Genomic DNA, 144,179 nt, shown 5'->3' with positions numbered 1-144,179 from the left:
AAACATTGATTCCAAATACTTGTCTAAAAGAAATGATTAAACGTCAATTATTCTGAACCCCTAAAACTTAATAACTTAACATACACACATTTAAAACAAGTTATGGTTATACAGCCCAATATATATAAAAAGGTAAATGTTATTCTATTCATTTTAAAATAATATATAAGTTATTTTTTTGATGTATTATATTTTTAATTAGGTGTTTATTTTAACTTAAATTACTTAATCTGATTAGAGTTAATATTTTTAGAAGACAATGTCTCAATAAAAAAATAAGACACCTAATGAGACAGTGATATTTGAGAGACGAAACAATAACGAAAGATAGAGAAGAGTAAACGTAATTAAAAATTATTAGAGATAATTATATTGTATTTTAAAATATTAAAAATTGAATTTTATCTTTTTTTTTCTCTCAAATCATTTTTTTAGAAAAAAGTATCACAACAAACTTTTTTTTAATGCGTTTACTCCTCCCCACTCTTTTATCATTTTTATTGTGCCTCCCAATGCAAGTATGATTCTTATTAGGTGCCTTATTTTTTCTCTTTGTTGAACCGTTACCATTTTTTAAAGATATTAATTCTCATAAATTAAATTAAAATAATTTAAGTTAAAATAAATATTCAATTAAAATATGACACATCAAAAAATATAACTTACATTACTTTAAATAGAATAAATTTTAAACAGGAGAGAATAGAATTTACCTTAAGGCGAATCACAATCCGAATGACAGTTAATTATAATTAGTATAGTTTATCTGTTGTCCCTTGCCTCTCATGTGTTGCATGCAAATACATATAAATACACAGAAACAAATTAAGGTACACGTGAGGGATCACAGGCAATATAATGATGTATGATCCCTCAAATCTCTGAATATGGACGAACATCATAAAGTCAAGAAAATGAAAGCCTATCCGAAAGAGGGAAATGGCCGTTGGCGTTTTCAGCTTTGCTTAGCTTTACGCCATTATCTTATGTCCCGTATATTATTTTTCTTACTATATGATGCATATCACTCCGTTCTATATACTTCATTATTCCCCTCACACCCTTTCATTTTTCCCCCCTTTCTTTAATCCCTATTCCCTAATGCCTTAGCCTTTCACAGCCACCTTCCTTCCAACAACACATGCTGGTGGGCCCACATCCTTCAAACATTATATTAAGACGATGATCGCAACATTTGGAGGTATTATATGGGTCGGAATCGGAAAAACAACAGCTACATATATGAGATAAATCTTAATACTTGCACAAAACTTAATTATACATAAACGATAATGCTAAAAAAACAATAACCTAAAGTTATTTTATTTTCGTTAATATTTATAAATTGAAAATTTTATTATATCTAATTTTAACTAACTATTTTAATGATAATAAAAAAAATACAAATAAGATATAATTGATAAATACAAAAAAAATAAGTATTTTAAATTGATTTTTTATTATTTGTCAAATTTTTTATACATGAATTGGTTGCTCATCATGTAACATTATTTATCCAAGTTTTGAAGTGCTGTATAAAATCTTATCACATGCATGGTAAAATTTAGACCAAAATTTAAGGCATAATAATTAGAATATAATAAAATAGTTAACAAGAAGAAAAGTATTTAAAGTTTTAAGCAAATCAAACAAATAATTACAAAAGTTGATTTATTAGCAAAATGTTAAGTCTTTTAAATATTTAAGCTGTTAAAAAAGTTACGTACATGATTCAATTATTTATTGCGTCCTCTTTATAATGCACATACTAAAGGCCAATTATATAGTTAATAGTTGAAGCCACTTTACTGCATATATACTCCAATATTAATATTACATTTTTAGTGGTGATTAATTCTCTTCATCGCCACTTGGAAGTTTCAAGTTTCTACTTCTTTTGGTAATATATTACATCTATAATATTTCTGTCAATTCCCATTGGCAACATTCAATTCAAATTATATAAATAAAATCAATTTTCCAAATCAATCAACCTTAGTTACTCATTTTGCTTATTGTTATATTTTTTTTATAAAAAATATTATTTGTACACTAAAATCAATAATTATATATTTATTTATAAATATATATATTGTTTTAACTTATTTTTTATGTATATTTAATTTTATATTTATATATATATTATATTAATAGTTGATTTTAATATATATTTATTAATATGTTGATTTTTTTAAAAAATTTTTTTCAGATTTCCTACGCTTAGTTTGGTAATTATTTTAGGACATAAAAACAAAAACATTGAAAAACACTGGTTGAGACAAACATATTTAAAGAGGTTTATTTCACTTTGTCACTGTCATATCCAAAAATCTCTATAATAGAAGATTATATGAAGTTTCTTTTTGTCTGGAAACTTGATTACTATACATAGAAATTTAATATCATGTTAGAATCATTTTTTTTTTAAAAAAAGATTAAATTATATATTAAGTAAACATATATATAAATATTTTTGTATCTAATAAAAATTTTTTTTTGGTCTATCTAATAATTTAAACAAGCATTTGCTCTGCGGTAAAAAGATTTCTTATAATCATCTTCATCTTCATGTTCTTTTTTATTTTTTTGGTATAATTTTCATGTTCTTTTCTTGGATTTTTTTTTTTTTTGCGATGTTCTTTTCTTGGATGCTTCTTTATTTTTTTACACCAATAATCTATTTTTCTTTTCTGGAGATAAGAACTATATGAGCCCTGAATGGGGATTTTTGGAAAGAATCAGGTTTCTACTTTTTTTTTTTGGTATTGGAGGTTTCTACTGGTCAATGTTATCAAATAGTTATCAGGCCCTGTTACATATATGTACATCACGGAATGGATTATTCTTTTTATTCTTTTTGGTGATATGAATTTTGGTATAAACTTCCTTTTTTGGGGTCTAATAAATTTATTTTGGTCATGAGGTCTAATCATTTTAAACGGTGACTCAAAACTTAGAATTGATGCATGGACTTCACTAATAAAGAAGATTTGCATTTAAAACTTCAGCCCATCTGTTCCAAATTATGGGCTATGCTTTCTGTAGTTCTATTTAATACTATCCTAGGACCGGCAATATGTACTTTATGTGTGGGTACTTAATTCGATCTAATTCGACTGGATAGAGTTGTTTATCCGATTCGCTACGGGTAGAGTAGGGCGAATATAGTTTACTTGTGAATAAGGTCGGGTGCAGATTTAGGATATACTCTATTCTATCATATTCATACCCCTAATATATTATATATGTTATGAAAATAAAAATTAAGTTTTCAGACAAAAGAGAAGAAAAAAGAGAATAGAAAAAATAGTAGACGACTTTATTAATGATTGTGTTGTACACAGAACATCACAATTCACAAGAGGACTATTTATATCCAAGGGTCCAATTTCTAGCTGACTCAACTAGGTTATATTTATAACCGACTCTATCTACTTGAATTTTAAATTATGGTTAAAGTCTAGGACATCCATAATAAATATATCCCTTGGATATTCTTAGTATAATACATTAGGTAACTATCTCGTTAAAAACTTTACCAAGAAAAATTCGGAGTGGGATAAAAACTATGGTTAAAGAAAAGAGTACGGCCTATATTATTCTCCCTAATAATTACATCACTTGATATCTCTTAGCCAGTGCATCCCAATCTTATATACTAGCTTCTCAAATGTTGAAGTAAGTACTGCTTTAATGAACAAATCTACTAAATTATTATTGAAATCGATTTGTTGATCGTCTATATCACCTTTGTTGAAGATCATGAGAGTAGAACAGTTTTGGTGAAATATGCCTTGTTCTATCTCCTTTGATGTATCTCTCTTTTAGTTGGTGTATACAAGCAGAGTTGTCTTCGTATATAATTGTTGGTATTTTTTTTAAAGGTAAACCACACATATCTTAAGCATGTTGGATGATTGATCTAAGGCAAACACATTCTCAAGTTGCTTTATGAATTGTTAATATTTCTGCATGATTTGAGGAGGCTGCAGCCATAATTTGCTTTGTTGAACGCTAGATATAGCTGTGTTCTCCACTTGTGAATAGATAATTGGTTTGTGACCTGCCTTTATGTGTATCAAAAAGAAAACCTACATATGCATATCCAAATAATTAAAATGTTGTTTTATTATTATAGTAAAATAAACCATTATCAATAAATCCTTAAAGATATCTTAATATATATTTAACACCATTCTAATGTCTTATATTTAGATAAGAACTAAATCTCGGCAACAAGTATACTGAAAATGCTATATTTGGTCTTGTATTGTTAGCGAGATATATTAGTGCACCAATAGCACTAAGGTAACGTACTTCAGAACCAATAAATTATTCATTACTTTCACAAGGTCTAAATGGATTTTTATCCACATCTAGTGATTTCACTACCATTGGAGCACTCAATGGGTGTGCCTTATCCATGTAAATTTTTTTTAAGTTTCTTAATATATATAAGTTGATTGATAGATGAATATATCATCCTTCAAATATTCAATTTGTAAACGAAGACAAAATTTTGACTTGCCAAGATCTTTCATTTCAAATTCTCTTTTTAAATAATTTACCGTTTTTGAAATTTCTTCGGGTGATCCAATCATATTTAAATCATCAACATATATTGCAATAATATCAAATTTAGATTCATACCTTTTTATGAACACATGGACATACACAATCATTTTTGTATCTATCTTTTAATAAATATTCATTGAGACATTTATATCACATAAGTCTAGATTGTTTTAATCCATACAAGAATTTTTGAAGTCTTACCGAATAAATTTTTAGAGAATTATTATATGCTTCAGACACTTTGAACCTTTCAGGAATTTTCATATAAATTTCTTTATTAATTGATCCGAATAAATAGGTTGTAACAATATCTATTAGACACATGTCAAATTTTTCATACACTGACAAACTAATAAGATATCTTAACATAATTGAATCCACCACAGGAGAATATGTTTTCATATAGTCAATACTAGATTTTTATGAGAATCCTTGTGCTACTAGCTATGCTTTATATATTTCTATTTCATTTTTCTCATTGCATTTGCCCCCGAAAACCCACTTGTATCCCATTAATTAGTTCTATATCTTCAGGTGTTTTGACTATAGGACCAAAAACTTCACGTTTTCTAAGAGAAGTTAATTTAGCTTGAATTGCGTCTTTTCATTTTAGCCAATCGTCTTTCTGTTTACATTCTTTGACAGATTTTGGTGCATGATCCTCATTTTACTTTACTAGTTCAACAACAATATTATAAGCAAAAATTTTGGTAGTGACATAATTTATTGAGATCTCTTCATTTTGTGGTACCTGAATCTCTTCAGAGGTTTTATCAATATTTATGTCTTCGGATCCTCTTTAAATACTTGCCTCCATATTATGACCATCATTAATTATTTATCTCTTTTTTCGAAAATTCTTATCCTTAGAACCTATTGGTCTTTCTCGCTTTTGGCGTGGATTGCTTTCATTTGCACTAACAACTTGTCCTTTTGAAACACTTATTTTTATTGGTGCATTTGCAGTTAGAATGTGAGATTTGATTACTGTCTTTAGGTCAGTAAATGCGTCTGACAATTGATTTGTAATATTTTGCATATGAATTAACTTTTATACTTTTGGTTCCCATTATCTAGTGCAAGGATCTAAATGGAATAATGAAAATGTATTCTAAATAATCTCTTTTTTCAACTGCTTATTTTTTCCTCTAATTTTGAGAAAATTGTTTCATCAAAGTGATAATAAAAAAATCTTGCCTTAAATAAATCATCTATCGTGGGTTCAATGTATTTTATAATTGACGGAAATTCATAACCAATATATATACCCAATCTTCTTTTGGATCATATCTTTATGCCTTGTGTTAGAGCAATTGGGACATAAACCACACATCTAAATATCCTAAGATAAGAAATATTTGATTTCTAACTGCAAGCCAGTTGTAATGGGAAGAATTTGAGATAATTTGTTGATCTGATACGTATAAATACTGCAGCATGCAAAATAGCATGTCCCATGCTAAAATAGGTAGTTTAGTTCTCATAAGTAATGATCTAGATATTAAGTGAAAGTGTTTAATTAATAATTCAGCTAGACCATTTTGAGTTTGTACATGAGTAACATGTTCTTCTATTGTAATTCCAGTTGACACACAATAATTATTAAATCCTTGGGACCAAAATTTCACCAGCATTATCAAAACGTATTATCTTTATAACATAGTCTAGAAAATAAGTTTTTAATTTTATTATCTGAGCTAGCAATCTTACAAACGCCATGCTATACATTGATAGTAAACAAACATGAGACCATCATGAAGATGCATCTATTAAAGCCATAAAGTACTTAAATGGTTCATATGGTGGATGAATGAGCCCACATATATCACCCTAAATACGTTCTAAAAAGATGGTGATTCATTTTTCTTGTGATGATCTTGTAATTAATTTTCCTTGAGAACAAGCAGCACATGAGAATTCATTAAATTGAAGAATTTTATGTCCCTTTAGAGGATGAATAGATAAATTCTCAATAATTCTTCTCATCATGATTGAACCCGGATGTTCCAACTGGTCATGCCAAATTGTAAATACATTTGTATTTGTAAACTTCTGATTTACTATGGCATGTGATTCTACATTGTTAATAGTGGTGTAGTACAAAACAAAAGAGCGAGCGGATAGTTTCTCTAATACACATTTTTCTCCTGATATCAGAGTTGTAATATAGAGATATTCGTTGTTTTCTTCTCTTGCAATTTTTACATGGTATCCATTTTGGCGGATATCCTTAAAACATAGCAAGTTTTTATGAGACTTACTTGATAATAATGCATTATTTATAAAGAACTTGATTACTTTAGGTAATATTATAATAGCTCTTTCGGAGCTTTCAATTATTTTTGCATTATCAATAATCGTACTTACATTTATTTTCTTCATAACAAGAGAGATAAAATATCATTTATCTCTAAGTATCGTATGTGTTGAAGCATTGTCAGCGAGACATACTTATTCATTGTTGAATTTGAGCGAAACATGAGAAGTATTCATATCTTTGTTATGAAAATAAAAATAAATTATCATTAATGAAAAGAAAAAAATACAAAGAGTTGCAAAAACAAATAAAAACTACAACCAAAAGAAAAAAAACTAACTATGAAAAAAGAAAACATCTAAAAAAATAATAAATTTTTAATTAATATTCTTCTAAAAGCAATTTGATTCATCCAAATGAGTAACATCACTTGGGTCACCAAAATGACTTGGTTTAGACTTGCATGGGTTGCTAATGTCAAAAATGTCATCAAAGTCTACAAAGATATCATCAGTGAATTTTAATTCCGTTTCAACACCGTTTGCTTTAACTTTATCTCTTTGTATAGTCAAATTGACCTCCTATTTTTGTCCTTTTCTTTTTATAGATTCTTGATATAGCTGGACAAAATATTCAGGAGTACGGCATATACACGACTAATGACCTTTTAATTCACATCGATAGCACAAATATTTCACATGATGTCTCGGAGCACACTTCTCATGTTTATTCTACTTTTGATTATGAGTAGGAACCCAATTGTTCCATTTGCCACGTCCACGACCACGGTTTCAATTGTTATTCTGACCATGATTTCTTTTATGTTCACGAGATGCCGTATTCACTTCAGGAAAAGCGGTGGAGCCAGTTTGGCAGATTTCATGATTTTTTATTAATAATTCATTATTTTGTTCTGGGAGACAACCTATTAGGTCAGAATACATTTTGAAACCCTTTTCACGATACTGTTGTTGTAACAGCACGTTGGAAGCGTGGAATGTGAAAATTTTTTTCCATTTCTTCTTGACAACACAATTTCAGTTGAGAACTTATTTTAAAAAGTGCAAAATTATATTCACAGACTATTTTAAAATCTTGCAGCCTTAAATGTATCAACTCATAATGAGCTTTAGGCAAAAATACAGTTTTTGGGTGTTCATACTTTTCTTTCAAATTTACCTATAATTCTTGTGGATATTTAATAGTCAAGTATTCTACTTTCAACCCTTCATGAAGGTGATGGCGTAGAAAAATAAGTGTCTTAGCCTTATCTTCGCTTGAGGATTCTAGTTCTTTCTTTATGGTATTTTTAACCTTTTTGGATACCAAATGGGTTTCAATATCAAATGCCCATTCTAAATAATTTTTGCCCGTTAAATCAAGAGCGGCAAATTTACTCTGTTTTTATCTCATAATTGCGAATTCACTAAAAAAAACAATTACTAATGTATACAAGAGCTCTCTAACAAAGCTTAATGAACCATTATTATAGAAAATTCAGTTCATTTCATTATAATCAAACGTCTAACATTACATAAAAGTAACATCAATTAATTCAAAAAGCATCTTATATGAATATCTAAACCTGGTATATGAACCTTAAACAGATCAGTAACATCCTCTAATTACTAAAGCCATAAATTTCTACTAACCTGTTAGAGCAGCGGTGCTGACGGTCGAGGAAGAGACTGCACGACGCATCTTGGAGGCAATGCTGGACTCGGCGCAAACCGGTGGAAAGATGGGGAGGGCGGCGCAATGCAATAAGTTCCTGTAGATGATGACCTCGCGGTGGCGAGGTTTTACCGCGTTCTGAACTGGTGACGGAAGCGTCTAAGCTTGATGTGGAGGACTCGCAGGTTACATGCAGCGTGATCCAATCCCATGACACAAGTGGGCGGCACTGACTAGGGCTGGTTCGAAAGAAGAGACGGCGTAGGATGGTGGTGCTTCGGTGTGTCACGCTGCCATTTGAGGGAGGGTCAGTAATGTGGGTGAGGGTGAGACTAAATGGACGGTGGTAGTGAGAGGATTACGTCAATAGGTTAATGATAATTCTTGATTAGGGTAAAATGGAGTAAATTGGAGCATGGGTTTTTGTTATGTTGGGCTTTAGGGTCCAGTCCAATAAGAATTGGTAGGAGTTGGTTAGACCCCTTTTAATTATCTAATGGAATTGTGTAAGGAATTGTATTAATTAGTTCAAGTTAATGTGATTTTATTTTTTCAGGTTTAGAGAGAAAGCTTGAAGCTTTCTGGTCACAATTCAAAATTCTCAAAGAAAAGCTCTTCTTAATTTTCTCTTCTTGAACCCTTCACCATTTTAACATGGTGCAGTAAGGGTGAAAGGAAGAAATTAATGAGGAATTGAGCTTTAAAAAGTTGAATCAGCAGAGATCACATTAACTTGAACTAACTAACACAATCACAAGTAATTACTATAAATAGTGCATCTTTTAACTACTGCATAATAGTCTTATAACAAATTGTGCCATGTCAACACCACTAATCTAACTAATTCAACTACTTATTGTCCTAACTAATTTGACATTTTCACATTTTCTCAAGTAACGGTATGTATGTAATTATGATTATATAAATTTAAAATTTAATTTTATTTATTAGATTTTATTAATTATAGGAGCAGGATGGATATCTACGGATAAGAGTAGAAACAAATTCTATGAAAATTATTATAAAATAGAATAAAATCGAATAAGATAAAAATTCACTTCTATCCACTCCATTATCATCATTAATTTTATTTTACTCATTATTCTTTCTAGTACTCACCCATTCACTCTAATCAGCAATCACTAAAATTCTATTCTACAATCAACATTCTATAAATTTTACAGCAGTAAAAGGTTTAGATAGAATTTGTGGCATATTTTAATGTGATTTTTGCCATTTAATGTAAAATTCACTCTAATCAGAAGTCACTGTGAATTGTAGCAACAAGGTTGTCCTGCACATGAAATTTTACACAAAGATGAATTGTAGATATAATTACGCCGAACTTATTCAAGAAAGGTCGGCCAAGTATTAAATTATATGGACTAAAACAATCAACCACAAGATATTGAACATCTAAAATTTTGGATAGAGGATTCTTACCGAGTGTGGTTTATAACCATACTGAACCTAATACAGGTACTCGTTCACCTGAAAATCCAACGAGGTCTCCGGTTGACAGTTGGAGTATGTTGTCACTCAATTTCATCTTCTGAAATCTGGAGTAGAATAGAACATCCGCGCTGCTTCTGGGATCCAGCAAGACCTTCCGAACTATTAGGTCTCCTAGTTGGATAGAGATAACAACTGGGTCGTCTAAATGAAGCTCGGTTGAATTGAAATCTGACGGCTGAAAAGTAATTTTAGAAAAAGTCAACACAGTTTGATGACTGTTGATGGTGCTCTCTACAACGAGCATAGCTCAATAAGTGCATTTGCAAGCAGAGCTTGATGCTCCCCTACTAGAAAAGCCCCAAAAAATGCAATTGATTACACCTCTTAGTTGATTCGGCTGAGTTGTAAGTACTTTTTCTATGTCCTGAGAAGATTGACCTGCGAAAGAAAAATCAGATTGATGTGTGTTGAGCTTTTGGATGTGTCTGCTGATGTATTTGTCTAGATGTCCTTGTCGAGCTAAGCGCTCGAGTAAGTCTTTGGCTATGACACACTTATCAGTAGTGTGTCCGTTTTTTCTGGTGAAATGCAGAGTACTTTATTTTATCCACATTCTTTGTGTCTTGGTAAGTTCCGGTCTTCCGACGAGGTTTGATTAGTTTTGAATTCAGTATTTCCTTGATGATGTCTTCCCTTTTGGTATTGAATTGGGTATAAGAATCGTAGCGTGGTACCAGTCAGGAAGGCTTCTTGTTGTCCCAACCTTTGTCATCTTCTTTATTGTTTTGGTTCTTCTCAGATTTCCGAGCTTGTCGCAACTCCTCTATTTCCATTTGACCTTTAGCCTTCTCTCGAAACTCGGTAAGGTTTTTGGTTTGGCCACTGTGATGGTTTCTTGGAAAATTTCTCGGTGGAGTCCACTTTTTATAGCATGTAGGTGCACCTCGGGATGGAGGTATAGGATAGTCATTGCAACTTTGGTGAAGTAAGTGATGTAGTCCTTTAAAATTTCATGATGTACTTGTTTGATGGTGTTTAAGTAGTCAGAGTCATGTAAGTAGATAGATGATGCAGCGAACTGATCTTCGAACTTTTTGGCGAGCTCCTGAAAGCATGAAATGGAATCTGCAAGCAAAGAAGAAAACCAGTCAAGTGCAGGACCGTCTAAAAAGGTAAGAAAGCAAGGACAAAAAATAGGATCAGAGGCATCGTTGATGATCATTATAGATCAGAACTTCTTAATGTGCTTTTTCAGGTCTCCCATGCCGTCGTAGGGAGTCAATGTCAATGGTAAGGTGAAGTTTCTAAGTAGGTTGAAATTCATAACGTCGGCCATGAACGGGCCAACAACGTTGTCTAACTCGTCTTCGTCGTCATTTTGTTGATTTTCCTCAGGTCATTGAGTTTTAGAGACATGCATTGGATCAGAATTGTCTTCCTCATCCTCTGGTCGGTCATTGTGACCATCTTTATGCTCAATCTGAACATTGATTAGTTCGGCTATTTAATTCGCCATTCGTTGATTCTCTTCCGCCATGCGTTGATTGGCTTGTTGTAACTCTGTTACCATCCGAAGGAGTTCGGACGGCATGGGAGGAGGCAAGTTAGCCATAATGAGGAAAAGGAGTTTCGGGACCTATAGAAAGAAAGCATTTTTATTTCGGGATCCTACGGTGGGTGCCAATTGTTCTTGCTGAAGTTCGGCCGGTGTATATCTCGTCTATTAATGAATATCTTCGAGTTTTTCTGTCAGGATGAGCCATACGTCAGCAACGAGAACAAGGGAATGAGTACCTGTAAAAGACATTCCAACCTCAAGTAAATAAGTGATAATGAATTTTGCAGAATACAATAAATCAGATAATCTTCTTACCATTCCTTTATATTTGAAAAATAAAAGTAACTGTTATGTCTCTAAATAATGATATTTTAAGTGAAGAATAATTATATATCTGACGTTTTAATATTTATTTAAATGTCAGTTATAATTGACTAATTTTTAACACTTTATAATCGAATTATAATTTGTAACCGATTTATGGAGTCATTTTATCATCAATGGCAACACATCCTTTAAAACGTGTAATATTTATATAGATATAGAAAGATTTTTTTGGTGACTAAATAGAAAAGAAAGAAAAAAAGAGACAAAATCAAATTAATTGGCTAGGGTCATATCTAAATCTATTAGATGTTGAAGCTCACTCCATGGTTGGCTCCAATTCGAGTGAATGTCCGCGCCAGAAGCAGCTGCTTTAGCCATACAATCTGCAACACTATTTGCAGTCCTCTGAATTAAAAGAATAGAGACTCTCCAATTCCAATTCATAACCTCCTGTATATGCTTTGCCAAATCCCATTCCGGAATATACTTACCAAGCATTCTTTGGTTTACCAAAAAAAGAGCTTCTAAACGGTCTATTTCACAAATAACCTCACGAAATCCACTCTCCCAAGCAAGAAGTAAACCTCTCCAAATTGTATACAATTCAGCAAAAAGAACACTGCACACTTCGACTTTCCCAGTGCAACCTTTCAACCAACATTCATCAGGATTGCGAATGATACAACCAAAACCAGCATAGCCAAAAGGAGCAAACCAACTAGCATCACAATTCAATTTAACAGAATGAACTGGAGGTGGAACCCAATGCAAACAAAGTGAAGGAGGAGACAAAAATTGATGCATAGCAAAAATAGTGTGAAACTCCCTTACTGAACTACTAATCAAACTCACCACTTTACTAGCACTCCATGAATCATCTATACTAAATAAGTCCTGATTCCTACTTCTCCAAATCCACCAGATGGTCGAAAAGAAAAGAAAAACATCTCCACTCTTTGCACTTCTGTAGTGCCAATCATGTAAATTCAAGTTATAATATAGGCCTAAAAAGTTCCAGACCTCCTTGGCACTAGGGCACTCCCGAAAACAATGAAGATCATTTTTTCTTTCCTTTTAAATGACCTTTTTAAAATTTCAACTTAATTTTGTTTTCTCTTTTTTGAAAATAAAATATCTAAAATAAAATGATACTTATGAATTATCAGATTTTGAGAGAGAGAGAAATTGCAAATCAGAAACTGAGGCAGTAAGCAGCACCCGGCGACTTCTTTCAGTAACTCACTCATTCCTTCTCTCTTTCTCTCTCTTCAATGGCCGGAATCCGCTTGCAGCCAGAGGACTCCGACGCCTCACAGCAACAAGCTCGAGCGGTGGCCGCTGATCTGGTCTCCGACGACGACCGCTCCGTCGCCGCCGACTCCTGGTCTATAAAGAGCGAGTACGGCAGCACACTCGACGACGACCAGCGCCACGCCGACGCCGCCGAAGCTCTCAACAACGCCAACCTTCCCCCTCCCTCCGACTACAGGTTCCTCTCTCTCTCTCTCTCTCTCTCTCTCTGAATATTTGAAGGTTGAAGTGAATCGAAACGACAACGTATCGAATGAAATTGAAATTTTTGGGTTTCTTGAAATCGCTCTGTGAAGCTGAATGCCTTTCATTCATTCGTTGTTTTCTTCAGTTCCTTGATTTAGTTTATAAGACGAGATCGCAGGTTCGTGGGTGTTTGGATATGTATATAGAAAGGGTGAAAGTGTGAAGTTTTGTTATTTAGAACTATGTGAAATTCGCTTAGGTTTTTGGATTTTAGTAGTAGGAGAAAGAATCTGGAAATGAGGTGAAGTAGGAATGTTAAGATCTGGTTCGTTTGGTTGGTGGCATTTGCGTTTTGCAAATTTTAGGGCATTGATGGGGGTTGCTGTTTGAAGTTTAGGCATTTTTTGCAACCGATTAATTTTGTTAGATAGTTTTTTAATCTGTCTTAGGAAGCTTAACTGCTAAGAAGTTAGCTATTTCTGAACCACAGAATGTTGAATCTAAAGACGGAGACACCCACACGCATGAATTCCAATGTAGCTATCTGGAGTTTTGGAATTTGGGGTTTTCTGTTAGGGTTTACAGTTCGGAACCGCTGGTGCTTCTGTTTTGTTGAGAGCTTTGTAAATGAGTTGAATGAATTGAAAAGTTCTAGATTTGCAAATTGTTGATTGAAGGTTTTTTATTTTTTAAATTTTTTGGTGCAGTTCTGACAAGGATGAGCCTGATGCTGATGCAGTTTCTTCCATGCTGGGTTTTCAGAGCTATTGGGATGCTGCCTATGCAGGCGAGCTTACAAATTTTCGTGAACATGGTCATGCTGGTGAAGTTTGGTAAGTAAATTTCTATATCTTAATGTGCCTTCACTGAAGAATATATGAATTTGATGCAGAGATTAAAGTTCAACTGTTGTGGTAAATATTGAACTGATTTTAATATAGACGGGTCACTTTTTACTTTTTTAAAATATTTTCTCAAATAAAACATGTATTCAAAGTATAATAGAGACATAGCAGTAGATAATCAAAGAGAAAGTGTTTATTCAATTTCTGGATGTTCGTTCCCCTCTATACCTATTTTAACCAACTAGTAGCAAATTGTGTCCTGCCAATTTTTCTTTAGTTTATGAACTTCTAGGCAGTGATGAACATTGTTGTTATAGGCAATTTTTGGTAGTGATACATTGTTGCGCTATCTATAATGATGAACATTATGACTTGTTTAACTTTCATTTGTGTTTTCTGCCTTTATTTTGCATGTGCAGGTTTGGGGCTGATGTGATGGAAGTAGTTGCATCTTGGACAAAAGACTTGTGCGTTGACATCTCTCAAGGCCGCATACCAAATCATGTTGATGATGTCAAAGCTGAAGCTAGTGAATTAGGAAATAAAGTTTTGTCTAGTTGGAGTGTACTTGACATTGGGACAGGCAATGGTTTGCTTCTCCAAGAATTAGCTAAACAAGGGTATGGTATTTCTTGCGATGTTCTGCACTTTTGGTAATATATGCTGTATAATTCTTTTATATAGAAAAAGAGAAAAGAAAGACTTTGTAAAAGTTAGCAAATTTCTGAATTACTATTTATTATAACAAAATGTGTATTGTTGGAAATCGGAAGGCATGTGAATCTTGTGCCATATAAATTTGTTCATACACAAATATATTTAATTGCTAATTAAATGAGAATTCCATAGCATCAAAAGCAAGGTGTGAATATGTGAAAATCATGAAAAACAAAGATATATTCAAGTAAACAAAGAAAGTTGCTACATAAAGGTGGCATGGAAATGTATATACTATTATATGCTTTTTTTGGAGGGAAGGTACACTTATAAGTACTTGGAAGTTCTGCCTATTGGTTTCTGAGAGATATCTGGGTTTATTTATGTTGCATTGCATGTGTTATTAATCTTACTCTTGCTACCTTTCCAGGTTCTCGGATTTGACTGGTACGGATTATAGTGAAGGGGCCATCAGCCTTGCTCAAAGCGTTGCTAATCGTGATGGATTTTCTGACATCAAATTTTTGGTATGTTCATGGCTGTGTAGTGTGTATGCACAAATCAGAATTGTGCTTGTACAATGGATTAGTTTCTTTGTTTAGCATGTTTAACACAATTTTGCACAATTTTTATCCTTGCAAGAGGTGAATTACAGCATCCCTGAGACCCTGACCCCATAATGATTCCATGCAACACAAGCAGAAAGCCAGAAATCAAACATCATGATGGGAGTTTTCATTTCTGTGAAACTCCCAGCTATAAAAGGAAAATAAAATTGTCTGGTTTATACATTGTTTCTTGGCATTTCCAATTATATTGTGTGCTAGAAGACATTACTATCTGTGCATTTATTACATGTCCATTAGATAATATGTGGCCTTTAATTATTTTAAGGTCGATGATGTCCTGGCGACAAAGTTGGAACAAGAGTTTCAACTTGTCATGGATAAGGGGACGCTAGATGCTATTGGATTGCATCCTGATGGTCCTGTCAAGAGGTAAAAGTAAAATAATTGTTCTTTAGAGAATTGGGATGATGTTAAAATTCTGCTATCTGTATGTTTCACATTTCCAATTTCGATAAAAGTAAAATAATAACTGGTTTAGGAGGTCTTGGGAGTGGTGGATTTTTTATTGATTTGTTCTCCTTTTAATTGCCGCTTTGTGGAACTGATCAACTCTACCTTTACAGAATGATGTATTGGGATTCTGTTGCGAAGTTAGTTGCACCTGGTGGAGTACTTGTAAGCACTTCAAATTTTGTTTTAATGTTTCTACCCAACTGTTGCTCTATTACAGAGCGAAACTCCTTTTATTCATCCCAGTAAAAAGAAAATCATGTGCGCTTTATTTTCCATTTCATGATGTATGTATTCGTTGACTTCCTCATTGTCTGTCTAAGGTGATTACATCGTGCAACAGCACAAAGGATGAGCTGATACAAGAAGTGGAAAGTTTCAACAGACGAAAAATCGCTGCTGCTCAGGAAGTAGAGGGAGCCAAGGACGACGAATCATGCAGAGATCCTATATTCCAATACTTAAGTCATGTCCGCACATATCCGACATTCATGTTTGGTGGATCTGTAGGCTCGCGCGTGGCGACTGTGGCATTTCTTCGGAAATGAAGTGCGCGATATGTATCAATTACCATCATGATTTTGGAATTTGTTTTATTGGTTTGAAGTTGCTTGCGTGTAGCTAGAATGGATGTTTCTGACTTCTCATGTTAATATTTATGATTTTGTGGAGGTGAAGTTTTCTGAGTTCCATCCTTCTTTTTGGATAACTAGTTTTCTATCATTCGGAGTTTATAAACTAAATGGAGTGAGGATCTCAATCAGAATTTCTCCTTTCTTGACTGCCTTTAAAATGGAACTACATCCAGATCTATTATTTCTAACTTCATTTTTATGTCTCCAAATGAAATTGAACATAACTCATTCTTCAAAATTTCCTTCTGTTTCTTCCAATCTGGTTCTTGCTTTACTTGTTAAAACCTTTTTTTTTCTTGTTAATGTGTAAAAACTTAATGTTACAAATATTGACGGATGAATTTTGATGAAATCTCCAATATTCAAAGTACTATTGTATTTAAAAAAAAATGTAAAGTGTAAACTCCAGTGTCTCTAATTATTAATTAAGAGGTTAAAACAGGATTTCAATGAAAAAAAATAAAGGTTTTATTCTTGGGTCAATGAAATAAAAATGAATCTCACTTCTAAATTTATGATTCCAGTGTGAAACTTCCTTAGTTTCCTTTGGAGTGTGTTAAAACGCTACAATCATTTTTTGGTGACTGAACATAATATAAAAGAAAAAGGACATAAGAGAAAGAGTAATACTCTTTTCTAATAATAATGTCTAAATTATTAGAGGACAGTAACTACTCTAGATACATCTACTTGTTTAAAACAGCAGTTTTAACCATTAAATTAACTGCTGTCACACTGTTTGCTGTGTGTTGGATGAGCATATATTCGTTTTCCTTTTTCATGTAAAAAATACTTTAAAAAGTGCTTTCAATAAATTTTAAAGCTTTTTAATACAATTTAAAATCCTATTAAAAAAAAAAGTACGTTCTTTGCCTTTCATAAAATCAAACAAACTTTTAGGGAAAAAATCTTTTAATTTAAAAAATAAATTTCTTAAAAGAAGATAAATCAGATAAAAGTACTGAAACAAAATTTTATCCAAATGTAACCTAAATTAAGATAAAAATAAAAAATAAATGATTTTTTTTTTAAATAAAATAGTTTATCAAATTTAGTTTTCTTTTTTTCTTCGGGTCACCCAATAAATTTTTTTTTTATCATTTTATTGTTTTTATATATATATATATAAAAAGGGTAGTGCTAGGGAGCCAATGGCTTAAGTGTACAATGTGTACAATGGGCTAAATTTTTGGTCCATGAATAAAATGAACATCACCATACTAGCTAGAATAACCATCCGATACCAAGGATAATAAACATCTGAATAAAAAATTAAACTGATTTTGGGGTTCACCAAGAATTGAACTCTTGACCTTTCAAATCTAGAACTCTAATACCATATCTGAAACCACTCATCCCAAAAGCGTAACCTGACAGGACAATGTAACACTAATGGTCATATCTCTAATACTTCTTAAACCTCCATTGGCCCCCTAGACTTTTTCATAAAAAAAAGTAATTTGAGTCCAAATCTAAAACCCGAGTTAAAGTTGAAGTGTTGAACATATCCGAGGGACTCTAACTCATTAGCACCATCCAGAAAAGAGAGAAGAGAGGAAGACGATGGAAGCATGTGCAGCAGCAACTTATGGTGCGGCCTCAACGTGCACCCCACTTAACTTCACCTTCAGCCATGGAAGAACCAAAACTCTCTTACACTCCCAAATTCCCATTCCCTCCAAGAAAGGACCGGGAAAATCCTTCTCCATTGTTAGCGCCTCAAGACGAACCTTGTCTTCCAACTGGCTTGTCTCCGATGATGACTTCTCTGCTTCTACGACTTCTCCATGGCTTCCCAGACTCGAAGAACTTGACACTACCAATATGCTTCTCCGCCAAAGGATTATCTTTTTGGGTTCTCAGGTACGATCAATTTGGGGTTTCGTTGCTCTCACTCTGAATGTTTGATATTTTAAGGGTACCCTTTTTTTATTTTGTTTTGTTTTATTAATTGGTTGAGAAATTTGCCATCTTTTTCATATTTGCGTTGTTTGGCGAACATAGCAAAACAAAAGAGACAGGAGGAGGGGTTTAAATTGATGTGATGGTGTTCAATTTCTGAGGACATGTTGTTTGGTACTCTTGAAAATTAGAAATTTGTGTGCTTTTTAATGTGGGTTTGTTTTTCTGAACCATGGGATGTAAAAATATGGAATGAAACTAAACTGAAGAAGTATGCCATTACTTGTTGCTATGTTTTGTGAAATGGTTTTCTGTTTTGTTATGAGCAGGTGGATGATATGACTGCTGATTTCATCATTAGTCAGCTCCTCTTTTTGGATGCTGATGACCCAAAAAAAGACATAAAGTTGTTTATAAATTCACCTGGTGGTTCTGTCACTGCTGGTATGTCTCAACAAAGCTCCACTTACCCAATGTTTCAGCTCAATTTTGTAGTCGTTTGTTACCATATCATTACTTTATTAGTCTAGGATGAATTTTTAGGGATAAGTACGTCATATGTATGATATTGATTAGTTGGGGTAAATCTTAAAAGACACTAAGCTAATGGTATTGAGCACAATGCTCTTATATATCTTACAGAAAGTACAATTAAGAAGTAAGTTGTTGATCTGCGTCATATCTTAATCTGTTTACCAATAAAAGAAGTTGTTGATCTTTGTGATTGGCAAGCTAAGATATACTTATGAAAATTTGAAGCTACATAGGAAAGGTTCAAGGTTGTCTGAATAAGATATTGAACGTGTTGAATCTATGGTTATAGGACGGGGACGTCAACCGAGTATTAGTAAAATCTGGAGCATTGTTCAGATTAATGAATCTGTAATACGTGTAGGCTCTTTGTGGTTGCTCTTAACTGATTTTATCTGTGTTTGTAGGAATGGGTATTTACGATGCCATGAAGTTATGCAAAGCAGATGTGTCAACAGTTTGTGTAGGGCTTGCGGCATCAATGGGTGCATTTATCCTTGCGTCTGGTACTAAAGGGAAGCGCTATTGTATGCCAAATTCAAGAGTTATGATCCATCAGCCACTTGGAACTGCTGGTGGAAAAGTAAGACCTTTCCTTCCCCCCAACATCAATTATTGAATTCAGTTTGATTTCATGGACGTTGGATCATTTTTCCTAAGAAAGAAAAAAATAGGTGAAAGTCAGTTTTCTTGTTATTGAATTGTCGAATGAGTTGGCATGGATTCACATGCCTTTTGTGTTTTTGTCTTGATACATTAGAGTGGTGTAAATTATAGTTTAGGAAAGTAACTTACAATGACGCTGTTGGAAACACAGTACATTTGTACATGGAATTAGTTTTACCATTTATTGTGAATTGTTATGTTGGTGTAATTACTCTGCGATTACACTATGTAGGATGAGTTATCTTTTGAAAATTGGCATGCGTAATGGACCAGTTATCTGCAAATTTACGGTGTATATTTGCTAATAATAAGCATAATTGCAGGCTACTGACATGAGCATTCGGATAAGAGAAATGGCATATCACAAGATTAAGATAAACAAGATACTATCAAAGATTACTGGGAAGTCTGTAGATCAGGTTAGTTTCCAGATGCACCTCAATCATCTGTTCTAATTATATATATTAAATATGTTTCTCCCCATCATTTATTTTATTTTTTTCATTTGCAGATAGACTTGGACACTGATCGCGATAATTTTATGAATCCTTGGGAAGCTAAGGAATATGGTTTAGTTGACGAAGTTATAGATGACGGAAAGCCCGGGCTAGTTGCACCGATTGCAGACTCGTCACCACCACCAAGAACTCGGGTGTGGGAGCTATGGAAGATTGAAGGAAGCCGAAAAGCGAAGAAGAATTTGCCATCAGAGCATAAGTTTTTAGAGGAAGCATACAAAAAAGTTCAGGGAGGTGATGATGACAAAGGCACTGAACAGGAAAACGAAGCACCTGCTGCTGTATGAGTTTTAGAGAATAAATTATTGCATTGCTTATATTATTTATTCCTAATGAGACCTTTTTTTAAATCCTAATTTTAACTTGATTTATTAATCAGCACCACTTTTAGATAAAAGAGATTTTTCACTTTGTTATAGCTGTGACATTCCATTGTAAGTTCCAGAACTGTATATCAGTTATCAGATAATTATTTTATGCTTCAGGTATTAGATGCCATATTGAATACAGTGTTTTGCTGCTCCACGTAGAAATGGGTTAATGTTAAAATTGGTCTCTGATCATCTAGGAGTTGATTTGGTTTTGGAAAAATTAATGCATTTAATTCGATTCTTCAAAAGATACCAATGTGATATTGGTACTTTTTGGTAATTTTCTGTTGACATGTTATTGTTAAGAATTTGATATGTGACAAATTTTACTTTAGGAAAGAATTTCTTTTAAGGATGAAATTGAGTCATTATATTTTTAAGAGATCAAAATGATTTATACATAATTTTTTAGAGATTATTTCAAATATAATTCATTTGAAAATCTTATGAATCAAATTATCTTTTATCGCTCTCTATATTTCGATTTTATTTTGTAGTCTTTCTACGTGCTTTGAACATAATATAGAAAAGGAATAGTAGAAAAGGAAGTTAATCCACAAATGGTAGTGTGCTGATATCCTATGATAAGAGAGAATAGTTTGGTATCCTATGATGAGAGAGAATAGTTTTAGCGGGGTGTAAATGACTATTTTTGATCATACATATTCAAAAAAAAAAAAAACTGAAATATTTATTTTAAAAAAATATTTTTATACTCATAAAAGATGAATTTTTATTGAAAAAATTAATTAAATTTAAAAATTATCTAAAATTTTTAAATTAATCCTCTTAACATAATATGTTCCACTCTTAGTCTTCAAATTTTTACCACTATTACTTTGATATCCAACCCTTTGGCATCACCACCTAAATTCTTTCTCATCCAACTCTTATGTCTAGCTACCACCATCGTTATGGTCACTGCCACCATCACCACCTCTTCTTTATCACCATTAGTTACGGTCCTTTTTCGAATGACTATTTCTTTCTTAATGTTTATTTTTTATTTCTACATTTGAATGACTCTTTCAGGATAATTAATTTTAGAATTATCCTTTGGTAGCTTTAGGTATGATTCGTTTCTCTAACTCCCATTTTTAATTCTTTAAGCCTGTGTTTGTTTTTTGGAATGGGATTGAGACAGAGACTGACAACTAAAATTTCAGTTTTGGAATACAAAATTTTAGTCCATTCAATACTTCTAGAAAAAGAGAACACATGGATTGAAATTTTTAGGGATGAGGATAGAAACTTTAATAATATTTTTTTTTAGAGTGAATATCTTTTACTGTCCCTAATCCTTTGCTCATAGGACATGTCGTAGTCCAATCATCTCGAAACTCTCTAAATGGCCCTCATCCTCGAAAGGAATTGGACAATTCAACTCCTGTAACTAGTTAGCAGAAGGTTGCCCATATGAGGTGTCAGTTTGTGGGTGATGTAGCAAACGTTAGTACCACGTCGCATTGAAGAATTGCTATAGAGACATATTGGCCCTTTCTCCAAATACGAAATGTCGTTGCATATTGAATATATTTGTTGATCGAAAAATATTTTTGATTGATGTGAACTAGATCGAAATATTATTTAATGCACGTGCATGTATAAGTTGAGAGTTGCTCGACACAAGCTTGATTTCGGACACATTGTTAAATCGAGTGAGCCTAGTCGAAGAGATATTCGAATGAGGAATCGAATGGTTATTCGAAATAGTGAATCAAACGGTTACATAAGTGGAGAAGTTTAATGTTTTCATCGCGTGAGGAATTGATGGGTAACGTTTCATTAGCAAAAGTGCGGGGACGGTTACCAGGGAGTGTGCATACAAGACAGCACCATGTAATTAACAATCGGTTACAGAAGTAGATTATAAATATCAGAAAGTTTTAGGGAATAAAGGTTGGAACTTTACTTCAGAAATTACTCACGCACACTCACATTCCAACGACTTTCTGAGTCTGCCTCGAGTCAAATTTCTGTAGGGTTCCTTCCACTTGTCTTTACTTTTCATTTACATTTTCTGCTAACTTTACCTTTTCTGTAAACTTTACTTTTCAAACAAATTTATATTTCAAGCATTGATTTAATTCTCGAATGCAATTTAAATATCAGCATCTTTAATTTTCATGCCCAAAGCCATTTGACCCAGTTGAAGGCACTTTTACTGCTTTCTTTAAATTTTAATGCAACCCTCTCTAATTTCAGCTAATTTACTTTTCGAAAAAGTTATTTTTCATCTCTTTTATTCTTTTACAAATTTTAGTTTATTTTTCATTTCGATATCCGTCTAATTCGAGACGCTTTGATGTACTTATAGAAAACTGGTACCTGCAAAAGAGGAGTAGGTTTTGCTCCCAGACTAATAGAATCGAACCACCATCGATTTGCTAAAAATCGACAAAACAGTATTGATGTTGAAATTTGACTAAAAAATGTGCTATTTTTTGGTTGCTTTTGAGGTGTTTGGTTAATCGCCATTCACTATTCTTTCTCTATCTTTTGTTCATATACAAAGAGCAACACAAAATTAAATTGATTAATTTATAAAAATTGCATTTAGCTTTAAATATTATTGAGTCTAGGGGAATTTTTTATTTAAATAAATAAAATAAAAGCATTAGTTACTGAAATAAATAATTTTAAAAATATTTACCGATTTGCGTTTCCCAGTCATATCTCGTTTACAGTGTAAATGAGATAGGACACGTCAGCTGCGACATGACTATCTCGTTTACACTGTAAACGAGATAAGGTTGAACGGCGCCTATAAGTATAAGTCGTTTACAGCCTATTCCTGGACTCCACTTTGACCTAGTCAAACTCTTTCTCTCCTCTTTTAACCATTTCTTACGATATTTGAGTTTGATACGATGATGGCATGTTAGCCGGGCAACGACGGAGACATCAACAGACTAAACGAGACTTCGCATTACGCTGGGGCGGCCGACTTTGAGATTAGTTGTGTTATGTTCGATTAATCTAAGTATGTGTACATTGTTAGGGAAATCTCGTAGTGACAAGCACTGAGTAAGATGCTTTAGGGGTTGAACTATATGATGAATTTAGAACAATATTTGCTTGTGTAAGATTTGTATGACTTAATTACGATTTGCTTACCGACATAAGTAACTTAGAGACAGCTGTAGAGTAGACACATGGTAGTATGTTCCTAAGCAATAGTAGTAGTTTGTTCTTAAGTAGAGTAGAAAAATATATTATTATCTATTTGAACCATGTCATGAAGTTCGCAGCCATGTGTCTTATACTATAAGCATGGTAGGCTCTTGGGGGATGCAAACCACTGTCATCGGAGCTAAGCGCGGCCTTGATAGCCTGAGATCTGTTGGAGATAACCAGCATGCCGTCTTGTGGGGGTGACGTGGCGTCTCAGATTAGTTAGGAAGAACGACCATGACTCGGTGCTCTCAGACTCCACAATGGCAAAGGCAATAGGCATGATGTTGCTATTCCCATCTTGCGCCACCACAATAAGCAACACACCATCATACCTTCCATACAGATGCGTACCATCTACAGAGACAAAGGGCTTGCAATGCTTGAAGGCTTCTATACATGACGGGAAAGACTAGAATACCTTGTCGAACATACTGCAGTCACGTACCAGGAAGTGTCCATCATAGAATGGTTTGATGTAGAGGTTACAAATGGTACCAGGAAAACAGCTCTGCAGTGCCTGAAGCAACTTGGGAACTTTATTGTACGACTCTTCCCAATCCCCATAGATTTGTGAAATTGCCTTCTGTTTGGCCATCCACACTGTTCTGTATGACGGTTTGAAGTGATAGCTTGCTTGGATCGCACCTTGCAAAATTGGAATGCTTACAAAGGGGTTGGACTGAATCAACAGTAAGATGACCCGACATATCAGACTGCTGTCTAGCTGACGATAGTCTTGAGACATGGTCGGTGCTAGACAACTATGCACTCCACCCACCCTCCGAACCTCCCTCAACAACAACACAGGATTGCTTTAGCCATGTCGTACACCTACTTAGTATATCGTATAGAAGTAATGAAAGGCACAGATAAACTTAAGCTTACCAGTATCCGAAGTTCTGTCGAAGGGCCACACGGAGGCTCCATTGACACCCATTATCAGCTTGATGACACTGCACATGGTACTTTAACCGGTCCGATTTGATCACTCGGTACTCCGCACTCCTCTGAATACTGTAGTTTTTCACACCCTAAAGCACTACCTCTCGGCTTTTAAACTTGGGGACGAGCCGAAACTCTACACTACTGTCTAGGTTGTAATCCTCTTCACCCGTATCAAGAAACGGAGTTCTCTCATGTATGGTGTCCAAATCCAGACTGTGATAGTGAGACGGAATTGCCGAAAGCGCCGGTATTGGAAGAGGTGGAGGCAGGACGTGGCGGGCCGCAGTCGGAACGGGTGTCTCCGGAACATACTCATTCTCATCCCCACTATCGGACAAGTCACTATCACGCTGTCCGCCACGTAATCCTCGTCTGACTCCTCTTCGTTCTCCTCTGCCTCATTCACTGGAATGGCGACATGAATGGGTAGTGGTGCGAGGGGTCGGTCGTCTTGCACATACGTCGAGTGTACAGAAGGACCACCGCCACTATGTCCCACCTCTGCAGACAGCTCCATTACTTGCTCCACCCTGATCCTTCCATGGATGTCGAACATCACTCGCACATGCTCGTCCCCTTGAAGTCGGAATAGTCGAAATCGGAAGACTCCGTTACCCATGGGGGCCAACAACCTATACGCCACCCTTCCGATTTTCCTTGCTTCTGTACCACCGAGCTTGTTCAGTATCATACTCTTCAAATCCGACAACGTATTCACACGTTGAGTGTGAAACAATATCGGATTCTCGCACTCAAATGTCATTCCGTTGTCGCCGTTTTTCATACGGCAATTGGGATACACAAGCACAACTATGTATGGACTATTACTGGCCATTAATGCCTTGTATTTGTGAGAAATATGATACAAAAAGTTTGTGAAGAATACCAAGGGTTATACATCCTTTTATAGTCGGTGGGACACAACTCCATGTATCTCGTTTACAGTGTAAACAAGATATGACTGAAAACGCAAATCAATAAATATTTTTACAATTATTTATTTCGGTAATTAATACTTTTATTTTATTTATTTAAATAAAAAATCCCTTAGAACTTGACTTATTCCACAAAGGCTAAACTAGGAATGAAGTTCACATGTTTTTCATTAGAATGCAAATAACATTCGAGGTTGATTTATTTTTTGGTACTTCTGTTTGTAGAACTTTGCAGCAAATTTGGTTTTACATGTAGAATAGTTTTATTAGTTGGATTATGTATGTGAGTTTATATATCTTATTGAATACAATCAGTTCTTTACTTTTCTTTTTGGGATGTGTATATGAACATATTATTAGAAAACATGGGTTGCTGTATTGGTTACAAAGTATCACATGTGAAATTTTCAAAATTTTCCCATATGGATGTACGATTTTAAACTTTTTTTAGTAGCTAACTTATGATAGCGAAATTTTAATATCGAATGTTTTAATTAAGAGTAGTACATAACTTGCGCGATTAGCACAAACATCTAAAGAATTGTATTTTACGTACATTTTTATTATTATTGTACAACTACCAACAAATTTTTTTTACGCTTTGTATATGTTAATCAATTTTATTACAAAGATATGTAAACCGGATGATCATATTAATTCAGCACTCAGTCGCGCGATGTGTGGATCGTTTACTAGTAAATTGTGATATAAATTTATACCCACTATTTTCTTTTTAATATACATTCTCCACCAATTTAAATAACCATAAAAATAAGTACCAACCAAAATTAGATTTTCTATACAAGTTTCCTTTACCATGCTTAGCGAATAAAAGGCTAAATTAAGTCGTATTACGGAGAATTAACACTCTCATTATTTCAGTGTTTAATTAATACTTTTTTTTATTTTGTATGATCTTAAGGATCTTAACTCATTATAGATGTTATAAAAGTCTCATCAATCCAAAATTGGTTTAAATCAATAATAACTCGCACAGTAGTTGTTACATCAATCAAACCGATGGTTAGACTTTCAATCATCAATGCACTGTACACAATATTCCTCTATCATTATCTAATGAAAATTGTCTTATGGGAAGAATTTCACTTGTACCAATGTACTTTACAGGTGCACTCGTATACTTTAAATCTGAATTCTAAAAATATTGATATGTTAATGGTTGAGATGGGGCTAATTTTTTTTATATTGATAAATATATATGTAATACATTATTATTAGAAGATTAGGTATTTTTTTATATGGTATTTTTTTAATTAATAATATTTAAATCGGACGGTCTAATTTATTTAAAAAAAAATAAATTATAAATCGAAAGATCTAATTTATATTTTTAAATTTTTTTATTTTTTAAAATAAAAATTGGACAGTCCGATTTTAATATTACATTATTTTAATTTTTAAAAACATAAATCGGACCGTCCGATTTGTGATTGTTTGTTTAAAAAATAAAACAATAAAAACAAATCGATACTTTTAATTTGTGTAACTTATAATAATGTAAAACACTTCTCTTCTCATAGTATCTTATAATACACCTCTCTTTCTCTCATACGGAAAATAATAAGCGTTGAGATGGTGGATGTAACTTTTTTAGTATACTTGCTTAAAATGGGGAGCATCACAAGATGTACGGATTTTTTTTGTTAACCGAGGGGCGATTGCCTGATTGCATGAAGAGTATTCCCCACCGCCCCCCCGCCTCTGGCGCAGGCTTCCTTTGTTGGCTGTTTGGCAGCTGATTTTTTGGGTAGTTTAGTTTTTCATAGTTAGGCTCACTGATAATGGAGCCTTTAAGACTTCTATGTTGTGACTAGGTTTTGCAGGACCAATGGTCTTTAGGGAAATGTGGATTAGCAGTTTTGATGTAATTATGTATATATATCTGGGCGAAATTGCATAATAAACTTTTGTTAGAAGGTAGAATGCAGTGTTTTTGGGCTACATTTTTTTTATTGGCCAAAATATGTAGAACAATTATAATTTGTAATTAGTAATTACTCTTGTTTTTTTTTTAAATTTACAGTATTTTTTATTTTAATTTTTGTGTATAGTTTAATTATTCTGTTTGTAGTTATACTTTTATTAAATATTTAATTAAATTTTTATAATTTAAAAATTTATAATTGAATTTTTATATTAGATAAAATTATAAATTAAGTTTCTTCAAGCTATTTTTATTAGAAAATACGAATATTTTTAAAATTTTATTTTTGTATTTGATGTAAAATGCATTAAAAAATATTTTAAAAGTAAATTTTCTAGTATTTTGTTTTTTGCTAAAAAAATAACTAGTAAAAATCTAATTACATATTTTTAATTTACCATAAAAATCCAATAAAAAATTTTAAATTATATAAATTTTATTAAAAATTTAGTAAAATTACAAGAATTAATAAAATAATTAAATTTTATTATAACCAATTTATTAGTATCTATAAATTATTATTTAAAAAAAATTAGATATATTTATACTAAAATTATGTTTAATAAAACCAAAATCTAAAAGTAAATAATAATTTAATAGTCATATATATATATATATATATATATATATCCAATTATAAATTTTTAAACTATATACATTTTATTAAAAATTTAATAAAATTACAAGAACTAATAAAATAATTAAATTTTATTATAATTAATTTATTAGTATCTATAAAAATTATTATTTAAAAAAATAAATATAACCATTTTTTCTATGTTATTCGAACTTTATTTCATGTTTTTAATTTTTATTTTTTTCTCTTTCTTTTTGGGAGTAACTCTAACAATAAATATGACCGTTTTTATTTTCTCACACATCGGTCTTTCAACAAATCAAGAATGTAAATTTTTTTCAACTGGATTAGAGAATCTAACAATAAACCAGACTGCATGCTGAAAGGATCGTCAAGTCAATTTTTTCATTTTTTGAGTCCAATAAATAATCACACACTTATTTGGATGGCTCAGTTCATGGCAGCCAAAACAACTATATTGAGCCATCTTTTCTATATTCTTGCTTATACTTTTTTGACATTACACTTAATAGAAAAGACAAATTTTATTTTCATCAGTGATCCGTATATGATTCACCACAATATCAATAAAGTAGATGGTACCATTGAAAATTTTCCTGTCTTATGTTGATATTAGTATAGAAAATTTTTTACATGTGTCAATTATTTTATTGACATACTGGTAAGACATGTACGATTCGGTTGTTTGTCATTATTTTGTCGTGGTGTGTGTTTAGAAATACCAAAAACATCTCTGTTTTGCAAGTTAAAATTACGTAGAGAGTTAGACTGCAGCAACATATATGTGGTTCTTAAAGGATAACTCGGTCAATAGCTTGTTTTAGCCAAGTGTAGCCAATAATAGTAAAAGTGGCTTGAGCTAATGGATTAGGGTGAATGGGCCATTTGTTCTTTTAGATTCTGTATTTTTTAAAATAAGATAAGACAAGATAATAAGAATAAAATATAAAAAATAGAAATGGTTGAACAGTGTATTTTTATATTCTGTTTTTATAATAAACTAAAATAAATGATAAAAATATAATTTATTTTTATTTTTTATTTAAAAAATTTGAGACAAAAAATATAATAATAAAAAATATAATTATAAAAAATTAATAAGAATAATGAAAAAAATAAGTTGTGTCTTTTGTTATTGTCTCTGATTTGTGTCTTTTCTGTCAAGATGGACACAAAATATACTAATTCAATGTCTCTAAACACAATATCTCTATCCATGTCTCTTCTGTCAAATACAATTTTATATCTGTTTTATCGATTTTTAGAAAATTGAAGGTGGTTTGATGTCTATTATCTGGGAGCGAAACTTACTCCTCTTTGTGAGTACTCATTTTCTTAAAGTGCATCAAAGACCTTTCGATTGAACAGAAACTTAAAGAAATCTGAAAAAATAAATAAAAGACTTTGAAAATAAATTGAATGAATTTAAAATAAATTGCATTGAATTTAAATAACATAGTAAAATGCCTTCGATTAGATCAAAGACTTTTGAAATGAAAAATAAAAATATTGGAATGTAAAGTTTGAACAGTGAAAATAAATATTGCTTGAATGATAAACTTGTAAGAAAAGTAAAATTTGTAGAAGGTGTAAATGAAAAAGTTAAAACTGTGGAAAGAACCCTATAAAAAAGTAACTCGAACGCAAACTCAATAAGTAGGGACGAATACATGGGGACAAGTAGAGGCCTAGGACCCAACTTTTTTAAAAAAGTAGTAGTATAAACTAAAAGGCCCAACCCAAATAAAATATAATAGTTTTTAAATTTTTTTAAATTCCTAAATAATAAACACTACATGTCTACATTCTCTTTATTTTATGTTTGTGTTCCTTTTGACATTGAAACGTTCGGTCTTCTCTTCGAGGCTTCGAGCCATCAGCCAAAGCCCATAGCCAGTTCGGTCTTCTCTTGGTCTCTTGGAGGCCTGGAGCCATTAGCCATAGCCAGTTTGGTCTTTTCTTGGAGTACGCCTTCTGCCCTCACAGCATCACTTCGCTGTCAATTGTCAAAGTCTTCAATCATAGCAAAGGTATTCGCTACTCTACTCATTCTACTTTTTTTTTATATAATTATATAAAATTATTAATTAATAAATCATATTTTTTTTACTATAAAATAATATAATTTTATCTTTTTGTATTTACATAGATTATAGATAAATAACTTATTCCTTTTTAAGATTTATTCTCTCTTTTCTATTTTATTTTTAGTGAAATTGATAGTGACTTAGTAACAAAATATTATTATTGATGTTTAATTAATAAAAAATTTAGACTTTGTTTATTCATGTGAGTATATAATTATTTAAATTTTTTTCAGGTAAAAAAAAATTAAAACATTTTATTATGAGAAAGTAAAGTAAAATTGATGCAATTTTTATGAGAAAAGTTACTGATGATGTTGGAGTTCAAACAAGTCAACCCTCTAATTTTGTTTCACAAGAAGTTCAAGTAAGTAAACTCTCTAATCTTACTCAAAATACACATCAACATAAAGGCAAAGTTCCAAGATTAGAAAGAGATGTTGATATCTCTTTACTAGAAAGAGATCCAGGAAAGCGACGTCTAATTTGGCAGTATAATATCAATAAACGTGATAAGATTCGTAGAGCATACATAACTAAACCAATCAATCAATCATTGTTGCTTGATCCATCAATCCTCGTGGGATCAATCCTTACTCACGTAAGGTATTACTTGGTACAACCCGGTGCACTTGCCGGTTAGTTTATGAGTTGTAAAATACCGCACCAACTACCAAGACTTTAATCCAAAGAATGAGAGAATCAAGTTGGGACTTTCATAAAAAAAGTTATATTATTTTGTGAGAAGCATGAAGTTAAAGTTCCAGATATGAATGCATTGCATATTCCTAGAAGATGTCGAACTCGCAAAATTGTTGACCAAATTTCAGTGGAGCATCATTACCGTGTTAATTTATTGCTGGCTATAATTGATACACAATTGCAAGAGCTTAATGGAAGATTCAATGATAATATGGTTGAGTTGCTTACTTTAAGTTCAACTTTAGATCCCAGAGATAATTATAAGTTCTTCAGTGACAACAAAGTATGTGAATTAGTAGAACGGTTTTATCCAGGTGACTTCAGTGACCAAGAGAAATTTCACATTAGAATGTAAGCTCAACATTATGAACTTGATGTTCCTAATCATGTTGAGTTAACTAATTTGTGCATAATTTCGGAGTTATGTCAAGGATTAACAAAGACAGGAAAGTCTTTAACATATCCTTTGATTGATCGTTTGATTCGTTTGGTATTAACTCTCCCTGTTTCAACTGCTACAACTGAGAAATCTTTTTCAGCTATGAATACTGTGAAGAATAGACTCAGAAACAAAATGAAAGATGAATTTCTTACTAATTGTCTTTTGATTTACATTAAAAATAAGATTGCTGAAAGATTTGACACAGATTCTATTATCGATGAATTTTATAATATAAAGAATCGACGTGTACCACTTCGTTATTAAAAAGTACACATATTTTTTTGTACTTTAAATATATATTCTCTATCGGTATATTTTTGTAATGCATCTTATATTATAATTTATTTGCATATTTTTTTAATTTTAAATATGTTATTACCCCCATGATAACATTTTTAGATCCGTCCCTGTCAGTAAGTCGCTGGGATATGAGTGTGTTTGAGTATTTTCTAAAGCAAAGTTTTAACTCGCATTCCTTCAAGTCTTCTCCTATTTATAATTGGGTTGAAATGTAACCTCCATGTTCATTAATCCATCAATAACCGTTTCCATTTCTTTTACTTGATAAAAGTAACCACCAGGAATAGCCTTCGAAACTTGGACTCTTCGACTTAACATTTTGTAAGGCTTAAAACTTTTGAAAAGTTATTATGAACTAATTTTAAATTATATATTTATTTATAGTTTTAAGTTCATAAATTATTTTATTGAAGATAATTAATGGTAGTTTTGATTAATTGGATTTGAAATAAAATAAAGTTTTTATCCAAACTCTATATCTTTGGATTATTTTTTATTTACCATTTAAAGTCTTAGAAATTCAAAAATAATGATACTTGGATATTTAAATTAGAATTTTATCTAATTTTTTAATTCTTGAATTATTTTTTATATTTAAATTATAAAATTAGTAGTTGTAGAATAATAAGATTTTTATATGATAATATCTTTATAATTAAATACTTTAAGTTTTGTTAATAAAAAAATTAATTATGTTGTATTATTTTCAATTAGAGTATTTAAGTGAAAATCAAATAGCGAGTTGATACAACAAATAATATTTTTAAAGTAATTTAAAGATTCAATTAGTTTCAAATTAAACCCCAAAATTTCCAATTCCATACACAAACCCTAACCCTAATTAAATCAAAATTTTCCCTTCATCCAAATGAAACCCTAGCCACTACCCTTTCTTTCTCCTTCAGTAAACACACACATCAGAAAAAGTAAAAGAAAGAAGGAAATGGAAGAGCAGAGGGAAGGAGAGAGGATGAGGGAGGAAGAGCGTCGCCGCCGGGCCACCACGCTTTGCCATCAAGCCTGTCCCACCGTTGCCACCAACGCCGATGAAGAGAGAGAGAGAGATCGGGCAGAGGGAAAGAGAGAGCTTGTGAGGGAGCCACAGCTGGAGGGAGGCTGCCATCGCGTCATGTTGCTTGCGTCACCGTTGTTCGTCCTACCTGCTGCTAGACGTCGTCGCTGCGTCCTGTTTGCTTCAGGTCTGCCATTAGATCCGCCATTGGAGTGCGAACAGAGGACACATGAGAGAGAGAAGCATCGCGGAGCTGCCGTTGCTGCCGCGTTGCTGGGCTCGCCGGAGCTCCACGCCGCCACTGTTGCCGCTGAGATCCATTGCCGATAAGGGTTTTAAGTTGGTTTTCGTTCCTTTTGAGTTTTTGAAAGCTTTATCGTTAGTGCATGTTTGTTACAGTCGCCATCGCCAAAGTTCTGGTCGCCGCTTTGGCTTGGGATGGCTGCTGGGGCTGCTACCAAACCGGTTCAACGACCACCACTGTTTCTTTTTCTTATTATAGTAAGTGTTTATATTTCAAAAACCCATGCGTTAGTATTCTGTTATGTTTGGTTATAAACTCTGAGGTTCTGGTAATGTAGGGTCGTGTTCTGAGCGTTGCATGTCACTTTTAAGTTGCTGTGGTTGCTGCGAGAGTGGTTAGGGACTGAGTTTGCGGCTGTCGTTGGTTTCGGGCTGAGAGAAAAGAGTTCCGTTGACGCGTTTGGTTTATGATTTCGGCTTGTCAAGGCAGGGGCTTTTCTAAAAACTAATTTATTTTAAATTGGAATTGTTTTAAATAGATATGATGTGCGAAATGCATTTCTGATGATTATGTAAGTCTTATAAATTATCTGATTTTGTTAAATTGGAGATTTCTGATTGGTTTGATTTTAAAATGATTTTAATATTTGAAAGTCTGGATTTCGTTTTATTGGAAACTGATTTGGTCTTGAACCCGTTGGGAAAGGGTCGAGGATTGGTTTGGTTGGGACCCGAAGAGGGTGACAAAGTCCAAATTTTAAGAGAGGTGCTGTCGACTTTTCTATGAAATCTGAAATTTTGTTTGGAACGATATTTAGAAAAGTTTGGGTTTGAGAAATCATATTTATTGATTTATTCTGAAAAATGGTTATGTTTCAAGCTTAGTTTATTTGAGGAAAACATAAGTTTTGAGTTCGATTTATTCATAAAAGAATTATTTTACGATTTAAAATCACTTAAGAAAAGTATTATGTTCTAAAGTCGATTTTATATCTAAAAAAGGTTTATGGTTTGAGTTGGACTTAAGGATTTTATTCAGAGGAGCTTTTCTAATTTATAAGAAATGGGAATGTGATTGAATGATGTCATTTTGAGATATTTTGGGAAAAGTTGAAAGAATTGGTTTCAAGAATGAAATTGAAATTGGTTTGAATTCGAATTTGGTTCCGAACTTCTGATTTCTATGATTTGGTTTAGAAACTTCTTTTAAGTAATTCAAATTAGGAAAAACAATTATTCTTAAGAATCTTTGCTGAATTTAAGAAAACGAGGTCAGTTGTTTTTTCCTAAAGTCTTGAGACTTTGCTGTGGATATTACTGAGAATATGATGAGGATTTTTGGCCTTGCAAAGATGGTGGTATAATCCCGCTTGCTCAGTGCGTAAACCGTTGTGTAGGGATGGTGGTTTTATCCCACCTACAGTGAGGATTGAGGTTTTATCCTGCTCGTGTATTGATAAATTTTTGGCAAAGACGGTGGTGTGATCCCGCTTGCATATTGTTTTGTGTGCCCAATAAGGATGGTCGTTTAATCCCGCTTACTGTGGAGGCAAGGACGGTGGTTTAATCCCGCTTGCGTGTTCCGAGCAAGGATGGTGGTTTAATCTCGCTTGTTTATGGAAGCTACGGATAAGGATGGTGGTGAATCCTGCTTATCCGAGTCGGGTCTGGCAACATAACCGACGCGTGTGCTCATGGCCAGTAGGACAGACATGCATCATTTGTATCTATGTGACATTTTTTTGGTGTGTTTATTGTATATGTGGTTTGTCTATGTGAATAATCATGTTTAACTGCTAATTGCTATACTTGATGTATCTGCTTTAATTTGATTGTGTTTGAACCTCCTTACTTGTGTTTGTGACTGAAATTGGTTGGATTGTGGTGGATTAGATGTTGATTGAGTTGTTTAGTCCTGAGGCCGTGTTTGATTATGTGATGGGTCTGAGGCCATGGCTGGTATGTGTTTGAGGTCTAGTTCTGTATGGAAAATCAAATTGGTTCAGCATAGACTTAATAAAGCTATGTTTGGAACATGTTGGTCATTCATACGGTCTAGGAAAACTTTTAAAATTTTACAAGAAAGGAAAAATGTTTTGGATTTGGAGGAGTTAACCAAGTTCTCTTTAAAAAGGATTTTTAGATTTTTGAAAGTGAACCTTTTGACTTTTGAAAAGGCACATAAGATGAGCAATGATCAATGTATTTTAAAAATAGTTTTATTTTACATATCTTATTATAGCATTTCTGTAACCCCATAGTGAGAACAAGCGAGGGCGATGTTCTCACTCCCCTACAGGTCTTTTCTTTTCAGGTTATGGATGACAAAGTTTGGAAGAGCTTATTTCTTTTTTGTTTAGACGATATTTTTGTATTGTTTTAGTATTTATGTTTCCCTCGCCTTTAACTTTGCAAGTTTGATGAGCGGATAATTTATACGCTTTTTGGCATTGTTTTTAGGTAGTTTTTAGTAAGTTTGAGCTACTTTTAGGGATGTTTTCATTAGTTTTTATGTTAAATTCACATTTCTGGACTTTACTATGAATTTGTGTGTTTTTCTGTGATTTCAGGTAATTTCTGGCTGAAATTGAGGGACTTGAGCAAAACTCTGAGAAAGGCTGACAAAAGGACTGCTGATGCTGTTGGAATCTGACCTCCCTGCACTCGAAATGGATTTTCTGGAGCTACAGAACTCCAATTGGTGCGCTCTCAACGGCGTTGGAAAGTAGACATCTAGAGCTTTCCAGCAATATATAATATTTCATACTTTATTCGGAAATTGACGACGTAACTTGGCGTTGAACGCCAAGTACATGCTGCTGTCTGGAGTTAAACGCCAGAAAAACGTCATGATCCGGAGTTGAACGCCCAAAACACGTCATAACTTGGAGTTCAACTCCAAGAAAAGTCTCAGCTCGTGGATAGATCAAGCTCAGCCCAAGCATACACCAAGTGGGCCCCGGAAGTGGATTTATGCATCAATTACTTACTCATGTAAACCCTAATAGCTAGTCTAGTATAAATAGGATAAGTTACTATTGTATTAGACATCTTTTGACAGTTTAATCTCTTGACTATTCGGTCTCTTGATCATGGAGAGGGCTGGCCATTCGGCCATGCCTGAACCTTTCACTTATGTATTTTCAACAGTGGAGTTTCTGCACACCATAGATTAAGGGTGTGGAGCTCTGCTGTACCTCAAGTTTCTATACAATTACTATTACTTTTTATTCAATTCTCTTTTATTCTTATTCCAAGATATACGTTGCACTTCAACTTGATGAATGTGATGATCCGTGACACTCATCATCATTCTCACCTATGAACGCGCGTGACTGACAACCACTTCCGTTCTACCTTAGGCCGGACGCATATCTCTTAGATTCCCCAACAGAATCTTCATGGTATAAGCTAGATAGATGGCGGCATTCATGGGGATCCGGAAAGTCTAACCTTGTCTGTGGTATTTCGAGTAGGATCTTGGGAATCCGGAAAGTCTAACCTTGTCTGTGGTATTCCGAGTAGGATTCCGATATTGAATGACTGTGACGAGCTTCAAACTCCTGAAGGCTGGGCGTGATGACAAACGCAAAAGAATCAATGGATTCTATTCCAACCTGATTGAGAACCGACAGATGATTAGCCGTGCCGTGACAGAGCATTTGGACCATTTTCACTGAGAGGATGGGATGTAGCTATCAACCAAGGGCGATGCCTCCAGACGATTAGCCGTGCAGTGACAGCGCATAGGACCATTTTCCCGAGAGGATTAAAAATAGCCATTGATGATGGTGATGCCCTACATATAGCTTGCCATGGAAATGAGTAAGAAAGATTGAAGAAAGAGTGAGTAGTGAAGTAGAGTTTCAAGAGGAGCACAGCACCTCCATACGCCTATCTGAAATTTCCACTATTGATTTACATAAGTATTTCTATCCCTTTTTATTTTCTATTTATTATTAATTATTCGAAAATCCATAAACCAATTTTAATCTGCCTAACTGAGATTTACAAGGTGACCATAGCTTGCTTCATACCAACAATCTCTGTAGGATCGACCCTTACTCGCGTAAGGTTTATTACTTGGACGACCCAGTACACTTGCTGGTTAGTTGAACGGAGTTGTGAAAAGAAAGTGCTGAGTTAATGTTTTTGTGCACATACCAAAGAGCTAAAATTGTTGATCACAATTTCGTCCACCAAAGTTCTATAAGAGGGATGGGATTTTGAAATGAAATGCTTGTAAAGTAATAATATGTATATATATGTATTATTGTAAGTATTGTAATTTGTATTGTAAGTATGAATGTATGTTTTGAAAAATACGATGTAAGTTTTAAACAGGCTCATATTTTAGTATTAATTATTTTAAGAGTTGTCGTAATACCCGAGCTATCAGAGCGGCGCAGTCGGAAGCGTAACATTTTGATAGTTAGGGTGTTACGTTATGGTATCAAAGTGGTCGTTCCTGTAGAGCTTGAGGAATGGACCGACTATGCTTCAATTGCATACTCTGAGTCTCTTTCATGTAGTAGGTCTTGTATGGATAACAAGAATTAGAGCTTTATGCACATGACGGTCTATTGATTAATGCCATTAGTCTTGCATTGCATAATTCCTGGTATTACGTTTGGCCGGCTTAACACTAGTGAATTATGTATATGAAAGCACTAATGGGTTATCATAGACGATATACAAGTTGTAGGTAACATAAATCGTGGGTTTTAGGAATGTTAGGAATTAATTCTCGAGATCGGTGAGCGAACATTTTACCCATTGTTTAAATACCAGCCTGCTTTGTAGCCTTTTGCCACATTAACTATAGCTTTGCTTTGTCGACGCCTAACTTGTATTTTCTGCCTTACACCATACTTTACCCTTATATTTAAATCTTATATTTATTCAGTATTTGAATATATATATATATATATATATATATATATATATATATATATATATATATACTAAACTTTCTTACTTATCTAAAAAGCATTTAGAAAGTAGAGTACTGATTCTTTGTGTTACCTTATGTATTCCTTTAATTTTCGAGGACGAAAATTTTTATAAGGTGGGTGGAATGTAAGACCCAAAACTTTTGAAAAGTTATTATGAACTAATTTCAAATTATATATTTATTTATAGTTTTAAGTCTATAAATTATTTTATTGAAGATAATTAAAGGTAGTTTTGATTAATTGTATTTGAAATAAAATAAGGTTTTTATCTAAACTCTATAATTCTGGATTATTTTCCTATTTACAATTTTAAGTCTTAGAAATTCAAAAATAATGATGCTTGGATATTTAAATTACAATTTTATCTAATTTTCTAATTATTGAATTATTTCCTATATTTAAATTATAAAATTAGTAGTCGTAGAATAATAAGATTTTTATATGATAATATCTTTATAATTAAATACTTTAAGTTTTGTTAATAAAAAAATTAATTATATCGTATTATATTTTCAATTAGAGTATTTGAGTGAAAATCAAATTGCAATTTGATACAACAAATAATATTTTTAAAGTAATTTAAGGATTTAATTAGTTTCAAATTAAACCCCAAAATCTCCAATTCCATATACAAACTTTAACCCTAATTAAACCACAATTTTTCCCTTCATCCAAATGAAACCCTAGCCGCTACCCTTTCTTTCCCCTTCAGTAAACACACACATCAGAAAAAGTAAAAGCAAGAAGGAAATGGAGGAGCAGAGGGAAGGAGAGAGGGGGAGGGAGGAAGAGCATCGCCGCCGCACTACCACGCCTCGCCATCGAGCCTGTCCCGCCGCTGCCACCAACGCCGACGAAGAGAAAGAGATCGAGTAGAGGGAGAGAGAGAGAGCTTGTGAGGGAACCACAGCTGGAGGGAGGGCGCCACCCGTCTTGTTGCTTGCGCTGCAGCTGTTCATCCTCCCCGCTGCTAGACACCGTCGCCGTTCGCGAAGAAGATATGGAGCTCGCATTGCCTTCAGATCCGCTGTCAGATCCGCCGTTGGAGTTGCAAATAGAGGACGCACGAGAGAGTGAACCGTCGTTGAGCTGCCGTCGCCGCCGCGTTGCAGGGCTCGCCGTTGTTAGGCCGCGCTACTACTGTGTTGCCGAAGCTCCACGCCGCCGCTACTGCCGCCAAGAAACGCCACTGTCGCTGCTGAGATCCACTGTCGGTAAAGGTTTTAAGTTGGTTTTCGTTCCTTTTGAGTTTTCGGAAGCTTTATCATTAGTTCATGTTTATTACAGTCGCCATCGCCGAAGTTTTGATCGCCGTTGTCGCTTAGGATGGCTGCTGGGGCTGCCGCCAAATCGGTTCAGCGATTGCCACTGTTTTGTTTTCTTATTACTATAAGTGTTTATATTTCAAAAACCCCTGCGTTAGTATTTTGTTATGTTTGGTTATAAACTCTGAGGTTCTAGTAGCGTAGGGCCGTATTCTGAGCGTTGCATGTCACTTTTAAGTTGTTGTGGTTTCTGCGAGAGTGGTTAGGGACTAAGTTTGCGGTTGTCGTTGGTTTCGGGTTGAGAGAATAGAGTTTCATTGACATGTTTGGTTTATGATTTCGGCTTGTCAAGGTAGGGGCTTTTCTAAAAACTAATTTATTTTAAATTGGAATTGTTATAAATAGATATGATGTGCGAAATGCATTTCTGGTGATTATGTAAGTCTTAAGAATTGTGTGATTTTGTTAAATTGGATATTTCTGATTGGTTTGATTTTGAAATGATTTTAATATTTGAAAGTTTGTATTTTGTTTTTTTGAAAACTGATTTGGTCTTGAACCCGTTGGGAAAGGGTTGAGGATTGGTTCGGTTGGGACCTGAAGAGGATGGCAAAGTCCAAGTTGTAGGGGAGGTGTTGTCGAATTTTCTATAAAATTTGAAATTTTATTTGTATGTTATTTAGAAAAGTTTGGGTTTGAGAAATTGTATTAACTGATTTATTCTGAAAAATGGTTATGTTTCAAGCTTAGTTTATTTGAGGAAAACATAAGTCTTGAGTTTGATTTATTCATAAAAGAATTATTTTACGATTTAACATCATTTAAGAAAAGTTTTATGTTCTAAGGTCAATTTTATATATAAAAAGGGTTTATGTTTTGAGTTGGACATAAGAATTTTATTCAGAGGAGCTTTACTAATTTATAAGAAATGGGAATGTGATTGAATGATGTCATTTTGAGATATTTTGGAAAAAGTTGAAAGAATTGGTTTCAAGAATGAAATTGAAATTGGTTTTGAATTCGAATTTGGTTCGAAACTTCTAATTTCTATGATTTGGTTTAAATTTTCTTTAAATAATTCAAATTAAGAAAAACAATGATTTTTAAGAATCTTTACTGAATTTAAGAAAATGAGGTCGCTTGTTTTTCCCTAAAGTCTTGAGACCTAGCTGGTATTACTGAGAATATGATGAGAATTTCTGGCTTGGCAAGGATGGTGGTATAATTCCACTTGCTCAGTGCGTAAACCATTGTGCAGGGATGGTGGTTTTATCCCGCCTGCAGTGAGGATGATGGTTTTATCCCACTCACGTATTGATAAATTATTTAGCAAGGATGGTGGTGTGATCCCGCTTGTATATTATTTTGTGTGCCCAGTAAGGATGGTAGTTTAATCCCGCTTACTGTGGAGGCAAGGACGGTAGTTTAGTCCCGCTTGCGTGTTCTGAGCAAGGATGGTGGTTTAATCCTGCTTGTTTATGGAAGCTACGGATAAGGATGGTGATTTAATTCCGCTTATCCGAGTCGGGTCTGGCAACATAACCGACCCATGAGCTCATGGTCAGTAGGATAGGCATACATCATTTGCATCTATGTGACATTGATTGTGTGTGTTTATTGTATATGTGGTTTGTCTATGTGAATAATCATGTTTAACAGCTAATTGATATACTTGATGTATCTGTTTTGATTGTGTTTGAACCTCCTTACTTGTGTTTGTGACTGAAATTTGTTGGATTATAGTGGATTAGATGTTGATTGAGTTGTTTGGGTCTGAGGCCATGTTTGATTATGTGATGAGTTTGAGGTCGTGGCTGGTATGGGTTTGAGATCTAGTTCTATATGAAAAATCAAATTGGTTAAGTATAGACTTAATAAACATATGCTTTGAACATATTGGTCATTCATACTGTCTAGGAAAACTTTTAAAATTTTGCAAGAAAGGAAAAAGGTTTTGGATTTGGAGGAGTTAACCAAGCTCTCTTTAAAAAGAATTTTTAGATTTTTGAAAGTGAACCTTTGACTTTTGAAAAGACACATAAGACGAGCAATGATCACTGTATTTTAAAAATAGTTTTATTTTACGTATCTTATTATAGCATTTCTATAAACCCATAGTGAGAACCAGCGAGGACAATATTCTCACTCCCCTACAGGTCTTTTCTTTTTCAGATTATGGACGACAAAGTTTGGAAGAGCTTATTTATTTTCTGTTTAGACGATATTTTCTGTTTAGAGATTATCTTGGTCTTCAGGCAAAGAAAAGAATAAAATAATAATAATAATAATAATAATAATAATAATAATAATAATAATAATAATAATAATAATAATAAATAGGAAAAAAAGAGGGTTTCGCGGTTTATGGATCCATCGAATAAATGCAATAATTGGTAAGAATAAAAAAAATAATACAATAGGTATAGTAATTTATTGTATAATATGTACAAGGGGCAATTGCTTCTTAATCGTAAAATAGTAGCACAAATGGGTATCTTAAAGGGGAATTGCCTTCTTATGATTGCCAACGAAATCATAACATAAAATAAGAATTTCCCGGAGAATGAATTCCGGGAAGGTAGTAGAGTAGGGATTTGTATGATAAAATAGAATTCACTATTATTATTATTATTATTATTATTATTATTATTATTATTATTATTAATGCCATAATTACTTGAGTGCTAAGAACGATGCAATCTCTTGTGATCTTAGCAAGGCTTTGATGCATGTATTGCTTGATGATAGGTGAAGAAAGGCATGGAAGGAAGTTGAAGAATGGCCATGGAAAGAAGGAGGAGAAGCAATGTTGGAGGCAAAGGCAGAAGCAAAGTTCTACATAATTCTGGTGCCAACGTTGGAGGGAACGTTGGAAAGCCAATGTTACCCCCAACGTTTTTTATATAATGTACTTTCTGGAATTTGGAAAAATTTATGGCGACGCGTACGCGTAGGCTACGCGCACGCGTGGATCGTGAATTTTGACAATCCACGCGCATGCGTAGGTAACGCGCACGCGTGGATAGGCCAGCGTTGGAAGGAACGTTGCTAGTCCAACGCTGAGGCCAACGTCTTCGAAAAGCTTTCAAAAACTAGAATTGGGGAATTTGCATCCACGCGTATGCGTAGGTGACGCACACGCGTGGATGTGCATTCTCGTCCCAAACATGCAAATGCACAGGCAGCGCGGAGGCATGAAGTGGTAAGTTATACCATCCACGCGTACGCATAGGCCACGCGCACGCGTGGATAGGCGAACGTTGGGGCTATTCATGATCCACGCGCATGCGTAGGTAACGCGCACGCGTGGATAGGCCAGCGTTGGAAGGAACGTTGCTAGTCCAACGCTGAGGCCAACGTCTTCGAAAAGCTTTCTAAAACTAGAATTGGGGAATTTGCATCCACGCGTATGCGTAGGTGACGCGCACGCGTGGATGTGCATTCTGGTCCCAAACATGCACACGCACAGGCAGCGCGGAGGCATGAAGTGGTAAGTTGTACCATCCACGCGTACGCATAGGCCACGCGCACGCGTGGATAGGCGAACGTTGGAGCCCCAACATTGAGTCAAACATTGATTGCAACACCCAGAACCCATTTTCTCTAAAGGAACGTTTGACTCAACGTTTGCCCAAAAACGTTGACTCCAACGTTGATATCAGAACTGTATAATTTAGCACCTCTTTCTTCTCAGCAGCATTTGGGAACCAATCCAATCAACTTCAACAGAGACTAAGAGGCCCAATCCAAGGACCTGAATGCTGAATCAAAAAGTGTATAAATAGAGAAGGATTTAATTTAGGAAGCGTTAGCTAGTAGAGATTGGCTGTAGAGTTAGTTAATAGATCAGATATTGTATTTTTCCCTTTTGTATTTTCTCTGCACTTCTCTATAACTTTCTGTTTTCTGGTTATCCTTGAGCAATGATGAACTAAACCCCAAATTCATTAGGGGGAGGAGCTCTATTGTAATTCCAATGAATCAATCAAATTCTTCTTCTTCTCAATTCAATTGTGTAGCTATAGGATATCTTTTTCTTTGATTGTGAATTTATTCACTCCGGAAGGGAGTTTAATTCAGCTGAATGTGGGTGTGAGCCTCAGAAGGGTAATCACCTACATTAGAATTAGAGCTCTATCCTTCACAATTCTCTTAATCAACACTATTCGGGAGGAATTGGGGTTTTGAGAATTTGTGTGGCTTATGGATGAGATAATGTGCTCTAACTCTCCTCATGACAATTAGATCAAGGAATTGGCAAGATTGATTATGATTAGAGAGATTGGATTACCAAGGAATTGGAAACCAATCAATTTCTATCCGCCATAGATCTAATCATATGATTGAGAAAGGAGTTTAGACTCAATTGATTCATGAAGGATTATTATATCTCCAATCCCTGATGAATCATTCTCTTTGATTTTCTTCACTCTAGATCTTCTGATTTTATTTTAATTGCAATTGTTCAACACTGTTTTGATTCCCTGCACCCATTCACCTTTACAATTCCTGCATTTAAGTTTTCTTGAAATTTAGATTTTGCCACTTTACTTTCTTGCACTCTAAGATTCAGTTATTTACATTTCTTGCAATTTAAGTTTCTGTCATTTTGCTTTCTTGTTCTTTAAGTTTCAGTCATTTAAGTTTCTTTCCATTTAAGTTTCTATTACTTTTACAATTCAGCATTTAAATTCCTTGTAATTTACTTTCTGTAAATCAAATTTCACTCAAATCATCCAGTGTCAGCTTGACTAAATTCATCACCATACTAAAATTGCTTAATCCATCAATCCCTGTGGGATCGACCTCACTCTGGTGAGTTATTACTATTTGATGCGACCCGGTTCACTTGTCGGTTAGTTTGAGCAGAATTCATTCCCCCCCATCAGTGTGACATATTTCTCTGTAGAAATCCACTAGGGAGACCTTGAGAGGAGTATAATTTTTGTATTTTTGAGGTTTCTCTATGTTTGGCTCCTCTTTTTTCTTGGGCTCCCTTTCTTTGTCCCTAGGTGAATATGGTAGGTTTGATCTTGAAGGGGGCTCTCTTAGTCAGAAATTTTCTTCTATGTTGATATATTTCTCGACTATTTTCTGAACTTTGTTCAGGGAGGTCGGGTACCTTTTCGATATTAACTGGGAGAATGGTTCTTCTCTGAGGCCATTAACTAAACCCATAATTATGGCTTCAGTTGGCAAATTCTGGATTTTCAAACAAGCTTTTGTTAAACCTTTCCATGTAATTCTGAAGGGTTTCCCCGACCTCTTATTTTACTCTCAGCAAGCTTGGAGCATGCTTTGTTTTATCCTTTTGGATGGAGAACTTGGTCAGAAATTCTCTGGCTAGGTCGTCGAAACTGGCAACCAACCTTGGTGGCAGGCCGTCAAACCATTTCATCGTAGCTTTAGTCAGAGTGGTGGGGAAAGCTTTGCAGTGTGTGGCGTCAGAGACATCTACCAGGTACATTCAATTTTAAAGTTGCTTAGGTGATGTCTCAAATTAGACGTCCCATCGTAAAGATCCATGTCGGGTGATTTGAAATTTCTGGGGACTTTGGTCTTCATGATCTCTTTTGTAAACAGATCGTCTCCTCCAAGTGGGTTTCTTCCCTGTCCAACCTTGTGATCCAAATTCGAAGATCAACCTCTAAACTTTGGAGTTTTTCCTCTAACTCCTTGCGTCGCTTTACTTCTCTTTGTAACTCTCGTTCGGCCTTTCCTTGTCGCTTGGCCTCGTGCTCGAGTTGCCTCAAGCGATCTTGCTGTCCATGGACCATGTCTAGAATTTCTTTCGTATGGAGATCATCCTCGTCCTCAGAATGGTGCACTTCAGAATGGATTCTTCTTGAATGAGGTTCCCAGATGGCCCCTCCCCGTGGGGTCCTTCGAGAAATCGGGGTGGAGGAGGTAGTACAATAGCCGGTTCCTCCGCTTGAACTTCTTGCTCAGATTCAGAGGCTGTATGGTCATCCTCCCGTTGGGGTTCGCCATGGTTGTGGGATGAATTCCATGTCCCCGGCAATGGTGCCAATGTTCCGAGGGTTACATGAAACATTGATTTGGGCCTGAACGTGAGGTCTAGGTCCCTTTGAGTGACAGCATCCGACCTATGATGCCGAGGTGCCGCCTGTCCGAGTTCTTCGTGAGGAGGTGGGGGTGGTACCTGGGAGAGACTCCAATGCTTAAGTTGGCAAGGGCTTTAGGCAGATTTTTAATAGATTAGAACGTGAGTTATACTTGGGGGGTGCCAGTGTATTTATAGTAGAGTTGCTAACCACTTTTGGTTGGAGTGATCTTATCTTTTCTGACAGATAAGCGTTTCCTTTATCTTGGGAGTTTGTTGAGGTTCACCTTCTAGATGAGATAGGGGTTTTAGGGAGCAGTCCGCCCGCCTTGAGTAAGCGGTTCCTTTTCCCCTAGGAGTCGGTGTCCGACCTCTTTGAAGAGGTCGGACTTTATCATGAGATCCACCTTTATTGGTGGGCCTTTCAATGTTTGATGGGCCTTGGCTGTAGATTTGGGCTAGGGTATGAACACATCACAATAATAATTCAGATTTAGAACTCCTACACCGTAAGTTTGCTACAAATGCACAAAAATGTTTCGTTTAATGCATTTTTCTTCTTTTTTTCGTTATTTCTTTCTTTCTTTTAGTTGAATGAATGTAGGTTCATACTCTTCCGAATAATTTTGCAGCATTATGTGTTTCTTCTTCTTCTTTGTTTAATTTTTTTTTGTTTTATTTTTATTCTTGTTAAGAGAGTAAAACAAGAAGAAACTTAAGAAGGTAAAACAAAAAAGAAAAGATGAATAAGAAAAAAAAGAAGATGATGACGATGATGATGAAAAAGAAGAAGAAGCAACAGCAGCAAAAGATGAGGAGTAGAAAGAAGAATAGTAAAAAGAGAAAGAGTTTTGAATTATGTAAAATTTATCAGAATAAAAATACACCAAAATTTCTTAACAATAACACATAAATTTCTTAATTTTTACATTAAAATTTTATTACAAATACACAAAAGTATTTTTTTAAATATTTAAATTTATCTAAATAATAAAAACTAATTTTATAAACATAAAAATTTGATTTTTATTGACAAAATTAACTGAACTCTAAAAAATTATTTGAAATTATTAAACTAACCCTCCTAATAATATAATTTGCTCTATTTTACTTTAACCTCCAATCCTCTATTATTATCACCCAATTTCTTTTTCATCCAACCCTCTCTCTCAAATACAAATCATTTCCAGAGAATTATTACCACCATCTCCTTTTCTGAATGGTTATTTCTTTTTTTCATGTCTTTTTATATCCACATTTGAATGGCTCTTTTAGGATAATTAATTAATTTTAGAATAACAACTCAGTAGTTTTTAGTAGAAGTATTTATACATCAAATTCAATCTACATATTATATGTAGTGTTTATTCGAATTAAATTCAAAAATTTGGATATTGATCCAATTTACAAGACTATTAAATTGAATTCACACATTAATAAGATTAAATTGCAAATTTCATGTAAGTATATGCAGGCCCATAAAAATAAATAAATAAATAAATAATATTTTTTTATATTTTATTTTAACTAATAATGATTATATATTGTATTATTTTATTTTTATTATTTATAAAAAATATTTAATAATATTTTAAGAGTAAATATATTTTAAAAAATGAAAAAAATTTTATTGATATTTTTGTTAATAAAAATAAATATTTTAAAATGTTTTTATATTTTACGAATATATTCGATATTCAATCTGATCCGTAAATGTATATATTAGATCGAATCAGATCTAACTTTAAAAACCATAGATATAAAATTTAATTCGATAATTTTAATGTGAATTGAATTGAAATTTTGGCCATATCAAATCTGATTTGCGTTGACCCATAGTTTCATCCATAGTTTTTGGTGTGGTTCGTTTTCGTGCAATAGGACTCCTCTTTTAATGTGCTTTCTACTACTCTAACTAACATCAAGATTCATATGATTCTATTACTAGTCTCTTTTTTATATATATTAATTTATATTTTCGCCAATCACTACCAAAAGGTGTATGATTTATGAGTAATTTGTTTTTGTCAAAAAGCAAAAAACTATCAAATTGTTCCCACACATCTAAAACGCAGAAGAGAAGTTAATTATAATAATATTGGTAAAGGCAGTTTTAGAAACAGCCTATAGCTTTCTTGAAAACTTTTTCCTAACAACCATGAACAAGTAATTTGGAGTAAATAAACTCAAATTTTCCCAAAAATTAAGAGACAAGAAAAATATGGTACACTTGTTTACCCAATTGAACAAGCAATTATGCGGTGCTTGTGCTAAATACTTCTCGTAGTAAAAAGAAGGACTTGGGTGGTGGTGACGATAAAAAATTAAGGAGCGAAAATGGAATAAATTAAATTATATTAAGAAGATTAGTTCAGGAATTATGAATAATTTTTTTACGATTCAAGTAATTTTGTATCTTAGAAATCTATTTTTATTTTAATGGATACAAAGATAGTTTTATATTTTTATGGATAAAATTATTAATGTTTTAAATATTGATGGATAAAAATAGTAGTTTAACAATGATATTATATACATTAATTAGAGATCAATATTTTCTTGTAATTACAAATTTTAATCAATGAAAATAATTTGTCTTAATGATACTTATATTTATTTAAGGAGCTTATTTTTTTTTTAAATCATAAATCAGATGGTTAATAATAAAAAAATGAAATTAAAATCATAAATCAAATGGTTAATTAATTATTAATAATTTTAGATTTTGAAATTTAAAAAATAAGAATTTTAAATTAAACCAAATCACAAACAGTGCAGTTACACCTAATATCACGCTAACTTCCTTCTCTATTCGTGAACTTTGGTCTGTAGAGTAACTTAGCCGCTACTTCACTTTTCCGCTCTCCAGTCCAACGCTGTCCAAACTGCAGCCGCCATCAACGCCTAGCCTCTCCGCAAATGTCCAATCGTGCCACACCAGCCCCGAACAGCCTCCTTCACGCTGCCTATTCGCTACCGCCCAGCCTTCAACTGACGCCATTCAGCCTCTCCGCGAACGTCCAATCGCGCCACACTAACCCTGGACAGCCTCCTTCGTGCTGTCCACCCACCACCGGCCGTGCAGCCTCCCCCGCAGTCCATAGCGTTCACCATCCGCTATAGATCCGATCAATATACAGGGACGTATGAGGCTAAGGGAGCTTGATCATGGTTACTTTTTCTGTTTATTCATCTTCTTCTTCTACTATTTCAAAGGGCAGTTTAGGATGGTCATTTTAGTAGGTATGCATATGGTTATTTCTATTCTTATGTGGATGCTTATTTTGATTGGATTGGATTTAATTAGTTATATATAATTAAAATATGTTGGATGTTCAATTCATTAGGTATGAAGATGATTATTTTCATCCTTAAATGGATGGTTATTTTTACTAGGGGTAAGCGACGCCGGTGACGACGTGTGGCAAGTCAAGCAACGACGGTGAAGTGGGATGATTATTGATGAAGGTGGGAGTGGCAGTTAGTTGGGAAAGAAGAGGGTACTAGAGTGAAATGTTTTGTTAAATTAGAATTTAGAACGGTTATTTTTTAAAATAACTAAGTTAATTTTTTATTTAGATAATTTGTGAAGTAATTTTTATTTTTTACATGTATTCGACTAAATTTTCAGTCCTTTATTCACATTGTTTAGATTTTTCGTTGTCTCTCTAACCAAGTTATTTCAAAAATATCAACCACTAAACATAATAACTAATCTTTTTAATGAGCTTCATGTTTTTATAACTCATGAGTTTAGAGTTATGACTCATTGATTTTAGACAAAATTTTATTCTCACTTAAATGTGATTTTTAAAATTTTAATTTACTCAATTTTGACTTTAAATTTGACATTTGCGACTCACATGTTAAGGTGAACTGGATAACTGATATTAAATTTTGAAAAAGTATTAATGGTGTATAATGTGTACAATGGATTAAAAAAGATAAAATTACAATTAAAAATCTAATTTTTAATTAATTATTTAATTTTAAATTTTAAAATTTTAAAAATTAGAATTAACATTTAAACTCATTCACACTACGTACACTTATTTCTAATCTTACCGTAATCTCTAATATACATCCAAAACTCACCGACATCTTCTCCAGTCCTCACCTCGCGTCACTGAATTCCTCACCGGATATACTGATGCCGCCGCATCCTCCCACCGACACCATCCTCACCTCCGCTGGTAAGCCCGACGAGCCTCGCCCTCCGACGCTCAGCCTAACGTTGCTGCCGCTTTTTTTTGCGCCTCTCTTCCGAACCGACTTCGCTTTCTCCCATTCCTTCAAGTCTCTTCTCATCGATGATACCACAATGCTCTTTTTCTTCTTCTTCGGATCCAAGCATGGTTAGCTTTTTTCATATTTGAGCCATATACTTCATAATAGTGCCACTTTAGTCATGCCTAATCCTTTAAAATTATGTTTCACCACAATAGTTATTTTTTTTTTGTTTATCCATCTTCTTCTATTTTAATGGTCAATTTAGGATGGTCATTTTAGTAGGTATGCAGATGGTTATTTTAATTTTTATATAGATGATTATTTTGATTGGATTGAGTTTAGTTATATATAACTAAAATATGTTAGATGTTCAATTCATTACATATGCGGATGATTATTTTTATCCTTAAATGGATGGTTATTTTTACTAAGAGTGAGTGGCGTGTGGCAGGTCAAGTAGCACGGTGAAATGGGATGTATTGATGAAGGTGGGGTGGCCGCCGATTAAAAAAGAAGAGAGTATTAGAGTGAAATATTTTAGTAAATTAGGATTTCAGATAATTTTTTTTTAAAATAACTAACTGAATATTTTTAAAAATTTAAAATTTGAAATTGAAGAATTTAAAATTTAAAATTTGATGTGAAATAATTAAATGAAAACTTTTGAATTTATTATTTATTTTTATTAGACTAAATAATCAACCCATTATACATATTGTCAAGATTTCTCATTATTTTTCTAGTGAGATCCATTCTAATTTTAATTTCACTTGAAGAAATGTCCAACACCATTGGAAGTTCTTTTTCTCCATTTTTTTTTGCTTTTGTTAGATAGAAAATCGAAAACATGATGGATGGCGATAGTAATGATATTAGGAGCTCCAACAAGGCAACAACCAACGCTTCAATAGAAGCATTGTAAGGAAAACTATGCATAATCTCTTGAGTGGTATAGGTGTGAATATCAATCTATTCTGTATTGATAAAGAATAAATTGAAATTTAAAGAAGTTTTTGTTTACGTGTCTAAATTATAATGTAAATATAAAATTACTATATATATCTTTTTCTTGTTTATTTGGCTCTTGCAATGTCTGAAATTTTCTCCATTTCTATTGAGTATTGAGTATGGTTGTAGAGTGTTGGTAAAACATGAGTTGTTTTATTTGAGGAGTTTGTTTGCTTTATACGAGACGTTTGCTGAGTTTGAAATAAAATTTTGAAAAGATAAAAAATTTAACATAAAAATTTAATAATAATATTTATATTAAAATAAAATTTATAAATATAATTATTTTTTAAATTTTTTACTAATAAGATCATAAATAAATAATTTTACAAATAAAAATATAAAATAGTTTATAATGGTACTTTTTGAATTTTTAGTGACTTAAAATCTTCAATAATTAAATTAGAACTCAATTTTTCAGCAATTTATATTATTTATTAAATTTTTTTATTGAATTCAAAGATAGAAAGAGTGTTGCTTGTTGAATAAAGAGTTGCGCAATGTGAATAGAAAAGCTGCTATAGTAAAGCATCATATTTTTATAATGATGATGATTTTTTTTTATTTTGTTAGATGATCTTTTTTATTTTTATCTTTTATTTTGTTAGATAACTTTTTTATTTGATTTGATTGTTAGATGATTTTTTTTATTTTTTTTGTTAGATAATTTTTTTATTTTATTTGATTTTATCTTTTAATTTTAATGTGTTGTAAAAGCCAACAAAAATTTATTTAATTCAGTCTAAATCTAACATATTTTTAATGTTTAAAACTAAAAATTATTGTGTAATAAAAATAAGAAATGAGAATTAAATTTAGGTACTCTAAATTATATTTAAAATATTTTTTTCGTGATTATTATAGTAAAATATTTGAGTTAATTATTTTTTTAAAAAATATTACTAATTTCTTTATAAAAAATTTGGGGATTGTAGTTCCAATTATCTCAACTAACCTCCGTCGAATACGAGTGTAATGTTACTATGCTTGGTACAAGTGATAAAGTATCTCTTCAATCATAACTCGGACAACATGCATCTGTCTGATATAATATATTTTCTAAAATAAGATATATTAACTTAAAATGGAAGACGCAAACACTTATTAACATGTATAATAGAGTATTCCGTTTAATACAATAAAAATTATATTTTTTTATAAAAAATATATTTTCATGAATATTGTCGCTGGGAATAAAATACTTGGATATTCCAGAAATTTTATTTGTTTAACGTTAAAAATGTTTGGTAATTTTTTTTATATTCATACGAATAAATTACGAATCTGTTTCTTTACATATTTCTAGAGTATAATTTCTGAAATATTCCTAATATTAAATATTATAAAAATAAAAAATTTTAGAAAAGGAAATACAATAATTAAAAGAATTTATATGGATTTCTAAATAATACTACAATAGTGTTTATTTCCATAGTACAAGTGTTCCTTAAACATGGGAATTTGGTATATTTGAAGATAAGTTACACATAAGACCTAACATAACTTTGTAAGACCTGAAATATATAAAGGATCGGAGTATATTATTCCCATGTGATAATTAAAATTTTTTAATCAATATTAATCAATATTTTAAAATTTAGATTAATATCTTATTTTTATTTAATTAAAATTTATTTATAATTTATAATTTAAAATTTAATTTTTAATATTTAAAATTAGTTAAATATTAATAAAAAATAATAAATTTTATTAATCACTTAGCATTGTTTTTCTAAAAAATAACTTAAAATAATTTGATACAAACAACCTCTTATTTTGAGGTGAGTTTTTTTCTACAAGTACTTTTAATTTAGTGTATATGGATATGTATAATGATGCAAATTTTGGAAAGTTGTGAGGTCAAAATTATCTTGATATACTTATTTGCATAATTATTTTTTCATTTAATTGATTATGCAAAAATAATTTATGTTTGGCTACTAGAGTTCGAAGGTGATATTAAGATAATTTATGTTAAAAGGAAATTCTATGATAATTACATCGTATTTTTTCTACATTCTTATTACACACACAAAAATTATATATAATAATAGTGAGTATCTATTCCTATTCTAAGGAATAATAAAATTGTTAATCCAAAAATATTTTCTATATATAAACCCATATATTATAGTTTTTGAATACTACTTATACTTCTTTTTAACCGTGAATATTTCTTTCTCTTTTCAGTCTTGTTTGGCACCTTGAAAAGAAATAAAACGCTTCCTATTTATAAGCTAAAATTTTTACGTTGCATTTCTCAATACACATCGACTCTTCTTCAAATTTTTACATCACGTTATTACTCTTCAAATCTCCTACGAAAATTTCTTCTTCCTTTTTAATTTTTAAAAATGCTTTTTTTTTTTCTCAGCTTGTTGTAAAATAAACAAATAGAGAAAAGAAGTAATATAGAAATAAAATAGTGAGAATAAAATTTTTATTAATATTCTCTAATATCTATATATATCTCATTATAATTAAAATTTTATAACACATTCTCAATAATAATATGTTTACTGTAATCTAAGAGAAAGGTGGATCGATTGCTTAAACTTTGCAAACACCTTTACCTTTATAAATCCATTTATAAATTATAATCGTGATGACTACGAGAGACTTGAGGTCCATAACAAACACCTTTTGACTCATGTTACGCGCATGATGGAAATTGCATAATTAACCTAATAATAAGCAATCCTCCGTCAATTTACAACAAATTTTTAATTCAAGATTTTAATTTTAATAAATTTTAATTATTAAATTAGTCTTTAATTTTATGAAAAGTTTAATTTTTATATCAAATTTTACTATGAAATTAAACAAGTCAATTCTTATTTTTATTTAACAAAAATATAAAAAATTCTAAACAATTTTAAAAATTTTAGATCAATATCTTGATTTAGATGAATAATTTAATTTTCAAACTGATTTGTCTAATAAAATAAAAATTCAGAAACTGATTTGATCCTTAAAATTTGTGAAAGTCTAGTGGTAAACAAAAATTCTTTTAAAAGATTGATTTTAGACTAATTCATGTGTAAACTAGAAACCCTTCTAAAAGCATTTCTATTTCACAAGAATATTTGTGGAGATAATGAAGGCCACAAGTTTCATTTCACGATTGAACTTTTTACATAGTGATTAAAGAAATAAAATATCACGCTATACTACCTTAGCCCAAAGGTTTATGTGGAACTCATCAAAATGCTGAAAAAATTTCAAAACACATAAATAATGTCTCAACCTTTCATTTACTCTAAAACTATGTCATCTTATTAACATATGTTAATATACTTGGGAAAAAAAATAAAGAGCATAGCACTCTTTAAAAAGACCTGCTATTATAGAAATAAGAAACACATGTTTTAAGTTTTAATTTTAATTTTTCTTTTTAAAAAAATTAAATAATTAACCCACATAACTAGTAAGTTATTATTTTAAATTTCAGTGATTTATATAAAGTAATAAAACATAATACAATAGAGAATTAAGATTTGTTAAAAAGTATAACACTCCTTGTTATTTAATTAATAAAAAGCGTTTAGTTTTTTTTCTCATGTTTACTTCGGCTACCCCTTTTTACCAGTAGGGAGAGGTCGTTTCTCTATAAAAGCCATTTGGTGTGTTCTAAACTTGTCATCTCAATATTTGCATTGCACTAAACTTACTAATACATCATGGGATCGTTATGGTCTCTTGTTTTTCAAACACATTTTCTTTTTCTTTTTTCATTGCTCTTCTCATTGTCCACTATCATAAACGGTCACCAATGTCATGGAACTGAAAGCAATGCTTTGTTGCAGTTTAAGGAAAGCTTTGTGATTAGTAAGTTTGCTTCTTATAATCATTTTAGCTATCCCAAAACTGTTTCTTGGATGCCAAGCATAGATTGCTGCTCTTGGGATGGCATCGAATGCGACGAGTTCACCGGTCATGTGATTGGCATTGATCTGAGTAGCAGCCAGCTGTATGGATCAATAGATGCTAATAGCAGTCTGTTTTCTCTTGTACACCTTCAAAGCCTTGATCTTTCTGACAATGACTTCAACCACTCTCAAATTCCAACCATCATAGGTAACTTTTCACAGTTAAGATACCTCAATGCTAGCAAATCAGGATTTTCATCATCTGTGCCTGATGTACTCACAAACCTCACATATCTGCAAAGTCTTGATCTTTCCCATTGTGAACTGTATGGTGAATTTCCAGCTGGAATATTCCATCTTCCAAACTTGACAACTTTGGTTTTGGCTGAAAACCGAAACCTTAATGGTGTGATTCCTGATTTTCAATCAAGGGCACTTGTTAAAAAGTTGATTATCCCTGCAACAAATTTTGGAGGTAGAATACCAACATCCATTGGTAATCTTACTTCTTTAAATTGGTTGTCCATTGCAGAATGCAATTTCCAAGGATCTATTCCTTCTTCGTTCGGCAACCTCAAACAGCTGGTGCATCTAAACCTTTTTTCCAGCGGGTTAACCATTGGAAACTTCCCAGTATTTTTTGCGAATCTCACCCAGCTATCTTACTTAAACTTAGAAAGATGCAACTTAACTGGTGAGATACCATCTTGGATAATGAACCTAACATCTTTAAATCACTTGCGTCTTTACAACAATACATTTCATGGTGAAATCCCACACTCTCTTTTAAGAATGGACAATCTTACAACTCTTGATCTAGAATACAATTGGTTGCAAGGGAAACTAGAGCTTGGATTGTTTTTGAAGATGAGAAGGCTTTCTTACCTTTATTTGTCTTACAACAAACTATCTTTGCTCAACAAAAAAGGTTCTTTCAATGCTACCCTTTCCCCACTTGAGGTCTTATACTTGGAGCAATGCAATTTAACTGGTGGAATTCCAACTTGGATAATGAACCTAACTGGCTTGCGGGAGTTGGCTCTTGATGAGAATTACCTTCAAGGTGAAATTCCTCACTCTCTGTTTTCACTAGAGAATCTTGCAACACTTTCTCTTAGTGATAATTCGTTGGAAGGAAAGCTTGAGAGTGACATGTTTTTGCAGTTCAAAATGCTTAATATTCTTTTTTTATCCGACAACAAACTCTCTTTGCTCCCGGGGAAAGGTTCTTCCAATGGAACCCTTCTTCCATTAGAAATTGCAGGTTTGGATTCATGTAATTTGGTTGAGTTCCCATCTTTTTTGCAACAGTTGGATCATTTGGAATCTCTGAGCTTATCAAACAATAATTTCATGTCAGTAGTACCTGACTGGATTTGGGAGAAAAAGAGTCTTCAAAATTTGGCCATTGCCAAGAGTTCACTGACAGGGGAAATATCTCCATTGATCTGTAATATAAAATCACTTGTGCTTCTTGATCTGGCCAATAACAACTTAAGTGGCACCATTCCATCATGTTTGGGAAGCTCTAGCCAATCTCTTCAAATCATGAAGCTAAAAGGGAACAAATTGTTTGGTCATCTTCCTCAAACATATGTCATGGGAAGTGCCCTTAAGATGATTGATGTCAATGACAACAATTTGCAAGGCCAGCTGCCAAGAGAATTGGCCAATTGCAGAATGCTTGAGTTTCTTGACGTGAGCTATAACAAGATCAACGACTCATTTCCGTATTGGTTGGGATCACTTCCAGAGCTGAAAGTTATTGCCTTACGTTTTAATGAATTTCATGGAACTATAAATTGTCCAAGTATATGCACATTTCCAAAGCTTCACATTCTTGATCTTTCCCACAATAAGTTTTCTGGAAATTTGACTCCAGAGATGATCAAGAATTGGAAGTCCATGACAACTTCCAACATAAGCCAATTACAATATGAGGATTCGGCTATCCATATTCCAGGAAAATTTTGGTTTGTTTATATTTTCTATTCATTCACAATGTCTAACAAAGGGGTTGTCACAGATTATGAGCATATTCAGAAAATATTTTACTGCATGGTAGCCATTGATATTTCAAGTAACAGAATTTCTGGAGAGATTCCATCTGTTTTGGGGGATCTCAAGAGTCTTGTTTTGCTCAACATGTCCAATAACTTGTTTATTGGTGACATTCCATCTTCCTTTCGAAAACTCTCAAACCTTGAAGCACTTGATCTTTCCCTCAATAGTTTGTCAGAAAAAATTCCTCAAGAATTAGCAGAACTCACCTTTTTGGAGTTTTTCAATGTGTCCTTTAACAAACTCTCAGGTCCTATACCAGAAAACAAGCAATTTTCCACGTTTGAAGGAAACTCCTTCGTGGGAAACCAAGGCCTGTGTGGGATTCAGTTGAAGAAGAAATGTGATGGTAATTGGTTTTTCCCGACAGGACTTGATAGTGATCATGACTCAGGATCTATCATTGAATTCGATTGGAAAATAATTCTGATTGGATACGGAGGAGGAGTTGTTGCTGGACTGGCACTTGGAAATGCTTTCGGTTCAGATATTCTTGCATGGTTAAAAGGTAAGAAATTACTTTGCTAGTTTGCTTTTCTTACCTCTTTTAAGTTATGTAGCAGTGTGTTATGTTGTGAGCAATTGCTATATGCTCATGTAATATGTGTAAGCCATTAAAAGTGATAGTAGTAAAAGGTTTGAATAATACCTTTGTTAAAAGGAAAAAAAAAGTTTGAATAATAAGAGAGGTCTTATGTTAACCTCATTGTTTAAAAGGTAAGAGAAGAGTCTTTTATAGAGCAATGATATGAGAAGCAGATTCAAGTCTGCTCTTACAAATAGAATGCTGCAAGTTTGCAACAATGTCACAGTGTTCCTCAACCTCATTTAAGTAAGTGTGTTCAGACGTTTTTTACTTGTTTTTGAGGCTAAAAAAAGACAAATCACAATTACTCTCGTGTCTGGAAACATCATGCCAAGGAAAATGAGGATACAAATTCCTGTTTATAGCATAGCGTGTTTTTACAATGTGAAAATGGAATAATACGTACATTTGTCTATAGCATGAGTCTTATGCTCAGAGGAGGAAAAAGATCTATACGTGAACAAAATTGAGAATGAACAGCAACTCTTTATAATTTTAAGGACATCAGAGCTCCTCTTAACACAATATTTAATTTGCTTTGCATCTAATCTCTCACTTTCCACTGCGTTAAGAAAGATTTTTGTTTCTTTTGGGGGGAGGGGGGAGTAGTATTAGAGCAATAATAAGTAGTTGGTAGATAAATATTTATGAGATTAGTTTGAAATATTCCTATAAATAGTATGACTCTATTATGTAAACAACAACTTCAATACATCTTTTTTATTTTCGTATCTCTATGACTGCGTTTGTTTATAAGAATAGGACAGGATAAGACACTAAGAACAGGACAGAGACACAAAAAATTGTGTTCTTGTATTCTGTTTGGTGATAAACTAGAACAAATTATGAAAATTTAATTTATTCTCATTTTTTTTCATTCAAAAAATTTGAGATGAAAAATATAACAATAAAAAATATAATTATGAAAAATTAACAAAAATAATGAAAGAAAAAATAAAAAATAAGTTGTGTCCCTTGTTAGTGTCTCCATGTCCTTCCTGTTAAGATTGACACAAAATACACTAATTCAGTGTTTCTGGACACATTGTCTCTGTTCATGTCTCCTCTGCCAAACACGATTTTGTGTCTCAGTGTCCCTGTCTCAGTGTCCTGTCTCTGTAAACAAATGCAGCCTATTTTCTTATTATAGAATCAGAGCTCTATTAGTATCCATGATGAAAACTTCAAACCCAAATAATCAGTATCCATTGTCTTCTTCCTCTCTAATGGTAGAATCATCTTCTAATGTAGCACAACATCCTACTAGCCTTTTCTATATTCATCCTAGTGAAAATCCAACATCTGTCCTTTCACTCCTTTCCTTATTAGCAGTAACTATCATTCTTGGTGTCGATCATTTTTCATGGCCATCATTTTCAAAAACAAATATGACTTTCTCACTGATTCTATTACTTCTCCTCTAACTAATGATCCTCTGTTTTCAATATGAGAGTGTTGCAATAACTTGATGTTGTCTTGGCTATTTCATTCCCTCCTTCCCTCTATTATCGAAAGCGTTGTTTATTTTTCTACTGCCTCTTCCGTATGGACCGACTTTAAAGAGCATTTTTTCTAAAGTGATCTTCTTCGTATTCCAGAATTACAAGTAGAAATTTATGCTCTTAAACAAGAAAATCAGTCCGTAACAGAATTTTATACCTCTTTGAAGACATTGTAGGAGGAGCTTGATAACTCACGTCTTCTTCCTATTTGTAATTGCCTAGCCAAAACACATCCCTCACAAGATTTCATCATTCGATTTCTTAGAGGTATTGAAGAGCGTTTTTCTATAGTTCGGGCACAAGTTCTTCTTCTTGATCCTCTTCCGCCCATCACAGGGTCTTTGCTCTTGTCGTTCAACATAATCGTCAACTTCAAAACGCATCTGGAATTCTGGATGATCAACGAACCATTGCTACGATCGTAGAAGCTCGTCGTCCTCCTCTTGGGCGTGGTTGTGGGTATGCCTCTTCAAACCCAGAATGCGGCAACAGCGGTTCCTCGAAGGTTTGCTCTTATTGTGGTCAAGGAGGGCACACCGTGGATATTTGTTACAACAAACATGGCTACCCTTCCGGCCACCTGTATCACCCAAGGAGACCACGATTCCTTGATCGTGCCTCTGCCTCTGTTAATGCCATCATTGTGCCGACACTGCCTCCTAGCTCTCCCACACCGCCAGTTCCCTCTTCTGTCCTAGATCATGAAAAAAGGGCTCCTCATCAGAGAACACGCAAAGCAGGCTTTGAGCCTTACTCAAGCCCAACACAACATTTTTCTAGCATTTCTAAAAAAGGCTAAATCTCAATCATCAGACAACAAGGATAAAAGTCTCTCACCCTCCAACCAAATTGAGCTTCTTCCTAACCCAACTATGGGTATCCATATTTGTGCTAGAGTTCTTATCAAATGAATTCAAAATCTTTCTCAATATTAATGGCATCATTCATAAATTGTCATGCCCTTGTACTCACCAGCAATAAGGTGTTGTAGAGAGGAAGCATATATATATTTGTGAAATGGTACTTATTCTTCTTACTGCTGCACATTTGTCAATGAAATATTAGGAGGATGCCTTTTTGACTACTACTTTTCTTATTAATCGATTGCCCATTAGGATCCTTAATATAAAATCATCTTTTGAGGTTCTTCATTTTAAGCCCCCCGATCATTCTATTTTGAAGGTTTTTGGGTGTGCTTGTTATTCAAACTTAAGACCCTTTAATAAATATAAATTAGACTATAGGTCTGAGCAATGTAGTTTTTTTTGTTATGCTCTTTTTTCAAAAGGATTTAAATGTTTAAAACAAGATAGTACAGTTGTTATTGTACGTAATATTATTTTTTATGAAAACATTTTTTTCCTCATTTTTTCATAAGAATGTTGTCTTTGATTCATCACTAACCTCATTTTGTGAGCATGAGATGTTACCTCAGATTCCTATTTCAAATTCTGCTACATCGTAGTTACCTTATACCTGAAGTTTAGTTCCACCTGCATCAACTATATTTACTAACTCTAATACAGATTTTCCTCCTCCAACTAACAATGCTTCATCATCTATTAATCAATCACCTTCTGAAGTGGTTACTACAGATTCTGCACTAATATCAATTTATGGTTTTGAAATTCAGCCTCCTAAGTTACCTATTATAGAATTTTCATGTTTTCATAATACTCATGCTATGGTAACTCGTTCTAAATTTGGTATCTCTAGTCATATTGACTTGGTTACCAATGTTTCTAAGACAGTTTTTCAATCTATGCACTCCTTTTATTGGCTTCAAGCCATGAAAGAAGAATATACTACCTCATAAAAAATAAAACTTGGCATTTAGTCCCGCCATCAGCCAATTCCATAATTATTAGGTCTAAATGGGTGTTTGCCATTAAGCGTGGACTTGATAACTCTATTAAAAAATATAAGGCTCGCCTTGTGACCAAAGAATGTCATCAAATTGAGGGCATCGGTTATTCTCAAATCTTTAGCTCGGTCATTAGGCCAACAACTACTAGAGTAATCTTATCTTTGGCTTTATCTAAAAGTTAGTCTCTTAGGCAATTTGATTTTAGCAACGCATTTTTCAATGAAGATCTAATTGAGAATGTGTACATGGCACTACTTCCTGGCCTCTTCAATTCTGATTCTAATTTAGTATGTAAACTTGACAAGGCCAATAGTTTGAAGCAGGTTTTCAGGGCTTGATTTTTTAAATTGTGCAGTACTCTATCCATATTTGATTTTCAAAATACTTCATCTGATGTTTCTTTATTTTTTCATTTTTCAACCATTTTTACTCTTTTTCTTGTTGCATATGTTGATGACATAGTCATTACAGGTACTGATAAATCTAAAATAGAGTTCATTATCTCTAAATTGAATCAATTATTGTCTTTAAAGGATTTAGGACCCTGCATTATTTTTTAGAAATGCCATTTAATTTTTTACCTTCGGGAGACTTATATATCTCACAAACTAACTATATTTGTGATCTTCTTAATAAGGCATCCATGGATAAGTCACATTCAATGCTCACATCTATGCTTTCTTCTCAAAACTAACACTGCAGGGTTCAAATTCTTTTGATGATCCTAGTCTCTATCGATCAATAGTAGGAGGCCTTCAATATGCAACTCTCACTCATCCTGAAATTGTATATTCAGTCAACAAATTTAGCCACTTCATGCACCCATGATTCATCATTGGAAATCAGTCAAACGCATTTTGCGTTATCTCTGAGGTAAGATTAATTATGGTATTCAATTTTCTAAATCCTCTGATATTCGTCTTCTTACTTTTTCAGATGCCAATTGAGCCGCGGACCTTGATGATCGATGTTCAACAAGTGGTTACTGCATTTACCTTGGATGCAATCCAATCTTTTGGAGCAGTCGAAAGTAACAAGCTGTAAATCATTCATCTACTGAAGCAGAATACCGTTGCTTGGTTGACACGACAGCTAAGTTAGTTTGGGTTCAAAAACTTCTTCGAGATATTCGTGTTGCTTCTCCAGTTGCTCCAACTTTATTTTGTAACAAGTTAGGTGTTGTTCTTCTTGCCTCAAACCCAGTTATGCATAGCAGAAACAAGTACTTTGAGGTTGATCTCCATCTTATTCGTGATCATGTTCAAAGAGACTTGCTAAACATTGTTCACATACCTTCCCATGTTCAAGTAGTTGATATTTTGACAAAACCATTACCAAGCCCCTGTGTTCATGGATAAATTAAGGGTGCTACTAAACTCCACCCTTAGTTTGAGAGAGTGTAAAAAATATAAACACTAATGAAGTCGCATAGAATATGCTATCACTATAAATACAGTGTAACCAAAATATCTCAGCAATAATTTTTTAGATCAATATTATTCATCTCAAAAACTATTATCTGCTCTCTCTTTCTTCCAATTATTTTCAACACTTTTACTTTTTTTTTTTTATAATTTTCACATGGATAGACATAACATTCAAACACAAAAAATTGATAGTCTCATACTTACACCTTAGACTGAAATATCTTAAAGATGCAAAATAGATGAAATTTTGGGATGAATGTTATGGAGAAAATGATATTTTTGAAAAAAAAAGTATTTTTTATTAAAGAATTAAAATAAGATGAAATAAAACACTTGCCGTAAAATATACTATTAGAAAAAGATAAAATAAACAATTTAAAAAAACTGAAGAGGAAGACAAATTAAGAAAAAAAAACGTGTTTGGACCCAACCTTTTGAGAGAGATTGAATTGAATTAGGATCTTGATTAGTTGCAGAATCAAGAATATTGGAAGAACTTTGGTTTTTTATAGTGCTATTAAAATTTAACTGAGCGTTTGACATTTCAGCAAAACTATCAAAGCATGCATGAAGGTTTTTTCATGACCATAATTGTGGGCTTTGTCACTCTTTTTTTCGATTCTGGTTTTATTTTGCAATGTGAATTCACGTAAAGAAAAATAATTGAATAGACTCTATAAATTGTCTTACATTAACAAGAGTATCAAAATTGAATTCTTGGATTATTTCTTGAATATGTAGTTACTTATATATTTTAGTAGCTTTAAAATGTGGATATGTTGATCACTCTGTCTAGACTCCTAATCTCAATTTTAAGCACAAAAATACCGAATTCACGACTAAATTAAAACTATTTAACAATAAAATAAGGAAAACCAATTATGCAAAGAATGTGGGAGTTTGCAATTAGAGAAAGTGATTGTAATGTCTCACAAGCACAGCCATCATTGAAGAAGAATAAGGGAATGTGAAGATTGTGGCGCAACATACTTTAAACAACAGAAGAAGCGATCGCAATACTTAACTATTATCGTGGTAACTGTTATGCGTCAATATGCACACCGCCTCAGAAACTATAACACTCTTCTTTTAGGTGAATGAAACTATAACACTCTGCTACTACTGTTATGCGTGTTTTTTGGGTTTCTGGTGTTTTTTTTTCTTTCTCTTGTTGGGCCTGTAGCCCACTCATGTAGCCACCTAAAACCGAAATAAATCTCTCAATCAAGCAGCTGAGGCCTAACTCAACTTAGGGGGTACATCGGCCGAGCCACACCGGGTTTGGCATAATTCAGATCTGGTCCAAAATATAGATCGGGTCTAATTTTTGGACCCTAATCCGATCCTAAACCCGATGAAACCTACGCATCTTCGGGCCGGGTAAAAATCGGGTGAAAATCTGGTCTTTAGCATGTAAAAATTACCTAATCTCCAACCTTTATTTCACAATTCACATAGTAAAATTCACTTAAAAAAATATAACAAGAACCAACCCTTCTCTAAAATTATAGTGTAACCATAATCAATACTAATACTATCTAACACCAAATATTTAAATCAATACAAATAACACAATATTATGCATTTGTCTAAAGTCTTATTGTAAGACCCCAAATTTTTATAAATTAAATAATTGACTATTTACAAATTATTGTATTATATTAAGATGTAGCTTTTAAGAAAATTATTTTGATTAGACAAAATTTATCATTACTATTATTATTATTATTACTATTACTATTATTATTATATTATTATTATAATATTATCCTAGCTATCATTTAATTTCCCTGAAAACCATTAAGGGAAAAACGAAAAAAGCCAAGCCCGTTGTGGCTTATGTATATATATATATATATATGAATTGAAATTGAAACTCGGTTACAAGCATATATATATATATATATATATATATATATATATATATATATATATATATATATATATATATATATATATATATTAATTGGGGCCATCTAGTGTACAGATGTGCCTGTACAGATTTTTGTCCTTTTGTAGCTAAAAGAGCGTGTCATTAAAAGTGTTATTTAAAGAGAAAGTGTTACCCTTAATCGTTAACTTGGCTCTGATACCAAATTTTAAAGTCGTCCTTTCTTTTAATTTTATTTTCGAAATTTCTATTAATTCCTCGAATAATTTTCCAATTCATAATAAAAAGTATTGACCGTATTACTAGTATTTATATTTCTGATTTTTATAGTTTTTCAATCTTGTTTTAGTTTATAATATTCTTTTTTGCATGGATTATTGTATATAAAATATTTTATCTGTTTGTCTTTTTCTTTAATATAATTTCTTAAATCCTCAAAAACTTCTTTTATTTCTACATTTTCCGTTGTTTCTAAATATCTTTTTAATTTTTCAACTTCATTTTCCATTTTTTCTTTTAACAGTTTTAATTCTTTTAAGTCATAATATGGTTTTCCAGGCATTTATAAATTTTTTAAGTTTAACTCCAACTTGTTTATATTTATTCTTGTTTCTATCCTTTTTATTATAAGGTCATCAATTTCGATCTGAAGATTATTTAATTCCCTTTTATACTCCTTTATTTTACTTTTTAATTTTTTCGCCCTTTTCCTTTTTATTTTATTTTCTGGTCTTTCAATCTTTGTATGCTTCATTATTTATCTTAGAATTTCTGTAAATTCTATCATCGATTCATCGCTATTTTCTAGAGATTCTATTAATTTTTCTAGCTCTTCGACTTCTCTTTTTAACTTGTCATAGATTGTTTTTAGAGCCTCAAATGCTCTTTGATTTATTTCAGAAAACTGTAAATAATTCAACCGATTTTCTCTTTCAAAGAGCTCTTGTTTCTTGTCTTGATAAGTTACATATATTTTTTCTTTATTTATTGTCATAATTTAATGTTTAGGGTTTCATTTAATTTTTCGACCTTTTTTGTTAATTCTTTTATTTCAGAATTTTCTTCTTTAATCTTTATTTTGGATAAACTTAAAGGGCTATTAATTTTAGATTCTCTTATTTGAAAATTCGATGAAACTAATTTTTCTGATGGTTCTTTTAATAATAGAACTGGGTTTTCAATAGCTTTATATTTTGGTATTTTTGTTTTTACAATTTTCTGAAATAATTCATCAACATAAATTCTTTCTCTGTTTTTAAATATTATACTATGATGGCTATTTGTTAAAGCATAATTTATTGCATATGTAATTGAAAATGGTTCATCGTCTTGTTCCATTAGATTCTTTCTGTGAAATTTATAAGCCAAACTTATAGATCTTCCAAGATTTTCAGTTGATAAAGGTATAGCATATCCAAGATGGGCATTGAATTTTACATTTACATTTGCCAAGTTTCCATGAACAATTCCAATTATTTGATCTATTGGGTCATCAGTAATTCTTTTATCATAAATCGCTAAGCTTATTGGTGAATTAATTCCTTTCATATATGTAGATTTGATTAAGACTTGTATAGTACTAATATGAATCCATCCAATTTTCGATCTCTTTTGTTGATCTTTAATTTTCTCAATCTGTTTACTCAACTCTTCATCATTTATCAAAGCTATTTCAAGTTCTCTATTAGTAGATTTTATCTTTATAGGGCTTTCAAGTTGAATTTTTCCATAGTATATTATATTTTTTCTATTAAAAACTTCTTTTAAAAGATTTTGTTTATTAAAATTTTCATTTGATTTGAGATTTAATTCTGTTTTTAGAACAGCCTATTTTTCGTTATCTAATAAAGCAGTTAATCTATAATAATCAGATTCTTCTGTTAATTCTAAGCTTTCTAAATAATTCATAATTAAGAGATTAGGATAAAGGCGTACCTTTCTGGAGAAAAGCTTCCTTTATTTAGTATATTTTACATAAGATGTTTTTATCTCCAGAGGGGAGATTGTAGATACTAACTCCAGAGGGGAGTTTAGAATTGGTTTTCCCTAAGGGAATTCTTCTTCAAACTATAGAATCGCCTCGGCAGCTTCCTCCTTGCTCTCCTAGCATATGAGTACTCTTAGCCTCCTGCTTTCTATGGTTTGATGATCTTTACAATTGCCTAAGCAACCTATTTATAATGGTTGGGTCTGATGGACAATTCACATCCTTACCCTTCTTATGACGTCATTGCTTACGTCATTGTTTATTATCTTGCATCAGCTACATTGTTGGTGCTCTATGACCTAAGCGCTTACGTCACTATGCAATAATGTTAAGAGATGCTTCAGATGTGCTGTCCTCTTCTTTCATTATGTGGCCTTCAGATGCGTTGTCTCCTTCCTTTATCATGTGGGTTGATTCCGTTTCATTATTGCTTTCTTCAAATAACTCTGAGACACATAACTGGCACTTGTGGTCTTCTCTGTCTTTTATCAAATAGCAGAGATTCCTCTTTATCCAATCGGGGAGCTTTTCTAAGAGTCCAGATAAGTTGTAGAATGCTGATTCAAATTTCACTAAGAGTCTCATCTCTCTTTCTTCAATTTCATTCCTTTTACTGGACACAAGCAAAGTATTTCTGCTTTTATAATTGATTCTTGTGTAAGATTCCCTTGTTATCTTTTGAGTTCTTTCGAAGACCCTTGCTAGTGTGCTGGCTAGTCTTCCTTCATGACTGTAGATTGTTAAATCTTGAACTTTATCAATTGGTTGAAAATTTCCTGGGAAGACGGACATGAAGATTACTTGATGTGCTGGAACCAAGCATTCTTCTTCTTCATTAAAAATAGGTTGACTATTCGTAAATTTTAGGGATATATCCCTTGGATTTACGTTGTCAATCATATTTTTAAATCTCTTTACTGCATCAATAAATCCTGCAGAAAACTCACTAATAATTTTCAAATCGTTAAAAATTAAAATTGTATCAATTAATCCATACTGGAAAAACTGATAGGTGTCAGATGGGGAAGCCTCTGGAAATATAACCAGCTTTGTTAGCTGTTCTTTGGCAATAGGATAATATCCCAAGATTGCCCTTTTGTCTTCAGTCTAATTTAGGACTATGTTAAGGGTTTCTCTGAGATTTGATCTACAGACCCTTTTCTTTTCCTTGATTTCGGCCCTCGTAGGAATGTTTCTTATTATTCCTGTTCTCTGGGTTTGAATTGGAGCTTTATCTGCTCTTTTTAGGGTTTGCTCTGGATGAAGAGCTTCATATTCCCTGAAAGATTCCTTTACTTCTTCCAGTGTTAAAAACCCTCCTTTATGAATTATCCTTGATTGATGTGTAAATGGTGCTGCTTTTTCCCAAGCATCATATACTTCTTTCATGGGGCCATTATAAATTACATAATATTTTTAATCTTGGGTGGATTTTTTGATAATTTCAGCAATTGTTTTATTTTCTGGAATTTTTTCTTCACCTGATTTGTCCACCACGCTTAGCTGGCTGAACTCTAATGGTTTTGGTTGTTGTGTTGATTTTATTACTTCGATGGCCTTTTTGAGGGATTGGATCTGCGTCCTTATTTGCTGACAATGCTTGCATTTTTCAAGTTCTTGTTCGTATTTCTGAATTTCTTGATCTAATGCGTTATAGACGAACTCTATTCTCTTGTTAATGTATCTGCAATAACATTTTTGTCACCCTTAATATATTCAATTTTTATTGGATATTGTAACAAAAATAATTGCCATCTTACCAATCGTCCATGATTATAATCAACTTTTAAATTATATCGTATGAAACCTGTTAGATAACTTGAATCTGTCCTTAATGTAAATTCTCTGGGTAGTAAATCAATTTTCCATTTCTTAAGAGATTTAATTGCTGCTAGAGTTTCCTTTTCATGAGTGGTATATCTCCGTTCTGTTGGAGTAAAAGTCCCTGAAATATACCTGCAAAGTAATTCCTTTGGGAAATATTTAGAATCTAGTGATTCTTTTTCTTGTTCCAAACTTTTTATAGCTTTCTTAGCTTTTAGACATCCTGACCAGGTTATGTCTGAAGTATCTGTTTCTACTATAAGTAGTCATTTTCTTCTGGAATATAAAGTTCTGGAAGTTTTTCACATAATTCTTTAATCCTTTGAATTTGCATACTGTCTTTTTCATCCCATTTCCATTCTTTTTTAGTACTTATTTTTGGAAATAAGCTTTTAGTGTATTCTCTTATATTCTTTAAAAATCCTTGATCAGAAATATAATTTATACATCCTAAAAATCTTTGTAATTGTTTTCTATCTTCTATTTTATTAGGAAATAAATTTACCTTTTCTAGGACATTTGGCTGAAGTTTTAGCTTTCCTTGAGTGGATAGAATTAGCCCAAGAAACTCTATTTCTTGTTTTGCTATTCTTGCTTTCTTTTTGCTAAGAACTAGTCCTTTTTCTTTACATCTTTCTAAAACTACTAATAATTTTTGAAGATGATCTTCTTTATCCTGTTTTGTAAAAATTAGTATATCATCAATATACACTAAAACAAATTCATTTAACTCTTTTAGATTTTCTTCCATAAATCTTTGATAAATACCTGGAGCTTGTTTTAATCCGAATGGTAATACATTCCATTCATAGAGTAACACACTTGTTGATTCTTTTGTTGGGCAAGTAAAAGCAGTCAATTTCTTTGTTTCTTCATCTAAACGAAGTTGCCAATATTCTGATTTTGCATCAAGAGATGAAAACCAAGTTGCTCCTTTTATTTTTTCTAAAATAGAATCTTTTCTTGGAAGTTTATGAGCATCACCAATAGTTGCTTCATTCATCTTCTTATAGTTAATAATCATTCTTCGTTTTCCCCTTTTAATTTCATTATTGTTTTCGACATAAAAGGCTGGAGCCGCATGAGGACTTTTACTTAATCTTATAATTCCTTTTTCCAAAAGATCTCTACATTCTAAAGAGAACTCTTCTCTATCTCTTGCGGAATAAGGAATTTTATTTGGAACATTTATCTCTTTTGTAGGATCTTTTAATTTAATGCTTACTAATTCGTTATTTGTATTTTTAATATCTAAAGGATTTTCAGCACAAATTTTATCCAAAAGTTCCTCTATCTTTATTTCAAGATTATTTTTTGGAATGTTTATCTGAAAGTATAAATTTAAATAACATGTTTCTAATATAGAAAATATTTTAAATTTTAAGATTTTATCTATAGTAGTAGTTGGTATTTTTATACGTTTTGATTTTTGATTTATTGAAGAATCATGTGGAGCTTTTAAAACTATATATGTTAATTCTTGAATGAATGGATGATATAGTTTTAAAAAGTTATTTCCTATGATAAAATCCATTCCAGAATCATATATATAGATGGAACAATGAACCTATAATTTTGAATAAAAATTTCAGTCATCTCTGTTTTTTTGTCAATTTTATGTATTGATTTGTCAGCTATTCTAACTCTTAATGGTTTCTTTAATTTTTTCCAATCAAGTTTTATATTTGAACTAGCAAAGCATTGTGTTGCTCCAGAATCTATAAAAGCATTTATAAATTTTTCTGTTATTTTTATAGTAATAAATGTGGCATTATTACTCAGTCTCTGAGTCTGTTTCTGAGACATATTCAAAAATATAGTCTAGGTTATCATCAGATTCCTCTAAAGGTTCCATAAAACAAGACTTAGCAATTTCTATTTGTTTAGTAAGATCTTTTTTATCCTTCTTTTTCGGACATTCATTTGCATAATGTCCTTCTTCTTGGCAATACCAACACTTACAGTTTTCTTTTTTATTTGGGCAATAGTTACTTTTTTGCCTTTTGTTTTTATTGTTATTTCTTGTTCTAAAATACCTCTTTTTTCTCCAGTTTGGATAGTATTTTCTTTTTCTAAATTGATATTTTCTCTTTCTCTGAAAATTTTTATTAAGCCCATATTTTTGGGGTATCTCTTCATTATCCTGACAGCAGATTCTAATTATATTTGCAAATCTTTTTTGAGTTGCTTCTTGCATACAACGTTCTTTTATTTCCTCTCTTATTGCAGCGGTTGCTCCACCAAAATTATTTTCAATTGTCCCTCTATTTATTTCTCTTATAAATCTTCCCATTATAAATTCATTAGCAGGATATGGAAGTTTTGTTATATATATACTAAGATAATGATTTTTATCTTCTTTTTTTAATTTGTAATAATGTATTCTATATTCACATATATAAGATTCCACATTACATAAATCATATATCTGGATATTAGCTAAATGGTTTTTTGCTTCTTGATATTCTTTATTATAGACTTCTTGTCTATGATCTATAATATTTTTTCCAAAAAATTCTTTATATAGAATCATCATTATATATAATATCTTATGATAAGCTGTTGTTTTTGTTGCTAAATCTTCTACTATTTGGTTTTCTATTGATGTCATATAATCTCTTATAGTTCCTTTAGTATGAAATCCTATGTAATTCCAAATATCTCTTCCAGACAATTCACTAAGCTTTGGATTAGTAAAAGCTTCTAATAAAAAGGAATTCAACCAATTTTCGAAAATTTCTTTTTCATTCTTTTTACAGTCTAAATCAAGCATTCTTTCTCCTTCCATTTCCTGAATTTTAGGAACGTACTTTGATGGTATTTTTGTATATTTTGAATCTTTATTTATAAACCCTTTTTTAAAAACATAATTATCAAAACATGTTTCCCATTTATATTGAGATTGGTTATCTTTAGATCTTCCAACTTCATTTTTTACTTGTATTGGAATTGCTGGTTCTTCGTCACTTGAATAATCTAGGATGTGTTTTTCATTTTCTATATTTTCAGAATTTACTAATTCTTCTTCTATTTGAAATCCTTGTTCCATAATATTATTTTCTTGAGCCATTTTTAATTGTTTAAAAAGCATTGTAACTTCTTCTAATTTTTCTTCAATATTCATAATTTTAGTGGTGGTTTTACTTTTAGATCTGTTATGTTGATTATATTTTGAAATTTTTCTTCTTTGGGATTCTCTTTTTCTTTATTTCTTTGAAATTTTATGGATACTAATATTTCTTCAAGCATATCTACTATAGAATTTAATTGTGGGTTAAAAGTATAATAAAGATGTGGGGAATCATTTCCATGGTAACATTTCTTAAAAATTCCGTGTGAAAAATAAGTTTTTTCAGGTTTTTTAAGTCCTTCAATAAAATTTATAATAAAATAAAGATTTTGAGAAAAATCATTTTGTAGTGATTTTAAGAATTCGGTGTCATTACAGTTAACATTAGTTAAAATCATTAATTTTTGATCTATTAATTTTGATAACTTGATTATTTCTTCTCTTAAATCTTCTAATTTACTTTTTTCCATTAGGTGACGTTTTTCTTTATGAAGAGTTACGGTTTAAAGTGTGACTTTAGAAAGTGTGGTGTAAACAAATCTTTAAATCTGTACCAATTTTTGCTCTGTATACTAAAATTCACCTAATTATATTACTTAACCTTATGGAAGTAAGGCCAAACGTGGCATACATGCATATATTAATATATATAATCAAGACACATAATCCATTTCATTCAATCATCAAAACATCTTTATCCCATATTTGTTCCTTTCGTCATTGAACTCATAAGAAAAGAAATAAGGAAAGGGAGGGCCGAAGCATGCAAGAAAGAAAACCGTAACCCCATCGAAAATTTTATTTCGATTTCTTGAGATTCGTAACTCCAATAAAAAAATCTAATCCGGTAAAAGTGTTCGCATTCTCCTTTTCTACGTATTGGCGTCACTTTTGATCGGTGGAAATTGACGGTGACGTAGCTCCTCTTTCCTTTGAGTTCGGCCAATTAGAGTTCTAGGAGGCACAGATGATTTCTGAAGCTTTCCTCTTCAGCAGCTCGATCAGAAAGCTTCTCCAAAACTTCTGTTGTTTTGATTTCGCACGGAGGTAGGAGATTTTATTTTGAAATTAACTGTTTTTAAACTATGAATGCCATGGAAGTCTAGTGGGTATTTGTAAATAATTTATGATTGTTTGAAGTGACTGAATTTGATGAGTATGTATTTGATTTTCTGATTGAAAAGAGGTTGAAAATGGTTCAGTTGGGACCCGAAAAAAGGTGGCTAATCCCGAGTTTTAGGGGAAGTGCTGCCAAAATTTTATAAAATCTGAGGTTTTATTTGAAAAGTTATTTTAAAAGATTTGGTTTTGGAAAATTAAATTATTTAAAATATATTTAGTTAAGAAAAGATTTACTCTATTTTAAAGTTTGATTTATTAAGGAAAATATAATGTTTTAAACCCAATTTTTTAAGGAGAGATTTTGTTTTAAGTAAAGATTTGAGTTCGGTTTATTAAGAAAAAGAATCTCTGCCACAGGAGAGCAGAGAACAAGGATTTAAATAATATATTAATTAATGAAGCGTCTGCCACAGGAGAGCAGATGTGACATTGTTTGGGCTTTAGTGCCAAATGTAAAGTGGGGACGCCCACACACTGAGAACTGTTTTCCAGATGTACGCTTATTGATTTGGAAAGTCACATTGTATGCGGCCTGGCCGTACGACTTATAAGCACACTGTATGCATCTGGAAAGTCATATCTGGGACTTATACCCGGGTAATGTCGGGAGCGGGTAGGCAACCGACACATGAACTCATGACCTGCATTAGGAATAGACATGCATCATATTGTTTGCACATTTATATTTGGTTGTGTTTGCTTGTTATATTTTCTCTGTGATTGTGCTGCTTGACTTGTTTGTCTTATTGCAATTTGTTTGTGTGTTGATCTGTTTCTTGTGCTATTAGTTGGTGTATTGAGGTGACTGAGAATTGGGCTTTGTTTTTAGTTCGAAAAATTAAAAAAGGTAATTAAGTATACGAGGTAAGTGTAAGAAGTACTTCCAAAGGTTTTAAAAAAAAAAGAAAAAATAGTTTTATTAAGTAAAGTTAATTATTTGCATTAAATTCATTACTTTTACGGCATTCCCATTCCCTACTGAGAACGTGTGGTTTGTTCTCACCCCAAAACCTTCCACCCTTTCAGTGACACAGGTTCGAAGATTCAGTTAGAAGATGCAGACGACTAGTAGATTTACTTGTGATTCCTGTTATTTTTATAGAGTTCTCTCGCCCTTGCTGCTTAAAGTTTTATTTTATCCAGAGGGATAGGTATTGTATTTGAGTTTTATATTGAATTCATTTGTATAGCATTTATTATTATTAATAATTATGTGATTGTAATTACTACAAATAATTTTTTGGTATTTTCTTATAAACTGAAACGCGATATCGACCTAAAGGCTCAATATTAAATAGTAAATAAGGGGAACAGGTTAGTAACTCCTTACTTTTGGTACGATCATGACGAGCTAAAGGTTAGGGTGTTACACTTATGCATTTTAAATATAAAACATTAACTTATAATCTTATAAATGACTAATAACACAAAATATTAAGGTTTACAATATTTAAATTTCACATAAGAATAGCCATCATCTATTACTAATAACACAAAATATTAATTGGGTATGATGACCGGGCTACTAATTCGAGTTCGGGTGACCCGAGCTATGGTCCGGACCCGACCCGAAATAATGACCAGGTCTATCTTTGAGACCCTTATCCGACTCTAAACCCGATGAAATCACACTAAATTAGCTCCTAATGTGTTTAGGGCCAAATCGGATCTTTGGGACGGGTCGGGCCATGTACACCCCTAACTCAACTGGTTAAATCATATGTTTCTTAATATACTGTATCCGGATTTAAATCTTGGTAAGTGTACCAAGTATTAAATATGAATCTTTAAGTGTTGTATAAATAAGTGTGTAGTATAAATGTATTGTGACTTGTGATACCTAGAATTGAAGGTTATCCATTCTATTTGACCAAAAAAAAAGAAAAAATCTCTCAATCAAGATTATTTTGCGAGTTAAATGAGCTCATTAATTTTGGATAAATGCCTTATATCGAATTGTTGACCTGTTAAATTTCATTTAATAAATCTCAGTCATTTTGATTCATATAACTAAATATTCAATTGGTAAGAAGTAGATTAAATTTGACTTTATTTTGAACGGAACAGACGTGTGCTGTAATAACTAATTTATAGTTATTAATGTTTATATGTTGTTAAATCTGACATAGTTTGACTTATGAAATATGATAAAAGTTAAAATTTTAAAATAAAATATAACAAATTTTCAGAAAACAAACTTAAATTTACAATAGAATTTTGCAATAATAAATAACTAAAAGTGTTAGGAGAAGAAAAGTAACTTACTTAACAACTTATGATTCATTACTCATTTTTTAATTTAAAAAGTTTTATTTAATTATTGTGATGACAAATATTTTTAATTTGGTTAATTAAGTTTGGTTAAATTAATTTTATGATTGGTTGTGTATTAAGTATTTTGGGTGCAAATTGATTTGTGTATGATAAAAGTTGAAAATGATGATTTGGTTATATTGGAAAAGCTTTATCTCATCAACATAATTAATGGAAATCTAGAGAGATTGCAGTTAATATTAGAAATAAAAATTGTGTCAATAATGATTATTGATTGGGACAACAACGACTAATAATAAGATCAGGAGCTGCTGTTTTGCTATAAAAAGATGATCAAAAATCAAGGGAAAAAAAAAAAAGAAAATCGAGAATACACAACCAGCAGGTTTGAGAGTTGTGATTCTTCTTTATTTAATTTCAAATTGATATATTTGAGTTTTAGATTATGGAGTCTTTTTATTTGAAAAGAAAAATACATGTTTTAGTATGAAAAATTTTGACTAAAAGCCAATGAAAGAAAAGACATGACATAAAAAAAAAAGGTCAAATAATTTATGTTTAAGTTTGAGTTTTTATTATTAGTTTTGTTTGGTCTTGACGATTTTGATTTGTCTTGGTTTGTGAAATTCATAATTGTAGCTTTGTTTTTTTTTTGTGGTAGAATCGATTTGAGTGTATTTATCTTTGTCTTTATCTTTAAATTAGTGTTTTGTAATTTTGTTGATCGCTATAGTAAAATTGTATCATAATTATGGTAGAGATTAGAAATAGATTTCACTACATTTTAAAATTAAACTAGGATATATGATAGTGTCATTTTCTCTCATTCTTTATTTTTAAACTTCTATATTTACAAAAGACAAATAAAAAAAGAATTTTACTAGGAAATCAATAGGGTATTTATATAATGTGTATAATGAGCTGCTTATTTAACCCAATATAAGTTAAAATTAAAAATTACTCACAAAATAATAAATTTAAAAACTCTTATTCAGTTATTTCACTTCAAATTTCAAATTTTAAAAAAATTCAGTTAGTTATTTTAAAAAAATAACCATCTGAAATTCTCCAATACTCTCTTCTTTTTCAACCGGCGACCACCCCACCTTCATCAATAATCATCCAATTTCACCGTCGCTACTTGGCTTGCCACACGCCACTCACTGACTCACCCTTAATAAAAATAACCATCCACTTAAAGATAAAAATAAGAGAAAAGGACAAATAGGTCCCTGAACTTTTGTCCCGTGGACATTTTTGTCCCTGAGCATTTGAAAATACATTTAAACCCCCGACCTTATCAAATCTTGGACGGATGAGTCCCTCCGTCGAATTGCCACCGCCGGACCCGTCGGAGAAGTCTGATCTGGCTCCCCTGAGAATGATGTGGCACGCCTGGCTGACAGCTGGACTGCTGAGTGGAAAGGTCCGTTCGAAGAATTGGACATTTAAGTCCCTGCACCACAATGCGATGTCGTTTTGAGTTTCCACCCTTACAAAGTCCGTTACAATACCCATTACACCCATACCTCCCTTTCTGAATTACCAAAAACCCTAAGGAATAGCAACGATCATCATACTCTGTTTCTCCCTCCAAAAAGATCACGACCCAAGCTCAGACGTTCACCCGTGTGTAGTGGCTGTCGAAGAGGCGTCCATTGTTGTCTGAGTTGCTGTCTTGGTCAGCCAAGGTAAGAAGTCTTTACATTAGTGTAGTTAGGGTATTGTGAGGTTACATATGTATGCAAGTTTGAAGTTTGATTTGTAAGTGTTGATCGTGCATGTTGATAGAATTTGTGACAAAAGTTTTAGGATTTTTCGGCTGAGATTAAATTACTGTTAGGGCCAAAAAAATTTTATCGTTTTATTTCGGTTGAATGTTCTTGCTGTTTAATGTGTGAAAAGTGTAATTACTGTTCATTGTTTACAGTTTTTCATTTTTGTTGTCTCAGATGGTTGATGTGTTTGTAGTGCCTGTGTTCCATCATGGAGGTAATTTTGTGAGAGAGAGTAATGGTTGTCTGGTTTACAAAAATTGGAAGGTGGAGAAGTTTCCAGAAATGGACCTTGACTTCGTTAATTTTGGAGACTTGATCACGCTGTTCAAGGGGTTGGGGTACCAATCATACAAGAGTGTTTATTGGTATGATCCAATGAGTCCTGATATTGAGTCTGGGCTGCATATTCTGACAGGGGATGCTGGGATTAACGAAATGCGAGAGAACAAAATGAAGAATACAGAGAGTGACGAGTTTTACCTATACTTTGACCACCCTGTTGATGAACCTGAGATTGTGGAGGATGCTGGAAAGCAAAGAAAAAGTTCTGATGAGGGAGAGGTTTTGGTGGATGAGCAGAGTTTGTCATCTGATGATGGGTATGAGAGCACGGAGGATGAGCCCTACAAACCTCCACCTCCCGAGTTAGAAAGTGACAGTGATGATGATGAAACAAGTGCTGATGATGAGGGTAGTAAACGGCAGAAAGAAAAGAAGGGAAAGAAGAAAGCTGTGTCTCCAAAGAAGACAACTGCAAACAGGACAGGTGCTAAACGAAAGAGGAAGACGTGGAAGAAGATGGCACAAAGCAGTGGACCCAATAAGCAGCAGACCAGAATTAATGTTGGGCCTGATCCTAATGTGCAGCCCAACATAGGCCCACAACCCAACATGGACCAAGATGTTAGGTTCTATGTGAGTTTGATGCAAGATGATGATGATGACCCAGTATATGAATATGAATCTGAGACTTTACATACACCTATTTCATCAGATGATGAATCTAGCAAGCATAAATTCCCTGAGTTTGATGAGGATTATCAACATGGAGAGGGGAGGTTTGAGTTAGGTACAAGGTTTGCCACCGTTGACAGATTTAAGGAAGTTGTAAAAGACTCATTCATTGCTGAGGGCAGGGAGCTTAGGTGGATTAAGAATGACAAAGAGAGAGTGAGGGTGGGATGCATGGATGATGAGTGTCCATGGCTGGTTCATTTATCATACAACAAGTCTTTGCAATGCTACCAGGTTAAGACTTACAAAAATAACCATACATGTGCAAGGGACATGGGAAGTAATGCGGCTGATCAACATTGGATTAGCTTAAAGGTTGAGAAGAGAATGAATACACAGCCTCACATGAGGACAAATGAGGCTATTGACTTTCTGAGAGAAGAATTCTCACTCACTGCACATCCAAAAATGGTTTACAGAGCAGTTAGAGAGGCAAGAGAGCGAATCATGGGTAATGAGAGGGAGCAGTATAGTAATGTTAGAGATTATTTGTTAGAGATATTAAGAAGCAATCCTGGATCCAGGGCAGAGTTGTGTGTCACTCCTATACCTCAATCCCCCCTGTTTTTGATAAGCTTTACATATGCTTAGAAGCATGCAAACTGGGGTTCAAGAGTGGATGTAGGCCATTGATACATCTTGATGGCTGTTTTCTGAAGACTTACTATGGTGGACAGCTTCTCACAGCAGTTGCCCAGGATGCCAATAACCAATTTTACGTGGTTGCCTATGCAGTAGCTAGGTCTGAAACTAAGGAATCCTGGAAGTGGTTCTTGACTCTTCTCGAAGAGGATTTGGGGGATGTGCAGACTCATGGATGGAACTTTATGTCGGACCAACAAAAGGTAAAGTTGATGCATTAATTAGTTATGATTTAGATTATATTATTTCTTAATACATCTATCCACATGCAGCTTTAGGTAGTATGAATTATTGATGTTAGTATGAATGTACTACTGCTATACTTCTAAGTATGACTTGCTGCTGTTTCAGTTAAAATGACTTAGTGAGATTAGTATGTAGACTAGTACTGCTGCATATCTATGTATGAGTTCATGATGTTTTAGTTAACAAGAATTAGTGCTGTTAATATGAATGCACTATTGCTGTGTTAATATGAATGCACAACTGCCTTTTTGTTATGAAGTTAGTTTATGAAGTTATTATGACTGGTTGGTTACCTGGTATCATGAGTTAGTTTATGAAGTTATTAGCCATAGACTCAAGAGTTTCTCTTTAAACTATTATAACATTATAATATTAGATAGTAGTGTACTCATGAGAAGTGAAAATATTATAGTTGATGAGCAGGGTGATGATGCAGTCTTTCATTTGATTATTAATTAATTAATATTTTAGACATATTAGACATGTTGGTATGATGACTGCAACTTGGGTACTTGAATTATTTGTTAAACTGAACTGTAGGGACTGCTACCTGCTTTGAAGGCAGTTATGCCAAATGCCCATCACCGGAACTGTGTGATGCACATTTGGAAAAATTTTATCAACCGGTTTAAGAATCTCTATATTCGGGAGGTAGTTTGGGACTGTGCTAAATGCACCACAATACCAGAATTTAAGGAACAAATGGAGAAACTCAAGCGAATCAACCAGGGTGCATGGGAGTATCTTTCAAAATTTGAGCCCGCAACTTGGGTGAAGGCCTACTTCTCACATGGACCAAAAGTGGACAACCTCACAAATAACATGTGTGAGGTGTTCAACTCGAAGATTGTAAACTACAGAAGCAGGCCTATACTGACAATGTGTGAAGAAATTAGATGCTATCTGATGCGAAGGATGGTCAAGCATAAGCAGTTGCTACAAAATGCTTCTGGAAGGCTAGCACCTGTTCAGCAGAAGAGGCTGGATCGTCTTATTGGGCCCAGCAACAAGTGGGTTGCTGAGTGGACAGGTGATGAAGAACGAAAGAGATTCGAAGTGAGTCGTAAGACAACAAAGGTAGATGTGGATCTCATCAAGCAAACCTGCTCCTGCAATAAATGGCAGCTGACTGGTAATTTTTAATAGCATTGTTAAAACTGTCTGATTTACTTCAATTACTGTTCTCAATTTTCTGGTTTCATTAAAGATAATTACTATGATGTTGCTCTGTTATAGGTATGCCATGTATTCATGCAGTGGCAGCTATCAGGAAAAGACATGATCAAGCAGAAGAATATGTGCACCCATGGTTATGCATGGAATCAATCCATAAGACATATGCATATTCTATTCAGCCAGTGCCTAGTCAGGAATTTTGGACACGGAGTGAGTTTTCGAGACCAGATCCTCCAATCATAAAGAGACCAATCGGGAGACCAAAGGTCCACAACAGACAAAAAGATCCGGCTGAACCAATGATGCAGCAAGGTGCCAAGCTTAGGAGGTCGTTTAAGGTAACTTGTAGTAAATGTGGGTTAGAGGGACATAACTACAAGACTTGCAAGGGTGCTCCTTCTAACCCCAATTGGAAACCTAAGACCAAGAAGTCCAAGAAAGGTGGGACAAGTCAGTCACTAGTTGTCCTTCCGCTATCACAGTCAGCACCACAGGTTGATGTTAGCAATGTTTTTATTCTTAATAATCTGCTATATTTGGTGTATATTACTGCATATTTCAGTATTCATATAGTAATGCATAACAGTTATCAACTTAAATTTACAGGATGCCCCTAACAGCCAAAGTGCTCCATCTAGCCAGGCAGCTACTACCCAAGCTGCATCTACCCAAGCTACATCTACCCGGGCTCCAGATGTAAGTATAATATATAATTGTGATATGTTGAGCCTCTACACTATTATTTATCCTAAGTCTCATGAATACTATCTGATTTATCACAACCAGGTTCCAAGTCCTGTGCCAGCAACACCAAATCCTGTAACACCATCTCCCGTGGCAGACCAACCCCAGCCAGGTCGTGTGACTAGAGGTACACCTTTTAGGCCTCCACTCCAAGTTCCATCCACAGCTCACCAAACATGTCATCCAAAAACTTCAAAGATCAGGCCTAAACAGAAGATATTCAGGCCACCTGTCCCACTTTGCCCAACTTCACTCTCGCCTCCAACTCAGCCTGTACCCCCACAGCCTCAACCAACTCAAGTCAGGCCAGGACCGAGTACAGTTGCTTCCAAGGAGACACTGGCAGCAGCAAGCACAGCAACAACAAGACTGTTCAAATTCATTCCTAATCCACCATCCATCAATCCAAACAAATGAAGAAATGTGACATCTTCGGCATCTTGGGCAGGCCACTATGCCTTGTAATAGCATTTAGGAAAGTTGAATGTGATAACAGTGTTTCTTTTTTTTGGAGAATTAGTGGCTTTTTGACGAAGCTCTTAGGCTTTTATAAACTGTTGCATTAATGTTAGGTGTTTGAGGCTTACTTTTGTGATGTTAAGCTTCATAATACTATACACTTGAGCAGATTTGTTCCTTTTGAGTAACTTTCAATACATGTTTTGTGGTTAATGATACAACTTATATGCCTACTTTTCTCAATCATTCAAGGCTTCTTCACATATTGACAACATCATTTCAACATCATATTCATATCATAACCTGAACTGCATTTAGATAGATAATAGGATACAAATCTTCCCTAAAGACCATGTTTCAATACACAACAGAAAACAGGTTCAATACATTTTTCAACTATACGTTCTAAAATTCATTTCTCAGTCACTACATACATAAAATGCAGCCATAACAGCACATACAACAATAACAACACAACAAGCTAAGGGGTTTCTTTTCTTCTCTAGCACAGTAACCTTTTCCTCTAGAATTGCAATCCTATGCTGGAATCCCTCATCCTCTTCAACAACTTCTGCCTCCTTCTCTGCCTTTTTCTCAACCAGAGGTGTTTTATCCAACACGCAACCACTGCTTCCAATTCTAGCCAGATGTTCATCCACCCAAAGAAAAAACTTGCAGTGCGGTTGATTTCCCTGACAAAACTCCAAAAATAAATCACCACCCAGAACCAATCCAACATAACAAAATTCACAGATTTCTTATCTAACCTTATAGAATGGGCAACCCATGAAGACTCTGTTTGGGTTCCTACTCGTCCTCGACATATACATTATCGCATAAACTCCACAGAAGCATCTCCGGGCGATATCGTCCTTCAGGTCTCCGTCGTAGAGAACATAAGGATCTGAGCTTGAGGCAGAATCTTCCTCTCTTACTCCCCTGTGGCTTCTTCTCGAGGTTGCTGATGCTCCATTCGCATTCGCAGCCATGGCTGATGAACGTTGAGCTCCTCACCTCTGGCCTCGACAACGAAGAGCAATCAATTTAAGAATTAGGGTGGAAACTCAAAACGACATCGCATTGTGGTGCAGGGACTTAAATGTCCAATTCTTCGAACGGACCTTTCCACTCAGCAGTCCAGCTGTCAGCCAGGCGTGCCACATCATTCTCAGGGGAGCCAGATCAGACTTCTCCGACGGGTCCGGCGGTGGCAATTCGACGGAGGGACTCATCCGTCCAAGATTTGATAAGGTCGGGGGTTTAAATGTATTTTCAAATGTTCAGGGACAAAAATGTCCACGGGACAAAAGGTCAGGGACCTATTTGTCATTTTCTCTAAAAATAATCATCCGCGTACCTAATGAATTAAACATCTAACATATTTTAATTATATATAACTAAACTCAATCTAATCAAAATAATCATTTACATAAAAATAAAATAACTATCTGCATATCTACTAAAATGATCATCCTAAATTGACCATTAAAATAGAGGAAAAAGATGAATAAACAGAAGAAACTATTATTGTGGTGAAACATAATTTTAAAAGACTAGTCATGACAAAAGCGGCACTGTTGTGAAGTATAGGGCTCAAATCATGAAAGAAGCTAACCATGCTTGGATCCAAAGAAGAAAAAGAGCATGGTGGTATCATTGGTGAGTAGAGAGCTTGAAGGAATGAGAGAAAGCGAAACCGGTTCGGAAGAGAAGCACGAAAACAGCGGCATCAACGTTAGGCTGAGCGTCGGAGGGCGAGGTGCATCGGACTGACCGGCGGAGATGAAGACGGTGTCGGTGGAAGGATGCGGCGGCTTCGATATGGCCGGCGAAAAATTCAGTGACGCGAGGTGAGAATCAGAGAAGATGACGGTGAGTTTTGGACGTGTATTCGAGATTACAATAAAATAAGAAATAACCGTGCATAGTGTGGATGAATTTAAATACTAATATTAATTTTTAAATTTTAAAATTTAAAATTAAATAATTAATTAATTAATTATCTAATTTCTAATTTTAATTTTACCTTTTTTTTTTGATAAATTATGCATATTGTAGACAATTAATATTAGTTCCTAATACTTTCTCATAAAAAAATTTGTATTTGTTCAAAAACTCTTTCTAAAACTAAAAGAGTGTCTTAATTCAAAATTCACCTTCCTTTAGAAGTAGTAGAGCAAAAACCTTTACCCTAAACCTAGGGTCCATGGCAATTTAGTAATGATGACTCGATTTCTTAAATGAATGGGATTTATAATAGTTAAACATCTAATTATGATTATAAAAAATCAAGATTTTATATATGTAATTGGAAGAGTAAATTAAATCCGTAAAATATGAAATCATATTAAGATTTAAATTATAAAATTGTTAAATTTAGTAAAAATTTTGTAAAATCAGTATACTCATTTAAAATTATAACAAACAAATTTTAAGAGTTAAATTAAAATTATTACTACTATATCTCTATTTTTTTATTATTCGCGTTTATTTCGCAACCAAAGCAAGAGGTTAAGGTTGATTTATATGTACTTATATAAATCCATACTTAACTTTTGAAGAGATATCCTAATCAATGTATTTTGCCACATTTCTTATGAGATTTTTAATTTTTTGGTACAAAGACTTGTCAATTCCCAAAAATTTCAACCTCTCTGAAACTTATTACGATTTGCATTGTGAATTTTTTTATTAGGTAATTATTTGTAATTGAGAATACTAATTTATTTTTATAATATTTAAATAAATAAAAAATTAATTATATATATTTTTTTAAACATAAAAAAGATAAAAAATTTAAAATTTTTATTTAAAATTTAAAATAGTTAAAAAAGAATTAGAATTTCTCACAAATTTTTTAATTCATTTCTTTTTTAAGCTATTCTAAAAGCAAGAGATGTATTAATTTAGAGAATAAAGTGACAAATAAATTTTTAAACATTTATATTTTGAATAAATTAGTCCTAAAAAAATATCAATAAAATTTTGTAAAATAACAGATATAGACACACAATGTTTTAATTAATTCTTATGATTAGAGTAGAAAGTTTTAATTTGAACAAACTTATTAAAAAAATTTATTAATTATTTTTTTTGTTTAAAGGCTAATCTATCTAAAATATATTTTCCTAAGGATTTATTTATCAATTTACTCAAATTTAGATAAACACCCACTAGTATTTGAAATTACAAAAAAGAAATCTCTGTTGTTCTAAGACAATATATAATAATATTATAATCTCTAAGTCGAATTTATTTGTATTTGATTCTTTTTAACTGAGGATTCTTATTACTTTTAATATAAATTTGTGTTCTAAGACGAAAACTTCTATCTTTTGTAGTATCCCAAGACTCTTTCAAGCCAAATTCATTATCTGAACTTTGCCCCTTTTTCGTTCTACTTATTACTCTTATATTAGAAGGCTTGTTTGGCTTCACAGACATGAACTTCATTGAAATCTTCTTCTTCTCCTTCCTTTTTTTCTTATTACCATTTGCATTTTGATTTTTTTTTTATTAGGTGATGATTTGTAATTGGTAATACTAATATATTTTTATAATATTTAAATAAATAAAAATAAATTATATATTTTTTTGAATCCTCTAAATTTTAAATTTTATTTTAGAGAATCAAATGTGATCTTTTACTATTTATTTCATAGATAGGATCAAAAGAAAATATAAAAGAAAAAATATTTAAGGATGAGAGACCATCACACTTTAGTAAAAATCCAAAATTTAGAGGATCTAAATTCTGTTTTTTTAAACATAAAAAAGATAAAAAATTTTAAAACTTTTATTTAAAATTTAGAAAAATAATTAAGAAAATAAATTATAATTTCTAACATTTTTTTTAAATCGTTTTTTTTTTTTACCAAAGATAGGAAGACTCGAACCCGCAACCTTTTAGGTGAGTATAGGGAGATTATGCTATTTGAACTATAGCTCGTTGACAAATCAATTTTTTTTAGCTATTCTAAAAGCAAAAGATATATTAATTTGGAGAGCAAAGTGATAAATAAATTTTTGAGAATTTATATTTTGAATAAATTAATTTTAAAAAAAAAATACCAATAAAATATTTTAGGATATATAGCAGATATGGATACACTACCTTTTAATTAGTCATTATAATTAGAGTAAAAGATTTTAATTTAAACTAATTTGTTAGAGAATTTTATTAATATTTTTTTTGTTTAAAAAATTTATTTCACTTCACTCTAATTTAGATGAGCACCCTGAATGATTTCGAAGACACTAGTATTTGAATTAGGAAAAAAAACTCTATTGTTCTAAGACAATACATAATATTATAATCTCTAAGTCCAATTTATTTCGCATTTGGCTTTTTCTAATGAGGATTTTTATTACTTTTAATATAGATCCGTGTTCTAATATGAAAGCTTCCATCTTTTGCAGTATCCAAAAACTCTTCAAAGCCAAATTCATTATCAGAATTTTGCTCTTTTTTCATTCTACTTATTACTCTTACATTTTTTTTTCAAAAGATTTGTTTGGCTTTGTACAAACATAAACTTTATTGAAATCTTCTTCTTCTCCTTTCTTTTTTTTTTCTTCTGAATTCTCCCAATCTGGATCAAACGTTTCACGTTCTTTTCCTCTATGCAATTCAATGTCTTCAATAAGCAACTAAAATCATAGTAATCTGTTACAAAAAAAAATAAAATAAAAAATCACGATTTTCAAAAAATATTAACGAATAAACCATTAAAATTAGATTCGGTCATAAGATTATTCGCTATCAAATTTAATAGACAAAGATCATTACACAACTTAGAATCAAAATTTACAAAGTCAATTTCTATTATTTTTTCGTTCATCTAAGTTTAAAATAATTGGATACATTCTCTAAACAGAAAACCGAGAATGAATTAATAAATTAATAAATTTCACACTTTATATTTCAAAGATAATAGGTAAAGTAATAAAGGTCCGTGAAAAATATTTTCAAAAAATCAATTGTGCATGTCAAAAATTACAAACACAACCTATTTGACATCAAAGTTTAAATTGGTCAGTAAAGATTGCGCATCTCAAAAACTACAAACTAATACAACCTATATTCAACATAGAGCTTGAATTTGCCAAATTAAAAAAAAAATAGATAAGATCACAAAATAAATAATGATCAGTAACAAAATTTTCAAACAGAACATATTATTGAAGAATTAAATATCAGAGAAAAAAAGGAAAAAGAAATCGGAAATAGTGAAAGATTACGGCCAATCAAATCATCTTCAAGTTTAATGAACAAAGAACATTTTGCCAATTAGAATCAAATTTACAAAGTCATTTTTTATTGTTTTTTCATTCATCTAAATTTAAAATAATTGGATACATTCTTTAAACAGAAAACATGAACGAATCAATACACAATAAATTTCACAACTTATATATCAAAGGAAATAGATAAAAATTGTCATACCGTGAAGAATATTTTTAGAAAATCAACTGTACATCTTTAAAATTACAAACTAATAAAACGTAGCTAGTCAACATCAAAGTTTACATTTGTCAATGAAGAAGAAAATAAACAAAAGTTCAAAACAAATAAAGAGTAGTAATAAAATTCCCAAATATAAGATGTTCCCAAAGAATTAAACATAAGAAAGTGAGAGACTTGCCAATGAGTTATAGCTCAAATGGCATAGTCTCCTCATACTCAATTAAGAGGTTGCAGATTCGAGTCTCTTATTTTTGGTTAAAAAAAAAAAGTGAGAGACTTTGGCAATCAGATGATAATTCACCATCAAATTTAATGAACAAAGAATATTACAGCAATTAGAATCGAAATTTAAAAAGTCATTATCTATTGTTTCTTCATTCATCCAAATTTAAAATGATTTGATACATTCTGTACACTGTAAAGGATAAGAAAACCCATAATAAATGGATAAATGAATAAATTTCACAATTTATATTTTAAAAAGAGTAAGTAAAATTAAAGAAGACAAAACCTTGACTTTCTCTAAAATCAGCAGAGCTAGACATATGAAATCATATGGAAAAAAAAGACAAAACAAAGTACATTTCTTTTTTTTTTTAAATAAATAGCTAAAAACACAGCTAACGAATTTACACAAAACCTTATATCAAACTACTATTGTGCATACAAAATTAAATAAAAGTAACAATCCACATACAACATATACCTTTGAATAAACAATTTAATTAAGTTACTTTTAAAAAAATAGTTTAAACAATAAATGCTTATATTAAAAGTAGCTTATAAATAAGTTATTTTATTTTTGATTTTTTAATTCTAAAAGTACTTGTTTTAAAAAAAAAGTGATAAAAAATTTTTTATTATAAGAGAATTTATTTTTTTAACTTCTCCTTAAGCACCAAAATAGCTTTTTAGAAAATTATAATTTTATTTTAAAAATTATACCAAATATTAATACTACACCTTTTCATAAGTTAAAAGTAAAAAAAAAGTCATTTATGAACCTATCCAAACGGCAACGGGCAGTTAATATTTGTGTTTTCTCTTCTCAATCACAATCATCCGTGTCAAATCACAATTCTGCAAAGAAACAAAATTAATATTAATTTACCTTTTTATTAATAATAAGTCAGAATCTTTTATCAAAAAATGAAAATAAGATATGAAAATAAGATATGAAAATTAAATATAATTGATTAAACATTTTAAAAATATTTTCAACTAAAACATTTTCAAAAAATAGAACAAAATAAAAAAATACTATTTCCATGTTTCCGGTATTTTCAGTTTTAACTTTTAAAAATATTTTCACCCAATATATTTTCAGGCTATATATATATATATATATATATATAACCTTGGAAATAATGCAATGTAAAGATTCCTTGTATGATATCCTCGGATTCCTTTAACAAAAAGAAATTGAATTTTGAAAAATATAATAACTAACTAATATGGTTAATTTTGAAAGATTTTATTTGGGTGAGTTTTTAAGAAAAGATCTTTTTTTTTTTTAAAAGATCTTATAGAAAAATAAAAGTAATTTTATATTTGGATATCTCATACAAAAATTTTTTTTATTTATCAATTATATTTGAGTATAACAATATAAAAATATTTTTTTATTTAGTTATTATGTAAAAAATATCTTTTTTAAGAAAAAAATCTTTTAAAAAAATGTAAATTATAACTTCTCAAAAAAAGATTTTTTTTTCTAATACTTTTATTTTTACTATTAAAAATTTCTCAAATACACTAAAAAAAATCTTTTTAATAACAAGCATCTTTTTTTTTGGTGACTTAATAACAAGCATCTAATCTTTTTGTATGATATCCTAGTATTCTTTAAAAAAAAAAAGCAAAAATAAAAAAGCCAGTTTGAATTTTGAAAAATATAATGACCAACTAACCATGCACGTGCTAAATCTTATCTTTAAATATAATAGCCATGTCTTTTGAGTAGTCTTTTCCATTCTTCAATTCTTCTGCAATGGGTGAGGTTGATCGATGGTCAAACATTCATCAAGATTTGTTATACGAAATTACAAAGCGGTTTCATTCATATGAAAATGACTACCTTCAACTACGATTGGTTTGTAAGCAATGGAACTTGAAGCTTCCAAAGATTCCTAATGGCAACAAAGTTCCGTGGCTGCTACTACCTATTGGTGGTGGTGGTGCTGCTGCTAAAGAATCTTTTGAAGAATTTCATTCTCGTGAAGAGGAGGACATTTACCATATCATGCAATTACCTACCATTGACGAACAAATTCTTGACACAGGTGGTCTTGAAGAGGAGGGGATTTATCATCTTATTCTACCAGAGCTGCAAGACAACAAAATATGTGGTTCTTGTTATGGATGGGTGATAATCGTAATGGTACATGAAGGTACGATAAAAATGTTAAATCCTTTTACAAAGGTTCACTTCGAACTTCCTCCAATTTCAACTCTCCCCAATGTAATTGATATTAATGGGGATGAATGTACTATTTATTTTGGGGGCAGAATTGTCACTCGAAATACTATTCTTATGCATAAGACTCAAATTTGGAAGGCTATTATAAATTCAACTCCTAGCAATGATAATAACAATGATTTTATAGCTGTGGTCATATATGGATGTCTTAGTAGTTTGGCTTTTTACAAGCCGAATGACAAGAGATGGCTTAGATTTCCATTAAGATGCACCAACATCTGCGATGTCATATTTTTTCAAGAGAAAATATATGCAGTAGATTACGAAGGCCAACTATACGAATTTGATACCAAAAATAAATCAGGACCAGTGGGAAGAATTTTTGAAGCCACACCACCTCCATGGGATGTTGTCTTAAGAAAGTTTTACTATCTAATTGGATGTGATAATGGAAGTTTATTGATGTTGATAAGACATATAAGACGTCCTTACATAGGGAATAAAAAGTGTTCTGTGGAGACCGTCAAATTCTATGTCTATGAATTGAAGAAAAATGAAAAAGTATGGTCAAGAATATATGATTTGGGAAATTACATACTAGTAATTGGTCTCAATTCTTCTGTTCAAATGTTGTCGAGCAATTTTTCGAATTGCAAAGGAAATCAAATCTATTTTACAGATAGCATGTGTAAGGAACACCCATCAAACTTTGCTTCGCGTCATGACCTTGGCATCTTCAATTTGGAAGATGGGAGTTTCAAAAGATTGTTAACAGATGTGAATTTTTTTTGTTCCCCTGTTTGGGTATTATCCTAAGTTTTTTTGTTCTTTTCTGTTTTGACCTTGGACTTTTAAGCGTTTGCTATTAATTTTTTGTTTTATTCTTCCTTTGATTAAGGCATGTTTATCGCCTTTTTTATTATTAGCATACAAGTTTGTTCGTTATTTTACATTTAATTATAATTTAGTCAAATATTGTTTGTTCTCTTCAGCGTGTTCTTTGGAGTTCTTTTTAATAAATCATATATAATACATTGTTGTATATATGATGTGTGAGATATGAAATACACAAAGCATGTTTTTATTTCTTAAATCTTGTAAATTAAAAGACGGGTAAGTAGAAATTGTTTAGTTAAAACATGCGTTAAACGCATTCATAAATTTTTTTTTTTATTTTTATCCAACAAAATATGTACCTTGGAGTAACATTTATTTTAAAGTATTAGGATAAAGATTGAAAGATGGAAACTCAAAATTATGAGATTGGAATTAAAATTTTAGTCTCAAAATATAAAATTTTAATGTTTTTAAAATTTAACTAATATTTTCTTTCAAAAATACCCTCAATCTAAATTAATAATTTTAAGTTTATTCTTTATGTTCTTTTTAATTAGGGCTTCCTCCATTCTTCTCACTTCTCTGTCGTCTCAATCGTAGTTCACCATCGAAAAATTTCAGTTGAAGCCAAGCTTTTTTACTGCCACCAAAACCACCACTGCATCACTGTCATCGGACCTACCGATAGCCCTACGAAAGAATTTCCAATTAATACAAAGTTAGGACTAACTTATTCTCGAAAAAAAATCTTTTTTTAAATGATATTTTTTTAAAAAATTCTTTAGAAAAATAAAAATGATTTTATGTTGGGATATCCATGTAAAAAAATCTCTTTGTTTATCAGTTATGCTCGGGTAAAATAAGATAAAACTATTTTTTTGTTCATTTATTATGTGAAAAACATCTTTTTTTTTCTAAGAAAAAAAATCTTTTGAAAAAAGATGTAAATTGTAACTTCTCAAAAAGAATGTTTTTTTTTTCTAGTGCTTTTACTTTTACTATTAGAAATTTGTCAAACACACTAAAAAACAGAAAAGATCTTCTTTTCATTAAAAAAAAGATTTTTTTTTATCGATTTAATGGCCTCCAAACAAACACTCATTCTTGGCGTGTATATTTGTTTTATTTTCTTTTACTTAAATTAGTTTTGCATTTTGTAGGGCTAATTACATGATTAGCATTACACCTTCGTTCAAATTCGAGTTAGGCCTCTGCACAACTCAAAGTTTGGTCTCGAATCTCTCTCAAAGACAGGGGCAATCAAAGACTTTGTGAGGATGCATGCAGGCAACTTGTTCTATCCCAAGAATGTGCATTACAGCATTAGATGAAGTTTCTTGTTTCTTATCTTGTCCCAAATCAATTGCATGTCCAATTGAAAATGTTTCGTCCTATCATACAAAACTGAATTTGTAATCAACAACATTGCGCTAAGATTGTCACAAAATATGGTATGGGCTAGTCTCAAGTTGATTCTCAATTTTTCAAGCAGATTTTTTAGCCATGCCAATTCTGATTCATAAGATGCCAAGTTTCAAAATTCCGCCTTTATACAAGGCATGCCAATGGTTTTTTGTTTCCTCTAACATCAAGATATCAAATTAGAATTCAAATAAACACAATATCTTGAAATAGATCTTATATTCTCAAATCAGCAGGCCAATCTGAGTCACTAGACCTAGAGTATGTAATCATTGTACTTGTGTATAATGAGATCGACTATGCTCTTTTGCCCCTTGGAGGTATCTCAAAACTCTATTTGTTGCTTTTCAATGTGCCAATAATGGACATTGGATGAATTGACTTATCTGACTAATAGCAAAAGAAAAATATGGTCTTGTAATGGCGAGGTATTATAGTGTGCCAACCACAATTCTATAAAGTTTGATTATATACTTATACGAGTAGGCATAAGACTTCCATATATACAAGGTTTTGACAACAAATCAGATATATACTTACTTTGTGAAAGATGCAGATTTTCAGTTTCAGTTTTATGAACCTCAATTCCAACTAAAGAAATAGTTTAATTCTCTGAAATCTTTAGTTTTGTTGGTTGTTAGTTGTTTGTTATTACTTTTTAAAAGAAAAAATGTTTATGTGATTGAATATTTGAATTCTCATGGTTGACGGATGTTTATTTTTTTAACATTTTTTTTTCATGCTTTTGTACCTTCAAAAAATTATGCTTTTATGAATATTTGATTGCATAAGTATGCTCTCTTTGTGAATCATGGGTTTTGTTAATTTTTTTTAAAACAAATTCTGAGATTGACCAGTTGTTGGGATTTATTTTTATAAATAAATAAATTAAATATTTTATGATAAAATATTATTTTAGTTTTTAACATTAATACTAAATCCAAATTTAGTTTTCTAATATTTTAAATATTTTATTTTATCAATATATGTAATTTAAAAAATTTTATGTTTTTAAATTATATTTGTATTATTCGTGTACAATGTAAACGGAATAAGTAAAATTTTATTTTATTATATCTCATTTGCAAATAAGTTATAAAAAGTTCACAAAAAATATATATGTGTATATCTATCTGTAAATAGATATTTATAGTATGATTTATACATTATTTACAATGAGAAAAATTAGTGTTTATAATATGATTTTGATCTATTAAAAAAAAGATATAATTTGTTATGATTTAAATTGAAAGAATTAAAAAATAAAGACGTTAAAATTAGTGGGCAGTAGGGATGGAAACAGGCCAGGCCAGGCCAGGCTTTGCTCTTAACAGGCCTGGCCTGTCATACAGTTGATTGGCCTGAGCCTGGCCTGCAGCCTGTTATAGGCTCTTTATAAAGTACTAGGCCTGGCCTGTTATTTAGCCTGGCCTGGCCTGAAGCCTGTTAAAAGGCCTGATAATTATTTTTACAAAATAAAAATATTATTTAAAAAAATTATTTTTTAATAAAAATTGTTATATATAATATGTCATATATTTAATATTTATAAAAAATTTTAAACTTCTAACATATTTAAAATATACAAAAATATTTATAATAAAATATAATAAATTTAAAATATCTCATAATTTTATTAATAATAAATAATTATTTATATATTTAATTATATTTTAACAGGCTCACGCAGGCCTGACAGGCCTATAAGGCTAATTAGTAAGCTTGGGCCTGGCCTATTAATGTATTAAGGCTTTTAAAAGAGCCTGGACCTGTACTTATTTTATAACAGGCCAGGCCAGGCCAGGCCAAACACAGGCCAGGCTGCAGGCCCCTGGCAGGCCGCTGGCCTTTTTCCACCCCTAGTGGGCAGTTACAAGTTTAAATTGATTTAGTGTTAATCCAATTTCAACAGTTAGCCTCTAAAATTAAAGGTGAAATTAATAACTACTTTTCAAATCCGTTAATCCACTACTCTTAAAATCTCCTTCTCCTTCTAATCGATTTACTTTCTTTAATTTTAAAAAATTATAATTTAAATTTTATTAATATAATTTTTAAAAAATCAATACATTTAAAAATAATAATTCAATGCAATCCAACAAATAAAAATATGTAAATAATAAGAAATAAAAATATTCAAGTAGTTAATGAATAAATGACTAAGTTATTTCCAATTCGTTAAGCAGGGTAAGGAAACAGTAGTGCAAAGAAAGTTACTGATTTAAAATTTAAAATTTGGATGGGTGATAAATCATCAAATTCGATCTAAATATAGTAACAAAATATATCGACGTTTATTTTTTAAATAGATCAAAATTATACTATAAATATCTTTTTTATTATTTAAAAAAAAGTATATTTTTACACTTATAAATATAAATATTTTATTTATATTGTAAACAAAATAAATATACACCTACTTTTATATTAAAAAAAGTTAAACAGTATCTCGTTTGCTACCAAAATACATTTAAGAGTAAAATTTTTTTTAGTCTCTAACTATTTATGATGGACATTATATACTCCTAACAATTATAAAAACATAAATTGATCCTCACCCACTTTTGGATTTGTTCAATCCACCAATCAGCTGGTAGTAAGACTATGCAGACGTGTTAAGTAACGTATGTCTACCTGACTTTGTCTCTTTCTTAACAGAGACAAATTGTCCCTTGGCTTTGTCTCATCGTCATCAGATTCAGTCATCAGCTACCTAGCTCATAAATCACAATTAAGAAGCACCATCCTCTCTCTTCTTTCATCTGATGCAATTCTCCAATACTACACATATGCATGAAACTTCATCAGCAAGTAATTCTGTGAGAGAGCAACACTTATAGCCGTACAGCTATATATTCATTCAATAGTATGTGTGAAAGAGAGAGTACAATGCGTGTTTGTGTGTGAAAGAGATGTAACGTAAGGTAGCAGGGAAGGGAACTAATAATAAGAACAGAAGTGAACAAGAGCGGACTAGTAAAACAAAGAGAAAATGGGATAATGGTATGCTATGAATGACACTACTTTCACTATGAACAAATGCGAAGGAACAAGTTAAAGGGAAGTGAGAGGTGAGGCTGAGGTACCTCTCTTGGGAAGGAATCGATTCTGGGATCAGAGGGAAGTTCTTTGACGAAAGAATGGTCTCAATCTAGAAAGTGGAGCTGCGCTTCTTCTTGGAGTGGGATTGGAGAGTGCGAGTGGAGAGGCGGTGGGTGAGGGAGGAGGGGGATTCCTCCATGGAAGATGTTCCGAGAAATGGAAAGTGGAGTAGAGGCGGTAGCGTTAGGCTCAGGTGGCGATTATTTTTCCTCTTAGAAAAGAGATAAAGCAAATACGAAAGTTGTAGGAACTGAATTGAACAATTGCGCATGTCAAAAATTACAAACACAACCTATTTAACATCAAAGTTTAAATTGGTCATTAAAGATTGCGCATCTCAAAAACTACAAACTAATACAATCTATATTCAATATAGTAGAAATTATTTTCCTATGGATGTTGGGGATGGTGTATTGGGTGAATATTGGACAAGGGGGTATTGCCGGAGTATGGATGCAGGGCTCAACACGCGGGGGCGTTGTAGCTGAGCAGGTGGAGACGTGGCAGCACTTCTTCAACACGCCGGGGGCGTGCTTCCTGCGACGTGGTGCAACCCCTTCAACATACCATGGATGTGCTGACTCACCACGCAGGGGGCGTGGTACCTGGAGACCCGTGAAGCGCAGCAGAGATCCCCGCGAAATTTTAATCCTGTTGCACCACCATGCGGGGGGCGTGTTGCAGGCTGCCTGCATGCAGGGGACAGCCCCTCCTCCGAGAACCAACGAGCTCTTCTTCTTCTATATAAACTCACCATTGTTAATGCGAAGTAGGGAAAGAAATGAGAGAGAAGGAAGGAAGGTGTGGGCTGTCTCAGTATAGTGAGTAGTAGTGAAAAAAATTAGTCAGTGTAGTAGTAGTGAGTAGTAGTAGTGCGTAGCAGCAGTGAAAAAAATTTTTAGTTTAAGGGATAAAAAAAATGGTACGTAATTATATGGCATCCGAAAAATATATTATCAACTATTTGGATCATCCTATTTACGTAAGTTGGCAAATTTTAATTTTTTTCTGTATTTAAAGTTTATTTTTTATGTATTTATATTTTTTTATCTATATATATTTTGTAATGAGAATATTATTTTGTATATTTTATAAATATTTTAATAATATAATAATAGTATTTTTATAAAATAAACGTTATTAATAATAATATACCAATAATACTATGGCAGTTTGAGTGGCAGCCGTATGACGGATTGATTGTCTCCGACGAGTTGCATCCCCATCTTGAGGTGTGTGATATCGTTGCTCCGTTATTGTCGTTCGAGTGTGTTGAGTGGCACCCTGCGAACCGAGTGATGCATCAGTTTGGATATCTACAATCTCCTCCGCGGGCACCAAGGGATATTCCATTTGACCAGCATTGCATCGTCCTACGCGGAGTGAAGCTTCATGACTGGACAGTTTTGCATGGACCATGGATAGCGGAGTGGACCAACAGGCGACACAGCCGAATGCGTGATCTGCATCCCCTTCCGACCTGGGATTTTTTACCAATGGCTGAGTACCGAGATTGGTACGTACGCTCCTACGGACATCTGTTAAGATTGACGGCGTACGTCCCTCATCATCCACAGCCACCTGCCCCACAGCCACCTCCCCCTCGGCCACCTCAGCATGCAGTGTTTGAGCCATTTTCTTATTATATACCACAACCACTGGCCTACAGTCATAGTAGCCATCACACTCAGGGCAGCCACCACTCTCAGCAGTCTCAGCACAGCCACCACTCTCAGCAGTCTCAGCACAGCCACCACTCTCCGCCAGCCACCACTCTCAGCATCATGATCCTATACTTACCATTCCTTCCGGTCATGATTGGTTTGACTTCTCCAGCGACGAACACGGAGATCAGCAACTACAGCATTGGATCGACGCTGGTTTGGGTGGCTGGTCAGATTTTAGTGGTATTCCTTCACCGTCAGTGCTGGCTGATCCACGTAGGGTATCAGTAGATATGGCCCATGGTTTATGGGGTCGTACTTCCGACCACACGTCAGAGAGTGCGTCATGTGATAGTGGTTTTATTCAGCGTCAGCGGGCATACGCAGTTGTTGACACGTTCAACCCCTGTCCATCCGCTCCAGCAGAGGCAGGCGGGTCGGCCGCTCCGACAGATGCAGGTGGGTCGACCGCTCCTACAGAGGCAGGCGGTTCGAGAGCTCCGGGAGTGGATGACTCAGTTCGAGGTCACCCATATGACCTACGAACGAAGCAAAATCCACCTGATAGGTATACTCCATCACGGTTTGGTCAGGGCATTATGCGTAAGGGACTGCACTGATTCGTTGGAAAGAAGTGAGCTTCGGTTTAGGTTTTTTAGATCTTATCTTCAGAATTAACTTAATGTAAATCGTGTTTAATGTTTGTTTTGTTAACTTATGTAAATCGTGTTTAATGTTTGTTTTATTAACTTATGTAATCAGTTAATGACAATATTAAGCAAACATTAAATTATCAATGGATAGACTTCTTGAAAAATACAAATACGTCTAATTTCAAAAGCATCAACTAACAAAATGTAAATTAAAAATTACAAACATGACCGTATTAAACTATGAACCAGCACCACTCGGTCCAGCACTCTGAGGACACCTACTCCGACTATGACCCTAAGCACCACAGATATGGCATATCCAAGGACCACGCATGTCGTGTGAGTCCATTTCATTCAAGTATCGGGTCAGTTTGGGCCTGCCTTTAGACGTTCGCCTTAGCGCGGGATTAGCGACCAATGTGAGTCCCTCATAAGCAGGCCATGTCTTCGGATCACCTAATGGTGTGAACTCAAATCTACATGCCTTACGAACCTCCATCATCTTGTACACATCATGCACATACAACTGCCAATCGAGACGCTAGTTAGCACAACAAGCAATAACATGGCGACATGGTATTCGTTCAACCTAAAAGTGCCCACAGTCACACGTCCGTCGCGCAAGATCAACAACTAAAACTTTTTCAATAGTCATTTCACGCACCTCAAACACCTCATTTCGTCTATCAAAGCGGTGCATAACTATATTCCCAGCATGTTGCATACTTACTTCTATCCGCTGTTGCGCAAATGCGGAGTACGTATATCCAGCACGCTTGCGTTCGCGAGTCTCGACACTCTTCCGCGTAAAAAGTTCATTTAACCTATAATATGTTGCTCGGACCAGTGCCGACACAGGTAGATTACGGGAACCCTTCAACACTGAGTTAATGCACTCGACAAGGTTCGTTGTCATATGGCCCTATCGATGTCCCTCTTCGAATGCCAATACCCAATGTCTGAGACCAATGGCATCGCACCACCTGGCATATGCCTCGCCTCGCTCTTCCAACCTCTTATAGTTGATATTGTACTCCTCCACCGTTCTTGAATACCCTATGTTGACAACAAGCTTTTGCAAGTGAGGGACTTTGAATGCTCTTAAGAAGTTACTGTCGATGTGTCTTATTCAAAACATCCACCATGCTCTTAGAGGTTGCCAGTCACCACCGGAACGATTTACTGCTACCTGTATTGACTCATGTTGGTCTGATATTATACCCACACCATCTTTTCTAACAACATACATTCGCAGATTCTTGAGAAAGAAGTGCACGCATCAGCTATCTTCCCTTCCACCAAGGCAAAGGCGATAGGCACAATGTTCTGGTTTCCATCTTGTGCAACAACGACTAGAAGTGTACCTCTGTATTTTTCGTATAGGTGTGTGCTGTCAACCTGAACCAGGGGCTTGCAATGCCTAAATGCCCTAATGTATGGATTGAAACTCCAAAATACACGATGAAGTATTTTTACACCTTGCGCCTCCTCATTCCCTACAGTGGTCGTGTTTCTATTTGGACAACTGAGCCAGGCATCTTCTGCACCATGACCAAGAGCCACCATGTCAAGGCTTGGTAAAAATCCTCTTAACCACCGAAAACTTTGGCTACAAACTTCTGCTTTGCCAACCAAGCATTTCGGTAACTGATGGTATAGTTAAACCTTGATTGGACTTCCGCAATTATAGATTTCACCTTGATGGACGGGTCCGTCTTGACCAATGGCCTTATAGCCTCAGCAACTGTATCCGAGTCCAACTTGGAATGATCTTGTGAAATCGTTCCGATCGTACACGTGTGCCTACCGTTGTATCTGCGTATCTTCCAATAACCTTTTTTCCGTATCAAGCTGGCTCGGTTAAGCCAGTCACATCCACGCCCGTACATCTTGCATTTTGCATAGAACGTCTGTGGCTCAGACTCATACACATCATAGTCAACTCCTATAGATATAGTGAAACTTCTAATTGCTGTGACGACCGACTTTCTAGAGCTGTATTCCATTCCAATTCGGAACTCTCCGTCCTCAGGATGAGCAATTCCTACAGAAAGTCAAAATCATCATTTATTGCTCAATCCAACGTATAAACTAACAAAAACTTATTATTTAGTCAACACGTACCTATGTTTGCATATTCCAGAAACTCAAGGGCATGCATGACCTCGAGATCCAACTCAGGCATAAAAGGTGGAACGTCCATCGGTTGAATGCTCGACAGATGAACCACTACATTCTCTGCTGCTGCCTCAACTCCCACATAACCATCCTCATCTTCGTCGCCGGCCTCATAAGTGACTTCAAAGTCCTCTTCGCTGTCACTATTCATTCCTTCGTACACTGCAGCTCTATCATCATGTATATCTATATCATTTTGAACCGCCACTTCCTCTACAGTTTCAAACTCAACGTACAACTCAATCTGTGGGTGTCGTATCTGAGTCTGCCAGTGAATTTGAAACATATTTTGCATACTCGCTTCATCAGTGATCGGCATGGCATCAAACTGTATTAGACCACCAAAAACTATAATCGGATTTCGGTACAGAATTCTGCTCACTGTCATTAATGTACCGTTCTCCATGCTTTGACAGAGGCCGTTCTGCAGCTCCATTAACGTCATCGTGCATGGAACCATAAACAAAAACGGATTATGGGACACAAACCTCACTCCCTCATGAGTATTATGTATTATCTCACCGTTGTGATACACCACCAAGTTTGCGGTGTCCTCCATTACACTAACAATAGTCTCAAAGAACACTCATAACACACTCTAATCTTCAGTATGCAAAATACTAGCGAGCTCTACCTTATATAGAGAGGTGCATTTAACACGCTCCCCACGTGCTGCCTGCCTCAGCCAATCACGCTTTGACACGTGTCAAAACGCCCCCCACGTGCTGACTCAGCACGCCCCCCACGTGTTGCTACTTGGACCAATGCATGTTCGTCACGTCAGCACGCCCCCCACGTGCTGACTTAGCACGCCCCCCGCGTGCTACCTTGTTGGCTCAACCTCATCAAGCCACGTAGCTTCCACGCCCCCCACGTGGTTCAGGCAACACGCCCCCTGCGTATTGTGCCTCCATCTGACACGTCCACATGTCTGTAATACACACAGTATACCCATTTTTAGCCAATACACCACAAAGTAATCCATATCTAAATTAATGAGACTCAATATAGAGCTTAAATTTGCCAAATTAAAAAAAATAGATAAGATCACAAAGTAAATAATGGAGTGAACTACCAATCATGTTCCTGTCCATTTCTCAGAATGACAACGCGACCCCTCACCATAAAAACGACCCACTTTGGTCCCTGTCCTTTATCTTTGTGACCCAACGCGGTCTCTGTGGGTGTTTTTTTGTCAACTCTGAACGGAAAATGTTGACGTGTCTGGTTCAAAAATGGACAGGAGCCTAATTGTCTTTAAATTTAAATTGGTTAGGTGTTTATTTATCCCCATTCTTTAAATGATATTTTTTTAAAAAAATTTATTCATTATATTAATATTCTTTTTTTAATAAATTATTGAATATATGGTATAATAAGTACAAACTAATTAATAAATTGTTCAAATTTAAAAATATCATTTATTATGAATAATTCTCAAATATAATTTTTAAATATATATAAATAATAAATATTAAAATTTGGTTAATACATTAATAATAATAATCCTATGATATAATATTTGTATTATAATCTAGATAATTTTCACAATAAAATAAAAAATAATAAACACATTATTTGATATATAATATTTTTTTAATTTTTCTCTCTTTAAACTAAATTAATAATTCTATTTGATATCTTTACACTAAAATACACCATTAGGCTACTAATACTAAATAAAATAAAACATAATATATATTATGAAGACCATTTATAAATTCAACAAACTCAAAGCATCAATAATATTATTAATCTATCAATAATACATATTCTCATAAAGTACAGATCCATGAAGATTTATCAATATAAGAATAATGTGGATCAACTAAAATTTTATGTATATTAAAATTTAATTAAATGTTACATATATTTTACTCAAAATATTATTCATAGATTAATAATATTATTGATGTTTTGAGTTTGCTGAGTTTATAAATGGTCTCCACATTATATATTATGTTTTATTTTATTTAGTATTAGACTATTAGTAGCCTATTCATAGTGTATTTTAGTGCCAAGATATCAAATAGAATTATTAATTTAGTTTAAAGAGATAAAAAAATTAAATTTGTTATTACTCAAAAATTTTTCTATATATCAAATAATGTGTTCATTAGTTTTTATTTTATTGTGAAAATTATTTAGATCATAATACTAATAGTATATCATAGGATTATTATTATTAATGTATTAAACGAATTTTAATATTTACTATTTATATATATTTAAAAATTATATTTGAGAATTATTCATAATAAATGATATTTTTAAATTTAAATAATTTATTAATTAGTTTGTACTTATTATATCATATATTCAATAATTTATTAAAAAAAATATTAATATAATGAATAAAAAATTAAAAAAAAAATATTATTTAAAGAATAGGGACAAATAAATCCCTAACCAATTTAAATTTAGAGACAATTAGGTCCCTGTTCATTTTTTAACTTGACACGTCAGTATTTTTCGTTCAGAGTTGACGGAAAAATACCCACATAGACTGAGTTGAGTCACATAAGTAAAGGACAGGAATCGAAGTGGGTCATTTTTTTTATGAGGGATCGCATTATCATTCTAAAGAATGGATAGGGCCGGATTGATAGTTCACTCTAAATAATGGTCAATAACAAAATTTCCAAACAGAACATATTATCGAAGAATTAAATACCAAAAAAAAGAAGAAAAAATTGGAAAAAGTGAAAGATTATGGCCAATCAAATCACCTTCAAGTTTAATGGACAAAGAACATTTTGCCAATTAGAATAAAATTTACAAAGTCATTTTTTATTGTTTTTTCATTCATCTAAATTTAAAATAATAGGATATATTCTCTAAACAGAAAACATGAATGAATCAATACACTAATAAATGTGTACAGTTTGCAAATAAAAATTTGTATAAAATTAATTTTGCAAACTTAATTTTGATGAAAAGTAAGTTTATATTAAAGTGATTTATATTTGGCAATCTTTATATTAAAATAAATTTTAATAAAATAAATGTTATTTGGATTACACTACTCAAAATCACTTCTAGATAAAAAATTACTAAAATAAACATCAACTTAAATAATTTTTTTTATATTATTCTATCATTTTAATTTAGATATTTGAATAGATTTTATTAATTAATTATATAATAGAATTAATATTTATTTACTAAAGTAGAAATAACATATCAAAATTAGTAAAATATATTTTTAATTAAAATTAAAAAATATAAATTTTAGATATATATATATATATATATATATATATATATATTTTTTAAATTTTAAGTATTAACATCAAAATGTTAATTTAGTATTCTTTTACATTATGCTCTTATTCTAATTCTCTAATAATCTTATTCTTAATATTATTTTGGAATTCAATATTTATGATTTTAATTATTTAATTATTATTTATGATTAATTTTTTATTTAATTTGTCTTTTTTAAAGATATCATAATTTATATTATAAAAAATTACATTAAAATATAGTACACGGGAATTACAATTATAAAAGAGCATACTAAAAATAATAAAATTAAATATTTATCTTGATAGTGATAAAAATAAATCTAAAAATTTTTTATGATATTTTTATATAGATATTTTTAGTATTTTTAGTACTCTTTTTTAATACGCTATAATTTTACTATTATTATTCCATAAAAAAATAACAGGTAAAAAAATTTATGTAAACAAAAAATAATAAAAATTCAATAAAAAATAATAATATCCAAAAGAGAGTAATAGAGAAAAAATATTATAAAAAAAATAACAAAATTAATCATATAAATAATATAAATAATGGATGATAAAATTGATAGATAGAAAATAAATTTTAATCTAACGTGAAAATGTAAACGCAAAAGCTATAATTTGACTAAACTTGAGTTGGAAAGCAGAATTATCTTTATGTTCAGAAGAAGAAACAATTGCCAAACTAAAAAGTGAAGCTTTTAAGAAAATTAAACCTACATTTGATACTTTAAACGCTAATCCAAATATACTCTAAATTCCACAACTTATATATGAAAGGAAATAGATAAAAATTGTCTTACCGTAAAGAATATTTTTAGAAAATCAACTGTACATCTTTAAAACTATAAACTAATACAACCTAGCTAGTCAACATGAGAGTTTACATTTGATAATAAAGAAGAAAATAGACAAAAACTCAAAATAAATAAGGCGTAGTAATAAAATTCCCAAAAAATAAGATGTTTCCAAAGAGTTAAACACAAAAAAGTGAGGGACTTTGACCAATCAGATGATAATTCACCATCAAATTTAATGAACAAAGAATATTACACCAATTAGAATCAAAATTTACAAAGTCATTATTTTTTCATTCATCCAAATTTAAAATGATTTCATACATTCTGTGCACGGTAAAGGATAAGAAAACCCATAATAAATGGATAAATGAATAAATTTCATAATTTATATTTTAAAAAGAATAGGTAAAATTAAAGACAAAACCTTGACTTTCTCTAAAATCAGCAGAGCTAGACATATGAAATCATATGGAAAAAAAAAGACAAAACAAAGTACATTTCTTTTTTTTTTTTAAATAAATAGCTAAAAACACAGCTAACGAATTTACACAAAACCTTATATCAAACTACTATTGTGCATACAAAATTAAATAAAAGTAACAATCCACATACAACATATGCTTAATATTTGTGTTTCTTCTTCTTAATCACTATCATCCATGTCAAATCACAATTCTTCAAAGAAACAAAATTAATTTAATTTACATTTGTATTAATAATAAGCCATAATCTTTTGTCAAAAATGAAAATAAGGTATGAAAATTAAATATAATTGATTAAACATTTTAAAAATATTTTTAACGAAAACATTTTCAAAAAATAGAACAAACTTTTGAAATTATTTTTAAATCAAGACACGATATTTTTTATTTTAGGATAAACGTTTAAATCTCTCCTCTTTTTCTATACTTTTTTTTCATACGCTATATTTATCCAATGTACTTTCACGCTATATATCACGTTGGAAATAATGCAATGTAAAGATTCCTGGTATAATATTCGAATTTTGAAAAAATATAATAACTAATTAAGATTGAAAAAATATAATATTCTAATTTTTTTTGTATGATATCCTCGTATTCTTAAAGAAAAAAAAAAGACAGTTTGAATTTTGAAAAATATAATAACGAACTAACGATGGTTAATTTCAAACTTGCTAAATCTTATCTTTAAATATAATAACCATGTCTTTTTAGTAGTCTTCTCCATTCTTCAATTCTTCTATACATTACTTTGGATTTCATCTGAAATTTGCAATGGGTGAGGTAGATCGATGGTCAAGTATTCATCAAGATTTGTTAAACAAAATTACAAATCGGTTTCATTCATATGACAATGACTACCTTCAACTACGATTGGTCTGTAAGCAATGGAACTTGAAACTTCCAAAGATCCCTAATGGCAACAAAGTTCCGTGGCTGCTACTACCTATTGGTGGTGGTGCTGCTGCTGCTAAAGAATCTTGTGAAGAATTTCATTCTCGTGAAGAGGAGGACATTTACCATATCATGCAATTACCTACCATTGACGAAGAAATTCCTAACACAGGTGGTCTTGAAGAGGAGGGGATTTATCATCTTATTCTACCAGAGCTGCAAGACAATAACATATGCGGTTCTTGTCATGGATGGTTGATAATCGTAATGGTATATGAAGGTACGATAAGAATGTTAAATCCTTTTACAAAGGTTCACTTCGAACTTCCTCCTATTTCAACTCTCCCCAATGTAATTGATATTAATGGGGATGAATGTACTATTTATTTTGGAGGTCAAATTATCACTCGAAATACCATTCTTATGCATAAGACCCAAATTTGGAAGGCTGTTATAAATTCAACTCCTACCAACGATAATAACAATGATTTTATAGCTGTGGTCATATATGGAGGTCTTTGTAGTTTGGCCTTTTACAAGCCTAATGACAAGAGATGGCATAGATTTTCAACAAGATACACCGACATTTGCGATGTCATATTTTTTCAAGAGAAAATATATGCAGTAGATTACGAAGGCCAACTATACGAATTTGATACCAAAAATAAATCAGGACCAGTGGGAAGAATTTATGAAGCCACACCACCTCCATCGGATATTGTCTTCGGAAGCTTCAAGTGTTACTATCTAATTGGATGTGATAATGGAAGTTTATTGATGTTGATAAGACATATAAGACATCGTTACCTGGGGAATAAAAAGTATTTTGTGGAGACCGTCAAATTCTGTGTCTATGAATTGAAGAAAAATGAAAAAGCATGGTCAAGAATATATGATTTGGGAAATTATATACTAGTAATTGGACTCAATTCTTCTGTTCAGATGTTGTCGAGCAATTTATTAAATTGCAAAGGAAATCAAATCTACTATACAGATAACATGCGTTTGGTTCACTCATCATACTTTGCTTCGCATCATGACGTTGGCATCTTCAATTTGGAAGACGGGACTTTCAAAAGATTGTTAACAGATGTGAAATTTTTTTGTTCTCCTGTTTGGATATTATCCTAACTTAATTTTTTTGTTTGTTTTTTTTTTTAACCTTAGATTTTTAGTGTTAGTTTAGATTGATTTGAGTATTGGAATTCTCATGATTTCTCTTGTTATTTCAAGGTCAAGTTTGAGGCTTCAATTTGCCAATATCATGCAGGACTATTACTTAGAAGAAGCTTTCAAAATGCGTAATTTTTTTTTTTGGAAGAATTTAATGAGGATCATGGAGTGCGTCCACCGGGTTTATAAATAGATAATAGATTAGTACTACGAACCAAGCCATAACAGAGAACGTAGAAGAGAAGACAATGTCATAGTAACTATTAACCATTAGTACTCCAACCAAGCCATAATGGTGAACGTAGAAGAGAAGACAACGTCAAAGTAATTAAGTATTAACTATTGGTACTACGAACCAAGCCATAATAATGGTGAACGTAGAAGAGAAGACAATGTCAGAGCTATTAAGTATATAAGAGAAATTTAGAAACACCTTTGAATCCATTTATTGTTGACTGCGACGTATGTAAGAGAGACTTAGCTCCCTTATACTGGGTTTTGACTGATGTTAAATGCATGATGGAAATCGCATTCATTCAAATTGGATTAAAATGAGTCAACTAGCAGTAAATCAAGTTAATCTTTACCATTCGGGCGAGTGTTGTTTCTCTATAAAAGCCAATTGGTGTGTGCCAGCCAAACTTGTCATCTCAATATTTGCATTGCACTAAACCTATTAAGCCATGGGATATTTATGGTCTCTTGTTTTTCCAACACTTTTTCTTTTTCTTTTTTCACTGCTCTTCTCATCGTCCACTATCATAAAGGCTCACCAATGTCACGGAACTGAAAGCAATGCCTTGTTGCAGTTTAAGGAAAGTTTTGTGATTACTAAATCTGCTTCTTACAATCAGGTCAGCTATCCCAAAACTGTTTCTTGGATGCCAAGCATAGATTGCTGCTCTTGGGATGGCATCGAATGCGACGAGGTCACCAGTCATGTGATTGGCGTTGATCTCAGTAGCAGCCAGCTCTATGGATCAATAGATGCTAACAGCAGTCTGTTTTCTCTTGTACACCTTCAAAGCCTTGATCTTTCTGACAATAACTTCAACCACTCTCAACTCCCAACCAAGATAGGTAACTTTTCACAACTAAGATATATCAATGCTGTGTCATATCCTCTTTAGTTGCAACTCAGCATATCCACTCTAAGAAGTTTAGGTTTGAAGAACTTTATCTTGGTTGTGTAAAAATTTAATCATATGTGCCTAATGTACTCACAAACCTCACATATCTGCAAAATCTCGATCTTTCCCATTGTGATCTGTGTGGTGAATTTCCAGTTGGAATATTCTAACTTCCAAACTTGAGAAGTTTGGTTTTGGCTAACAACTTTGATTCCTGATTTTCAATCAAGGTCACTCGTTAACCAGTTGGTTATCTTTGACACAAATTTTAGTGGTAGAATACCAACATCCATTGGTAATGTAAGAAAAAATTCTACAATTCATTCACCCGGATCACTCATTCACATAAACACTTTAACAACAACATAACATAACTTCTATATAATTCTCTCTCAACAATAATATAAGAAAGAAAAAGAGAACTATCGAAATAGTATATATCTCTACTATCTATTACTCTAATATAAGTATCTTCATATCATAATTTTATATTACTCATAAATTTCACTTGAATAATACCATTATATATAATATAATCTCTATTTATAGGGTTTGTTTGGGTGAGCTTTTAAAAAAAGATCTTTTTTCGAGTTATCTTTTTTTAAAAGATCTTATAGAGAAGTAAAAGTAATTTTATGTTTGGATATCTGATGTAAAAATGTCTTTTTATCTATCAATTATGTTTGGGTATAACAATATAAAAGTATTTTTTTTATTTATTTATTACATGAAAAACATCTTTTTTTTTAAGGAAAAAAGATCTTTTAAAAAAAGATGTAAATTACAGCTTCTCAAAAAAGATCTTTTTTTTTTTTATTTTACTAGTGCTTTTACTTTTACTACTAGAAATTTGCCAAACACGTTAAAAAATAAAAAAAGATCTTTTTTCATTGAAAAAATATATTTTTAACAAAATAATGGCACCCAAACATACACATAGTGTTGCATTTGCTAATTTTTTAAAAGCATTTTTCTATTTTGTGTCCTAATTCTAAAAGACATATCTTAATATTTTTTTTAATAAAAATACAAAAAATTGAAGTTTTCAATGTATTTATTTTGTATTTATTAAAAAAATTTAAAATCTTTTCTTGGTATATTTAAGACACGTGTTAACTAAAATATTTTTTTAATCATTAAGTAAAAAATAAAGAGATAATTTTGATAGATGGTTTTGGTAGGCTATAAGTTTTTAACTTGATTTTCTCTTTGACTTGTCAAAAGAAACAAGTTTAATCCATAATTTAACCATTTACATTTATCTATAAGATTAATAGATTCTTCAAGAACTTCTACATCAATATCATCAATTTGAATAACTAACCTTAGTTTGTAATGATGATGCTTTTAGTAATTGTAATTCAACTTAAATTATTTAAATTGGTTATTGGTAATTGATAAATTTAGTTTAATTTGCAACAGGTAATCTTACTTCTTTAAATTGGTTGACCATTGCACAATGCAATTTCCAAGGATCTATTCCTTCTTCGTTTGGCAACCTCAATCAACTGGTGCATCTAAATCTTAAATCCAGCGGGTTAACCATTGGCACCTTCCCATTATTTTTTTTGAATTTCACCCGCCTATCTTTCTTATCCTTAGAAGGATGCAACTTAATTGGTGAGATACCATCTTGGATAATGAACCTAACATCTCTGGATAACTTGAATCTTAACAGCAATACATTTCATGGTGAAATCCCACACTCTCTTCTTAGAATGGACAATCTTACATCTCTTTCTCTACGCTTCAACTCGTTGCAAGGGAAACTAGAGCTTGGATTGTTTTTGAAGATGAGAAGGCTTTCTTTCCTTGATTTGTCTTACAACAAATTATCTTTGCTCAACGAAAAAGGATCATTCAATGCTACCCTTCCCCCACTTGAGGTGTTAGGCTTGGAGCAATGCAATTTAACTGGTGGAATTCCAACTTGGATAATGAACCTAACTGGCTTACAGTGGTTGGGTCTTCAAGGAAATCACCTTCATGGTGAAATTCCTCACTCTCTATTTTCACTAGAGAATCTTCACACACTTTCTCTTAGTGATAATTCTTTGGAAGGAGAGATTGAGAATGATATGTTTTTGAAGCTCAAAATGCTTAGTTATCTTTCTTTATCCGACAACAAACTCTCTTTGCTCCCGGGGAAAGGTTCTTCCAATGGAACCCTTCCTCCATTAGAAGTTGTAGAATTGGATTCATGCAATTTGGTTGAGTTCCCATCCTTTTTGCAAGACTTGGATCAATTGGCATCTCTAGGCTTATCAAACAATGATTTCAAGTCAGTGGTACCTAACTGGATTTGGGAGAAAAAATCTCTTCAAAGTTTGTCCATTCCCGGGAGTTCATTGACAGGGGAAATATCTCCATTGATCTGCAATCTAAAATCCCTTGTGCTTCTTGATCTGGCCTATAATAACTTAAATGGCACCATTCCATCATGTTTGGGAAGCTCTAGCCAATCTCTTCAAATCATGATGCTACAAGGAAACAAATTGTTTGGCCACCTTCCTCAAACATATGTCATGGGAAGTGCCCTTAAGATGATTGATGTCACTGACAACAATTTGCAAGGCCAGCTGCCAAGAGAATTGGTCAATTGTAGAATGCTTGAGTTTCTTGACGTGAGCTATAACGCGATCAACGACTCATTTCCCTACTGGTTGGGATCACTTCCTGAGCTCAAAGTTATCGGCTTACGTTTTAATGAATTTCATGGAATCATAAATTGCCCAAATATATGCACATTTCCAAAGCTTCACATTCTTGATCTTTCCCACAATAAGTTCTCTGGAAATTTGACTCCACAGATGATCATGAATTTGAAGTCCATGACAACTTCCAACATAAGCCAATTACAATATGAGGATTCGATTGTCTTTTTTGGGGGGAAAAATTGGTTTACTCATGTTTCCTATTCATTCACAATGTCTAACAAAGGGGTTGTCACAGATTATGAGCAAATTCAGAAAACATTTTACTGCATGGTAGGCATTGATATCTCAAGTAACAGAATTTCTGGAGAGATACCATCTGTTTTGGGAGATCTCAAGAGTCTTGTTTTGCTCAACATGTCCAATAACTTGTTTATTGGTGACATTCCGTCTTCCTTTGGAAAGCTCTCAAACCTTGAAGCACTTGACCTTTCCCTCAATGGCCTGTCAGGAAAAATTCCCCAAGAATTAGCAGAACTCACCTTTTTGGAGTTTTTCAATGTGTCCTTTAACAAACTTTCAGGTCCTATACCAGAAAACAAGCAATTTTCCACGTTTGAAGGAAACTCCTTCGTGGGAAACCAAGGCCTGTGTGGGATACAGTTGAAGAAGAAATGTGGAGATGGTAGTTGGTCTCCCCCAACTGTACTTGATAATGATCATGACTCAGGATCTATCATTGAATTCGATTGGAAAATAATTCTGATTGGATACGGAGGAGGAGTTGTTGCTGGACTGGCACTTGGAAATGCTTTCGGTTTAGATATTCTTGCATGGTTAAAAAATAAGAAATTACTTTGCTTTTCTTACCCCTTTTAAGTCCTGTAGGAGTCTGTTATGTAGTCAGAAATTCCTATATGCTCTTGTAATATGTGTAAGCCATTAAAAGGTTTGAATAATACAAGAGTTTTTATGTTAACCTCATTGTTTAAAATTTAAGAGATGAGTCATTTATAGAGCAATGATATGAGGAATATATGCAAGTCTGCTCTTACTATTTTACTTTTTTTTAGTTTAAAAATAGACAGAAATTACAATTAATCTCTTGCGTGGGGAAACATCATGTCAAGGAAAATGAGGATACAAAATACTGTTTATCGCATATGCGAAAATGGAATAATACATATATCTGTCTATAGCATGAATCACATACTCGGAGGAGGAAAAGGATCTATACATGAACAAAATTGAGAGCAAACAGCAACTCTTCATAATTATAAGGACATCAGAGCTCATCTTAACACAACATTTAATTTGCTTTGCACCTGATCTCTTCATAATTATATCATTAACCCCAATTTTCAATCCCAGATCAGATCAGCCCAGATACATTTTCAATCCATTGGACATTCAGGAAACAGCAACATTGATAATCCACATACATTTAAATGCAAGAGAAAAGGTTCACTAGAACTTTCAAAGAATTACCTCTTCTATAAGATTCCCAGCAATTCCTCTAACAAGTTCACACAGATTGTTTTCAGTAAATGATTCATTGATCCAGAAACTGATGTTCTTGTAACAAGGTGGATACTATAGAAGAAAAAAAGAGAGAAAAAGAGTTAGAATTTTGCTAATTTCTTATAATCGAAAACTGGACAGCCAACCATAAACAGCACATAACCCCACTAAGTTCCCGGCAAAAGAAGAATGCCAGTAAGACTATTCACTTGAAGACCCTCTAATTTGAGATTTACAAATAGAACAAGCTAAGTATCTTTGGACAAGAATGGAACTAAACAAACAGATAAAAACAGGAACTAGATCACAAAGGCCCTTGAACCTTGACACAGCGAAGCATCAAAACCACGGACCTAGATACCTCATCATTTAGATTTTAGATCATCAAAATTCTCACCACACTTCCTATCTGAACAACAAAAGAAGACATCAATATAGTTTTCCATAACAAATTATGTGGGCTTCTTAACTTTGATAACATGGAACTTTCTCAAACACATTTCAAATGTGATAACATATCTCAGGAAAACAATATTCTCAGTGATGAATATACACGGCTGATTAACAATAAATGTCAACACCTAAGGGCACACAGATACAGTGTAAAGTTACCTTTGAAAATGGCTTAAATTTGACTCCCAACTAGCCCTCTGAGAACTGTGTTTAAAATATATCACCAAAGAAAATGACAAGAGTAACATGTTAGAGATCCTAAAAGAATGACACTTATAGCACAATAACGTGATTCTCAAGATTAGAAAATCATAAATGTCTTTTTAACAAATCCAAAAAATACCCTGGAGGTAAATCGCTCATCATTTGATCAAAAGAGACGAATATCTGGTATGTCAAATAAAACCATCGCTAACCTCTCCAATCCTAGGCCAAATGCCCAAGAAATATTGTTTGGCTTCCCATTTCTTCTTAGAATCTCTTGCTCTGTCACTCCACATCCCAAAATCTTGACACACTTTCTCTTTGTGGTAATTTTTTGGAAGGACAGATTGAGAATGATATGGTTTTGAAGTTCAAAATGCTTAGTTTATAATTCAAACATTTGCTAAAGCAAATACTTCATTATATATAAAATATAGATTGCTGAATTAGTTTTTATTATAATTATTATACAATTTAGAGTAAAGTATATTTTTTTTTATTTCTGAAATTTGTCAAAAATTTTAAAAATATTCCTAAGTTTTATTTTAAACCCTGCTAAAATTAATAATAATTAGTCAATAAATTAATTTTTAATTAAAAAAATTAGAAATATAAATCTAATATTAAAATAGAGTAGATCTCTTCAAAACGACAATTTCGATACTAATTTTAAAAAATTTGATCCAAGATTGGGCAGAATAGGCCAAACCGATTAAACCGAATCTAAACCGAACCTATAGATCCAACCGGACCCAATCACTTAAATGGACAGAAGCCATCTCCTTCCCCCTTCAGCAACAAAACACGCTGAACAGCCTTGGGGAGAGGAGAGCTTCCTAACCCTCACCATCACTTTAAACCACCATAACTTTTTCGTTCGAGCTCCAATCGCCGCACCGTTTGCGACCACGCGTCCAGCGCGTCGAACTCTGCGTTTCTATCGGATCAATTTCACGGGTAAGTCACAATCCCACTTCAGATTCTCTACCCCTTTTGATTTTCGAAATTGAGCCCTTGTAATGAGATTTTGTCGAATTTGGTATTCTAGGATCGATTTAGCTTGCAGAGCTTATCGGGCTTGAGTTGTTTTATTTGTGGGTGCGGTAAGGATCACTAAACTTAGCCAACTCTAGATTTTATTATGTGAATTCTGAATTTTGGAGTAAATATGTATAATATGTGTGAACTAGGTATATGTATGTATTGAAATTGAATTGTGGGAATTTGGAGACTTGGTGGAGGATTGGTACTAAGGTCTTGGTGGTTTTTTTTTTTAGTTGTGGGGGCTGTGTGTATGGCTTAAGTGGTTACCTTGGACCAAACGTGAAAATTGGCCAAGGTATGGTTTATGTTTCACGCATTTAATATATAATGTTCTGTGAAAACTTAGGCTAGATGACCATAGAATTAGTTGGAATACAGGTGTGTATTTAATGTTTAGTATCTTAATGATGGACATGTTTGATTTGGTGCTTATTGGGTAATTGGTGATTTGATGAATTATTGTGGTTTGTTGCTTGTTGGTTGGTTGATGATGATTGATGAATTGTTGTTAATGAGTTGAGGATATAAGCAAATAAATTTAAAAGTTGTGACTTATAGTTTGAATGGTGGATTGTGAGGAAATGTATGAGCATTATTGTTGGTATGAGGCATAATTGTTATGGTGGTTGTTGTGTTAATGAAGAAGTGTTGGAAAGTGCAGGTTTGGTGATTATTGGCATAGGATTTGTCATGGTTGAAAATGAGGTTTTAAAAGTTTGCAAAATGTTAGTTTTTTGGCCGAACTTCGACGAGGCATAACTTAACTTCCGAATCCTTAATTTGTTTCCAACTTGTTTTAAATGAAAATTAGGTTCGTAAAGTTTACGCCGTTTAAAGAACGGAAGAAAAATAATTTAAAATGATTAAGTTATGCACGTCAGAAGTTTTGGTGTAAAATATGTATTATGCAGGTGAATACAATAGGTTTATGCAGCTTTCTGGGTGGTCTGGTGTTTTTTTTTTTGGAAAAATGTACTTCCACGCATACACGTGGGATGGAATTTTAAACTGTGTGTGCGCAAGAAGCCCCATGCGGACGCGTAATGAACCAGCATACATGACCACGCGTATGCATGGTAAGAGAATGCCTACGCGAGCTGTCTTTTTATACTCCCACGCGTACGCGTGGCCCTGTCTTTTGCAAAACCAGATTTTGATTTTTTTTAAATCGAATTTTAAACTTCTAAACTTCTATTTTCATCCTTTTAGTTTCAAATCACAGTATGAGATCTAATATTAGGATGGAGATAGAAAATTGGGATAACTTGGCGGTGAAGTAAAATAGGAAATTGATTAATCAAATATGAAAATGGGTGTTATTGGAGTATGTATGATATTATGGAAATTATGATATGCTTTTGCAAAGTTTATAATGGTTATGAATATTATTGTGGTATTATATACTCATTTGATCTGAGATACGAGTTTTTTTGGGTAAAGTACCGTGGCTTGCCACCACGTGTTCCAAGTCGATACTCGATACTCTGTTGACCCTACGTCGTAAGGGTGACCGAGCACGTATAAATTCCCGGCAATAAATGTCCCATATTGAGTGAGATATAAATGAATCAATGATTGTATAAATGATGAATGAATGAGAAATCTATGCATAAACTCATGGGGATACGTGACAAGGGACAGTCTAAGTCTAAGGTTTTCAGACTTGTCGGGTTGGCTGGATAACCGACAGATGAGCCTCATCAGCCATAGGACAAGCATACATCATGTGTATTTTGTTTGTTTTGTCTGTTGTGCATTACTTGAAATTGCCTAACTGAATATATATCATGCTAACTGTTATATTTGCTATTTGCACTATCTGTTTCCTACTTGTGCATGAAATTGTTTGGTTGCTGAATCAATGGTGATGGAGGAGCGGAGGTGTTGGTGGGTCCCCAACTAAGTGGGGCCCACATATTTAAAAAAACGAAAAGAAAGAAGGGCTATAAGCCACAAGAGAGAGAGACAGGAAGTACGAAGCTTTATTTTGAATGAAAAGGAAAAACGGCGTCGAGGGAGAAGAAAAAATTTGGGGAAAAAGAGCATGGCTATCTTGATCACATTGACTTGGTAAACTTGCTCAATTTCTTATGAAATTTTAGTATGTTGTTTCTGGTGTAAAGATGAACATTATGATATAACTTATTTGTTGTATTGCCTTCTCTTTCGCCTGATTTGAGATACCCACATTTGTGGAGGGTTTATGTTGATTCCACCAGTTTTGGTGATGTATTTTGTTGATTGTTGAGATGCCCTAGTGTCACTAGGAAGACTGTTTGTGTATCCATTATTCTGATAGTGGAAGATTTTTCTGGACTAGGTCCTGTGGGTTTTTTGTCCCTCTTTTGGGGGTTTTCCCACGTTAAAATTCTAGTGTCTGGTTATTTAATTTCTGCCATTATATTTGCTGCTTGGAGTATCTTTGGTGTTGCCCATTTAATTGCACAGGTTGTGGAAAAATTATTTTTGGTACTTCCGCTGTTAGACAGGTTCTTGTTTTTAAACCTGTGTTGAATTTTCCTAACAAAGTGGTATTCAGAGCTTTAGTTGTTTATTTTTGTGCTGATTAAATGGAGAAAAATACTCATGAACTGAATATGGTCAAATTGAATTCCCAAAATTATTCAATTTGGAAGACCCTCATGGAAGATATGCTGTATAGCAAGAACTTGTATGATCCTGTGGAAGGGGATAAATCCAAAGGTACTAAATCCGATGCTGAATGGAAGAAACTGAATCGGAAAGCAGTTGTTTTGATTAGGCAATGGCTTGATCTTAGTGTGTATCCACATGTTGACACCGAAACGAATGCTGAGAAGATGTGGAAGAAATTGAAGGAGTTATATGAGAGAAAAAATGTGCAAAACAAAGCATTCTTGATTAGGAAGCTTGTCAATATGAAGTATGTTGAAGGTAAATCAATGCCGGAGTACTTGAGCATTTTTCAGGAGACGGTGAACCAACTGACAAATAATGAAATCACTTTGAATGATGAGTTGCAAGCCTTGTTGTTGTTGAGCTCTTTGCCTGATAGTTGGGAAGTTCTGGCTGTGACACTGACTAACTCAGCTCCAAAAGGAAAGTTGACGTTAGCAATGGTTAAAGAGAGCATGTTGAATGAAGAAGCCAGAAGAAGAGAGTGAGGTTTGACTAATGCCTCCTCCCAGTCAGAAGCACTTGTTTCAGAGTTACAGGGGAGAAGTCAAAGTCGAAAACCTCATAGTTCTGACAGGTCAGAGAGTCGAAGCAAGTCAAGAGAAAAGTACAAGCCAAGAAAAGAGTTCATTTGTCACCATTGTGGCAAGTCGGGGCATATCAAGAGGTATTGTAGGTTCTCGAAAAGAGAACAATCAAGGGGAAGAAACGAAGACAAAGGTAAAGATAGTGATAAAGAAACTGCTGCTATTGTTTATGAAGATGTTCTTATCACATATGATGAAAATTATGTGAATCTTGTCTGTGATGATTCCACTTGGATTATGGACTCTGGTGCCTCATGTCATGTCACTCCGAGGCGTGAATTTTTCACTTCCTATACTGCTGAAAATTTTGGCAAGATCAAATTGGGAGATAAAGGAGTGTGTGATATCATTGGTATGGGTGATATGTGGCTTAAAACCAACATGGGATGCAAGTTACATTTGAAGAATGCTAGGCATGTGCCAGATATGCGGTTCAATCTCATTTCAGTGAAGACATTAGATCAAGAGAGGTATTACACTTCCTTTGGTAGTGGAAAATGCAAGGTTACCAAAGGAGCTCTCATTGTTGCTAGAGAAGACAATAGTCTCACTACTCTCTACCGGTTGCAAGCAAAGTTGTGCAAAGAAGATGTGAATGTAGTTGATGATTCCTCTTCTGATTTGTGGCATATACGTCTTGGTCACTTGAGCAAGAAAGGACTAAGCGACTTGGCCAAGAAGCACTCACTTCCAGTGAAAGGTACAACTTTAAATACTTGCACTCATTGTTTTGTTGGAAAGCATGCTAGAGTATCATTTCATAATTTTAGACCTCATAGGAGATCACATGTTCTAGATTTAATTCACACTGATGTTTGCACTATGGATGCTAAGACACTAGGTGGTGCATCATATTTTGTTATTTTTATTGATGATTATTCTCGAAAAGTGTGGGCTTTTGTTTTGAAATCTAAAGACCAGGTGCTCCGTATCTTCAAACACTTTCATGCAAGTGTTGAAAGAGAAACAGGAAGGAAATTGAAATGTGTTCGAACAGATAATGGTGGTGAATACAGGGGTCCATTTGAAAAGTATTGTAAAGGACATGGGATCAATCTTGAGAAGACGGTTCCTAAGACTCCTCAACATAATGGAGTTGCAGAGAGAATGAATCGCACTATCAATGATAGAGTCAGGTATATGCTCTCTCATGCAAAGTTGCCTAAATCCTTTTGGGGTGAAGCGATGAGGAGTGCAGTAGATTTGATCAACCTTTCTCCTTCTGTTCCACTAAATGGTGATGTTTCAGAGAAAGTTTGGAGAGGGAAAGATGTCTCCTATAGTCACTTGCGAGTGTTCGGCTGCAGAGCTTTTGTTCACATTCCAAGAGATGAAAGGTCTAAACTTGATGGGAAGTCAAAGCAGTGTATCTTCATGGATTATGGTCACGAAGACTTTGGTTACAGATTATGGGATCCGGTGAGCAAGAAGATAATTAGAAGCCGAGATGTGATTTTTCTTGAAGACCAAACTATTGAAGATCTTGAGAAGACAGATAAGCCAACAGTAACTGTTAGACGTTCTGTTGATGATGAACCTGGTCCTTCCACTAGACCTTCTGTTGATGGGAGAGATATACAAGTTGATAATGTTGGTGATGATTTGCATGATGAACCTACACCTCAACCTGAGGTGCCAGATGCAGAAGTTCTACCAGATGTTGAAGTTTTACCTGAACCACCAGTTGAGCCTGAATTGAGAAGATCTACTAGAGAGTGTCATCCTTCTCAGAAATACTCCCCTCATAAGTATGTGATAAACACTGAGACTGAGGAGCCAGAGAGCTACCAGGAAGCTATATCTGATGAGCATAAAGAAGATTGGTTGAAGGCCATGCAAGAAGAAATGAAATCCTTGCATGAGAATCATACTTTTGAATTGGTGAAGTTGCCGAAGGGTAAGAGAGCATTCAAGAATAAATGGGTGTTCAAATTGAAAGCGGATGAAAATGTCTCACGACCAAGGTACAAAGCTCGATTGGTTGTGAAAGGTTTTGAGCAAAAGAAAGGTATTGATTTTGAGGAAATTTTCTCTCCAGTTGTGAAGATGTCCTCTATTCGAGTTGTGCTTGGATTGGCGGCTAGCTTGAATTTAGAGGTTGAGCAGCTTGATGTGAAGACTTCATTCCTTCACGGTGACATAGATAAAGAAATTTATATGGAGCAACCAGAGGGTTTCGAGGTTAAAGGAAAGGAGCACCTTGTATGCAAGTTGAAGAAGAGCTTATATTGGTTGAAGAAAGTGCCAAGGCAGTGGTACACGAAGTTTGATTCCTTCAGGAAGGTCATGGGTATAGTAAGACTTCTTCTGATCATTGTGTCTATGTTAAGAAATTCTCTGATGGTAATTTTATAATTCTCTTGCTTTATGTTGATGACATGTTGATTGTTGGTCATGACACTAAGAAGATTGAAAGTCTTAAGAAAGACTTAAACAGATCCTTTACTATGAAGGATTTGGGTCCTGCAAAGAAAATTCTTGGCATGAGTATCACTCGTGACAGGAAAAATGGGAAACTGTGGTTGTCGCAGCAGAAGTACATTGAGAAGGTTTTAGAGAGGTTTAGCATGAGTAATTCCAAACCTGTTAGTACTCCACTTGCTAGTCATTTCAAGCTAAGTTCGCAGCAATGTCTTACAAGTGAGAAAGACAAAGCGGAAATGAAGAAGATTCCATATGCATCTGCAGTTGGCAGTTTGATGTATGCTATGGTTTGCACCAGGCCGGATATTGCTCATGCCATTGGAGTTGTTAGTCGGTTTCTCTCTAATCCTGGCAAAGAACACTGGCAAGCAGTGAAGTGGATTCTCAGATACCTTAATGGTACTTCCAGAGTTTGTTTATGCTTTGGGAGTGGCCAACCTGTGTTGAATGGTTACACAGATGCAGATATGGCTGGGGATCTTGATTCAAGGAAGTCTACTTCTGGTTATATGATGACTTTTGCAGGGGGAGCTGTGTCGTAGCAATCTCAATTTCAGAAATGTGTTGCTTTATCTACTATAGAGGCAAAATACATTGCTGTTGTTGAAGCTTCTAAGGAACTCTTGTGGATGAAGAAATTTCTACAAGAGTTAGGCATCAATCAAGAGAAGTTTGTATTATTTTGTGACAGTCAGAGTGCTATCCATCTCAGCAAGAATCCGACGTTTCATTCCTGATCGAAGCACATAGAGGTCAGATATCATTGGATACGTCAAGCTCTTGAGATGAAGTCATATGCACTTGAGAAGATCCATACTGATGATAATGGTTCAGATATGATGACTAAGAGTTTACCTGCAGTGAAGTTTGATTCCTGCAAAGAGAAGGCGGGTTTGGTGGAGCAGCATGTCCCCACTTGAGTTGGTGAGGAAGAGATTTGTTGGTGGGTCTCCAACTAAGTGGGGCCCACATATTAAAAAAAACGAAAAGAAAGAAGGGCTATAAGTGATGAGCGGATAATTTATACGCTTTTTGGCATTGTTTTTAGTATGTTTTTAGTATGTTTTAGTTAGTTTTTATTAAATTTTTATTAGTTTTTATTTAAAATTCACTTTTCTGGACTTTACTATGAGTTTATGTATTTTTCTGTGATTTCAGGTATTTTCTGGCTGAAATTGAGGGATCTGAGCAAAAATCTAATCCAGAGGCTGAAAAAGGACTGCAGATGCTGTTGGATTCTGACCTTCCTGAACTCGAAGTGGATTTTCTGGAGCTACAGAAGTCCAATTGGCGCGCTTTTAATTGCATTGGAAATTAGACATCCTGGGCTTTCCAACAATATATAATAGTTCATACTTTGCCCGAGATTTGATGGCCCAAACAGGCGTTTCAAGTCAGCTCAAGAATTCTGGCGTTAAACGCCGGAACTGGCACAAAAGTGGGAGTTAAACGCCCAAATTGGCACAAAAGCTGGCGTTTAACTCCAAGAAAAGTCTCTACACATGGAAGCTTCAATGCTCAGCCCAAGCACACACCAAGTGGGCCCGGAAGTGGATTTTTATGTCATTTACTCATTTTTGTAAAACCTAAGCTACTAGTTCTCTATAAATAGGACCTTTTGCTATTGTATTTTCATCTTGGTTCTTCTGGTTCCCTCTCTGGGGCCGAAGCCAATGATCACCATTATCACTTATGTATTTTCAACGGTGGAGTTTCTACACACCATAGATTAAGGTGTGGAGCTCTGCTGTACCTCGAGTATTAATGCAATTACTATTGTTCTTCTATTCAATTCAGCTTATTCTTGTTCTAAGATATCACTTGTTCCTCAACTTGATGAATGTGATGATCCGTGACACTCATCATCATTCTCACCTATGAACGTGTGCCTGACAACCACCTCCGTTCTACCTTAGATTGAGTGGATATCTCTTGGATTTCTTAATCAGAATCTTCGTGGTATAAGCTAGAATCCATTGGCGGCCATTCTTGAGAATCCGGAAGGTCTAAACCTTGTCTGTGGTATTCTGAGTAGGATTCAGGGATTGAATGACTGTGACGAGCTTTAAACTCGCGATTGGGGGCGTTAGTAACAGACGCAAAAGAATCACTGGATTCTATTCCGACATGATCGAGAACCGACAGATGAATAGCCGTGCTGCGACAGAGCGCGTTGAACATTTTCATTGAGAGGACAGGACTGTAGCCATTGACAACGGTGATGCCCAACATACAGCTTGCCATGGAAAGGAGTAAGAAGGATTGGATAAGGATAGTAGGAAAGCAGAGAGACGGAAGGGACAAAGCATCTCCATACGCTTATCTGAAATTCTTACCAATGAATTACATAAGTATCTCTATCTTTATTTTATGTTTTATTCATCTTTTAATTATCAATCCTCCATAACCATTTGAATCTGCCTGACTGAGATTTACAAGATGACCATAGCTTGCTTCATACCAACAATCTCTATGGGATCGACCCTTACTCGCGTAAGGTTTATTACTTGGATGACCCAGTGCACTTGCTGGTTAGTTGTGCGAAGTTGTGATAAAGAGTTGAGATTGCAATTGAGCGTATCATGTTGATGGCGTCATTGATGATCACAATTTCGTGCACCAATAAGCCACGAGAGAGAGAGAGACAGGAAGTACGAAGCTTCATTTTGAATGAAAAGGAAAAACGGCGTCGAGGGAGAAGGAAAAATTTGGGGGAAAAGAGCATGGCTATCTTGATCACATTGACTTGGTAAACTTGCTCAATTTCTTATGAAACTTTAGTATGTTGTTCCTGGTGTAAAGATGAACATTATGATATAACTTATTTGTTGTATTGCCTTCTCTTTCGCCTGATTTGAGATACCCACTTTTGTGGAGGGTTTATGTTGATTCCACCAATTTTGGTGATGTATTTTGTTGATTGTTGAGATGCCCTAGTGTCACTAGGAAGACTGTTTGTGTATCCATTATTCTGATAGTGGAAGATTTTTCTGGACTAGGTCCCGTGGGTTTTTTGTCCCTCTTTTGGGGGTTTTCCCACGTTAAAATTCTAGTGTCTGGTTATTTAATTTCTGCCATTATATTTGCTGCTTTGAGTATCTTTGGTGTTGCCCATTTAATTGCACAGGTTGTGGAAAAATTATTTTTGGTACTTCCGCTGTTAGACAGGTTCTTGTTTTTAAACCTGTGTTGAGTTTTCCCAACAGGAGGAAAGGTGGACCGGTTTGGTATTAATATTAGGTTTAAAGTAGGTAAGTTTAGAACCTTTTTAGGTCACGTACCCCCTTTATGGCTTCTGATTAGAGTTTTAAGTTTTGTAACTGTATATTGGCGTTCTAGGATTGCCTCTGGCATTCCCAAGACCTTATATATTATATGCGTGGCACCTTTACCATGCTGAGAACCTCCGGTTTTCATCCCATACTGTGTTGTTGTTTTCAGATACAGGTCGAGAGGCTCCTCACTAGGCGTCCGGATTCCTGGAGCGGAGTAGTCCCTAGGTTCTTTTGGTTATCTGTTTATGTATATATGTACTTAGCTTTCTCTTCAAGAAACTTAATTATTTTATCCCTCATAGAAGTTACAGGAGAGTTAGGGCCTTGTTTCTGTACTTTGGGTATTTTGGGATACTTGTATATGTATGTAAATATTCTCCAGACAGCCTTGGCTTCGCAGGCTGAGTCAGGAACTAGTTATGTTGTATTCTTGGCTCTCTATTCACTCTTTCGCTTTTATTCATATCTATAACCTTTAGATTTCTTAGCACGCAAGTTATTTTATTTCCTGAGCATTGCCCTTTTTAATTTGCGATTTTGCTTTACCCGTTTTTCAAGACTCCTAGTATATTATATTTTCCACTATTATACGTATGTATTTTATGATTTAGAGGTCTGTAATACCACACTACATCTATTCTACGACTTAAGCGTAAAGCTCTGTATAGTAGGGTGTTACATTTATCATATAAATCATAGATTTCTGGACAAAATTTAAAATAAAATAAAACTTAAACATATTTTTTAAATTTTTAGCAAATTTTAAATTAATGATAAAAAATATACTTTAGAATTTATTATGATACAATTCTTTGTTTTAAAAATTCTATAAATTATTTTATAATTAATTATAAAATAAAAACATATCTATTATTTTTATTTATCTAAAAAATTATGAAAACAAATTATAATATTAGTTTTCGTGCAAGTATAAATCTAGTTGCATTGTAAGTTCCGGAAATATATATCAGTTATCAGATAATTATTTTAAGCTTAAGGTGTTAAATACCATATTGAATACAGTGTTTTACTGATCTACGTGAAAATGGGTTGATGTTAAAATTGGTTTCTGATCATATAGGAGTTAATTTGGTTTTGGAAAATTGAATGCATTTAATTCAGGCAATTTACCTAAATAAAATGGATGGGAGAAATTTTTACTTAAATGTAATAATTGAAATTTTTTTACTTGCATGTTTTGTTATTGTTTTATATAATTCGTGGTAACATACCACATTTTAGAAGATTACACATTGACAAGTTATCATAGTTTATGGAAAAAATTGTTTGATCATAAATCATTGTAATTTACTGCCGTTTATGAAAAAAAGTTTTTTAACATAAACTATTGTAATTAGGCACGGTTTATGAAGAGATATTTGTATGCATAAACCTTTGTTACTTGCCACGGTTTACGAGAAAGAAAACTCTATATACACACGGTGAAAATTTATGCAATATTTTTACAATATTTTTTTTAGTTCCAATCAATAAGCATTTAAAAAATTATCTTTAAATCATAAGCCATGTAATTCAAAGATCATTGCATTCATATTTTCTAAAATTTTAAAAAAATAAAATTTTTTGTATTATTATAATTAGTTGAACAGAAAAATAATAACAATGATATCGTAATTTTAATTAATAAAATAAAATAATTTATTAATTTATATTAAATTATTAATTTTAGTTAAATTTAAAAGTGAATAACACTTTAAAAATAGCTAAAAAAAATTCAAAAATCTTATGTGAATTATATAAAATATTATGTGAAGATAAGTATAAACATTAGGATAGTCAACAAGTAATTACCGAAGAATAAAAATAAGCAAAAAATGATATTATAAAATAATAAATTAAAATTTTAATTTATAATATTATTTAATTGATATATATCTAACTTTTTCTTCCTCATTCTTTTTACTATTTTAACTCTTAGAATTTACAATTATTTTTTGCTCTTTTTTATTCTTCGTTAATTACTTATTGACTATCCTGATGTCTATACTTATTTTCACATAATATTTTATGTACATGTTGATTCACACAAGATTTTAATTTTTTTTAATTATTTTTAAAGTGTTATTCACTTTTAAGTTTAACTAAAATTAATAATTTAATATAAATTTAGAAATTATTTTATTTTATTAATTAAAATTACGATGTCATTGTTATTATTTTTTCGTTCAGCTAATTATAATAATACAAAAAAATTATTTTTTTTGAAATTTTAGAAAATATGAATGCAATGATCTTTGAATTACATGGCTTATGATTCAAATATGATTTTTTAAATGCTTATTGATTGGAACTAAAAAAAATATTGTAAAAATATTGCATAAATTTTCACCGTGTATATATAGAGTTTTCTTTCTCATAAACCGTGTCTAGTTACAATGGTTTATGTTCAAAAACCTTTTTTCATAAACCGCTATAAGTTACAATGGTTTATGATCAAACAACTCTCTTCATAAACTGTGGTAACTTGCCATGGTTTATGTGTAATTTTCTAAAACGTGGTATGTTACTATGGATTACATAAAATAAAACAAGACACGCAAGTAAAAAAATCTCAATTATTACATTTAAATAAAGATTTCTTCAATTTATTTTATTTAGATAAATTATCTATTTAATTCTTCAAAAGATATCAATATGAGTTATACTGGGATAATTTTCTATTGACATGTTATTATTAAGTAGGTGGCAAATGACAAATTTTATTTTAGTAAATTTTTTTTTAAGGATTAAATTGAATCATTATATTTTTAAGAGATCGAAATAATTTATACATAATTTTTTAGAGATTATTTTAAACCTAATTTATTTGAAAGTGTGATGAATAAATTTTTCTTTCTTCCATTTTCTAAAATTTCAATTTTATTTTATAGTCTTTCTAAGCGCTTTGAAACTTATTCTAGAAAAGAAATAGTAGAAAATGAAGTTATTCTATAAATGTAGTGTGCTTATATTGTATGATAAGAGAGAATAGTTTTCGTGGGAAATACATTTATTTTTATTTTTAAATATTTAAAATACTAATAAATTTATCTATATAAAAAAATTAATTTTATACACATAAAAAATTAATTTTCATTAATAAAATTAATTAAATTCTAAAAAATTATTTAAAATTCTTAAATTAACCTTTCTAACATAATCTGCATTCTGGTCCATTCTTAATTCTCAATTTTTTATTAGTATCATTCTAATTAGAGGTGTGCATAGGTCGAGTAAAACTGAGTTTGATGTGACTCAAATTCGGTCCGAAATATATATCGGGCCTATTTATTAGACCCGAATCTGACTCTAGACTCGATGAAACCTATACACTTTCGGGCTACGATTATACTGGATAAAAATCGGGTAAAAATCGGGCCGTTAACATTACATTACCTTGATACCTTCTTATAAACTAGCATGTGAAAATATCCAAATTTTCAAGACTCCAACCATTATTTGACATGATAAAATTTACTTAGAAAAATATAACAAGAACCAACTCTTCTCTAAAATTAAAGCATAACCATAATCAATACTAATATTGTCTAATAACACCAAATATTTAAATCAATACAAATCTTATACATTTTAAACATAACACATTAACTTATATTCTTATAATAACTAATAACATAAAATATTAAGATTTACAATACTTAAATTCCACATAAGAATAGCCATCATCCGTCACTAATAACACAAAATATTAATTGTGTATGATGACCGAGTCACCGGACCGATTTCGGGTGACCCGAGCTATGACCCGGACCCGACCTGAAATAATGACCGGGTCTATTTTTGAGACCCTTACCCGACCCTAAATCCAGTAAAATCACACCAAATTAGCTCCTAAAGTATTTAAAACCGAGTCGAATCTTCGGATCGGATCGGACCATGCACACCCCTAATTCTAACCTCGAGTTTTCTATTATTATCATCCAATTTCTTCTTCATCCAGTTTTCATTTTCAATTACAAATTATTGTCATAATTACTATCATCAATTCATTATCACTGCATCTTTCTTTTTACCACCATCAATTACGGTCCTTTTTTAAATGGTTTTTTTTTTGTATTTTATATCCACATTTGAACGGCTCTTTCAGAATAATTAGTTAACTTTAGAATCACAATTCAGTAGTTTTTGGTGCGATTCGTTTTCCTGCAATAGGACTTCCATTTTTAATGTTTTAAGAGATGCGCCTCTGTTACTCTAGGTCTCTAACTAACATCAAAATTCATGATTCTATTACTAGTCTCTTTTTTATATATATTATAGATTTTCGCCAATCACCACCAAATTAAAAAGTGTATGACTTATGAGTAATTTGATTTTGTCAAAAAGCAAAAAACTATCAAATTGTTCCCACACATCTAAAAAGCAGAAGTGAAGTTAATTATAATAATATTGGTAAAGGCAGCTTTAGAAACAGCCTATAGCAGCTTTCTTGAGAACTTCTTCGTAACAACCATAAACAGTAATTTGGAGTAAATAAACTCAAAAATTAAGAGCAAGAAACATATGGTTTTCGGAAAGGAAATAAACATTAAGAAAGCGAGAATAAAAAAGGGATAGGTGCAGAGACTCAATGGAAGCTGTTCTAACAAATGGAGTTGACGACCTTTCCTTTCGCGTGAGGAAAGGAATCCTTCTGTACAAATGAAATTCTCGAAAGGCTATACAGAAATATGTATATAGACTTGTTTACGTATTTGTACTGAAATACTATTTCAATTGATTAATGAATACACTACTCGAAATCCCTATTTTTGAATCCTTATATCACAAATGGAAAGATGTCTATCACAAATGAAAGATGTGAATCAAATCAATTCCAAGTTAAAGAAATAATTGAATATTCATATTAACTGATCAATTTATTCACTCCATCCTAGTCTGATAGATCCTCTGAAGAACTGATTAATCGGACGAGAATAAAGATAGAGTCCCATTCTACATGTCAATCTCGACAACAATGAAATTTATAGGAAGAGGAAAATCCGTCGACTTAAGAAATCGTGAGGGTTCAAGTCCCTCTATCCCCAAAAGACCTGCTTAACTCTCTAATTCTTTTTCCCATATGTTAGTTTTTTTTTTTTCAATTTTTGAAATTCGTTATGTGTCTTATTTAGTATAGTCTTTCACAAATGGATTCGAGTAGAGTTTTTCTTTCTTTTTCTTATCACAATCAACAATCATAAGTATTTGTTTGGAATATGTATTGGAATACATTGGAATCTATTTGGACTATGGAATAAGAATAATATATTCTTATATATATATGCTAATAATAATAATATATATTCTAATTAGAATTTTTTTTTGTCTTGTTTTTAGTTGATATGGAGTCATTGACATATATTTAAGTAATCTAATAAGATTAATATGATGCCTCAAGAGAGGTCGGGATAGCTCAGCTGGTAGAGCAGAGGACTGAAAATCCTCGTGTCACCAGTTCAAATCTGGTTCCTGGCACATGATGAATTTGTATGAGTATCTTTTATCCATAATCTATATTCATTAAAATGAAATAGGAATATGGATTGTGAATAATAGATACGTATTCTTTTTTATCGGATGTTGATACATATTAATTTATCCATCTAGGTGTCTGGAGATGTTTACTAGATGAGTAAAGAATAGGTGTATGTTCCCGGTATATGTTTATGTCTATAACATTAAATTAAATAGAATATGTAAAAAAGTGAACCCCCCTTTTTTTGTGGGGGGGCTCCCAAAAGAATATTAATAGTTCAATAATATTCGAATGGTTACATTAAATGGTTGAAAGATCAAAAAGTCTCGTCTTGGAAAGTTCAAGGGTGGGAATAGTCAAAAAAAATCTCGGATCTTAGGGATGGCAAAACTCTGGAAACACAGGAATTTTTACGAAACTGTCCCAAATAAAAATTTGACTGTGAAAATTTTTTTTTTTGCAAAGATGGGATGGGGGACAAAATTTTTTCGAGACAAACGTGGGGACCCGAATGGGATCTCCGTTCCATCTGCGCTAATTCTCAAAATTCTTAAATTTATTTAATTGTTCTTAATAGTTTATTTTTCGTATATGTTTTTTAGTCATTTCACATGCCATATATAGAGAAAGAAAGAAAATTCCAAAATTCCTAATTTTCATTTGTATAACCCTTCTTCAATTCATAGATCCTAAGCGTCGTCCATACTCCATCCAACTTCTCTGCAGTCACCCCTTGCTACTCTCCTGTCTCACCGCATTGTCACTCCTCACTGTTCCATCACTCTCACCGCGTCGTTCTCTATATTCGTGGCGTTTTATTTCACAACTCTGTCCTTGTGTCCATTCTCCTTTCTTCTGCCGCGTCCCCTATTTAGTCTATTGCTCTGTGCTTTGGCTCGCCATGTCTGCCCCTATTGCATCATTTCAAAAGAAGTCATCATCTTGTTGTTTATACTTTTTTGTATAAAATTTTATTTTTTGTATAAGATGGTTACTTTCAACTCTTTTTCTATAAAAATTAATAATTAGTCAGAACTATTAGAGAGATGAGAATGGAGTCGTCGTAAAAAATGGAGTCCTATGAAAAATGAAAATAGAAAGTAATATTCTTCTACAATGAAGAATAGAGACAGAAACAGAAAACAAATTTAGAGGTAAAGATGAGAAATAGAGAGGCATCCCATGTCCTCGTCCGATTGACATCCCTAGGTGCATTTGCTTACCCAATCGAATAAGTAATGATGCAGTGCTTGTGCTAAATGCTTCTCGTAGTAAAGAAAAGGATTTGAGTGCAGTCAAAAAATTAAGGAGTAAGAGCAGAATAAATAAATTAGATTAAGATTAGTTTAAAAATTATGGATAATTTTTTTCAGTTTAAGTAGTTTTGTTAAAAACTTATTTTTATTTTTATGGAATCAAAGATAATTTCATATTTTTATAGATAAATTTATTAACATTTTGAATATTTATAAATAAAAATAGTAGTAGTTTGACAATGATATATATATTGATTAGTGATCAATATTTTCTGGTAATTACAAATTTTAATCAATGGAAACAATTTGTCTTAACGATATTTATAATTATTTAAGGAGTTTAATCTTTTTTTTTAAATATCGACCACTAAACATAATAACTAATCTTTTTAATGAGTTTAATATTTTTATTACACCCATGAGTTTAGAGTTGACTCGTATTGATTTTAGACAAAGTTTTATTCGCACTTCAATGTAATCTTTAAAATTTTAATTCAGTGCAATTAGATATTCTTTAAATATTATTTTTTATTCAATTTTTAGAAAAAAAATAGGTAACTTTTTTAATTTTTTAAACAACTAGTACATAAAAGTAAACATTTAAATTAATTAAATAATAATAAAAATCGAATAAAAACTGAATTTTGAAAAACACCTAGTATTTTTTATTTTAATTTACTTAATTTTGACTTTAAATTTGACATTCATGACTCAGATGTTAATTAAAGTGGACTGATAACGGTTAGGGTTAAGTATGATTTTGGTCTCTAACGTAGAGATCGAAAATTTATTTCGTCTCCGACTTTTTTTTTTCGCTACAAAAGGTTCCCCAAAGTTTCAGTTTGTTTTAAAACCGTCATTCGGACCAAAATACCCCTATCTCTTCTTCCCCAAAATCATGTAGAAGTACCAGCAAAAGCACAAGCAGAAACAGAACCAGAAGCATTATTAATCAAATAGAAGCAGCAACAGGACAACAACAACAACAACAATGAATCACCAATGAAATAACAATGGAATCAAGTAGAAACAGAAGAAGAAAGAGCAGGAACAGAAACAGAACACAACAACAATAATAATAAAACAATATAATCAATCAGAAGCAGAAGCAACTAGAAACAACAATAATAAAAAATCAACAAAAAAATCAAAGCAAAAACAGAATGAAAGAAGAAGAAGAAGCGGCGGGTGGTGAGGGTCGTGGAGCAACGACAAAAACGCAGGTAGCAGTGCGAGCGGCGAGGAGGAGGTGCGGTGAGACGAAGGTGAGCAGTGGCGAAATCACAGACAGCAGGGCAGCGGTACGATAGTGCAGCGGTACGGCGGTACGGCTTCCCTTCCCCCTTCTTCCCTTTCCTACCCCTCCCCTCCCCCTTCCCCCCATTTCCCCCCCCCCCCCATCTTTGTATCCCTTTCTTTCCCTTTTTTTAATTTATTTTATATTTATTTTATTTTATAATTTTTTAATGAGGGATAATTTGATAATAAAATTGGTAAAAAGGACAATTTTAAAATAAACTAAAATTTTGGGGACTATTTTGTATATTGAAGACAAAATAAATTTTCAGCCTCTACGTTAGAGACCAAAATTATATTTAATCCTAACGGTTACATTAGACTTTTTAGCTGCTAGTTAATATGACAATTAAAATTATTTTGCTCAACTTATTAGTTTCTAAGAATCCTTTAAAACTCTAATTTTAATTTCACTCTGAAGAAATGTCCAACACCATTAGAAGTTCTTTTTTTCCATTATTTTCGCCTCTGTTAGATAGAAAATCGAAAACACGATGGGTGGCGATAATAATGATGTTAGGAGCTCCAACAACCAACACTCCAACAGAAGCGTTGTAAGGAAAACTATGCATATTTGAGTGGTACAGCCGTACAGGTGTGAATATCAATCTGTTCTGTTCTGTGATAATAAAAAATAAATACAAATTTAAAGAATTTTTTTAAGTGTCTAAATTATAATATAAAATAATTTATTTATAAATTATTTTTAATATAAATTTTTATATTTTAAATTTTTTTAAAAATAACTTAATTAAATTATTTATCTAAACTAGTCTTATTAACTTGCATAATATAGTATTCCATTCAATGCAATAAGAATTATATTTTTTTTGTAAAAAATATATTTCATGAATATTGTCCCTGGGATAAAATTCTTAGATATTGCAGAAATTTTATTTGTTTAACTTTAAAAATGTTTGGCAATTTTTTTTTGATATTTTCATACGAATAAATTACGAATTTATTTTATTTACATATTTCTAAAGTATAATTTCTGAAATGCCCCTAATATTAAATATTATAAAAATATAAATTTTTGAAAAAAAAAATATAATAATTAAAGAATTTATAGGAATTTCTAAATAATACTACAATACTGTTTATTCGTATAGTACAGGTGTTCCTTAAACATGGTATATTTGGTATATTTGGAGATAAGTTATCCCTCACGAAATTTTTTAAGACTGAAATATATAAAGGAGTATATTATTCTCATGTGATAATTTTAGAAAGAAAATTATTAGGAGCTAGTACTTTTTATTGATATTAATCAATATTTTAGAATTTAGATTAATATCTTATTTTTATAGTATTAAAATTTAAAATTTAATTTTTAGTATTTAGAATTAGCTAAAAATTAATAAAAATTTACTAAATTTTATTAATTACTTAGCATTGCTCTTCTAAAAAATAACTTAAAATAATTTGATACAAACACCCTCTTATCGAGGTGTGTTTTTTTCTACAAGTACTTTTAATTTAGTGTATATGGATATGTATATTGATGCAAATTTTAAAAGTTGTGAGGTCAAAATTAGGGCAAAACACTAAAATAAGCCAAGGGGAAGAAATTTTTACGTAAATCCGTCAAACCAAAATTTAGTTCATGAATCAACCAATGCATGTTTATATGTAGTTGGAATCAATTAGATTCGAACTCAATTTACATATAATTCGAATCATATTGCTTCGAATTATACACAAAACTCACACACACACTAATTCGAATCAACTTGATTCGAATTACACACGTACAATAATTCGAATCAAGTTGATTCGAATTACACCCTATTAAAAAAATTAATAATTTATTAAAAAATTTATTAAAAAATAATAATTTAAAATTAAAAAAATATATATTTTATTTCATGTATTAAAAAAAATCTAACAAAATATTTAATTACGAGACTTTTTTTAAATATTAATGAGCTATCAATTCAAATTCCATACAATACTCTTTTGTCCATTTTTAATAGCTCATGAATATTTTTTAATAAATTTTTTTAAATTATATGGTGAGCAATTCGAATTCTATACAATACTCTTCTGTCCATTCTTGATAGTTCATGAATACTTTTTAATAAATTTATTTTAATTATACCACAAAAAATATTTTATTTTATGCAAAATAATTTAAAAATGGCTTAAAAGATGTTAGGAGTACTATAAAAATTTGTAATGATTTAGGACATTAATAATTTAGAAAGTAAAGAAAATATATTTTTATCATGTATTTACCTAAATCACTAGAATATTACAAATTTTTATAGTACTCGTAACATTTTTAAGCCATTTTTTTAAATTATTTTGTATAGAATAAAATATATTTTTTAATTATTTTGGATGGAATAAAATATTTTCTTTAATTTTTAAATTATTATTGACTATCTAGAGTATTTTATTTAAAATTTGTGTACATACATGTATTTACCTAAATCATTAGAACATTACAAATTTTTATAGTATTCTTAATATTTTTTAAGTCATTTTTTAAATTATTTTGCATTATTTTTTGTGGTTTATATAATTAAAATAAATTTATTAAAAAATATTCATGAGCTATCAAGAATGGGCAGAAGAGTATTGTATAAAATTCGAATTGCTCACCGTATAATTCGAATCAGTTTGAACTTCCCATGCGTAATTCGAATCATGTAATATCTCACCATATAATTTAAAAAAATTTATTAAAAAATATTCATGAGCTATTAAAAATGGACAAAAGAGTATTTTATGAAATTTGAATTGATAGCTCATTAATATTTAAAAAAAGTCTCGTAATTAAATATTTTGTTAGATTTTTTTTAATGCATGAAATAAAATATATATTTTTTTAATTTTAAATTATTATTTTTTAATAAATTTTTTAATAAATTATTAATTTTTTTAATAAATCAGGGTGTAATTCGAATCAACTTGATTCGAATTATTTTATGTGTGTAATTCGAATCAAGTTGATTCGAATTAGTGTGTGTGTGTGAGTTTTGTGTATAATTCGAAGCAATATGTTTCGAATTATGTGTAGATTGAGTTCGAATCTAATTGATTCGAACTACATATAAACATGCATTGGTTGATTCATGAACTAAATTTTGGTTTGGCGGATTTACGTAAAAATTTCTTCCCATTGTCTTATTTTAGTGTTTTGCCCTCAAAATTATTGTGATATACTTATTTGCATGATTATTTTTTACATTTAATTGATTATGCAAAAATAATTTATGTCAAAAAGAATTTTTACGATAATTACATCGTATTTTTTTTACATTCTTACACGCAGAAAAATTATATATAATATTTTTATCAGCGTGTCTATTACTATTCTAAGGAAATAATAAAATTGTTACTCCAAAAACATTTTCTATATATAAACTCTTTACATTGCATTTCTCAATACACATTGACTCTTCTTCAAATTTTTACATCACCTGACTCTTAACGAAAATTTCTTCTTCCTTTTTAATTTTTCGAAATGCATTTTCTCGCCTAAATAATTTTTCAAAATTCTCAGCCATTATAGTAGCTGGGCCCCACAGTAACTTTTTTGTTTTTTGGGTGACTCCACAGTAACTATATAAGAGAAAGGTGGATGGATCTCTTTAAAATTTACAAACACCTTTACCTTTATATATCCATTTATAAATCATAATCGGAACGACTAAAGAATGACTCGAGTCTTGAGGTCCATAAGATCATAACAAAACACCTTTTGAATCATGTTACGCGTATGATGGAAATCGCATAATTGACCTAATAATAAAAGTAATACTCCTAATACAAAAAAATAAAAAATAAAAAAATAATAAATGAAAAAAAATAAAAATAAAAGCAATACTCCGTCAGTTTCCATCAATTTTTTAATTTAAGATCTTAATTTTAATAAATTTTAATTATTATATTAGTCTTTAATTTTTATTATCTTTTTTAATTTTAACTTTTATATCAAATTTTACTATAAAATCACACAAGTCAATTCTCATCTTTATTTAACAAAAATATAAAAAGTTATAAATAATTTTAAAGTTTTTATATCAATATCTTGACGTAGATGAATAATTTAATGTTTAGACTGATTTGTCTAATAAAATAAAAATTTAAAAGTTAATTTTATCCTTAAAATTTATTAAAATCTAGTGTTCAACATTTAAAAGATTCATTTTAGATATTATTCTAATAATAAAGACTATCAGAAATTTAGAGTGACATGTTAGACTAATTTATGTGTAGAAACCTTTTAAAAAAAAGAAAAATATAAGTAGATAATGAAAATATTAAACAATGTAAACAATTGATATATCAGATATTTAATTTACTAGGTGTGCGGATAGTTATTCTAATATTAAGATTTAGGTGAATAATTTGAGATGTAGTGTGCTTTATTTGAATTGGGCTAATTTTAAAACTCGTTGTTTATGTTGTTCAAAAAAGTCATTAATTATCTAACATAACCCAATAAAAAAACATTTTCATTGGACAAGAATATTTCTGGAGATAATGAAGGCCACCGAAATAGTTTTATTTCAGGATTGAATTTTTTACATAATGAAATAGAGAAAAGAAATATCACGATATACCACCTTAGTCCAAAGTTTTATGTAGAAATCATCAAAATGCTGATAAAACACTATAAAAAAATGTTAAGTGTTGTCAAAATTACTGTTGGATTTAGTGTTAATTTGTATCGGCGGATTTATGTCGGATTTTTCGATAAAAATGAGAAGAAATTCGTTGCCATAGAAGATTATCTCGGAAGAGGAGGATGGTGAACCTAATAAAGAAGACAATGAATTTAAATAGGATTAATGTAAGTATAGTTCTATCTTATATGTTTTTTTACCAAATTTTCAGAAGCATGTAATATGATTAGCTTGTTTTAGATATTTCAATTACCATAATTCTGTATTTTTAATATGATTAGCATTGTAGATGAACAGAAAAAGATTATTTAAAAAAAACACTACCGTCGGAATATATCAACGGTAACAGTCTAATAAATTTTCAAAAAATAAAATAAAGAAAACTTTTTTTGTCGGTATTACCGTCAGATTCGTTCGCCGATAAGATGGCGCGAATTCGCGCTAACGTTACTAACAAAAATTCTGACGATAAGTTGCGACAAATTTCATTTTTTTATAATCATATTCCATCGCGGATTTCGATGGTAATTATCGTCGAATAAAAAAAATCGACGATAATTATTTACTGACGATGTTTATACCGTCGAATTTTATTTTATTTTTTAACGATAAATTCAATACGGATGATTGAAATAATCTCAACCTTTCATTCGCTAATTAAAATTATGTCATCGTATTAGGATATGTTAATATACTTGAGAAAAATAAAGAGCATATCACTCTTTAAAAGGACCTGCTATTAGAAATAAGAAACACAACTACATAAGTTATAAAATTTTAACTTTTTATTTTTCTTTTTGAAAATGCCTGTAATTAACCTACATAACTAGGAAGTTATTCTTTTAAATTTCAGTCATTTATATAAAACATAATATAATAGAGAATTAAGATTGGTTTAAAGAGCACTTCTTGTTATTTAATTAATAAAAAGCGTTTAGTTTTTTTTCTCATGTTTACTTCGGCTACCCCCTTTTTACCATTCTAGGGAGAGGTCGTTTCTCTATAAAATCCAATTGGTGTGTTCTAAACTTGTCATCTTAATATTTGCATTGCACTAAACCTACTAATACACCATGGGATCGTTATGGTCTCTTCATTTTCAAACACATTTTCTTTTTCTTTTTTCATTGCTCTTCGCATTGTCCACTATCATAAACGGTCACCAATGTCATGGAACTGAAAGAAATGCTTTGTTGCAGTTTAAGGAAAGCTTTGTGATTAGTAAGTTTGCTTCTTATAATCACTTTAGCTATCCCAAAACTGTTTCTTGGATGCCAAGCATAGATTGCTGCTCTTGGGATGGCATCGAATGCGATGAGGTCACCGGTCATGTGATTGGCGTTGATCTGAGTAGCAGCCAGCTCTATGGATCAATAGATGCTAACAGCAGTCGCCAGTCTGTTTTCTCTTGTACACCTTCAAAGCCTTGATCTTTCTGACAATAACTTCAACCACTCTCAAATTCCAACCAAGATAGGTAACTTTTCACAACTAAGATACCTCGATCTTTCTCATGCTAGCGAGACAACGTTTTCCGGTGAAATCCCGCCAGAGGTTTCCCGTTTGTCAAACTTGTTGTCTCTTGATCTAAGTAGCTTTACTGTGTTAGATCCTCCTGATGATCCACTTAACAACCAATTGCTACTCAGCATATCCACTCTAAGAAGCTTAGTTCAAAACACAATTAGGCTTGAAGAACTTCATCTTAGCTGTGTAAATATTTCATCATCTGTGCCCGATGTACTCACAAACCTCACATATCTGCAAAGTCTTGATCTTTCCCATTGTGACCTGTATGGTGAATTTCCAGTTGGAATATTCCATCTTCCAAACTTGACAACTTTGGTTTTGGCTGAAAACCATAACCTTAATGGTGTGATTCCTGATTTCCAGTCAAGGGCACTCGTTAGCAAGTTGATTATCCCTGCAACAAATTTTGGAGGTAGAATACCAACATCCATTGGTAATCTTACTTCTTTAAATTGGTTATCCATTGCAGAATGCAATTTCCAAGGATCTATTCCTTCTTCGTTCGGCAACCTCAATCAGCTGGTGCATCTAAACCTTTTTTCCAGCGGGTTAACCATTGGAAACTTCCCAGTATTTTTTGCGAATCTCACCCAGCTATCTTACTTAAACTTAGAAAGATGCAACTTAACTGGTGAGATACCATCTTGGATAATGAACCTAACATCTTTAAATCACTTGTGTCTTTACAACAATACATTTCATGGTGAAATCCCACACTCTCTTTTAAGAATGGACAATCTTACAACTCTTGATCTAGAATACAATTGGTTGCAAGGGAAACTAGAGCTTGGATTGTTTTTGAAGATGAGAAGGCTTTCTTACCTTTATTTGTCTTACAACAAACTATCTTTGCTCAACAAAAAAGGTTCTTTTAATGCTACCCTTTCCCCACTTGAGGTCTTATACTTGGAGCAATGCAATTTAACTGGTGGAATTCCAACTTGGATAATGAACCTAACTGGCTTGCGGGAGTTGGCTCTTGATGAGAATTACCTTCAAGGTGAAAGTCCTCACTCTCTGTTTTCACTAGAGAATCTTGCAACACTTTCTCTTAGTGATAATTCGTTGGAAGGAAAGTTTGAGAGTGACATGTTTTTGCAGTTCAAAATGCTTAATATTCTTTTTTTATCCGACAACAAACTCTCTTTGTTCCCGGGGAAAGGTTCTTCCAATGGAACCCTTCTTCCATTAGAAGTTGCAGGTTTGAATTCATGTAATTTGGTTGAGTTCCCATCTTTTTTGCAACACTTGGATCATTTGGAATCTCTGAGCTTATCAAACAATAATTTCATGTCAGTAGTACCTGACTGGATTTGGGAGAAAAAAAGTCTTCAAAATTTGGCCATTGCCAAGAGTTCATTGACAGGAGAAATATCTCCATTGATCTGCAATATAAAATCACTTGTGGTGCTTGATCTGGCGTATAACAACTTAAGTGGCACCATTCCATCATGTTTGGGAAGCTCTAGCCAATCTCTTCAAATCATGAAGCTAAAAGGGAACAAATTGTTTGGCCATCTTCCTCAAACATATGTCATGGGAAGTGCACTTAAGATGATTAATCTCGCTGACAACAATTTGCAAGGCCAGCTGCCAAGAGAATTGGTCAATTGTAGAATGCTTGAGTTTCTTGACGTGAGCTATAACGTGATCAATGACTCATTTCCCTACTGGTTGGGATCACTTCCTGAGCTGAAAGTTATCGGCTTACGTTTTAATGAATTTCATGGAACTATTAATTGTCCAAGTATATGCACATTTCCAAAGCTTCACATTCTTGATCTTTCCCACAATAAATTCTCTGGAAATTTGACTCCAAAGATGATCAAGAATTTGAAGTCCATGACAACTTCCAACATAAGTCAATTAAAATATGAGGATTCGACTGTCAATATTGTGGGAAAATCTTGGCTTATTTATGTTTCCTATTCATTCACAATGTCTAACAAAGGGGTTGTCACGGATTATGAGCGAATTCAGGAAACATTTTACTGCATGGTAGCCATTGATATTTCAAATAACAGAATTTCAGGAGAGATTCCATCTGTTTTGGGGGATCTCAAGAGTCTTGTTTTGTTGAACATGTCCAATAACTTCTTTACAGGTGAGATTCTATCTTCCTTTAGAAAGCTCACAAACCTTGAAACACTAGATCTTTCCCTCAATAGTCTGTCGGGAAAAATACCCCAAGAATTAGCAGAACTCACCTTTTTGGAGTTTTTCAATGTGTCCTTTAACAAACTCTCAGGTCCTATACCAGAAAACAATCAATTTTCCACGTTTGAAGGCAACTGCTTCGCGGGAAACCAAGGCCTGTGTGGGATTCAGTTGAAGAAGAAATGTGATGGTAATTGGTTTTTCCCGACAAGACTTGATAGTGATTATGACTTAGGATCTATCATTGAATTCGATTGGAAAATAATTCTGATCGGATACGGAGGAGGAGTTGTTGCTGGACTGGCACTTGGAAATGCTTTCGGTTTAGATATTCTTGCATGGTTAAAAAGTAAGAAATTACTTTGCTAGATTGCTTTTCTTACCCCTTTTAAGTCCTGTAGTAGTCTGTTTTGTAGTAAGAATTTCCTATATGCTCTTGTAATATGTGTAAGCCATTAAAAGTGATATAGTAATAAAAGGTTTGAATAATAAAAGAGTTCTTATGTTAACCTCACTGTTTAAAATTTAAGAGAAGAGTCTTTTATAGAGCAATGATACGAGGAATAGATGCAAGTCTGCTCTTACTATTTTTACTTGTTTTTGAGGCTAAGAATAGACAGAAATCACAATCAATATCTTGTGCGGTGTAAACATCATGTCAAGGGAAATGAGGATACAAAATCCTGTTTATAGTGTATTTTGACCATGCAAAAATGGAATAATACATATATCGGTCTATAGCATGAATCACATGCTCGGAGGAGGAAAAAGATCTATACATGAACAAAATTGAGAACAAACAGCAACTCTTCATAATCATAAAGACATCAGAGCTCATCTTAACACAACATTTAATTTGCTTTGCACCTGATCTCTTACTTTCCACTGCGTTTAAAAAGATTGGGGTTGGGGTTTAGTAACTTCCCAAACAAAATAGACATTATAAGACCAAGATTGACTCTAAAAGAAGGAATTAAATAAATTTAATACCTGCAGATCGTTAATTTCATCATCAGTAAGAGAACGTTCCATAGACCTATATGCAATCCTATAGCAGTGGCTGGTCATTCCTTTCTTGTTGGTAAAATTGTCTATTAATTGCACCTACAATTTCAAAAGGCAAAAAAGAGGAAGGAACAGGTCAACATTTTTCATTTGGTGCATCAGAAAGGAAGAAAGAATGAGAACACCTAACTGATCCAATTAAAATTTTTCAGAAAAAGAGAAAGGAGGAGGAGGAGGAGGAGAAAGGGGGGTAGGAAAAAACAAACAAAAAACAAATAAACAAAGGAGATGAGGCAAATAATTGACCATGAAAGGATGGTAAATGTAAAGTTGCTTCATTAGAAACCATGGGAATCTATTTTATGGTTCCTGATATCAAGTTACAATTCATGCATATTGTGTTACAGCCTTTGCCAAGCAAAATGGTGTTGCAAATGCCCACTCCGATCTTTTGGTTGGTTTAGCAACTTGTTCCCTTAAACTGAATCACATTAGTTTCAGCTGATAATAATACTGTGAACAGATTATTTCAGCTTCTGCCTAACAATTTAGTGAGTTTATTATTAACGCTTGGTGCTATGATGACTTGGGAAGATATCATTACCCCCAATTTTCAATTCCAGATCAGATCACCCCAGATACATTTTCAATCCATTAGACATTCAGGAAACAGCAACACTGATAATCCACATACATTTAAATGCAAGAGAAAAGGTTCACTAGAACTTTCAAAGAATTACCTCTTCTACAAGATCCCCAGCAATTCCTCTGACAAGTTCACACAGATTGTTTTCAGTAAATGATTCATTGATCCAGAAACTGATGTCCTTATAACAAGGAGGATACTGTGGAAGAAAAATAGAGAGAAAAAGAGTTAGAATTCTCAGTTAGAATTTTGCTAATTTCTTATAATCGAAAACTGGACAGCCAACCATAAACAGCACATAAACCCACTAAGTTCCCGGCAAAAGATGAATGCCAGTAAGACTATTCAGTTGAAGACCCTCTAGTTTGAGATTTACATATAGGATAAGCATCTTTGGGCAAGAATGAAACTAAACAAACAAATAAAAACAGGAACTTGATCACAAAGGCCCTTGAACCTTGACATAGCGAAGCATCAAAACCACATTCCTAGATATCTCATCATTTAGATTTTAGATCATCAAAATTCTCACCACACTTTCTATCTGAACAACAAAAGAAGACATATAAATATAGGCTATCTTAACTTTGATAACATGGAACTTTCTCAAACACATTTCAAATGTGATAACATATCTCAGGAAAACAATATTCTCAGTGATGAATATACACTACACGGCTGATTAACAATAAATGTCAACACCTAAGGGCAAGCACACAGATACAGTGTAAAAGTTACCTTTGAAAATGGCTTAAATTTGACTCCCAACTGGCCCTCTGAGAACTGTGTTCAAAATATATCACCAAAGAAAATGACAAGAGTAGCATGTTAGACATCCTAAAAGAATGACACTTATAGCACAATAATGTGATTCTCAAGATTAGAAAATCATATATGTCTTCTGAACAAATCCAAAAAATACCTGGGAGGTAAATCGCTCATCATTTGACCAAAAGAGACGAATATCTGGTATGTCAAATAAAACCATTGCTAGCCTCTCCAATCCTAGGCCAAATGCCCAAGCAACATTGTTTGGCTTCCCATTTTTTCTTAGAATCTCTTGCTCTGTCACTCCACAGCCCAAAACCTCCAACCACTTTTCCTGGAATAAAAGAAAAAATAAGCAATATATAAAATTAGAATCAGAACAATACAGAAAGAAAATATGAGAGAAGAGGGGAAAGGACACAAGCCTAAAAATGATAAATAAAGGAAAGCCGATCACATTGCTTAAGCTGCATCTCTGAATTAAAGATGGTTGAAAAGTGTGAGTATTGACTACTAAAAACATAAATAGCTGGATGGCATGGAATGATCTAGTGACAAATGTTTAACTTTTGGTCATCTCCTAAGTCCTAACCTACATTTATTTAGCAATTTCATTTTGTAAACCCAATGTGTTAAAGAGATAATCTCATAATCATGACCATAGCATACCTTGAAGTATATTTCAAGTTCAAATGATGGATTAGTAAATGGGAAATAAGTATCCACCCAGCGCATTTCCACAGAACCTGAAATTAATCATTTAACTCCATGAGACAGAGAAAAGAGCAGATGGGAAAATATTACAGATAATCAGTTTGCAAGTTGGCTTAAAAGGACTATCAAAAGTTCACAACTAGACTGCTTCAAATATAATTTTCTAGCAGATTCTACCCTATTATTCCAGGAGTACAATAATATAACCATCCTAAAAACTTCATATTTCCAATTTCCTGTTGAAAGGGTTTTCTTTCTGCTCAGAAATTATGAATGAGCAATCCCATTAATTTATGATTACTTGTATATAATATGTATTCTCTTAGCTGAAGGAAACTTTGTTGGATGACTCCATAACTAGAATCATTCTACAGAGTCTGTTGAAATATCTTTCTATCTTGTCATGAATAATACAATATGCATGTACAGAGGTACATTGTATATGCAAATGCAATCAATATTTGTTTCTATCATTTACAATGATTAATCTACTTTCTTTAACTAATCCATCTTACGAGTCCTAATAAATTATCAATTTGCAGCAACTAGCACCAAAAAGTGTGTATTGGCCATTAAGAAATACCAAATAAATGGCGTGCTAAACCCTCAAGGCATTTCTTTAAGTCAGCTGCTGCAAATGATGTGCCATCCAATTCAGATGCCTCCCATTCCTCCGGAGCAAAAACACGAAATCCTTCCATCTACAGAAAAATAAAAATAAAAAGAGGAAATTTTATAAAGTTGATAATTAGAAAAAACCAGCTGCAGTGTAGGGAAGCATACCTGATGGAAGACAGGATAATGAGTTGAATCAATTGAGTCCCTACGGTAAACATCACCGGTAACAAGGAAATGAGTGTAACCACTTCTCAATAATTCAGCCTGATGAGCACTTGTATGGCATCTCAAAACAGTTTGAGGGTCTACATAGTACGTATCATTATAGCTTCTACTCACATGATCTTCCGGAACCAAGACATCATCAAAATTCTGCAAGGACAAGAAGATCATCACACTGAAACAAAATGGAACATCAACAACAACAACAATCAATTTGCTAAACAAAATCTACAACAAGAACGACACAAAGCAAAAGCACAACTAGCTCTTCAACTGTTTCATGTCATACCTCCTTCACTGAAACAATAGGACTAAGATCATCGAACTTATTGTACTTATTTGAATAATTTGTGTCAAAATACTCGTATATTGCATTCTTGAGTATCCCAAGAGGGTGTTGATCTCTCCTATGGAGCTGCACTCCTAACTTTGAAAATATATTGTCTGGCACATTATTCGTAGGATCATCCCTCACCACATCTATGTTACCACCAAGACAAACTAATCAGAATTCTATTAAGCACAGAACAAACATATCAACACCACAAAATTATAAACACATTAAACTGTGACAAAAAAAAAAAAAAAAGTATAACATATAAAAATTGAAAAACTCAATCTTGGAACTTTCATGAAATCACTTCACTTTTAATTAGGCTTGCATTCTAATTGTAAACAAGTAAAACTCCTCTCTTTTGAAGTATCATGAAACACAACAAGAGATTTCAGATCAAACAGCATATAAAAGCATCATAAACATCATTGAATTGTTAAGAAAAACAGTAACGGAAAGCTCTGACCTTCTCTGTTAACCTTGACTCCACCGAGGTCGAGCGCTGAGAAAACAGGTTGCTTCCATTTCTTGCGGGAAAGGTTGGGAGCAGAGATAGAAGCAGCTGAAGAGGAAGAAGAGAAGGACGAAGAAAAAGCGAAGGTTCTTGTGAGAAGATTGGTACGTTGACGAAAGAGAGAAGATTGGAGTTGCACGAAAGAGAAGGATAGAATCGTTGCCATGGCTTTCGTTCACTATTCAGTGGTGTTTCAGTGCGAAGCGTTAAGCCTCACCCGCAACGCCGTCGTTTTTGGGTGGCCACAACACTTACACGCACACAGAAAAGAAAGAGAAAGAATGCTGACTCAGCCCGTTTTCTTATCGGGTTGGGTTCGGTGATTCGGTTGCATTATTTTCTTACTTGATTTTTTTTGGTATTCGCTTACTTTAATTTTTATCCTCATACTGTTATTCTATTATCAAAATGGTTTTTGTCTCAATATAAGCCCAAGCTCAACGCTACAAAAATATTAGTACGAGGACAAAAAGTTTCGGTTTTGTAGTATAAAATTTGGGCTTATATAGGAACAAAAAGCAGTTTGATATTCAGGATTTATGTGGAATTGTCAAAACTGGATTTTTAGTATTTTCCAAAAATCTCAACATTTGCAAATCACTCTCACTATTTTATTTCAAGTATCTAGAAATTGTCGGGTACGAATTCAATTTTTTTTTTTTTTATGAAACACTAAATCTGTTGGAGAGTTTAGTGTTTTTTCAAAAAAACAATTTTTTAAGTACCAAATCAATGGGATTTTTAGTGTTTTTTCAAAATAAAAATTTAAAAAGCGTAATTACGGGGGCAAATTTTGTTTGTTAAAAAAATTTAAAAATAAAATTAAGAGAGACTATTTATTTTTTCAAAAAAGAATTAATAAAATGAAATCATTATTGGAGACGAATTTTGTACTACGTCACACACCCATAAATTAGTCCATACACTAGTTTTTCTTCATTTTATTTTATGAATTCAAAATTCTTAATGTTTTTTTAACACATTAATCTCTCTTCTTTTTTTCTTACAATTTACTAAGAAAAATTTACTAAGAAGATTTAAAGTAATAATAGTATTTTTAAAATTACAGTGTTGTCCTGAAGTGTCGCATAATCTATTGTTAGAAGCATGTTACACCCACGAACATGCCGTTCATATCTCATCTGAATCCGAAACTTCATTTTCCATAATCTAACCTCTCCTAAAATGGTACTTTAATTTCAACTAGAAGATCTTGATTGTCTTAACTCAATAATCAATGGTGAAGATCTTAGGTTTGACTAATTAATTAAGAGTAACAATGATTGGGTTTGATGATGAGCCAGGCTTAACCGTTGAAATAAAAAAAGTGCCACGTAGCACTCCATTTAGGGAAGGGACAGAGGAAAAATAGAAAGGTGTATGTGTTCATAATATAATTAAGGTTTGTGTTGCCTTGTGCATCCATTTTCTCTCAATTTCTTTGTCCCCTTTCTTTGTTTGTGAGAAAACTGGGGTAAAGAAAGAGAGAGAAAAACCACCTTCTTCATCTCTCTCTTTCTCTTTATTCTGCATTTTAATAATAATAAAAAAAAGTTTGGGAGAGATTTGAAGGTATTTGTTAAGGTTTGGATTTGTGTTTTGTTGTGGGGGCTGCAAACAAACCACCATGAATAATATGATGAGAAAGTTGAAAAGCATTGCTGCTGGCAAGACTTCTCTTCTTCCAGATTCTGTAAGCTTAATGCCTTTTTTCTTTTTTCCTTTTTTTTCTAATTTAAAGATATTAAACATATATTATTTTTAGTTTGTTTCTATTTTTCTTGTATTTTTTTTTCTTTCAGATGTTTAACATTTATTTCATCTAGTAAAAAAAGGGAGAAAAAAACTGTTTTAACGAAAATAAAAAATGGGACATATTTTTAATCACTTTATGTTGTAATTCATATCATATTATAATTTTTAAGAGTCATTTCCTAATGATGTTTATTATAATTATTATTATTATTTTGTTGTTGTTTTGAGGGAGGGGATGATTTTATGACAAACGGAGATAACTTTGGTGACGATATTGAAAGCAATGCAAATGATAGTAATGATAGGGGGCATCACATAAAAGAAGCTAATGGAACATCTAATTCCAAAAATGTAGCTAAAGAATTGCACGAAATCAAAATTAGGGATGAGAAAAGCAAAACCAACAATGGAAAGGTACTTAATTATTAATTAATTATCATTCAATATTTTTTTTTTCTATATAACATACAGTACTATGTAAAATGTAAAATCATTTCTAATTCTCTTATTCATTGCAAAGTAGTAATTATCAAACAAGTTATTATTTTGAAAAAAAAAATAATAATAATAACAATAATTGTATGTAGGATATAGAAGCAACAATAGTGAATGGTAATGGAACAGAAACAGGTCAAATAATCACTACTGCTATTACTGGTCGCGATGGACTATCAAAACAGGTGATGTCTTCTTTCTTATGGATCACATCTTCGCTCCATTAATTAATTAATTATTTTTGGCTAACAACTAACTCTAATTAATATTGATGACTATGTTAGACAATCTCATACATGGCAGAACGTGTGGTTGGTACCGGTTCTTTTGGTGTTGTTTATCAGGTATTCATATTCATTGCATCATTGTTGTTTTAAAGAAAATGTTTGGTAATTAAAAAAAATTAACTAAAAAATAGTTATAATTTATTTTATTTAATATTTATTAATTATTATAATAATTAATAAATATTA

At 32.5% G+C, this 144,179-nt stretch overlaps 4 protein-coding genes, 1 non-coding gene and 2 pseudogenes across 6 annotated transcripts in view; 6 read left to right on the top strand and 1 right to left on the bottom strand.

Annotated features, from left to right (window-relative positions):
* Positions 1–13,008: 13,008 nt before the first annotated feature.
* On the top strand, positions 13,009–16,684 carry LOC130973141 (uncharacterized). The gene is made up of 7 exons (XM_057897555.1): positions 13,009–13,335; positions 14,051–14,176; positions 14,608–14,808; positions 15,276–15,372; positions 15,740–15,843; positions 16,038–16,089; positions 16,248–16,684. Exons 1-7 carry the CDS (start codon positions 13,118–13,120, stop codon positions 16,470–16,472), a joined length of 1,023 nt encoding a protein of 340 aa, XP_057753538.1. The 5' UTR covers positions 13,009–13,117; the 3' UTR covers positions 16,473–16,684.
* Positions 16,685–18,053: 1,369 nt separating this feature from the next.
* LOC130973035 (ATP-dependent Clp protease proteolytic subunit 3, chloroplastic-like) lies at positions 18,054–20,701 on the top strand. Its single transcript, XM_057897406.1, has 5 exons — positions 18,054–18,422; positions 18,791–18,905; positions 19,400–19,575; positions 19,982–20,077; positions 20,170–20,701. The coding sequence occupies exons 1-5, from the start codon at positions 18,123–18,125 to the stop codon at positions 20,461–20,463; spliced, it is 981 nt and encodes a 326-aa protein (XP_057753389.1). The 5' UTR covers positions 18,054–18,122; the 3' UTR covers positions 20,464–20,701.
* Positions 20,702–54,124: 33,423 nt separating this feature from the next.
* On the top strand, positions 54,125–108,996 carry LOC130975584 (receptor-like protein 9DC3; annotated as a pseudogene).
* Positions 108,997–125,685: 16,689 nt separating this feature from the next.
* TRNAF-GAA (transfer RNA phenylalanine (anticodon GAA)) lies at positions 125,686–125,758 on the top strand. The gene has a single exon. It is a non-coding gene; the product is annotated as a tRNA-Phe (tRNA).
* An 8,263-nt stretch (positions 125,759–134,021) lies between these two features.
* On the top strand, positions 134,022–137,004 carry LOC130975583 (receptor-like protein 6; annotated as a pseudogene).
* A 199-nt stretch (positions 137,005–137,203) lies between these two features.
* LOC130976048 (phenylalanine--tRNA ligase, chloroplastic/mitochondrial) lies at positions 137,204–141,706 on the bottom strand. The gene is made up of 10 exons (XM_057900789.1): positions 141,409–141,706; positions 140,898–141,088; positions 140,552–140,758; positions 140,352–140,469; positions 139,724–139,800; positions 139,209–139,388; positions 139,025–139,069; positions 138,381–138,485; positions 137,626–137,739; positions 137,204–137,520 (listed from the first exon to the last, which is right to left on the bottom strand). The coding sequence occupies exons 1-10, from the start codon at positions 141,620–141,622 to the stop codon at positions 137,470–137,472; spliced, it is 1,302 nt and encodes a 433-aa protein (XP_057756772.1). The 5' UTR covers positions 141,623–141,706; the 3' UTR covers positions 137,204–137,469.
* Positions 141,707–142,886: 1,180 nt separating this feature from the next.
* LOC130976047 (shaggy-related protein kinase theta-like) overlaps positions 142,887–144,179 on the top strand; it is a 4,899-nt gene continuing 3,606 nt past the window's right edge. Inside the window, exons 1-4 of one of the 2 annotated variants that reach the window (XM_057900787.1) lie at positions 142,887–143,149; positions 143,440–143,625; positions 143,799–143,891; positions 143,991–144,050. In XM_057900787.1, the coding sequence (XP_057756770.1) occupies positions 143,084–143,149; positions 143,440–143,625; positions 143,799–143,891; positions 143,991–144,050 (405 nt within the window). In that variant the 5' untranslated portion in view covers positions 142,887–143,083. The remainder of the gene's footprint in view (positions 143,150–143,439; positions 143,626–143,798; positions 143,892–143,990; positions 144,051–144,179) is intronic. The other variant, XM_057900788.1, reaches the window with a different exon arrangement.

This window comes from Arachis stenosperma, chromosome 4 (genome assembly GCF_014773155.1).
Source record: "Arachis stenosperma cultivar V10309 chromosome 4, arast.V10309.gnm1.PFL2, whole genome shotgun sequence".
Taxonomy (NCBI): Eukaryota; Viridiplantae; Streptophyta; class Magnoliopsida; order Fabales; family Fabaceae; genus Arachis; species Arachis stenosperma.
Note: the sequence above shows the minus strand (reverse complement) of the source record. Positions and strands in the feature narration are given on the sequence as shown.

What these genes read in the sequence shown, in the direction of transcription:
- LOC130973141 (XM_057897555.1), top strand. Translation starts at nt 13,118, where the DNA reads ATGGCCGGAATCCGCTTGCAGCCAGAGGACTCCGACGCCTCACAGCAA. An exon ending in CAAGAATTAGCTAAACAAGG is followed by an intron (nt 14,809 to 15,275) that starts GTATGGTATTTC and finishes CTACCTTTCCAG; the next exon opens with GTTCTCGGATTTGACTGGTA. An exon ending in TTTCTGACATCAAATTTTTG is followed by an intron (nt 15,373 to 15,739) that starts GTATGTTCATGG and finishes AATTATTTTAAG; the next exon opens with GTCGATGATGTCCTGGCGAC.
- LOC130973035 (XM_057897406.1), top strand. Translation starts at nt 18,123, where the DNA reads ATGGAAGCATGTGCAGCAGCAACTTATGGTGCGGCCTCAACGTGCACC. An exon ending in TTGGAACTGCTGGTGGAAAA is followed by an intron (nt 19,576 to 19,981) that starts GTAAGACCTTTC and finishes GCATAATTGCAG; the next exon opens with GCTACTGACATGAGCATTCG. An exon ending in CTGGGAAGTCTGTAGATCAG is followed by an intron (nt 20,078 to 20,169) that starts GTTAGTTTCCAG and finishes TTTCATTTGCAG; the next exon opens with ATAGACTTGGACACTGATCG.
- LOC130976048 (XM_057900789.1), bottom strand. Translation starts at nt 141,622, where the DNA reads ATGGCAACGATTCTATCCTTCTCTTTCGTGCAACTCCAATCTTCTCTC. An exon ending in CTATTGTTTCAGTGAAGGAG is followed by an intron (nt 140,759 to 140,897) that starts GTATGACATGAA and finishes TTGTCCTTGCAG; the next exon opens with AATTTTGATGATGTCTTGGT. An exon ending in AACTTGAAATATACTTCAAG is followed by an intron (nt 139,389 to 139,723) that starts GTATGCTATGGT and finishes CTTTTATTCCAG; the next exon opens with GAAAAGTGGTTGGAGGTTTT.